The sequence below is a fragment of the Zeugodacus cucurbitae genome, chromosome 6, assembly GCF_028554725.1.
Source record: "Zeugodacus cucurbitae isolate PBARC_wt_2022May chromosome 6, idZeuCucr1.2, whole genome shotgun sequence".
Taxonomy (NCBI): Eukaryota; Metazoa; Arthropoda; class Insecta; order Diptera; family Tephritidae; genus Zeugodacus; species Zeugodacus cucurbitae.
Window position 1 is genome coordinate 36,597,950 of NC_071671.1, and position 105,071 is coordinate 36,703,020.

General features: G+C 35.6%; 5 protein-coding genes and 1 long non-coding RNA gene across 10 annotated transcripts; 1 reads left to right on the top strand and 5 right to left on the bottom strand.

The window, feature by feature from the left end:
- Positions 1-755: 755 nt before the first annotated feature.
- Positions 756-3,687, top strand: LOC128922466 (uncharacterized). Of its 5 annotated transcripts, none has more exons than XM_054232994.1 (2): positions 756-1,271; positions 1,814-3,687. In XM_054232994.1, the coding sequence occupies exon 2, from the start codon at positions 2,523-2,525 to the stop codon at positions 3,606-3,608; it is 1,086 nt and encodes a 361-aa protein (XP_054088969.1). In that variant the 5' UTR covers positions 756-1,271; positions 1,814-2,522; the 3' UTR covers positions 3,609-3,687. The 5 variants fall into 5 exon arrangements, with proteins under 5 accessions (XP_054088969.1, XP_054088970.1, XP_054088968.1 ...); XM_054232995.1 differs by having other exon boundaries at positions 756-1,165; XM_054232993.1 differs by having other exon boundaries at positions 756-1,087.
- A 315-nt stretch (positions 3,688-4,002) lies between these two features.
- On the bottom strand, positions 4,003-6,631 carry Ance_4 (angiotensin-converting enzyme). Its single transcript, XM_011196264.3, has 7 exons — positions 6,473-6,631; positions 5,807-6,374; positions 4,999-5,693; positions 4,728-4,945; positions 4,498-4,620; positions 4,252-4,430; positions 4,003-4,178 (listed from the first exon to the last, which is right to left on the bottom strand). Exons 1-7 carry the CDS (start codon positions 6,593-6,595, stop codon positions 4,168-4,170), a joined length of 1,917 nt encoding a protein of 638 aa, XP_011194566.1. The 5' UTR covers positions 6,596-6,631; the 3' UTR covers positions 4,003-4,167.
- Positions 6,632-13,729: 7,098 nt separating this feature from the next.
- LOC105219916 (phenoloxidase 2) lies at positions 13,730-16,216 on the bottom strand. The gene is made up of 4 exons (XM_011196266.3): positions 15,120-16,216; positions 14,435-15,056; positions 14,126-14,361; positions 13,730-14,063 (listed from the first exon to the last, which is right to left on the bottom strand). Exons 1-4 carry the CDS (start codon positions 16,098-16,100, stop codon positions 13,851-13,853), a joined length of 2,052 nt encoding a protein of 683 aa, XP_011194568.2. The 5' UTR covers positions 16,101-16,216; the 3' UTR covers positions 13,730-13,850.
- A 795-nt stretch (positions 16,217-17,011) lies between these two features.
- LOC105219948 (putative sodium-coupled neutral amino acid transporter 11) lies at positions 17,012-81,610 on the bottom strand. The gene is made up of 10 exons (XM_054232992.1): positions 79,651-81,610; positions 62,114-62,173; positions 60,529-60,777; positions 59,867-59,981; positions 57,799-58,051; positions 57,019-57,089; positions 56,673-56,834; positions 23,589-23,701; positions 23,322-23,513; positions 17,012-23,252 (listed from the first exon to the last, which is right to left on the bottom strand). Exons 1-10 carry the CDS (start codon positions 79,705-79,707, stop codon positions 22,995-22,997), a joined length of 1,530 nt encoding a protein of 509 aa, XP_054088967.1. The 5' UTR covers positions 79,708-81,610; the 3' UTR covers positions 17,012-22,994.
- A 149-nt stretch (positions 81,611-81,759) lies between these two features.
- Positions 81,760-83,176, bottom strand: LOC105219947 (protein NLRC3). Its single transcript, XM_011196307.3, has 2 exons — positions 82,663-83,176; positions 81,760-82,591 (listed from the first exon to the last, which is right to left on the bottom strand). The coding sequence occupies exons 1-2, from the start codon at positions 83,063-83,065 to the stop codon at positions 81,849-81,851; spliced, it is 1,146 nt and encodes a 381-aa protein (XP_011194609.1). The 5' UTR covers positions 83,066-83,176; the 3' UTR covers positions 81,760-81,848.
- Positions 83,177-92,546: 9,370 nt separating this feature from the next.
- On the bottom strand, positions 92,547-94,042 carry LOC128922467 (uncharacterized). Its single transcript, XR_008471671.1, has 3 exons — positions 92,987-94,042; positions 92,755-92,815; positions 92,547-92,687 (listed from the first exon to the last, which is right to left on the bottom strand). It is a non-coding gene; the product is annotated as an uncharacterized LOC128922467 (long non-coding RNA).
- Between the last annotated feature and the right edge of the window lie 11,029 nt (positions 94,043-105,071).

The following is a 105,071-nucleotide window of genomic DNA, read 5'->3' on the forward strand; positions in this document are numbered from 1 at the left end:
GCATATCCCATAATTTTCTTCCACCGTCGAATAAATTATTTGTAACAAGTACAGTATCACAAGCGGTAAAACTTAGTTCGTTCTTTTATTTATTCTATTCTATTATGCTTCATCGACCATTAGTTTTTTCGTTCGCACTAATACACGATTATTGAAATCATACATTTTTCTAAAGTTAAGTAAAGTGTTCATTAGACTAGAATTTATCTGCAATTGACTAAAAGACAAGAATTTATTCGAAATTGTCTCCAATGTCAGTGTTAAATATTTTGTCATGATCATTTGTCGACGTTTTCATATGTATGTACAATGTATGTGTAAAATTGTTGCCATTTTCAGAATGTGTCATTCAGTGGGACTTAAACGGCATACACTGCAAACATGTGTATATATGTATGTACATACGTAACCATTATTTGAATCACAATTTGAATCACAACATTTTTTTCTAATAAATATGCCTGTGTTACATGATTTATGCAATCCATAAGTGCAATATCATATTTTTTGTTTGCCTCCATAAGATATAGAGGGACTCTTTTAAAATTCTGCCTCGATAGTAAAATTTTAAATTTTGTATTATGCTCTGGTCGAAAAGTTCGATTTATGGATGAAATTTTGTATGAAATTTGAATTCTATTGCCAAATTAAGAGTTCGAGTTATAGAAGTTCGAGTTATGGAAGTTCCACTGTATATGTATGTATATGAATATGTGTACATTCCTCGGCGTTTTCAATATAAAAGCCAGAAGCTTAGAATTTCAATTAGTTTCAATTGACAATTCCTCAAGGCAATCACCAAAGCCCAGCTAACGAAAAATGCGAAATCTGTTGCGAATCGATCAAGTGTTACGACAGCGGTTAATTTTACTTTTGATTGTCATATGCGCCATTATAGACTGGCTGGTCCCGCTTCGGTCAGCTGAAGCAGTCGCCGTATCCGATTCGCATCTGGACTTGAAAGTGTTTTACTTTATTTATGGTCCAAAATATTATGATCCGCGCAGAGACTTTTCCAAATAGTAATTCAATTCGAGTGTTGTTTTCAGAAGTACTTATAAGTACTAATTTATAAGTGTAAACATAAGTATGACTCAATATATGAATATTATACTTTTACATGATATATGAATTAATGATGAAGATAAAATATGAAGATATCCATGTATGTGCATTCTTAGTTCAAATTATAGTTAGTGTTAATTAATCGACAAACAAAATGAAATGAAGTTGACAATCGATATACCGCATTTACAAATGTACATCGTAAGGTGAAAAAATGTGATGTACTTTTTTATCGCATGTCACATAATATATAGCATGCGAAAATTCACTTTCTATCCTATAAAAGTATTGTCACCGATTATGGACTATTGTGGGAAATTGTTTCAGTAATTTATAAAAAACTAATTGTCTCCAATATAACAAAAGTGTTTGGAGATCCGTATGTCAATTCATAGAAGCCTCCAGTGGCAGAAATTTCGGCTACTGCTATAAAGGAATGAATAACATATTGAGCTACTAGGTTTGTTTGCTATCTACCAGCAGAGGACGCTCTACATTAGCCGAAATGAAAACCGTTGGGTGCATATCTGTGTTAATTAGTGTATAGCACATTGTGGTCACTTCGAAAGCGAGCGAATGGTGAATTCCCTACTTCAACTCAACTGTCATTCGCATTCGGATTCGCGAGCTATGTAGTTTCTGTTTTAGTAGTGACTCATTAAATGCGACTTTTTAAACGATTGGATCTTAGCGAACGCTATGTAATATCTAAAATTTCATTTTTGTTTACTTTTTGTTTTATTTTTAGTTTACTACAAGTCTCTTTTAGCTGCGTTCATACTGATTCTGAAACACATTCCTAAATTATCTAATAAGGAGGTGTGAGAGTAAAAAGTAAAATGAAACAAACAATTTCTTCTCGGGTCGTGAAAGAGGATGCTTTAACTTTGAAAAATTGCGGTTATTCAAGAAAACATAACAAAGAACAGTCAAAACATTTCTATGTCCACATATTTAAATCGTAATCCTGAGAACTTGTCATCACAATGTCTAAAAGAGACCAGGATCTATCAATGCAAGACACTTTCAAATAAGCCAAAACTAGTTAAGCCATTTTTAACTTAGTTTGAAAATCGAAGAGATCATAGCCGAAACCGAAACCGAAGAAATCTCGTACAAAGATGAGCGCAGTGATAAGACTTCTGTGGTAAAAAATCAAATTAGAACAGGTGTCATGTCTACTTGCTATCAATATGCTGAAGAAAACCTGGTTGCAATAGATGATACCTTCACTCTTCGGTGACCTAGAGCGTCGACCTTGAAATATATTATAAAATCACAATAAAATTTATATTTTGTCCTACTCTAAAGATGACTGCTTTTGATTATTTTACGGCTTTTATAACGGGTGATTTTTTTGAGGTTAGGATTTTCATGTATTAGTATTTGACAGATCACGTGGGATTTCAGACATGGTGTCAAAGAGAAAGATGCTCAGTATGCTTTGACATTTCATCATGAATAGACTTACTAACGAGCAACGCTTGCAAATCATTGAATTTTATTACCAAAATCAGTGTTCGGTTCGAAATGTGTTTCGCGCTTTACGTCCGATTTATGGTCTACATAATCGACCAAGTGAGCAAACAATTAATGCGATTGTGACCAAGTTTCGCACTCAGTTTACTTTATTGGACATTAAACCAACCACACGAATGCGTACAGTGCGTACAGAAGAGAATATTGCGTCTGTTTCTGAGAGTGTGGCTGAAGACCGTGAAATGTCGATTCGTCGCCGTTCGCAGCAATTGGGTTTGTGTTATTCGACCACATGGAAGATTTTACGCAAAGATCTTGGTGTAAAACCGTATAAAATACAGCTCGTGCAAGAACTGAAGCCGAACGATCTGCCACAACGTCGAATTTTCAGTGAATGGGCCCTAGAAAAGTTGGCAGAAAATCCGCTTTTTTATCGACAAATTTTGTTCAGCGATGAGGCTCATTTCTGGTTGAATGGCTACGTAAATAAGCAAAATTGCCGCATTTGGGGTGAAGAGCAACCAGAAGCCGTTCAAGAACTGCCCATGCATCCCGAAAAATGCACTGTTTGGTGTGGTTTGTACGCTGGTGGAATCATTGGACCGTATTTTTTCAAAGATGCTGTTGGACGCAACGTTACGGTGAATGGCGATCGCTATCGTTCGATGCTAACAAACTTTTTGTTGCCAAAAATGGAAGAACTGAACTTGGTTGACATGTGGTTTCAACAAGATGGCGCTACATGCCACACAGCTCGCGATTCTATGGCCATTTTGAGGGAAAACTTCGGAGAACAATTCATCTCAAGAAATGGACCCGTAAGTTGGCCACCAAGATCATGCGATTTAACGCCTTTAGACTATTTTTTGTGGGGCTACGTCAAGTCTAAAGTCTACAGAAATAAGCCAGCAACTATTCCAGCTTTGGAAGACAACATTTCCGAAGAAATTCGGGCTATTCCGGCCGAAATGCTCGAAAAAGTTGCCCAAAATTGGACTTTCCGAATGGACCACCTAAGACGCAGCCGCGGTCAACATTTAAATGAAATTATCTTCAAAAAGTAAATGTCATGAACCAATCTAACGTTTCAAATAAAGATAATAAATTTTATGCGTTTTTTTTTTAAAAAAAGTTATCAAGCTCTTAAAAAATCACCCTTTACATGGTTTCAGGTGAAGTTCTCATTACAGGAAGAATTGTTTTGTGAATAAGCGGAATCGTTTAGTGTAATGTAGCTCGATACGGATAAGATAGGTATTTTAGGTATGGTAATGACGATATGTGGTCATATGATCTATAGTATAGGTTAATTAGAAGCCAAATGTAAATGCAATCAAATTCAATCATCAAGAAAACGGATACCACTACAATTCGTTAGTGACGTTGTCTTTTCAATCTTGATGTTGCTGCTTCTAAGAAAGATAAGAGATGGTAAAATATAGATTAAAATTAAAAATATTATTTTAAAATTGTTAGTTGAAACCCAGATCATTTATTTATTTACATAATATGCGCGGATTTACATATAAGACCGTGTATGTAGGTATATTGATATTAATAAAAGTTATTTATATTTAATAATGTTTACACTTATTGTAAACTTTGAACTTTTCGTTCTCCATCTTAAAGGATTTCTAAAATCAAAAATATAAAAAAAAATAAATAATAGGTTCCTATAAGTTATTTTGCAAGTAATCATTGTCTTACTCTTTTGACTCGAATTCCAGCCAATTTTGACTTTTGATTCGCGATTTTTCATCTTCAACCAATCTATCATAGGCGTATAATAATCAAGTAAAGCGTCTCCACTCAAACTTGAATTCGTGCCTAAAACTCTTGACAGAGTGTCGTGCCAAGGCTTTGAAGAACCCAGGGACATCATTGATCTATAAAACAAAAATTACACATTATAAAGATCTTAGTAAACAGAACATAAAACTGTGTTTGACTAACTTGACCGAATTGCCGATTTCCAGATTATCGTGGAAGTCACAGTTATGTAGATGACCCCGATGATGAGTTTTTTGACAAAACGAGCGATAAAACTGGTAGCCCAGAACTTCGGAAACGAACTTTCTATTGTATATAAAATTCAAATAAGGGTAAATATGTATATTTATAAGTGGGCACATGTAAAGCGCCATTTTGTATCTACAAAGTAAGTTATATTTTTCAATACGTACTTGGTCTGATGATTTTCTTCCATATCCAAATAAAAATTGTAGGGAAAATCTATAGCACTTTCCGGGCGGTCTGAGGGGGGTTCTACACCAGCATATTTTTCCATAAGTTCCCAGTAATGCTTGTTAATCCTTTCGATTTCCACTGTACCGTTTAGCAAGTCAGTCATGACTTTAGTGTGGACGAAGTACAATGGTATGTTGAGCATTGTATGAATACCCTAAACAAAAAATGAATTGTGAACGAATGCATTGACAACCGACTAATAGTTACCATTCTAAACAAACGGTTCATCAAAATTGAATCCGAAAATTGAAAATCCTTAGAAAGTCCTATGGCTTGTAAATGTTTTGGGGTCGATGCAGATAGAATTACAGCCTCTCCCACTGGATATTCCAAATCATAAGAATTGAAGAAGTATGATGGTAGATTGTGTTTTTCTTTGGCGTAATGTACCCGCCCAAGGTAACCGTGAGTCTGTAAAAACTTTCTGAATTCTACCTTCTTGCAATATTTCATGTACACATGTGGTGTAAGATCGAAAATATCAGCTCTACAATCGCCATTTTCAGCACTCTCGTCTTGCTCCTTCAACTGTTCCTCATAAAATTCCTTATCTAATTCATTGAACCCGAGCGATTTATAGAAATTTTCTGCTTCATTTATCATGTCCTTTGCCTCGAAATGCGCTACAAAGTTGTCATATGGAGGAAGGTTTCCCTTTGGAAAATATGGTTCGATGACACTATTGGCATGCCAAGCCTGTTCTCGCACTTGTTGAAACAAATGATCTGGAATGGGACCTCGAGGATTAACAACGCTCCCACCATACTTCGTATGCAGCTCCTTTCTAATGAATGCGTGTAGTTGTTTATAAGTTGGCTTAATGTCTTCCATCACACGTTCCATTTCTGCCAAAAATTCCTTATTGTTGTAGCAGCGAAACCAAAACTCAAGTACCGGTATGTCTACAAATATTATCCAAAATATATGTAGGTATTTTCAAATAATGTAGATGTATGTGTGTGTACTTCAAAAAAAAAAAAAACAAAGCCACTTGCAATGTTAAAGAACATATTACCTAGTATCTTCGCAGCCTTTTGGAAGGCTTCAATTATGGTGTAGAAATTAACTGAAGACCAAACCAAATTCTTTTCGCGCCAATTCTCCCAATAATATTTGAGTTCATCAGAATCATTGCTGCGTTGGAAAATTTTCTGTATATCAGGATAGTACGCTAGCGGGCTATCGTCTTGATCTGGCATATACGCGCCACCCAAATAAGGTTCGATGTCTTTATCGGTAGAAAGTTCTTTAAGAGCTGCGAAGTTTATCAGCACCGATGAAAAGTAATCTTCTCCCAAGACGAAAAGCTCGCCAACTCTTCGAAGATTCCGCAAAGCCGTTATCACCTGCACATCATGTACATTCTCCAAATCATAATCGCTGGCCTCTTCAGAAATTTTAACCAGCTCTGCGGCTATTCTTTTGACCGTAGTCAGTTTTGTAAAGATTGTATCAAAATCTTCATCATCTGTAGATGAGTATGTTTCCTCTGCAATTTGATTATAAAGCTTGTAATAGCGAGTGCTGGCATCGACAATGAATTTGCTTGCATCTGCTTGCTTAGTTGCTGCAGCATTGACAACCTACAAATCGAATATTATGTAAATACATACATAATTCTATTTTATTCGCATTCTTACTGTTAGTACGAGCTTAAATTACGAACGGCGCGTACACTTACATTGATCCAAGCGATAACCGAAAATAGCGCAATGCTAAATAAATGCCAACGCATTTTGGTGCCTTCAACTGTTAGAATCAGAAGAGTAATATCAATCACAGCGCTCGAAATCGTACTGAGCATTCACACTTCAACGCAATTCAATATATGTGACCTAATTGTAATTTCAATCAAAATAAGCTAAGCTTTATTGAAACCGTCCTTATCTATAATGATGATGACGCTTTTTTGTTATTATACAAATTCATTGAAATGTTTATGGACGTGCAGATCTGTTAAAAAGCTTCTTGCTGAAATCTTTAATGCTATCAACATAGTATACACGTATGTATGTATATTTGTATGTGAATCGCGAACTATCATAAAAGGTTAAAATGATAAGATTTGCTGTTATTAATATGTATATATGGTACGAGTATGAACTTTCCCACAGAGTATTGTGAGAAGCAGAATTGAACTGGGGTATTACGTTTAAACTCGGTGGAGGTGTTCCTTTTGGATCTAAGTAGCTTGAGATTGGAAATTGGTATTTTCGCATTTAGAGCGCACTGAGAATGTGATTTTATAAAAGTAAAAGTGAATGACGTAATCACAATTTATTTGCCAGAACCAGAAAATTTTATTAAAATTGTTATTATAATCAACTAATCTGCATGTAGCTAAATTCTACATCATATAGCTTTGTAGGCATTTGTTTACTCTATACGCTATATACTATATATATTTTTGTTTTTATTTTATTTTATTCAAGATGAATAAAAGCTTCCAAAGAAAAACACTTGTAGCATTTAAGCAAATTTTTTTTTTTTTTATTGAAGTATTTGTTATTTTTTTTTCTTACTTTCTATATTTGCTTTTGTCTAAGGAACTAATAGCACATTCAAAACTGAAAAGCAAATATTTACCGAGGGCTGTGGATTTTGATTTGATGCTCAAAGTATTTTTATATTTACTCACATTCATATACAGTCGGACCTCGATTATCCGTGATCCGGTTAACCGGTCACCCCGATTAACCGTGATGGCCAAAGATCAGTCTATTGTTTTTTGTTTGCAATGTTTTCAAATTATTTGCTTCGTTTATCCGTGATTACCTCTATGTGACCAAACATACTTTCTATGAGCGCCTAGAACGTACCTATGAGCGCTGCCCCCGCCACGATGTCAAAATCGTGCTTGGCGAATTCAACGCTAGGGTGGGTAAAGAAGGTATGTTTGGCACAACAGTCGGAAAATTCAGACTCCATGACGAAACATCGCCAAACGGCCTGAGGCTGATCGACTTCGCTGGGTACCGAAATATGGTGGAAAAAAAGAAAACCATATCGATTATGTTGTTGTAGACTGGTAATTTGGTAACCGATGTCCAGGGCATACTGGGATTATGGAGGGAACACTTCTCCAACCTGCAGAATGGCAGTGAAAATACGACACAAGGAGATGGTGAACCCGATTACACAATCGTTGACGATGGAACCGAGGTTCCATTACCCGACCAAGGAGAAATTCGAATAGCAATTACGCGCTTGAAGAATAACAAAGCGGCGGGGCCGATAGATTATCGGCCGAGCTATTCAAATACGACGACGAAGAACTGATAAGGTGCATGCAACAGCTTCTTTGCAGAATATGGTAGGAAGAAAGCATGCTTAACGATTGAAATCTCAGTGTGCTCTGCCACATCCATAAAAAGGGAGATCCCACAATCTGAGCCTCCAAATATCGCCAATTAGGCTCTCTCGAGCGTATTGTGTGAAAGACTAAAGCCCACCGTCAACAGACTGATTGGACCTTATCAGTGTGGCTTCAGACCTGGAAAATCCACAACTGGTCAGATATTCACCATGCGCCAAATCTTGGAGAAGACCCGTGAAAAGTGGATCGACACACACCACCTTTTTGTGGATTTTAAAGCTGCTTTAGACTGTACGAAAAGGAGCTGCTTTTATGCCGCGATGTCTGACTTTGGTATACCGGCAAAACTAATACGGCTGTGTAAGTTGACGTTGAGCAACACCAAAAGCTCCGTCATGATTGGGAAGGACCTCTCCGAGCCGTTCGATACCAAACGAGATTTCAGACAAGGTGACTCACTATCGTGCGACTTCTTTAACTTGATGTTGGAAAAAATAATACGAGCTGCAGAGCTAAATAGAGAAGGTACAATCTTCTACAAGAGTGTACAGCTCCTGGCGTACGCCGATGATATTGTTATCATCGGAAGCAACAACCGCGCCGTTTGTTCTGCTTTTTCCCGCATGGATAAGGAGGCGAAGCGAATGGGTTTGGAGGTGAATGAGGACAAGACGAAATATCTCCTGTTATCAATCAAACACTCGGCGCACTCGCGTCTTGGCTCCCACGTCACTGTTGACAGTCATAACTTCGAAGTCGTAGATAATTTCGTATATCTGGGAACCAGCATCAACAACACCAACAATTTTAGCCTACAGGAAGCAAACGCTCTCTCAAGTCTGCATACGTACATATATAAAAATGGGAGAGTAAATATATCAAGTAGAGAGCGCAAAACCACGAAAATTGTGTTAGTTGGATTGAAAAGCACCACATATGCAAACAAGCATCTACTGTCAATTTTTTGCCTCATGTTTTCAGTAGAAAATTTAATGTATACATACTTATTTAATTTAAAAATGTACATAAACTTCTTGAATTAATTTTGTTGAATGTAAATATGTATAAAGAACAATGTTCATTTGTTAAATAATAAAAATATTTAAAAAAACTCATAATCAAAATTGTTATTCGATTAACCGTGAAAATCGATTATCCGTAATGCTTCTGGTCCCGACCATGACAGATAGTCGAGGTCCGACTGTTCTACATTTAATTATTTAATGAACACATAATTCAAACATATTTTGTGTATAAAAAGTTGTCAATTTGATTATGTCCAACCAAAACTTAGTACATTAACTACCTAAGTTCGGGTGTAACTGAATATTTTATACTCCTTCAATTTATTTATGTAGTTTTATTATGAGAACACACAATTCGACCCGTATTTTGCGCACTATTATCCATATCCTTTAACATGCGGGAGCTTTATGTTCGATTGTTCGATATATGGAGCCTTGAAAGTTATACTCCAGTTTCGGCGATTTTTAGACGGGCGATGTCACACTAGAATTTCAGTATTTATGCAATGTTTTGTTCCGATATCTTTCTGGTGCTGAGTTTTTAGATTTTGTAAAGTGAGCGAATCAGATGTACTACTCTAAAATTGTGTTGTTACGAACCGAATTTTAAGATGAGGATTAGGCGGATACACCCCCGTTTCAAATTTTGTTTCATCTTTACTATGTAATTTAAGGTTTCTTGTGTTTTTCCTTACTGAATTAAAGCATTTTAGTAGTTGTCAACATTACTTACTTTTTTAGCTGTATTACTGGCTTAATTTTAGTTCTTTATAGGTGTTCGGTTATCGTCATTTTGTGAGTGTGGCAACAGTCCTATTTCGTCCATATGCAATACCAATCCTCTAATGGTTCCAAGCAATATGTGTACTATGTTTCATCAAGATATCTTAAATTTTACTCGAGTTATCGATAGCACGAACACACGAACAGACAGACATCCGGATTATAACCCTATATCGAAATTTTTAGTTAGATAGTCTTCTGTGGAGCTTGTTGTGAGAGTACAAGTATGTATGTATGTGATTGGCGTTGCAACCGTTTAGCCGGTTATAGCCGAATCGACGATAGTGCGCCACCTGTCTCTCTCCTTCGCAGTTCGGCGCCAGTTGGAGATCCCAAGTGTAACCAGGTCGCTCTCCACCTGGTCCCTCCAACGGAGTGGAGGCCTTCCCCTTCCTCGGCTTCCTCCGGCGGGTACTGCATCGAACACTTTCAGGGCTGGAGTGTTTTCGTCCATTCGGACAACATGACCTAGCCAGCGTAGCCGCTGTCTTTTTATTCGCTGAACTGTCAATGTCGTCGTATAACTCGTACAGCTCATCGTTCCATCGTCTGCGGTATTCGCCGTTGCCAATGTTCTGAGGACCATAAATCTTGCGCAAAATTTTCCTCTCGAAAACTCCTAGTGTCGTCTCATCTAATGTTGACATCGTCCAAGCTTCTGCACCGTAAAGCAGGACGGGAATGATAAGCGACTTGTAGAGCTTGATTTTGGTTCGTCGAGAGAGGACTTTACTGTTCAATTGCCTACTCAGTCCAAAGTAGCACCTGTTGGCAAGAGTTATTCTGCGCTGGATTTCGAGGCTGACATTGTTCGTGTTGTTGATGCTGGTTCCCAGGTATACGAAATTATCTACGACCTCGAAGTTATGACTGTCAACAGTGACGTGGGAGTCAAGACGCGAATGCGCCGACTGTTTGTTTGATGACAGGAGATATTTCGTCTTGTCCTCATTCACCTCCAGACCCATTCGCTTCGCCTCCTTATCCATGCGGGAAAAAGCAGAACAAACGGCGCGGTTGTTGCTTCCGATGATATCAATATCATCGGCGTACGCCAGGAGCTGTACACTCTTGTAGAAGATTGTACCTTCTCGGTTTAGCTCTGCAGCTCTTATAATTTTTTCCAGCATCAGGTTAAAGAAGTCGCACGATAGTGAGTCACCTTGTCTGAAACCTCGTTTGGTATCGAACGGCTCGGAGAGGTCCTTCCCAATCATGACGGAGCTTTTGGTGTTGCTCAACGTCAATTTACACAGCCGTATTAGTTTTGCGGGGATACCAAATTCAGACATCGCGGCGTAAAGGCAACTCCTTTTCGTGCTGTCGAAAGCAGCTTTAAAATCGACAAAAAGGTGGTGTGTGTCGATCCTCTTTTCTCGGGTCTTTTCCAAGATTTGGCGCATGGTGAATATCTGGTCAGTTGTCGATTTTCCAGGTCTAAAGCCACACTGATAAGGTCCAATCAGTTTGTTGACGGTGGGCTTTAGTCTTTCACACAATACGCTCGATAGAACCTTGTATGCGATATTTAGGAGGCTGATCCCACGGTAATTGGCGCAGATTGTGGGATCTCCCTTTTTATGGATTGGGCAGAGCACACTGAGATTCCAATCGTCAGGCATGCTTTCTTCCGACCATATTTTGCAAAGAAGCTGATGCATGCACCTTATCAGTTCTTCGCCGCCGTATTTAAATAGTTCTGCCGGTAATCTATCGGCCCCCGCTGCTTTGTTGTTCTTCAAGCGGGTAATTGCTATTCGAATTTCTTCATGGTCGGGTAATGGAACATCTGTTCCATCGTCATCGATTGGGGGATCGGGTTCGCCATCTCCTGGTGTTGTACTCTCACTGCCATTCAGCAGGTCGGAGAAGTGTTCCCTCCATAATCCCAGTATGCCCTGGACATCAGTTACCAGATTACCACCTTGGTCTCTACATGAGGATGCTCCGGTCTTGAAACCTTCGTTAAGTCGCTTCATTTTTTCATAAAATTTTCGAGCATTCCCTCTGTCTGCCAGCTTCTCAAGCACTTCGTACTCACGCATTTCGGCCTCTTTCTTTTTTTGTCTGCAAATGCGTCTCGCTTCCCTCTTCAGCTCTCGGTATCTATCCCATCCCGCACGTGTTGTGGTCGTTTGCAATGTTGCGAGGTAGGCAGTCTGTTTTCTCTCCGCTGCGAGACGGCACTCCTCATCGTACCAGCTTGTTTTTTGTCGTTTCCGAAAACCAATTGTTTCGGCTGCAGCGGTACGCAGTGAGTTTGAGATGCCGTTCCACAGTTCCCTTATACCGAGATGCTGATGAGTGCTCTCAGAGAGCAGGAGTGCAAGTCGAGTAGAGTATTTCGTGGCTGTCTGTTGCGATTGCAGCTTTTCGACGTCGAACCTTCCTTGTGCTTGTTGACGGGCATTCTTTGCTGCACAGAGGCGGGTGCGTATCTTCGCTGCGACCAGATAATGGTCCGAGTCTATATTTGGTCCTCGGAGCGTACGCACGTCTAAAACACAGGAGACATGTCTTCCGTCTATCACAACGTGATCGATTTGGTTCCGCGTGTTTCGATCAGGAGACAGCCAAGTAGCTTGATGTATTTTCTTATGCTGGAATCTGGTACTACAGACGACCATATTTCGGGCCCCAGCGAAGTCGATCAGCCTCAGGCTGTTTGGCGATGTTTCGTCATGGAGGCTGAATTTTCCGACTGTTGTGCCAAAGACACCTTCTTTACCCACCCTGGCGTTAAAATCACCAAGCACGACTTTTACATCGTGGCGGGGGTAGCGCTCATAGGTGCGTTCTAGGCGCTCATAGAAAGCATCTTTGGTCACATCGTCCTTCTCTTCCGTTGGGGCGTGGGCGCAAATCAGCGATATGTTGAAGAACCTCGCTTTGATGCGGATTGTGGCTAGACGTTCATCCACCGGGGTGAATGCCAGGACTCTGCGACGGAGTCTCTCTCCCACCACAAATCCAACACCAAATTTGCGCTCCTTTATATGGCCGCTGTAGTAGATGTCACAAGGACCCACCTTCTTCCGTCCTTGTCCCGTCCATCGCACTTCTTGGATGGCGGTGATGTCAGCCTTAAGTCGTATGAGGACATCAACCAGCTGGGCAGAGGCACCTTCCCTACAAGTAATATAACTTATTTTGTTTGTGCCATATAGTATAATAATATTCGGTTAGGTAAATATTAATATTCCAAAGTCACTTTTTGTTAATTTGTAGAATACACAACACCATTATATAAATTGTTGTATAGAAATTATTGTAAATTTTATTTTTTAATTGATTTTTTTTTTAACAAATTGTTTTCCATATCTTAATCAATCTGGCTCCTAACCTAGTCAGAGACATAGGAAAAATACCAATACATATTTTAAATAGAATTGACGTGATTATTGGGCGCCAAACTATTTGCCAAGTTGCAGAAACCGGAATATTTGTAATCAATTTCTTTCATACTCAGTTTTTTAGAATGTTGAATATGTGTACGTTAAATAACAAATTTAAAGTTATGTCGAGTTCGAATTCATAAACAAGTGGACTGATGCCTCAAAATAAACGAACAATTAAGCTCGAAAATTACGAGGATTATGAAGTAAATAAATTCTTAAACTCACTTCTTCTATTTTGCGATGCGATATTTTTGGGTTAACCTCCATAGACTTCAACAGTATCATGGTATAGGGGAAGTAGTGAAAGTCTCAATTTTCTTCACATCTTTCAGAATGATGAGATAATTCGTTTGTAACAAATAGTAAATATTTCCGACTTGGTTTGTATTATCTATAAATTTGGGAACATTTTATGATTTGTTTGCAAAACGACCATTTATTTAGTCTACAATTTGAGAAGTATTAATAATAAACCCTTGCGGAAGCAAGCATAAGTTTGTAAATTTCTCGTTATTCACAGTGGATTCTAGAGCTGAGTTAAGCGTTACGAAGTACAACGCGGTTATCGTGACGTACTACCACGTCAACGATACTCATGTTCGGAGTCAAGAAATTAACCAGACGGTCAGCACCAGCGCGAGAAAGGCGGTCAAATGGATATCCCATAGCTCGGCGATCCGGATAGAGACGATCGCGCACACCACAATAAGAGGCTGCGTCGCTGCATGACCCTACCAATTGTTGCTCGATCTAAAAATTGTGTTCGTTAGTAGCATCGTAAAAGCAGATTTTCTAATAATGAATTCTTTTACTCTATCTTGGTCATAGTTAGACACCATTACAAACAGCTCACAGGGAAGGCCTTCAGGCAAACCTTTCGGAATAAGCATGTGATTGGGCCATCCACAACCACAGAAGTTGTATTCTAGTTCTTCTGCACTACCAGCAGCCGGGCGATTTACTTCTAAATTGCGGAAGGTGCGCTCAAAGGGAATGGTGACGCTGGACTCAGTCGATCGGCGACGAATGGTGTTTTGACCAGGGTTTACTGTGGATTAACAAGAAGTTAGGTGTGTCATAAGTGACAATGTAACAGTACTTCTAAGCACTTCACAACTTACAGGATACAACGAATTTATCCAACTCTATCATGAGTAAACGTTGATCCTTGAATAGCATTCCCTGTCCACGCTCATCTGCTTTCGGTCCCAAGAAGATGCGAACAGTACCAAATCTCTGGGCACCACTATCGTTGTTAACGTTGATGGTGTAGGTGAATGGCGTATGTTGAAGGTGAGTGAAGCGAGCAAACACATTACCACGAGGCACAAAGTCCATTCCGCGTGACAAGTCAATGTCAGATTGTTGCCAAAATGTTTGCAGTACATTTGGTCGACCTCCTTCGGGACTTACTTGTACACCTGTAACCGAAACACCATCGTAGCCGAGTTCAGGTAAAGCGTATGGAGGAAGGCGGGTCTTGTGTTCTTGGAAAATATCGTCGATGTAAGCATGCCATCTGTAAAATACAGGATCGCGCATAGCAGTGGCAGAATCTCCCATTACGCCGAAAGATTCCAAATGGCGATGATCGGGATCGTGAGAATAGGAAATAAACACATGTCCCATATTATGAAAATCACCATATAAACTACGATTTGGTGATATAATAGATGACTCCATAATGTTTCCTAAAACATCAATTCCGCGCACTTCGTCTAGTGGGACGCGATTACCGCTTTCCTAGAATTGATAAAATTTAGATTTAGATTTGAGTGCAGCGGCTTACTCATAATATGTACTTACATCAGTGGCAAAACCTTGGGAAATAGCTTCAAATATACGATCCCTCCAGCGCTCCAAGTCACTTACATCTAAATTAATTTGATCCAACTCTCGATTTAGGTCTGCCAATCTTGTGTCTTCAAATCGTGGTGGCCAAGCTCGACTAGAAACTAAAGAGTCCATCTTTGGAAAATAACCCTCGGCGATTGGTTCACGCAAATTATTGAAACGTACTACCCGAGCGAGATTATTACTGAAACGCTCTAAATTGTAACGAGCCACTACTTGTTGATGCATGTAGTAGAAGAGCTCGCCGCGACGATCCTTGTTCACAATAGCACGATCGCCAGCTTCAAAAGGGTATACTAAATGCCAATGCCAATGATGGAGATTAATTCCAAGGTCTTCCCGGAAATACCATAGTCGATGTTCGGGCTCCAAATCAGAAGCGGTGTAATCCCGTGGAATGGTAATTGGCATACGTGATCCCTCAGGAACTACGGTGGCTTCTTCACGTACCTGCCGAAAAACTTGCGAGTCAACAAATTTATCGGGGAAATTTTGTGCAAAGGATGGCAAATCCAGTCCTTTGGTGTCCGGGCGATGTAATAGCGCCACAGACAGTGCATAATTGAATAAATACGGATTCACACGATCACGGGCATATACAGCTACACTTTGAAGATCATCAACAGAGCGCACTCCCATGAAAATGTCAATCAAACGACCAGCAATACGTCTATGAGCCGGAATGAAGAGAGAAAACTGTGCATCTCTTGGGAGCGACATTGGTAGACGAAGATCCGGTATGGAAATATCCCTAACTGGAATACGTTGCTCTGCCTTTTCACCAAAACGACTCTGCACCTCATTACCGATGGGACGATAACGATCCGTGAGGAACTTGTCGGGAACATCGAAAACGGCAGCCTTTCCCTTCTCCATAAAAATTGGCTCATTGGGACGATCGAAGAGCAATAAAAGATTATTTTTATCGGACATTATTAACGACGATTATAAAGTTCCTTCTACAAACAATAATAGGCACAAAGGCGAAGAGTTCTGAGTGTGCTAAATGTACACAACTGTAGTTCCAATGTGAAACTGATGGAAACAAAGTAGATATTGCCTTTTTATATAGTTCCACAAATCGTAAGGTGCAAGTTTGTTCGTTTAGAAGTTGTTATCTCGTCTTGGTGGTCACATTTTATTGTGGTTTCTAAAATGTATTTAGCATATATGAGTACTCGCAATAGAGTCTATATAGTGCATAATATGTGCGAATGTGGTTGAAAATGGGAAGAACTTATATTCCTCAGTACAATTCCCACGAAAAACGTGTGCTGTAATCGTTACCATAAAAACTTTACATTATATCATATTATCAGAAGAGTCAATATGTGGCATCACAGTAATTAATTGAAAGTGAAAGTCACTCAAAAAAAACCGTTTTCCAGCTGGATGATTTCAATAAATTTATTTTTCCACTAATATATTTTGACCTATATATACCAATAAATATGTAAATGTATATCTTTCAGATCTCTTTAAATATCAATTGATGTCTAAGCTACTTAGAACGTACACAAAAATTAAATATATACTTATACATTTGTATGTACATTTTCCCGTTTTCTTTATCTTTTGATTTGACCTGTGTGCAGTAAATAGTTTTGATTAATTTTTAAATTTTACCCTCTATTCTAGGGATTTTTTGTTCTACTCATGCAAGCAAGTATCAATCTCAATAATCAATTAGTACGTCAAGACAAAAAAGTAGTTTATGCTTTTTAGCATTTCCCTAAATATACACTAGATAATATGCTAACAAACTTTATGCTACTCGTAGTATGTTGGTATGTAAATATTTATGCAAAATAACAAAGTGTTCCCCGGTGTACATGGATAAAATCAATCGCTTTACAAAGCTTCATAGGTATCGCATATATTCGTATATTGCAAAAACTTAAAGTATACGCTACAATTTAAAGCTACCAAAATGTACTTCGATTGTGTTTTTTGTTTCATTAAATGCACTATAAAGTAGTATATCGGCCTCGTTTGAGCATAGGAGTTTGTATATAAAAGTTCTGATATGTATAGTTTAAGCTCTTTAGAACAGACAGCATTCGGAAAAACAGAACGGTGTTTTAACAAATTAGTATATTATTATATTTTTATATTAAATATTTATATATGTATGCAAGTCCACCTAAGCTTATACTTGAATGTTATCAAATGTACCTTGTATTAAGAAAACTAATATCAGAATTTCTTCGAAATTTTATATTTTTATGATTAAAAGATTGTTGATTACTTTTCAATAGTTTCCATGCCACAAAAACCACTAATTCCAAACTAGTTTCTATTCGAATTTGAATACGTACGGTCTTCAGTTAGCGAATTCTTGCTGCGAAGTCATCAAGCAATTTGTTTGCAATGACTAATTTCGTAATAACATCAACTAAAAAATCCTTTTGTTTTATAAATAAAAAATATTAATAATAGTTAATAGTTCTTAAATCATATTCAAATTTTTATTTATTAAGTTGCAGTCGATTACATTTCTGAGTTAGTCTTCGTATTTTTTCTTTGTAAATTTGATTCGTGATCGACATCTGAAAACATTCATGCCTCAACATTTAATATTGCGGTCTGATTGTGCTATGATTAGAACATTAAAATTGTTCATATAAATAATTTGACTTCTTACTGATTGTAAATGAGAAGAAAAGCTCAATTTCTCAATCTCAAAATTTTTGGACAGAGAAAAGTATAAACTGAAACTACTACAATTTGTATTTGAATCACTTATATATTCTTAGCAAGTTACATATGTATATAGTTTTCTTGAATGAAGGAAGCTACAACTCTTTGGCAATCGGAATGGCTGATTTAAGGATTTACCAAATCTCAGGATTTAAACTCTAAGCTCCGCAACAGAGCAGAGCTGAACGAAAATTGTTGTAAAATACCCCGAAACATAAGTGTTCTGTATTTCTAAAAGAAACTGCTTGATACTGAGTTCACATAGGTTGTCAACCTGTCATTAGATTTCTTCATTTTTAGGCAACCAATTGATATACAGTGGAACTTCTCTAACTCGAATCATCATAATCCACAAAAAAACTTCGAGTTAGAGAGACTTCCGAGTTACAGAAGGTAATTTGTATGAATTTTGACTTCTATTGCCAATTCAATAGTTCGAATTATGGAGAACTTCGAGTACGAGCAGTCTGAGTTATGGAAGTTCAACTGTATTATCAAACACTTGTGATTTGACTGCATCTCTTTTATCAGTGTGTATCTAATATGAGACTAGTATATTTCTGACGTAACGCTGACAAATGGCGTGACAGCCGGCTAACAAGCAGGATTTGTGGTTCATACTATGTACATATATGTAACTGTACTAAAGGTTTGACCGCAGTATTCTTGTGCTATACAAGCATACATAAATAAATATTGTGCTTACATATATATTTCACCTTAATATAGAAGTATATAAAATTTTTGTTTCTTTGAGGAAAGCAGATAGAATGCAACAATTTTAAAACACTGCATTTGCGAAGTAACAAGTCGTATATATGTATGCATATGTTTATAGACTGATAACAATTTTAATATTTTGTTTTATTTTGATTTGCTTTTAAATATTTTATCAAAAGAGTTACACTCCTTATATCTAGGAACTTTAACAATGCTCCATACAAACAAAATTTCCTCAGCTTGAAGTCATTAGTTATCTTGGCCTAGCATTTACATATGCCCTTACACATGTCTTCGAATATTGTGTTACATACATACTTATGTATGTATATATCTTATAAGTATTTATTAGGGTGGTCTCTCTTTCTTAAAACAGTAACCAGAAGTTGCATGTGTGTGTGTTAATATTTATAAATTTATTAATTTTTGGTTTTACAGTTTTACGCTTTTTACAGTTTTACATACTGATAATAATGTTGAATACTCAAAAATCTGATAAAATTATGCTTTTTAAAGCGTTCTTGCATTTCTGTTTATAACTACATACTTTTATACAGATATAGGTCCGAACTTATCAAAATGACTACTGAAAGTAACACAGTTGGTATTTGTTGGTATTGGTATTTTAGGAACTACTCCCACATGATTTAAGTCAAAAACAATATTATAATAGATTCTTCTATATCTGTACTATCTATTTACATTTTTATTGCCCATTTTAGTGCAATGAATGATAAAACTCTGACGAATTGCTTCTGCCTTGATATTGATCTGTGTAATAAATATGTGCATATACAGAAATATATAAGTATCATTTGAGCCGATATTTATCATAAGCCCACAAAGTTTAACTACGTTAAAAATAAGGGGTTTTAATTTCAGTGAATTATCTTGACAGCAAAACTGCCACTTTTATATTGCTCTTACCTTGGCACTCCATTAATCAATAATTTTTTCAAACTTGCTAAAGACTATATCATGCTTGCCTCCCAGATTATTTCAGATATATATTTAGCAGCAAAAAACAGAATTAAAAAATATTCAATTTTTTTTCTTGTGCTTAACTAAGAGAACTTTACTTCGTGGGTTTTTATGTGTACGAGAACTACATATATATGGACGTATGGAAGGATAGCTGAAATCAAGGAGAGTTTAGATTCTGTATTAATGGTGTCCTTTACGTTAAAACCTTTAAAGGAAAAACGTTAATTTTGAAAATCTTAATTTTGTAAATAGATCCTTATAAATAGATTCCAATCAGCAATATAGCAGCGTACAATTTAAAACAAACAAATTTTCGTATTCGACACTAGCCTCAGCAAAAGCCGAAAGCTGCCACCCTACACCATACCGTATGCATAACTGTATATTCGTAATAACAAATTTTAATATTCATATCAATAATATAAGTAATCTACAATGATGTAACAAGATTTCTTTTGAATTCGTATTCGTAAGTGCTATATGTGACTTCTTCAATGCATGCACTCGTATGTAAGTAAATGTATTTATGTATGTATATATCGTATATAATATCAAAACTAATGTTTATTTCTGGATAAAATAGTTACGTTTGCACTTCCTGTTTTCTTTTGAAATACTTGTAGCTTCAACAGGTATCTGGCAATATATGTATAAACTCTGTAGGTTTGTTTGTGTATCCAGTGTAAATAGTGAAAATAGGCCTTAACTGTTAAACTCTTATAAGCTATCAATACTTGATGCATCTCATTTCCTTTTTTTGAGAGTGTTAAAGTTTCACATTTGTAATGCTTTTGTTTGTTAATGTATGTATGTATGTACATATGTCTGTAAGAACTAGTGTCCGACCGATACTCAAGTTTTGGCCGAAGCCGATGCCGATTCTTTCATGAACAAATTTATTTAGTAAAGTAGTATAGTAACACAAAAAAAGCAAAAACAAAAAATGAAAGTGTTTATTAATCCAATTAATATTCAAAACTAAATAACTTATTTGTATAATAGATAGATAGAAAAAATAAGTTATTCGTCTTTTCTCAAAACAAGTTGCTACGTCAGCAAATAGCTTTTGTCCTTTAAGAATAGAAATAAATCTTTTTTGGGAGGTGTTGATTATGAAAATTTGTCTCAACAGAAACTTTTAAAAATAGACTCTCCCAATTTTTTGTCAATATGTCAATGAAATTATCTTCAAAATCTCAACAAGTTGTTGAACAAAACTGTGTATATAAGAAATAAATCGCATCATTCTAAATAAAGTAAAAATAAATTTAAAACAAAAACAAGTAAGGAAGGGCTAAGATCGGGTGTAACCGAACATTTTATATTCTCCCAATTTATTCATTTAACTTTATTTATATTATATAATACACAATTTGACCCACATATTCGTCATATATATATTGTATAAAGTCCATTGAAAGTTGGAAACCATAATATTAGGTTAGAAGCACCGAGGTCCTCGTGTCCGATATATGGGGCCTTAAAAACCTATGGTCCGATTTCGGCGTTTTTTAGAATGGGGCTGCCACACTATAAAAATAGTATTTGTGCAAAGTTCTCCACCTATATCTCCACTAGTACTTACTTTATATATTGTAAAGTAAACGATTCAGATCGTCTTCAAAGTTCTGGTATATAGGAAGTAGGCGTGGTTGTGAAGCGATTTGGCCTATTTTCACAACATATCATTGGGATGTAAGGAAACTATTACAAACCAAGTTTCATTGAAATCCTGAGATATGGTTTTTGACCTATAAGTGGGCAACGCCACGCCCATTTTCCATTTTGTAAAAAAATCTGAGTGCAGCTTCCATCTGCCGTTTCTTATGTGAAATTTAGTGTTTCTGACGTTTTTCGTTAGTGATTTAACCCACTTTTAGTAATTTTCAACCTAACCTTTGTATGGGAGGTAGGCGTGGTTATTATCCGATTTCTGTATTAAGAAGTGGCTAAAAAACATGATTGCAGAAAGTTTGGTTTATGTATGTAGCTCTATTAGTTTGCGAGATATGTACAAAAAACCTATTTGGGGGCGGGGCCACGCCCACCTCCCCAAAAAAATGACATCCAAATATGCCCCTTCAAAGTGCGATCCTTCATACCAAATTTTATTTCCATAGCTTTATTTCTGGCTTAGTTATGGCACTTTATGTGTTTTCGGTTTTCGCCATTTTGTGGGCGTGGCAGTGGTCCGATTTTGCTTATTTTCGAAAGCAACCTTCCTATGGTGCCAAGAAATAAGTGTGCCAAGTTTCATAAATATATCTTAATTTTTACTCAAGTTACAGATGGCACAGACGGACGGACGGACAGACAGACATTCGGATTTGAACTCCACTCTTCACCCTGATAACTTTGGTATATATAACCCTATATCTAACTCGTTTAGTTTTTGGTGTTACAAACAACAGTTATGTGAACAAAACTATAATACTCTCTAGCAACTTTGTTGCGAGAGTATAATAATAAAGTTCGTTATTCTAGACATAATATTAGCGTCGTGGGGAATGATTGGTTCAGGCAAATATGAATCAAACTGTGTTTTATAAGGTGAACAGAAGACTTTTAGATATTTTAGGCTTTTAAGAAATCAAGAAAGTAAAGGAAAAATTAATGTAAAGGCAATTCAAAAGAAATAAAAATAATCGGCCAAATATGGCCGGTGCCGAAGCCGATGTTGAATTATACAAAACTTAGACAGCTGACAAAAGATATAAAAAAATACAATTTTGTCCATGAAAATTAATTAAAAAAAAATTATACACAATATTTCTCAACCGATTAGAAGACATTTGGCGACTACAAGAATATTTGCAATAAAAACGTTTTTTTAAGGACTTTCCTTATACAATTTCTTATATTTAACTTAAGTATAAAACATTAAACAATAAATTAAGTAAATTGAATTCTTACAAAAATATTGATAGTTAAAATATGAGATCACAGATAATATATAAACTTCCATGCCTATAGACTAAATTATTATATTCCATAAAAATACTAACAATACGAAAATATACCGCAAAAATTATAAATCTGTAAACCACAACTTGACGCATTCTCAGTGGATATTTTTACAATTTTCACAATTGGCGACCTTACCAGATGTAAGCTAATCATTTTTACATTCTGTTGTGTATATATATAGTGTCTCGATCGGACCGTTGGACAAACTCTTTTAAGTTTGAATTCTTAAAATTAATATTTTCCCTAATAATTATTTTATGCAAGACAATTTCGCTAATATATTCGCGTTATTTTAGCGCGTGTGTGTATGCATTTCACTACACTTTTATCAACTGTAAACACATATTTAACAGGTGCATACGTCTGTTTTGATTGCAATTTTAAAACGATTCCTAACGAATATGTATGTTTTAACAAGTGGATCAATGGCAAATGCATATGGTCTAATTTACTATTTTATTTATGACCAATAGTAGCATTTGTTTTCTCATCCTCCGAAAATTCCTGCTTACAGTAATCCATGACAACATCAGCACGACAATCGCCCATAAGCCCTGGTAGGAGTACAGCCACTCCCATTATTGTTACAATGGTGCCGAAGACGACCAGTCCCAGTGCTGGTAATTTTTCGCGGCTGAAGAGAGAATGTGATTCCATTTGTATATAAGCTAAACCTGGTAGAATGTACGCCAAAGGAATCGCTGCCAAAAGTCCCTATAAAAGCAATGATAGAAGCATATCAAATAAATATTTAAATTTAACAATTTTCGCTACTATCATTACATTTAACTCCAACACCGATCCCAAACAATCAGTTAGTGGCGAAATGATGAAAGCGCTGAAGACTATAACTAAAGTTATGGTTTTCCCATATTCATCAATATCCGCACCCTTCTCGAGATTGGGATCTTTGTCTAATGTCAGCTCATTAATAGGTTCTTTCAATACAAAACGGTGCACAAAAGCGCGCACAATCTGAAGCATTAAAAAAAATTCGTGATTTAATTATTTTAGAGCTTTCAGATATGCTTTCAAACAATATCATCTAACCTCTCGCGAAACAAAACATTCTATTGGAAAAGTCAACAAAATGGAAATGGAGAAAAGCACACGTGAAAAGTTCATCAGATCATCATTCCAACAGTAATTCTCCAATAAATCGCCTAAAATGGTAAAGAGAAAAAAGAGAGACAAAGTTAAAAAGCATTAATAAGTACCCTTTACAGATTTTGCTATCATATTTGCGTACGAAAGGCGTCTTGACATTTAGTACTTCAAAGTTTTATTGAACTTTATATCTTATTCAATTTCGTTTTTATGTCGTCCACAGTTATTAACGCAGAAACACTTTGCTTCAGGGCAACATCAAAATATTTACTTAGGGTTGCAGAGTCCGTAGACAGTATATAGTAAATATGTATCTGGCAAGTATTTACTTACTGCAAGATATAATATTTATATTGCAGACATAGGCGAAGTAAAACTCCTCCCATCCACTTTTAAAATTACATTTGGGCAAATGGCTGAGCAAGGTCAGGCAAATGCAGTTCAAGTCCGTTATCCCAAATTTTGGACAAACTAAACGAACAAGAACAAGTAAGGAAAGGCTAAGTTCGAGTGCAACCGAACATTTTATACTCTCGCAATTTATTGAAGAAATTTTATTATAATAACATACAAATTTACCCATAAATCCCTGAGGTAATTCCTGAACCGATTTCATTCATTTTCACCAGCAAAGTAAACTATATCCAAGACTATACGCTCACTTAATTTTGCTAAGATATCTCACATATAAACAAATACATATATGCGGAATAAAGCCCACGGTATTTTTGAAAAACCTATAATTAGGTATATGGAGAGGTTATGACCCGATTTTAGTAATTTTTGGATCAGAGGCACACTATTAGAAGAAAACAATTTCCCCTGAATTACATTAAATTATCTGAGAGATTTACTCATATTTTCGGTTAAAATGTATCCTTTGGCGCTTAGTTCAACATGTTCGATATCTGGGGCCTTGAAAAATTATAGTCCGTTTTCGACAATTTTTTCACAAGTGAAGCCAGAGATGATATGCACTGTTTGCGTAAAGTTTTATTCCGCTATCTTCATTGGTTCCTTATGTTTTAATTATAAAGTGAAGGAGTAAGATGGAATTCAAAATTGAGTTACCGTGACCCTCGATCCTTGACTAGTTAGTTAATAGTTAATGTGCCAATGACATATTGGACACATTTGTCTATTACAATATATTGATTGTGGTATTAACTTGTACGCGGCACATAATTTCCTTCCATGAACTAATTTGTACCCTATAAATAATATTCCTTGTTGCCTCAGCCCCTACAAATTGGGAGTTGACACAACTAAAGTTTCCGCGTGTAAAATCAGTCTTAGACAACCACCTGGTCACAGGTAAATTAATTTATCTGGCGGCGCTGACCACCGGTGGTCCACAAATGTAAATTAATTTTAATTCAAAAACCATACTAGAAATTATCATCAAAATCGTCATCGAAATCATTTTGTGCACACGATGCATAGAAACATGTTAAAGATTATACGTTCACTTAGTATGCCTAAATCGAATTGAGGGCAATGGAAACATATAGTGTAAAATCAGTCTTAGACAACCACCTGGTCACAGGTAAATTAATTTATCTGGCGGCGCTGACCACCGGTGGTCCACAAATGTAAATTAATTTTAATTTAAAAACCATACTAGAAATTATCATCAAAATCGTCATCGAAATCATTTTGTGCACACGATGCATAGAAACATGTTAAAGATTATACGTTCACTTAGTATGCCTAAATCGAATTGAGGGCAATGGAAACATATAGTCCGATTTGGACAAATGTTATGTGAGCAATATTCTTTCACCGTATATTAGGTTTGGGTTAACGTAATTGTCCGATTTCGCTTACCTGCAATACCAACCCTCCCATAGTAGTAAGTTATCGCTTACTCCAACAGACGGACAGACAGATATCTACATTTCAACCCGTATCGTCGACCTGAGCAGTTTGATATACATATATCTCGATTAGTTTTAGGAGTTTCAAACAACCATTAGGTGAACAAAACTATTATACATCAAAGTACAACACTTTAACCTGATCCAGATTTGATCAAATTCCATGAATTAATTCCAATAAATAGATGAGGAGTACAAACTTTATTGAATTTACTAAATTGCTTAATATTCCTTTATTTTAATTATTTTCAGATGTATGAAATGTATTTACAGTACTTTTCGCTAAATTGCACATCAAAATTTGCACAAATTTTCGTTCAATTAACCGGGGAATCAATTAACTGATACTCGCTTAATTTAACAATTTCTTCAATTAAAAGAATCCCGTATAAATGAACAGTTTGTTCAATTACAGGAATCACTCTTATTTAGACCACCTGGTGAATTAAGGGATTAGGGATTCAAAACTTGAAATTGTTTTGTCTTATTAAATAGTACAATATTAAAATATTAACCAAAATTATGAAATAGATACAATTAAAATTTCAAGAGATATAAGGAAAATCCTACCATCAGACCATTTCAGTATGAATGTAAAACTTTAAACGGGTTTATCTTAAACTCAAATTTTGAAGTCAGTGGACATAATTTCTTGAAAATTTATGAAGCGATTCTGTTGCAAAATTCCCAAACATCTTTATTACAACTATTTTTTTGAATCAGTACATGGCGAAAATTTGACCACAAAAGTTAGTTTTTTTTATTCAAAATCTATCAAAAATTCAATTTTTAATACTTTCTTTTTGCCTTCGTTCATTACCAAGAAATATTTTTGGTTTGTTGATTTGGATGAGCCAATAATGATTTATGATGCCCACGGCAAGAACCTTTTTTTGGCCACTTTATGAAAGATGAGGTACCAACGGCTGAGCTTTCGGAATTTGAAAATATAAATTTCACAATATGTAACTTTAATATGCTGAAAATATTAGGATGTATATGCCTGTATAAATATACTCACGTTTTCAACCTCTGAAACTCACCTAACCCCTTAAAAGATAATGCATATGTATGTGCACTTAAAGTATTTCAAATATTTGAATATTTTTTATCCTTAAAGGTAAAAATGCAATAACTATATTATGTACTATGTAATCTATGTATCAATTAATGTACATACATATCTATACTAATATTATAAAGCTGAAGAGTTTGTTTGTTTGTTTGTTTGAACGCGCTAATCTCCGAAACTACTGGTTCGAATTGAATAATTCTTTTTGTGTTGGATAGTCCATTTATCGAGGAAGGCTATAGGCTATATAGCATCACGACCAATAGGAGCGAAGAAACAGTGGTAAATGTCTAAAAAACGGGATTTTGGCAACGATCTCAAAATGGCATTACGTTAGCTCTCGCATCTACTGGAATTGCTGCAACGCTACTTGAAGTTGGAAGAACGGCACATACGACACTGTAGCTTCAGTTAAACATGCAAATCTATGAAACATAAATGAGATGAGCGCAATTTTCTAGAAGCACTTGACAGAACAATGAAAGATCTGTGGAATAATAATCATCGCTTTGGTGGCGTAATGATACTGTTATTGACAAACACATTCTGTTATTTCGAAATCAACAGCGGCGGAGGAATTGAACGCATGTCTCAAGTCATCGTACTTGTGGCGGCACGCGAAAACCATATGATTGACCATGAATATGCGTGTGTTCCTGCAACAGGATAGCACCGCAGAAGATCTGCAAAGAACTGGGCAAATTCCGGTTAATACTTCTAATGGTTTGATATCAATCCGAACATTAGCCAAATTTATCGTAACTACGATTGGTTGAGTGCAAGCAGATTTTTAACTGTCAAAAATACCGATGTCGATAACTTAATCTATACGACTTAAAGTCAACTTCCGGGATATTTGTGTTCATACACATCGATCGATCATGTTGAAAATGAAGACGAAGCTGTGAATTAACCAATGAAATTTCTAACGGGCCAAAAAAAAGCGTTTTTGAAGATTTTTTTTTGAGAAAATTACTGAATATTTTTGAATAGTTTTATTATCATATTATTCATTGACATTTCAAATATGTTTTACAAACAATCAGTTTTACAAAATGTCGAAAATCAACGAAGTTGCAGCCACTTGAAGTAGGCACTCAACGGTGTCCCGGATATAAGATCGTAGAATCATCTGAAACACATGGGATAAAAAAAAATTAGTTCTTTAGAAGTATATCTCCAAGCCAACGGTGCCCTTTTAAAAGAAAATTTTTTTTTCATTTTTTCAACGGTCGGTGAAGGTAAAAAGTACGTTTTTAGCCCTAAAAATGCGCCATTTTGTGGCTGTAAAATCGAATAGAAACAAAAAATAAATAAAATGGGACCGTTGGCTGGGACTCAATTCTATGTTGCACAAGTGTGCAAAATTTCAATACGATCAGTGCATAACTTTTTGAGTTATCGTGGACACCGACTTCAGAAAAGGCGTTTCGAGAAAAACGCGTTCAAAGTTTTGGGATTCGTCAAATCTTTTCACATATTCGTGAGCACTTGGGCCGGTGGTGACTTCCATCTTTCTCCGAATGAGCTGAAATTTTGAGACAACATTCTTCAATAGTTGTACATTCGATTTAACAAATAAAAAAAATGATTTTTTAAAAAATTTTATCCCTAAACCCCCCCCCCCCCCTTAAGCTGCGTTATATTGAGAAAAAAAATTTAGAAAAATCGCAAATAAATGTTTTCCAACACTATTCAAATTCAACTTTGTTTTCAAAACAAATAATTTCACGCAGTTCAACGACTGCGGAGTCAGCTAGTGTATATATATTTGTTTTTTTTTTTTCAAATTTATTATTAAACAAGTAAGGAAAAAGTAAAGCATAAAGAGCTATAACTAAGCCATAAATAAAGTTATGAAAGTAAAATTTGGAACATAGGAACTCATTAGAGGGCACATTTGAATGTAATTTTTTTGTAAAAAAGTTTTTTGTATATATCTTGCAAACCAATAAAGCTATATAAACCAAACCTTCTGCAGTCGTTTCTTTTAGCCGTTTCCTTATACAGTCCAAAAATGAAAGAAATCGGATAATAACCACGCCCACCTCCCATACAAAGGTTACGTTGAAAATTACTAAAAGTGGGTTAACTCACTAAAAAACGTCAGAAACACTAAATTTTACAGAAGAAATGGAAGAAAGACGCTGCACTCAGATTTTTTACAAAATGAAAATGGGCGTGGCATCGCCCACTTATGGGTCAAAAACCACATCTCAGGAACTAATCGACAGATGTCAATGAAATTCGGTATATAATATATTCTTGACACCCTGATAACACGGATATAAAATAGACCAAATCGGTTCACAACCACGACTACTTTCCTTATAACTCAATTTTGAATTCCATGTTATTCCTTCACTTTATAATGTAAACATAAGGAATCAATGAAGATAACGGAATGAAACTTTACACAAATAGTGCATATCAACTCTGGCTTCACTTGTGAAAAAATTGTCGAAAACGGACTATAACTTTTCAAGGCCTCAGATATCGTACATGTTGAACTCTGCTCCTAAGGATAAATTTTAACCGAAAATATGGGTAAATCTCTCAGATAATTTAAAGTAATTAAGAGAAAATTGTTTTCTTCTAATAGTGTGTCCAAAAATTATTAAAATCGGGTCATAACATCTCCTAGATCCCATATAACGGGTGATTTTTTTGAGGTTAGGATTTTCATGCATTAGTATTTGACAGATCACGTGGGATTTCAGACATGGTGTCAAAGAGAAAGATGCTCAGTATGCTTTGACATTTCATCATGAATAGACTTACTAACGAGCAACGCTTGCAAATCATTGAATTTTATTACCAAAATCAGTGTTCGGTTCGAAATGTGAAATCCGCTTTTTTATCGACAAATTTTGTTCAGCGATGAGGCTCATTTCTGGTTGAATGGCTACGTAAATAAGCAAAATTGCCGCATTTGGGGTGAAGAGCAACCAGAAGCCGTTCAAGAACTGCCCATGCATCCCGAAAAATGCACTGTTTGGTGTGGTTTGTACGCTGGTGGAATCATTGGACCGTATTTTTTCAAAGATGCTGTTGGACGCAACGTTACGGTGAATGGCGATCGCTATCGTTCGATGCTAACAAACTTTTTGTTGCCAAAAATGGAAGAACTGAACTTGGTTGACATGTGGTTTCAACAAGATGGCGCTACATGCCACACAGCTCGCGATTCTATGGCCATTTTGAGGGAAAACTTCGGAGAACAATTCATCTCAAGAAATGGACCCGTAAGTTGGCCACCAAGATCATGCGATTTAACGCCTTTAGACTATTTTTTGTGGGGCTACGTCAAGTCTAAAGTCTACAGAAATAAGCCAGCAACTATTCCAGCTTTGGAAGACAACATTTCCGAAGAAATTCGGGCTATTCCGGCCGAAATGCTCGAAAAAGTTGCCCAAAATTGGACTTTCCGAATGGACCACCTAAGACGCAGCCGCGGTCAACATTTAAATGAAATTATCTTCAAAAAGTAAATGTCATGAACCAATCTAACGTTTCAAATAAAGAACCGATGAGATTTTGCAAATTTTATGCGTTTTTTTTTTTAAAAAGTTATCAAGCTCTTAAAAAATCACCCTTTACTTATTTATAGGTTTTTCAAAAATACGTGGGCTTTATTCCGCATATATGTATTGGTTATGAGATATCTTAGCAAAATTAAGTGATCATATAGTCTTGGATATATAGTAGCTTGCAGGTGAAAGTGAATGAAATCGGTTCAGGAATTACCTCAGCCCTCATATACTATATATGACGATTTCCGTTATTCTACTAAACTCTATGCCGAATTTATGGGTAAATTGTGTGTTAACTTAATAAAATTTCTTCAATAAATTGCGAGAGTACAAAATGTTCGGTTGCACCCGAACTTAGCCTTTCCTTACTTGTTTTAATTCTATTTTCTACAGACATATGTATTTATTTTGTACTTTATGATTCTTACTTAATTTGATGATTTTTGATAATTTTAAGGATTTTTGATGCTTTGCGAGGCTTTTCGAAGCTTTTTATTTCGGTTTTAATTTGCCGATTGTAAACAAAAAACAGCTGTTAATAGCATTCGCTTAGTTTTATTTATTTTTTGTGCGCCCATTTAGTAAAATTCGAACGACTTTCTAACACTGGAAATAAACAAACAACCACATAATCTGTAAAAAAGGGCCTAGGTTGGTCAAAGTGGGTGATTTTGTCATACTTAATTTTGTTGTTGTTTACTTAATCACATAACCACATAACCCGATAACCACCTTATCGTGAACAGCCTAATTGTAAAGTAAACGATTCAGATTGGCTTCAAAGTTCTGCTTATAGGAAGTAGGCGTGGTTGTGAACCGATTTGGCCTATTTTCACAACATATCATACCATTTTCAGGAAAATATTACAAACCGAATTTCATTGAAATTGGTCGAGTAGTTTTGGAGATATGGTTTTTGACCCATAGTGGGCGGAGCCATGCCACAAGTGATATCCCCACTGACTCAAGTTATGTAACAGTGACATTTGCGATGACACAGCACTGTTAGTAGCTGGCGAGTCAACCTCATTATCTACCCTTCGAGTGCAGAAAGCAGTTCTGCAATTACTGTATGGGCTACTAAGTGGCGCATTAAATTAAATGATTCCAAATCAATGCACATAGACTTTACTTAAAAAAAACAGCTAACCATCCTATTTATATAAATCTGTGGTCGGCAGTGCTTGACACAATTGTGCCGAACTTACATCAAGTACACTTACGCTCTATCTTTCAGTAGTTGTGGAACCTTCAACCTTTTGGATCATTGTCGTGTTGGAAGATAAATGATCCGCCAAGCCCCAATTTGGCCGCAGTTTCGTTTAAATTTGATTTTAAAATATTAAGATAATCATATTGGTTCATTGTATGCTCAATGAACATAAGATTGCCTACTCCAGGTGCTGCCATACACCCCCAAACCATGAGCGACCCACCACCATGTTTTACGGTTGCAGTCATATTCCGTGGATCAAGTTCAGTATTGACTTTTCTCTATACTTTTTCATGTCCATCTGATCCAAAAATATTATATTTACTTTTATCCGAGAAAATAACAGAGTTCCAGAAATGTTTGTCTTTGGTTTCGTGCTCTTTCACAAACTTCAATCTTCATATAACACTCGATGAATTGTTTGGGGATCGCAGGTTTTACCAGTCTCATTTTCAATTTAAATTCCCACTTTTGGTGCACTTTTCTTCGCGTTCGCCTGTATCTTCCGTGTGATAATACGCCGCTTCCTTTCATCAAATATTTTTGGCCGCCCTGATCGTTCTTTATTTTTTGTATTTTATTCTTCTTTATATTTTTCTATTACTTTTTGAACAGTAGAATTGCTTTTATTTATCGTTTTTCCAATTTGTGTCTGACTATTATTTTCTTTATATAGTTTTATTATAACATCTTTCAAATCTCGTGATAGTTCTTTTCCGCGAGGCGCCGTGGTAAAAATTTAAATGAAATTACGGATGAAATTTATTAAAACTTGAAAATTGTTATTTTGTAAACAAATTTATTGCTTTACAAGAGGATAAATACTGGGAGGCAGTTGAAAACATACTGAAATGGTAAATTGCATACTTATTTGTGACATAATTTTTGCTTTTTACTGAGAAAATCTAACGGTTCTTAATAACGGGATATGTGAATGGTATCGGATTGTTATATTTGTGAAGACGATATCATGAGTAATGTTTTTTTTAAATAGACAAAATAGTTTTTTTGTTATATTGTAAATAATTTGACTTTTTTACGTCTACACATAGTGCATACTTATTTTTGTGATGCACTGTATAATTAACAGATTAATGTGCCATAAATGTGCAAAAACAGCGTAATTGATACATAAAAAATCAGTGACTATAAAAAGATTTTAGTAAAAGACTATTAGCGAATGAAAAACCTAATGAATCCAGAAAAGTCTGTGATTAGCTAAAAAACTATGATTTTGAAGCCAAATCCAAAAAATACATACTTATATCAATAAATGACACACAAATTTGATGTGAATAGAAAAATGGATAGTGAACAGATTGAATAGCTTCAACTGATGATCAGTCGACAAGAAGCTATTATTGAGCAACAACAATTAAAACTCCAAGAGGTTGATAATACAATCAAAACTCAAGCACACCATATACAAAACCAAGGTCCTACAACAGCAGCAATGCAGGAGTTAGTACAACAACAACATTTATTAATAGAGACAAATTACAACAGTTCCGCCACTTGAAACAGTTGGAAGGAACAAGCCACCTAATGCAGTTTACATAGTCCGTGGAAAGAACATTAGGCTTGTGTTCTGATGATTCAGTTGTACAGGAGTTTGGACTACAAATAATAATCCAGGAAAAAATATGTGGTAATGCAGCTAAATGTCTCCGTGAAATAAGGGAAAATGCTACTTGGGAAGAAATAAAAAATAAATTGAAAGAACATCTTCAATTAAGGATATATCAAAGTGAGTAATTTACGAGAACTTTTAAGTATATTTATTACAACAAAATACGATATATTAGAACTACAATTTTTTGTCGTATAATTTTTTGATATATATGAACCGCATAATATAGAACGAGACTTAATTGACCTTCTCTTAAACAAAATACATTCATCAACTAGAGCTCTTATGACTGAAACGACTACACTTGACCAAATAAAAGAAAAATATACAAAATACAAGCTTTTAGATGGAAATAATACGATTGCTTTTGGCCACCGTAAGACCACAAGTAAACCTCAATACAATTCTAATAATAAGACACAAAATAACAATTACATGAACAATAATAACCAAATTAAACAGAAATAATTACAGATCGGATAATAATTATCACAAATTTTATGATAATAAGTCGAACAACACAAAACAGTATAATTCGCAAAAATCAACTCAATCAAAAATGTCCTATATAACTATTGACCTGACTGAACAAATGGAGATCCAAATATTGAAGATCAATATAAAAATGACGGAACAAATGAAAGTATAAATTATCACGAAGAGCCTCGGAATCAAGATTAATAATATAATTACATTAACCATAGACAACCGAAAAATTAGATGTCTTATAATAGGCCCGAATACTCAATTTAGTCTCAAACCCCCAATTTACTTTTCTACAATAAATGGAAGAGATAAAATTACACGTTTTCCGAAAGAGTTTCCATCATTTGGAACTATATCTTGGAAAGTGGTCAACTTGAAAAACAAAAATTACAACGCGATCATTGGCTGAAACATTTTGAAAGCCTTCAAAGCAACCATTAACAATGGTGACGACTATATAGAAATAGGCAAAAGAAATTTGTTTTTTGAAAAATACCCTTTTGATGTAAATATATGTCATTTGTCACATATGTATATGTAAATAGAACAGCTATTGAAAATTTATACTTCTCACATCTAAATAGTGAAGAAAGGGCAGCAATAAAAAAATTAATAACAAAATATGAATCATTATTCTAAAAAGGAGGTGATAATCTTACATTGCTCACAATGTTCAACACCAAATGGTTACAACAACAAACAATCCAATCTACTCAAAAATTTATAGATACCCCATAATTCATGAACAAGAAATATCACTTCAAATAAGAGACATGCTTGAGCAGGGAATAATTACAGAATCTTCGTCTCCCTATAATAGTCCTCTATGGATCGTACCCAAAAAATTCGACAATTCTTCCCAATAAAAATGGATAATTGTAATTGATTATTGAAAACTCAATGCAAATACTGTAAGTGATTCCTAACATTGATTCTATTCTTGATAAACTGGGAAGGGCACAATACTTAACTACAATAGATCTCGCTAAGGGTTTCCATGAAATTAAGGTCAAAACAGAAGATCGAAAGAAAACACCATTCAGTACCCCTCATGGTCATTTGGAATTTGTCAGTTTTGAAAGAACATATCAATAAACAAGTAAGGAAAGGCTAAGTTCGGGTGTAACCGAACATTTTATACTCTCGCAATTTATTTATTTAACTTTATTTATATTATATAATACATAATTTGACCCACATATTCGTCATATATATTGTATAAAGTCCATTGAAAGTTGGAAATAGGTTAGAAGCAGCGAGGTCCTCGTGTTCGATATATGGGGCCTTAGTGCTTACTTTATATATTGTAAAGTAAACGATTCAGATTGTCTTCAAAGTAAGGCATTTCGCGCAGAGCACTTATGCAAAGTGCCATAGGCATGCGCGATGTTCATTCGTTGCTGGTTCGACAACGACTTAAGTGCTGAACACATAGGCAACGAAAAGCGACGACCGACATCTGTCAAATGTTAAAATACAAGCGTTCTTATGGGCACAGTTTTTTAGACAACAGCAGGGCTTCGCGACAAAAGGGTTCAAGTCTCCGCTGTCGCCAAATTATAAATATTTCTAATTTTGCCAACGACAATGGCCGCTGTAGAGCTGCCACTAGTATGTGAGATGTAAAATTATTCAAAGTTCTAACAAGTATGACTTTATTTTGCCAGCTGTAGCGTAAAATAGCTTGGATATATCGTTTATAATAACAATCGATTATATAAAACAAATAAATCGACTTATTTTTACATTTTTTGCACAAATAATTTCACTTTAAACTAAATACATATGTAACACAAATTTGTATTAATATTTGTGTATTTTAATATTTGACAGATGTCGCTCTTCGCTTGTCGTCGTCTATGTGTTCAGCACTTGAAAGATTTTGGTACGGCTACAATGAAATTGCTGGCTTTAAAGCGACATTTGAAATCAGCCTACGTATTGTCGAATCTCAATTTCATGTAGAAATTTTTTGGGAAAGAGTAGGTTTCATAAATAACAGATTAGGACAAGCAGCTTTCGGAGACTTGTACAACTTTGTTTATAATGTATTTAGACTTCCGCACAGTTCAGCCGCTGCTGAGCAAAAATTAAGAAACCGGGTCACTCTCTTTTTGGTCGGCAAAAGATGTTTTAAAATATTTTATTTGAAGGGATTATACATACATATATGTATGTTGAGGTGCGTGAAAATGGGAAAATTTTAATTTTCTGTAGAGGAATGAAGCAATATTTTTATTGCATACTTGGTATTGGTCACTCTACTCGACTTGCACTCCTGCTCTCTGAGAGCACTCATCAGCATCTCGGTATAAGGGAACTGTGGAACGGCATCTCAAACTCACTGCGTACCGCTGCAGCCGAAACAATTGGTTTTCGGCAACGACAAAAAACAAGCTGGTACGATGAGGAGTGCCGTCTCGCAGCGGAGAGAAAACAGACTGCCTACCTCGCAACATTGCAAACGACCACAACACGTGCGGGATGGGATAGATACCGAGAGCTGAAGAGGGAAGCGAGACGCATTTGCAGACAAAAAAAGAAAGAGGCCGAAATGCGTGAGTACGAAGAGCTTGAGAAGCTGGCAGACAGAGGGAATGCTCGAAAATTTTATGAAAAAATGAAGCGACTTAACGAAGGTTTCAAGACCGGAGCATCCTCATGTAGAGACCAAGGTGGTAATCTGGTAACCGATGTCCAGGGCATACTGGGATTATGGAGGGAACACTTCTCCGACCTGCTGAATGGCAGTGAGAGTACAACACCAGGAGATGGCGAACCCGATCCCCCAATCGATGACGATGGAACAGATGTTCCATTACCCGACCATGAAGAAATTCGAATAGCAATTACCCGCTTGAAGAACAACAAAGCAGCGGGGGCCGATAGATTACCGGCAGAACTATTCAAATACGGCGGCGAAGAACTGATAAGGTGCATGCATCAGCTTCTTTGCAGAATATGGTCGGAAGAAAGCATGCCTGACGATTGGAATCTCAGTGTGCTCTGCCCAATCCATAAAAAGGGAGATCCCACAATCTGCGCCAATTACCGTGGGATCAGCCTCCTAAATATCGCATACAAGGTTCTATCGAGCGTATTGTGTGAAAGACTAAAGCCCATCGTCAACAAACTGATTGGACCTTATCAGTGTGGCTTTAGACCTGGAAAATCGACAACTGACCAGATATTCACCATGCGCCAAATCTTGGAAAAGACCCGAGAAAAGAGGATCGACACACACCACCTTTTTGTCGGTTTTAAAGCTGCTTTCGACAGCACGAAAAGGAGGTGCCTTTACGCCGCGATGTCTGAATTTGGTATCCCCGCAAAACTAATACGGCTGTGTAAATTGACGTTGAGCAACACCAAAAGCTCCGTCATGATTGGGAAGGACCTCTCCGAGCCGTTCGATACCAAACGAGGTTTCAGACAAGATGACTCACTATCGTGCGACTTCTTTAACCTGATGCTGGAAAAAATTATAAGAGCTGCAGAGCTAAACCGAGAAGGTACAATCTTCTACAAGAGTGTACAGCTCCTGGCGTACGCCGATGATATTGATATCATCGGAAGCAACAACCGCGCCGTTTGTTCTGCTTTTTCCCGCATGGATAAGGAGGCGAAGCGAATGGGTCTGGAGGTGAATGAGGACAAGACGAAATATCTCCTGTCATCAAACAAACAGTCGGCGCATTCGCGTCTTGGCTCCCACGTCACTGTTGACAGTCATAACTTCGAGGTCGTAGATAATTTCGTATACCTGGGAACCAGCATCAACAACACGAACAATGTCAGCCTCGAAATCCAGCGCAGAATAACTCTTGCCAACAGGTGCTACTTTGGACTGAGTAGGCAATTGAACAGTAAAGTCCTCTCTCGACGAACCAAAATCAAGCTCTACAAGTCGCTTATCATTCCCGTCCTGCTTTACGGTGCAGAAGCTTGGACGATGTCAACATCAGATGAGACGACACTAGGAGTTTTCGAGAGGAAAATTTTGCGCAAGATTTATGGTCCTCAGAACATTGGCAACGGCGAATACCGCAGACGATGGAACGATGAGCTGTACGAGTTATACGACGACATTGACATAGTTCAGCGAATAAAAAGACAGCGGCTACGCTGGCTAGGTCATGTTGTCCGAATGGACGAAAACACTCCAGCCCTGAAAGTGTTCGATGCAGTACCCGCCGGAGGAAGCCGAGGAAGGGGAAGGCCTCCACTCCGTTGGAGGGACCAGGTGGAGAGCGACCTGGTTACACTTGGGATCTCCAACTGGCGCCGAACTGCGAAGGAGAGAGACAGGTGGCGCACTATCGTCGATTCGGCTATAACCGGCTAAACGGTTGCAACGCCAATCACATACATACTTGGTATACGTCTTGCATAGTACAATGTCTAATCTGTAAAATCAGCTCAAGAACATAAAAAATACTAACAATTGTCAAAGTTGATATGACATTTTACGCAAAACGTGTTTTTTTCAAAAAGGTTTGGCGTGACTACGATTCCAGTCCATTAGCTCAATTGAAAGCATAAAATCAAACAAATTTCTTTAGTGTGGGGACTTGTTCAGTCATTGAAATGAGAAAAAAAAATTCTACAAACGGGGACGATTTTCTCAAGAAGGCTACTTTTTTATTTGATGAAATGTATTGAAAATTAAAATTTTTTATATAAAAATTTAAACGAAAAAATGTAATCGTTCAGGAGACATCAAATAAATTACGAAAAATTCGAAAAAAAGAAATATAAAATCGGTTGAAAACTCTTTCGGCAATACAAGTCACCGCAATGACTTTTTCGGGAAAACATGATTTCGAGATAAATGCGTTTAAAGTTTTAAGTACAGTTTTGTCTAGTATAGCGGAGCGAGATGAAAACGCTATAACTTCGCTCCTACTGCTTAAATCTCTATAAAAATTTTAGAAATTTTTTGACCGACTTCAACATATATGACCCCTTAAAACACTTCACATTATTATCCTATGTTTTGTTATTCAATTATACTTTTAATATGTTTAGTGTGTTATAAGCACGTAAACCTGAATAATATCCAATATTTGTTAAATGTATAAATTGATAATAAATTTAATGTCTAATATCTTAATATATGTGCCTATACTCGCCTACCTGAAAGAATGAAAAAACAAACAAAATTAAAATTCAATTAACAAAGTGAATGTATATATCATTTTTTGTGGAAAAATATATTTCTCTTTTGTTACTGACACACATCCCTGTCTCTTCGATTTCGAATTAGGTTTGGTCCAATCCATTTTAGCCTATTTGGTCCACTTTTTGGATGTAAGTTCAAATTTACCACTATAACATGAAAAGAAAACGCAACCAATTAAAGATGGATCGTTTTGTAAACGAAGGCTGTAAAAAACAAGTAAGGAAGGGCTAAGTTCGGGTGTAACCGAACATTTTATACTTTCGCAATTTATTTATTTAACTTTATTTATGTTATATAATACACAATTTGACCCACATATTCATCATATATATTGTATAAAGTCCATTGAAAGTTGGAAACCCTAATATTAGGTTAGAAGCACCGAGGTCCTCATGTTCGACACATGGGGCCTTGAAAACCTATGGTCCTATTTCGGCGATTTTTAGAATAGGGCTTCCACACTATAAAGGTAGTATTTGTGCAAAGTTCTGCACCTATATCTTAACTAGTGCTTCCTTTATATATTGTAAAGTAAACGATTCAGATTGTCTTCAAAGTTCTGGTATATAGGAAGTAGGTGTGGCTGTGAAGCGATTTGGCCTATTTTAACAACATATCATTGAGATGTAAGGAAACTATTACAAACCAAGTTTCATTGAAATCGGTCGAATAGTTCTTGAGATATGGTTTTTGACCCATAAGTGGGCGACGCCACGCCCTTTTTCCATTTTGTAAAAAAATCTCAGTGCAGCTTCCTTCTGCCATTTCTTATGTAAAATTTGGTGTTTCTGACGTTTTTCGTTAGTGAGTTAACCCACTTTTAGTAATTTTCAACCTAACCTTTGTATGGGAGGTGGGCGTGGTTATTATCCGATTTCTTTCATTTTTGGACTGTATAAGGAAATGGCTAAAAGAAACGACTGCAGAAAGTTTGGTTTATATAGCTTTATTGGCTTGCAAGACATATACAAAAAACATATTTGGGGGCGGGGTCACGCCAAAAAAATTACATCCAAATGTGCCCCTCCCTAATGGGATCCTATTTTCCAAATTTCATTTTCATAACTTTATTTATGGCTTAGTTATGACACTGTATAGATTTTCGGTTTCCACCATTTTGTGGGCGTGGCAGTGGACCGATTTTGCCCATTTTCGAAAGCAACCTCCTCAGGGTGCCAAGGAACATGTGTTCCAAGTTTCATTAAGATATCTTAATTTTTACTCAAGTTATCGCTTGCACGTACAGACGGACAGACGGACGGACAGACATCCGGATTTCAAATCCACTCGTCATCCTGATCATTTATGTATATATAACCCCATATCTAACTCTTATATTTCTTGGTGACACAAACAACCGTTATGTGAACAAAACTATGATACTCTGTGCAACAGGTTGCGAGAGTATAATTACAAAATCAAGTCCGCCATGATGAATTAATACTGGTCATGTTTATGCTTTTCCACAATCAGCCGTTTCGATTATTTGATTTTTTACCCGATTTACTAAGTGAGCGTTGCCCAGATAGCAATATAGCAAAACGTACAAAGTGCCGCAGAATTAAGTCAGGAGTATTGACGGAGGAACTAAGTAGAAAAGCTATTAAGGGCATTGTGAACGATTTAGGAACGATACAGTTTTCGTTGGGGGTGGATGAAACTACGGATCTAACATGCAAAAAAGCCTTGGTGCTGGTAGCACGTTACTTTGACGTCAAATCAAGATGTGTAAAATCTTTGTTCGACTTTGTTTATAACGTATTTCGTCTTCCGCACAATTAAGCCGCTGCCGAACGAAATTTTTTATAATATATTATTGGCCAAGGAACTCTGTTCTTCGAAAGGACATCCTCATTACATTTGGTCGGCAAAAGATTTTTTAAAAGCGATCTTATTTTGTTTTCTGTTTATACTCTTTTTTGTTATTCTATTATACTTTTAATTAGTTTAGTGTTACATAAGCGAATAAGTCTGAATAATATTCAGTATTGCTTTTTTTCATATACATACAAATGTATAAAATTGATACTAAATTTAATACGTGTAATAAGTTAATATATGTACTATATACTCATGTACCTGAAAGATAAACAAAAAATGAAAAAAAAAATAAATTTAATTAACAAAGTGAATGTATATTTTTTTTTGGAAAAATATAATATTTAAATTCTTTTGCTTGCATACTTCCTTGCCCTCTTGGGAGTCTCTATTTGGACCACTTTTTGTTCCATAAATGAAAAGTCAAACGGCATCCGTGGTGCCGACCACTAATCTAGGTCAGTGGTCAGGACGGGACCTAATATTTTATTTAGAATATTAAAGATACATATTGTGAACCAAAAATATTTCTTGTTAATGAACGAAGGAAAGAAGAAATCCGATTTCGGCGATTTTTAGAATGGGGCTGCCACACTATTAACATAGTATTTGTGCAAAGTTCTGCACCGATATCTTCACTAGTGCTTACTTTATATATTGTAAAGTAAACGATTCAGATTGTCTTCAAAGTTCTGGTATATAGGAAGTAGGCGTGGTTGTGAAGCGATTTGGCCTATTTTCACCACATATCATTGGGATGTAAGGAAACTGTTACAAACCAAGTTTCATTGATATCGGTCGAGTAGTTCTTGAGATATGATTTTTGACCCATAAGTGGGCGACGCCACGCCCATTTTCCATTATGTAAAAAAATCTGAGTGCAGCTTCCATCTGCCATTTCTTATGTGAAATTTAGTGTTTCTGACGTTTTTCGTTAATGAGTTAATCCACTTTTAGTAATTTTCAACCTAACTTTTGTATGGGTCATAATCCGATTTCTTTCATTTTTGGACTGTATTAGGAAGTGGCTAAAAAAACGACTGCAAAAAGTTTGGTTTATATAGCTCTATTGGTTTGCGAGATATGTACAAAAAACTTAGTGTGGCAGTGGTCCGATTTTGCTCATTTTCGAAAGCAACCTTCCTATGGTGCCAAGAAATAAGTGTGCCAAGTTTCATCAAGATATCTTAATTTTTACTCAAGTTACAGCTTGCACAGACGGACGGACGGACAGACAGACATTCGGATTTGAACTCCACTCTTCACCCTGATCACTTTGGTATATATAACCCTATATCTAACTCATTTAGTTTTGGGTGTTACAAACAACCGTTATGTGAACAAAACTATAATACTCTCTTAGCAACTTTTCTTGCGAGAGTATAAATATGTAATATGTATGTAATAATTATATTGGACAATAATATTTTAAGATTGCTTGAAGTTATAACAAGGTCAGGATCAATTTTCCATTTTTTTTTTCATTCATAATTACATTTTGCTTGAATTTATTTGGATCAGCTGATGAATGTAAACATAGTACAATATACTACATGTGTGTCACTATTCTAGAGCTTTTATTGTAGTACATATAATAGTATGGAAACCATATGTCTGTCTTAGGCATAAGCATCCACATCACCCACATACACATATATATTATCCATACACATACGTATCAAACATATCTACATTTATATTTACATAATTAAAATTACATATGTTATTGTAATATCTAACTACTTTAGTTTAATAAGAGAAATTAGAGTAAGAGAACAAGAGGATACATATGTAAAGAGAGTAATTAAGATTAAACTTTAAAAATAAGATAGCATAAGTGCAAATGAAATAAAGTAAAAAAATTGAGTTCTTATTCAGACACTAAAGAAAGCGTTTGGATTTAGTCGAAGAACATATGTAATTGGCGACGAGGATAAAAGAAATAATTTTGCAATTTTTAAGTTGATTTAAATAATTGCTATATTCTAAAAGTTTATTTTATAAAATTATTAAAACCAAAAATATTGAACATTGAGAAATTTGGAAATAATTTAATCTTTCCGGTTATTAAAGAATAAACAAAAATTGTGTAAAAGTTCGTTTCATAATAACGATTTAAAATAAAAACTAATATATTAAAAACTTTAAGGTTGTTTTAGTGGACGTATAAAGTAATGTTGAGTCAGCAAGAGTGACAACAAGAACACAGGATTTACATTAAGTATACATATATATAAGTATTTTTGAATTTGTATTATATTCATGATCATATATCCGTTTCCTTTGTACACACGTTAAATTCAATTAAATATTTCGCTATGGAAGCATAACAAATAAGTAGATTTAATCTAATTTTAACTTGTATTAAAAATATTGAATGTTTTGATGGTAATGATCATAATCAGTTACCAGATTATATAGATCAGGTTGAAAATATTCTTCCATCTTTTGAAGAATTTGATAATACCAATAATAATATAATACCAAGTTTTTAATATACTTTTTGGGTATATTAAAAACAAATGTGTTGGCAAAACTAGAGAAGCAATTCACAGGCACTCTAACGTAAATTCATGGCCTATTTTGAAAGAAATTTTAATAAAAAATTTTGGTGAAAAATATAGTAGTAATGACTTAATGGACGAATTAAAAACTTGCAGATTACACGGAACAATTGAAAATTATTATTTTTAAATAAATAAACTAGCAAATAGAATACATAATAGAAATTTAACTCACAGTGACAATACTTATACGACTGAAGAAGTAAACAGAATTTCACTTAAAACTTTCAGAGATTATCTTCCTGAACCAACACGTACTATGATATTCGCTAGAGACCCTAAAACATTAGAAGATGCATTTAAAATTATAATATGCTAAGCATCAAAATTACACTCAGTTTGGACCAGCAAAAAGAGACTATTTGAATACAAATGTTAGAACAAACTTTAGCAATAATTATAGTAACCAAATTAATTCCTTTCAAAGGAAATTAAATTTTAACAATAATAGTAATAAATCTAATCAACATTTTGAGACCCAACAAAATGTGCCATATCAAAACCAACATTATGTTAATGCAAATTATAATCAATATAATGATAACCTAGGCAGTTCAAATTTTACTGGTCAAACGAGGCGGACAAATTACTCACAAGCTACAAACAGAAATGACCCAAATTCGAATAATATTATTAACCCAAACGATTACCCTCCTCCCGCCCAACCGACGCGTGGGGCGCAGTCCGCATACGAGCGGAATTTGCCGAGTCTAGAAAGGCAAGAGATTTTTAAGCGTCCGGTTCTCAAACTGCTCAGCTACAGAAAGAAACATTTCAACAGCTGAGATTTAAAAATTTATAAAAACAAAAAGTTAAAAATTTCTGAATATTATTTATTAAGAGAAGACAAAATAGTTTTTTTGATGCTAAATATTGAGTCAGATGGATCAAATGTGCTGGAATGCGAATTAAAATCATGACATATTCGGCAGAATGGTTCATTTAACTCAAAATTTGTTCTAGAAGATTTTAGAAATAATGGTCTAAACTGCCTGGATGAACGCAATGGGACATTAAACTTAATATCAGACAAAAGGAATGAACTACAAACTAAACCATTCAGAAGTTTTACTAGAAAAATTATACCTAGCATTTCTCTGCGACTAGTGAGTGTGGGAAGATTTATAAGTTTTAAACGACTAGTATACGGGGGAAGATTCAATCTTGAATCCCAATGTAAGTGGCCTAAAGCAAAAAGTAAAAATTGTTTTTGAACGGACTCAAGCTTATCAGAATGGGATTGATAGCTAGGATTCCATACCACAGAACCATACTCCAATATAGGCCTTACCAATGTTGTAAAAAGAATTTTAGTAATATACGGATCACTAAATTCTTTAGACCAACGTTTAACAAAGCTAAGAGCACCTTTAGCTTTTAAGACAATTGAATTTACATGAGAATTAAAATTTAGTTTAGGGTCCATATTAACTCCTAAATCAACAAAGCTAAAAACTTGCTCTAAACTGAAGTTATTTATTACATAGGGGGAAAGATCAACAGTTCTACGGGAAAAGCACATCGTTTTACATTTTTTAAGATTCAGTGGCATATCATTTTTGTGACACCAAGTAACTAAATTATTTAAATCCGATTGCAACTCAGTCCTTTCGTTATGAGAAGTATATGATTTAAAAAGTTTTACATCATCCGCATATAATAAAATTTCTGAAAATTTAATTACTGAAGGTATATCATTGATGAACAACAAGAACAGAATCGGGCCGAGATGACTACCCTGTGGAACCCCTGAAGTGACACTAATTGAATCGGATAAAGTATTATTAAATAAAACTTGTTGTTTTCTGTTAGTAAGATATGAGGATACCCATTCAAGAAGTCTTGGTTGAAAACCAAGAAGATTCAGTTTTTGCAAAAGAATTGAGTGGTTTACTCTATCGAATGCTTTACTAAAGTCTGTATATATAACATCAGTATTCTTATTATCCCTAAAACCCATTGACACATGGTTTACAAATTCAAGCAAGTTAGTTACTGTAGATTTCCCTTTACAAAATCCATGCTGAGAGAATGAAATTAAAGGAGAGATTAAGAAAGTTATTTGGTCAGTGACAATAGCTTCAAAAAGTTTGGGTATAGCTGACATTTTAGCTATCCCCCTATAGTTCTCAACAGATGATCTAACTCCACTTTTATGCAAAGGTAATATAAAAGAGTTTTTCCACATTGACGGAAAAATACCTTGTTTAAGAGATAGGTTAAAAAGCTTAGTTAAGGGCAGATAGATATATTTTGCGCAATTTTTAAGAAAGCTTGAGGGAATCATATCAGGGCCATATTTAAACGAATCTTTTAACGTAACTAAATAATTTAAGACATCTGTTTCAGAAATAATTGGTGTATTAATTACAGTACTCGGACATAACACTTGATGATATGGCACATTCATAGGGTAGTTTGAACAATAATTGGATTTGAAGAATTCTGCAAACATATTAGAAATAATATAATTGTCACATGACATTGTTGATTTATATTTCATCGCGGACGGAAAATTTGAAATCCTGCGTTTGGAGTTAACGAAACCATAAAACAATTTCGGATTACGAATAATATTATTTTTTACTTTGATTATGTAGTTTTTATAACATTTTTTGTTAAGTTCCTCAAACTGACGACGCAATTTAGAATATTTTAAATAGTCAACAAGAGCTCCAGTTCTTTTATAAAGTTTAAAAGCACGAGCTTTTTTATTTTTTAATTTACATAGCTCATTCGAATACCACAAATTTGAACTTTTTCTTTTGATAATAAAACATTTCGGAACAAATCTTTCAAATATATTAAAAATTGTTTCATTAAAATGTGATACATTTAATTCAATATTACCACTATAATCAGGCCAAGTCAATTTAGAAAGTTCACAATTAATCTTTTTGAAGTTAGCTTTCGCAAAGTTGAACCGAGAACAAAGGTCCTGTTTGTTGCATACAAGTAATTCGTCTATGATTTCGATATTAATTTCCAAGGCAGGGTGATAAGAGTCCTCTGGCAAAACTAAAGGATCAGATCGGACCACAGAAACTGTTGAAGTATTATCAACATAGACCAAATCTAAGAATTTACCAAACTTGTTCGGTATTAAGTTAATTTGGTTAAGACCCATCCCAGACATTTCTTCCAAAAACTCATTAAAGCTTAAACGAGTGCAAAAAGGGGTAATGCAATCGTCAACAGATTTCCAAGATACACACGGTAAATTGAAATAATACAAATTTGTATCAATTTAGACAGCCTATTGTAAGACTTCAAAATAAACCTAATATGAGTAACATTAATCAACAAGATGAACCAATGGAAATTGGAAATTCGAACGAAAATTTTCTAATAGGAAGCGAGCAAAATTTCCATATCTAATAATTAATAATCCTATTAAAAAATTAAAATTTATAATCGATACTGGGGCTGAATTCAGTATAATTAACCCAGGTATTTGTCACCCGAATTTGAAGCAAAATGTTAACGTAGTTGCAAAAGCATTAGGTAGAAAGATAATAATAACGAAAGCTTGTAAATTTCCTATATTTCGTGAATTTAATATTAAAGATTATAATTGTGACTTTTTAGAATACGCGTTTAATGAAAACTTTGATGAACTTATAGATAATAATATTTTACAAAATTTAAACTGCATAATAGATTTACCTAATAGACAATTAATTACAAATAATTCTGTAATAACAATGTTTTTATCTAAAGAGGAAGAAGATTATAATGAATTAGCTTATAAAGATAACTATTTTTTTAATTGAGAAATTGACAAATCTCATATATTATCTCAAATTCGAACTGATCATCTTGAAACATACGAAAAAGAAAAATTAACCAATGTAATTAAAAGGTATAAACATGTTTTTTATGACAAAAATGATAATTTAACATTTACTAATGAAATAATGGATGGAGTCATATGTAGAAGTTCACGTAAGTGAGGAAAGTTTCTGCCTGTCATTCACTTGGGAGTGGCCAGGAACGATTCTTTTACATGTGGCTCAAGCAGCTCACGACTTCCGGTCTTAGACCAAGTATCCTCTGGGTAGCCAACAGACATCCGTTTGGAGGCGAGCTAAAGTGAGAAGGCGAAACCCGCTTATGCGGTTGTGCGTAGGGTTTGGGACCCACCACATAAAAACACCCCCGAAAGAAAAGGAATCAACAGTCTCGGATGAGAGAACCCAATTTTGATGACGACCACTGCAAACGTTTAAAGGACTAAGAATTAAGGGCATGCACCTGGAATGTCCGGACCCTTAATTGGGAAGGTGTAAGGTCCTCGTAAGAGTAAAGGCTGACATCACCGCAATCCAAGAAATGCGATGGACGGGATAAGGACGGAAGAAGGTGGGTCCTTGTGACATCTACTACAGCGGCCATATAAAGGAGCGCAAATTCGGTGTGGCATTCGTGGTGGGAGAGAGACTCCGTCGTCGAGTCCTGGCATTCACTCCGGTGGATGAACGTCTAGCCACAATCCGCATCAAAGCGGGGTTCTTCAACATATCGCTGATTTGCGCCCACACCCCGACGGAAGAGAAGGACGAAGTGATCAAAGATACCTTCTATGAGCGCCTAGAACGTACCTATGAGCGCTGCCCCCGCCACGATGTCAAAATCGTGCTTGGCGATTTCAACGCTAGGGTGGGTAAAGAAGGTGTCTTTGGCACAACAGTTGGAAAATTCAGCCTCCATTACGAAACATCGCCAAACGGTCTGAGGCTGATCGACTTCGCCGGGTCCCGAAATATGGACGTCTGTAGTACTAGATTACAGCATAAGAAAATCCATCAAGCTACTCGGCTGTCCCCGGATCGAATCACTCGCAACCAGATCAATCATGTTGTGATAGATGGACGACATGTCTCCAGTATTTTTGATGTGCGTACGCTTCGTGGTTCCAACATCGCCTCGGACCACTATCTTGTAGCAGCTAAAATACGCACTCGCCTCTGTGTAGAAAAACGCACACGTCAACAAACACAAGGAAGGTTCGACATCGAGAAGCTGCAATCACAACCGACAGCCGAACGATTTTCTACTCGACTTGCACTCCTGCTCTCTGAGAGCACTCATCAGCATCTCGGTATAAGGGAACTGTGGGATGGCATATCAAACTCCTAACGTACAGCTGCAACCGAAACCATTGGCTTTCGGAAAAGTCAAAAAAACAGCTGGTATGATGGAGATTGTCGTCTCGCAGTGGAGAGCAATGTTACGATCGACCGCAACACGAGCGGGATGGGAGAGATACCGAGAGCTTAAGAGGGAAGCGAGACGCATTTGCATACAAAAATAGAAAGAGCCCGAAATACGTGAGTATGAAGAGCTTGACAAGCTGGCCGACAGGGGTAATGCTCGAAAATTTTACGAAAAGATCCGGCGACTAACTGAAGGTTTCAAGACCGGAGCACACTCCTGTAGGACCCCCAGAGGTGATCTAGTTATTGATGACCACAGTATACTGAGTTTGTGGAGGGAACACTTCTCCAGCCTGCTGAATGGCAGTGGAAGTACAGCACCAGGAGATGGCGAACCCGATTCCCCAATCGACGACGATGGAGCAGATGTTCCATTGGCCGACCGTGAAGAAATTCGAATAGCAATTACCCGCTTGAAGAACCATAAGGCGGCGGGGGCCGATGGATTACCGGCAGAGCTATTCAAATACGGCGGCGAAGAGCTGATAAGGTGCATGCATAAGCTTCTTTGCAGAATATGGTCGGAAGAAAGCATGCCTGACGATTGGAATCTCAGTGTACTCTGCCCAATACACAAAAAGGGAGACCCCACAATTTGCGCCAATTACCGTGGGATAAGCCTCCTCAACATCGCGTATAAGGTTCTGTCGAGCGTACTGTGTGAAAGACTAAAGCCCACAAAGACTAAAGTCAACAACAGACCAGATATTCACCATGCGCCATGCGTTTGATCGCAGGAATGTACTAAGGCATTAGCCAATGGGTTTGGGTGATCACGGAGTTTAGATATATATTTCAATCTGCTGTCCTCTACTGCTTTCTTCACCATAGGGATACCAAGATCTTTATGGATATTTTCATTGCGAATGTACCATGGTGAGCACGTGATTGATCTAAGCATTTTCGATTGGAACCTTTGTATTATATCAATATTAGTTGCACAGGTCGTACCCCACAGTTGAATGCCATACATCCAAATCGGCTTTATGACCGCATTGTATAAAAGCACTTTGTTGTCTAGGCTAAGTTTAGAGTTTTTATTTAAAAGCCAATTTAAATTTGCAGCTCTTATCTTCATGCACGTTATTTTACTAGATATATGTTTTCTCCATGTAAGCCTTCTATCTAGGTAAATACCAAGATAGGTAACTTCATTCACTTGAGGCACTAAAATATTGTTCATTTTTACTGCCGGGCACATTTTTGGTCTTAGCGAAAATGTAACGTGCTTACACTTTTGTTCATTCACATTTATACGTCAGTTGGCTAGCCATTCTTCGACAGATCTTAAGTGCTCCGATAATATTCTTGATGCTATAATGTGGCATTTGTTACGGCTCACTAAAGCTGTGTCATCCGCGAAAGTTGATGTCAAAACATTATTAGCTGTTGGAAGATCAGCAGTATATATGATGTACAGAGTTGGTCCTAAAGCACTGCCTTGTGGTACACCAGCCCTTATTTGTCGTTCATCAGATATGAAGTCTCCCACTTTAACCGTAAATTGTCTATTTTTTAAATAAGACTCCAATATTTTATACAATTCTAAAGGTAGAATGTTTTTAATCTTATATAAAAGCCCTTCATGCCACACCTTATCAAATGCCTGAGCTACGTCTAGAAATATAGCTGAACAGTACTCTCTGTGCTCGAATGCTTTTCTTATTTCGTTAGTTATTCTATTTACTTGTTCTATTGTATTATGTTTTGCACGAAACCCGAATTGGTGCGTTGGTAGTACATTATTTTCGTGGAGGAAAGGAGACATCTTTGATAGCAGCACCTTTTCAAATATTTTCGAAAGGCAGGGTAGAAGACTGATTGGTCTGTATGAAGACGGCTGTGTCAAGTCTTTCCCAGGTTTATCTATCAGGATAATCTGCGACTTTTTCCACGAAATTGGATAGTATCCGAAACTTAGAATTGCATTGAAGAGCAAAGAGAGCACCTCTACAGCAATATTTGGTAACTCAATTAGCAATTTTGGGGTGATATTACCAATAATTTCAGAAGGTGAAGACTTAAAGGACTAGGGCGACTCATTTGCTGTGTTAGGTAAGATTGACAATTTAAAGTTATTCTTTGGGCAATTTGGTTGAAATACCTTTTCTAGGTGATTTGCAAAACAAGTAGCCTTTTCCTCGTCACTTCGAGCCCAATTTCCCCCCAAGTCTCGTATAGGCATGTTGGAGTCGACTGGTGGCTTCATGGACTTTTGGGCTTTCCAAAGTGAATTTTGCTTGCTTGAGTTTGGACACAGCTTCTCTATATATATTTCATTGTTGAGTTCTTCCTCGCGTTTAAGCGCTTTTTTTAATTTGCGTACATCAGATTTCAATTGAAGCTGAGTGGAAGGGGAGCGATTTATCTGCCATTCTCGTCTAGCACGCCTTTTTTTCATTTACAAGCTGTTCTATTTCTCTATTACTGATTTTTCTGAGACCAAGTGGCTTTTCTTTGGTGTTGCTAAGACCGCTGCGTTAATAATTATATCATTGAGTTCCCTTATAGTTTCGTCAATATCTCCTTCTTTATTTATTTTGTATTCAATATTAATGTGGCTACTCACGTATTTTTTGTATTTTAGCCAGTTCGTTTTGTGAGATGTTAGGCCCACTTTCTTTTCAATAAATATGGGTTGTTCACATAACTTTATTAGTATAGGAGAGTGATCAGAAGATAGGTCAGTACATGTATCTACTGTTATGTGCGATTTATCTATATTTTTGATTACTGCAAAATCAATTAAATCTGGTATTTTTTTTACGATCAGTAGGCCAATATGTCGGCTTATCCGGGGATATTATATCAAGGTTATTGCGCCTATTTATAATATTATGATACAGCTGTCGTCCTTTCGGATTAATAAGTCGCGAGCCCCAATACATATGTTTTGCATTGTAATCTTCACCTGCTAGAAATCTATGACCTAGCGTTTCAAAAAAGTCTTTAAATTCACTCTCTGTAATTTTAACCTGATGCTGGGGAAAATAATACGAGCTGCAGAGCTAAATAGAGAAGGTACAATCTTCTTTAAGAGTGTACAGCTACTGGCGTACGCCGATGACATCGATATCATTGGAAACAACACCCGCGCCGTTAGTTCTGCTTTTTCCAGACTGGATAAGGAAGCGAAGCGTATGGGTCTGGTGGTGAACGAGGACAAGACGAAATATCTCCTGTCGTCAAGCAAACAGTCAGCGCATACGCGTCTTGGCTCCCACGTCACTGGTGACAGTCATAACTTTGAAGTTGTAGATAATTTCGTCTACCTGGGAACCAGCATTAACAGCAATAACAATGTCAGCCTGGAAATCCAACGCAGAATCACTCTTGCCAACAGGTGCTACTATGGACTTAGTAGGCAATTGAACAGTAAAGTCCTCTCTCGACGAACCAAAATCAAACCCTACAAGTCTCTCATCATTCCCGTCCTAATTTACGGTGCAGAAGCGTGGACGATGTCAACATCCGGTGAGATGGCACTAGGTGTTTTCGAGAGAAAGGTTTTGTGGAAGATTTATGGTCCCTTAATCATTGGCAACGGCGAATACCGCAGACGATGGAACGATGAGCTGTATGTGTTATTCGACGACATAGACATAGTCCAGCGAATAAAAAGACAGCAGCTACGCTGGATAGGTCATGTTGTTCGAATGGATGAAAGTCAGCTCTGAAAGTATTCGATGCAGTACCCTCTGGTGGAAGACGAGGAAGAGGGAGACCTCCATTCCGATGGAAGGACCAGGTGGAGAGGGACCTGACTTCGCTTGGTATAACCAATTTGGCGCCAAACTGCCAGAAGGAGGGATACGTGGCGCGCTGTTGTGGACTCGGCTATAACCGCGTAAGCGTAGACACCAGTCAAGAAGAAGAAGAATGAAATAAAGCACTGAATTGCAACAAAGCATGATATGCCAGTATATCCAAAATTATATAGGTATTCTGAAGTACATAAAGCAGAAGTTAATAACCAGATTGAAATTATGTTAAAACAAGTAAGGAAGGGCTAAGTTCGGGTATAACCGAACCTTTTATACTCTCGCAATTTATTTATTTAACTTTATTTATATTATATAATACACAATTTGACCCACATATTCGTCATATATATTGTATAAAGTCCATTGAAAGTTGGAAACCCTAATATTAGGTTAGAAGCACTGAGGTCCTCATGTTCAATATATGGGGCCTTGAAAACATATGGTCCGATTTTGGCGATTTTTAGAATGGGGCTGCCATACTATAAACGTAGTATTTGTACAAAGTTCTGCACCGATATCTTCACTAGTGCTTACTTTATATATTGTAAAGTAAACAATTCAGATCGTCTTCAAAGTTCTGGTATATAGGAAGTAGCCGTGGCTGTGAAGCGATTTGGCCAATTATTGGGAGGTAAGGAAACTATTACAAACCAAGTTTCATTGAAATCGGTCGAGTAGTTCCTGAGATATGGTTTTTGACCCATAAGTGGGCGACGCCACGCCCATTTTCCATTTTGTAAAAAAGTCTGAGTGCAGCTTCCATCTGTCATTTCTTATGTGAAATTTAGTGTTTCTGACGTTTTTCGTTAGTGAGTTCACCCACTTTTAGTAATTTTCAACCTAACCTTTGTATGGGAGGTGGGCGTGGTTATTATCCGATTTCAACTATTTTCATGGAGTGTGGTGGGGTATGTAAGAGAATCGACTGCAGAAAGTTTGGTTTATATAGCTTCATTGGTTTGTGAGATATATACAAATAACCGATTTGGGGGCGGGGTCAGCCCACTTCCCCAAAAAAATTACATCCAAATACGCCCCTTCCTAGTGCGATCCTTTATTCCAAATTTTACTGTTATAACTTAATTTATGGCTTAGTTATGACACTTTATGTGTTTTTGGTTTTCGCCATTTTGTGGGCGTGGCAGTGGACCGATTTTGCTCATTTTCGAAAGCAACCCTCTCATGGTCCCAAGGAACATGTGTTCCAAGTTTCATTAAGATATCTCAATTTTTACTCAAGTTACAGCTTGCACGGACGGACGGACGGACAGACGGACAGACATCCGGATTTCAACTCCACTCGTCATCCTGATTATTTATATATATATAACCCCATATCTAACTCTTTTATTTCTTGGTGACACAAACAACCGTTATGTGAACAAAACTATAATACTCTGTGCAACAGGTTGCGAGAGTTTAACAAAACATAATTAGACATTCAACTAGTCCGTACAATAGCCCAATATGGATCGTTCCAAAAAAGTTAGATTCCACTAATGAACAAAAATGGCGCATAGTAATTGATTATCGAAAGTTAAATGATATAACTGTTGAAGATAGATTTCCTATGCCAAACATTGATGATATTTTCGACAAACTCGGTAAATGTTTATATTTCTCTACTCTGGATTTAGCCAAGGGATTTCACCAGATAGAAGTGCATCCTGATGACATTTCAAAAACAGCTTTTTCCAGTCTTTGTATATTAAATATTTTGTGAGAAACAAAAGCTTAAAAGTGTTAAAAACACATTCGTTGTTTGAAGATATTATTGACAGAGAAAAACTTTTACAATTAATAGAAAATACGCACATTAAAAATAACCATAGAGGTATTAACGAGGTTTATGAAGAATTGAGAAGAGTTTACTTTTACCCAAAAATTCAGAAAGAAATTCAAAAATTTATCAACATTTGCGAAATATGTAAGCTTGCGAAGTTTGATAGGTCCCCAATAAAGCATAGCTTAAACATTACAGCTACACCAGAAAAGCACAATGATATCGTTCATTTAGATATATGGTATCCACAACGAGGTAAGATGTATCTTACAAGTATAGATAAACTTACGAAATATGCTACTGCTTACAACTTGGAAGACAGGACCTGGGTATCGATACTGAAGGCACTTAAGCAAAGAATTCAATATTTAGGTAAACCAAACTAAGTAATTTTCGACAATGAGTTAGACACTGCTGTAGTTAGGGAATTTTTAAATGATCAAAAGATAAATTTCCACACAACAACAGCATATTTGAAAACAGGTAACGCTGACGTCGAAAGACTACATGGTACTCTGAACGAACACATTCGACTTTTTAATGCAGACCCAAATAATAAAGATGACATCATTGAAAATGTGTATAAATCAATATTAGCTTACAATAACACTATTCATAGTACGACCAAATATCGCCCAATAGATCTTTTAAATAATATGATTCCACAAGAAGAAATATTTAAACTTTCAAAAATGGTACATGAGAGAAAATCTAAGAGAATAAATGTGTTAAATCAAAAAACGAATAGAGTTGAAACGGACAGTTTTGCCAATAACATTGTTAATAATAATAGAGTTAGTAAATCAAAACCCAATTATAAAAAAATTTTAAATTATAAGCAGAATGGAAATCACCTAGTATCTACTGATAAAAAATTAAAAAAAATATATAAGTCACAAGTAAAACGAAATGCTGGAATTAATATATAAAAAAGCATTAAAATTATTTCAATATTGTATATTTTTGAATTCGCAGGGACTGCTTATTCTGGCGGCGGAGGAGTAATGTAAGCATCCACATCACCCACATACACATATATATTATCCATACACATACGTATCAAACATATCTACATTTATATTTACATAATTAAAATTACATATGTTATTGTAATAACTAACTACTTTAGTTTAATAAGAGAAATTAGAGTAAGAGAACAAGAGGATTCATATGTAAAGAGAGTAATTGAGATGAATCTTTAAAAATAAGATAGGATAAGTGCAAATGAAATAAAGTAAAAAAAATTGAGTTCTTATTCAGACACTAAAGAAAGCGTTTAGTTTTAATCGAAGAACATAATTATATATACATTCCGAAAGCTTAGCCGTTGGTATCTCATCTTCCATAAAGTGTTCAAAAACAGGTAAGTGGAAATCATAACTCATAATTGGTTCATCCAAATCAACAAACCAAAAATATTTGTTGTTAATGGACGAAGGAAAAAAGAAAAGATTAAAAATTGAATTTTTGATAGATTTTGAACAAAAAAACTAACATTTGTGGTCAAATATTCGCCATATACTCGAACTCAACTCGAAAAAATAGTTGTAATAAAGATGTGGGGAAATTTTTAAACAGAATCGCTTTATAACTTTTCAAGAAATCGTGTCCACTGACTTCAAAATTCTAGTTTTGAGATATGTTTTACGTTCTTGAAATTTTAATCATATCGATTTTATAATTTTGGATAATACTTTAATATTATACTATTTAATAAGACAATAAACTTTCAAATTTTGATTCCCACGTAATCGCTTAATTCACCAAATGGTCCAAATAAGCGTGATTCCTGTAATTGAACAAACTGATTATTTAAACGGGATTCTTTTAATTGAACAAATTGTTCAATTAAGCAAGTATCTGTTAATTGATTCGCCGGTTAATTGAACGAAATTTTTTTTGATGTGCAATTAAGCGAAAAGTACTGCATTACATTTAAGGTTTTAAGCAGTTTAAAGGCCGTGAAGTTAATAAAATGAATAAATGAGTACAAAAATTCATGTTTTGTGAAAATATTGAGAACATTCTCAAAATGGAAGGTTACAGTGTTCTCACTATTTTTTCTTTTTTCGTGCTCACCTACACAGTCATAATTCCTCTAGTTCCGACCACTGTTTTAAAGCCAATTTGGGTCTATGGAGCTCAACTTTGGAATTGCTCAAATCGAAGCTGCATTGCCTGCATTCACCGCTTCCAAGATGAAGTACTATGAATTATAGTTAATGGCAAGGATATGTTAGATCTGCTGACCTTCACCGTGATCTTGGTGTGAATTCAGTGGTAAATGATTTGTCAAAAATTGCAAAATCTCACGAAATAAGGCTAACGCCACAAAAAAAGTCCAATTACAACGCTATTATGCGTTGAATCTGGAGTCTACAATAAAATGATTACCCTATGTGAAATATGTCATTTTTTATGTAAACTAACGATAATGGCTTTTATTCCAAAAAATATTCCTGTTTTGAACTTTTTAAATTATAATTTCAAATTTCACTATGGAAATGTCATATTTTCTCGCACGAATGTAGATGTCCAATATAAGCACGATTTTGCGATAATGCGTTTCGACTTCGCCGCATCGCACTCAATGTTTAAAAATCAAACTCGTTTGATTTTGCCCGCAGTATCGTGCGAGAAAATATGACACTTCTGTAGTGAAAATTAAAATTACAAATTCGGAATTTCAAAAGAGAATTGTTTGGTGAAAAAAAGAAATTATTGAATTCTGCGAATGAAGACAATCAATATTTTTTAACTTATTAGAATTAAATACATAGTTTTTTAGTATTTAATCATTTTATACTACATATAATTGCAAAATAATTTTTACAGTCGTCCAATTTAGTGGTTTCGAACAAATAAAGAATACAATTATAATATAAATACCTTGCGATAGTGCACGGAATGTAGAGTATCCAGCAATGCCGAAGAGCGCTGCTACTGCTAAAGCGAATCCAATTGAAATGTGCGTGACTTTCTCCCATCGTTCAAGCGTGGCATTTCTCATGGACTGATAAACCAAAAATGTATTGTGGTGGCACATAAATGCTGAAATAACACCGCATAAATTAAAAAAAGTGGCAAACACACAAAATAGATAGTAATTGTGGTTAAACGATATGTTTTCACTAAATTATATAAATATTTATGTTGAATATGCTTGAGCTCAAAGAATAAAGGTTTCGTATAACGAGGCAGATTAAATGTTTGTTTAATTATTTTAGAAACTCACCAAAAACCATAATACCCGTAGCTGGAATCAAATCTATGTTGGCAAATCTCCAAGATTCGGGAGAATCGGCACTGAAATTGTAAAAAAATATTTCTGATGATCAAAAGCTTTAGCTTTAAAGCTTTGATAATAAAATATACAAAATTATTATTATTATAGCGCTAAAACATAAAAGTTTACTTTTGTATTTTACTTAAATTTCCAAGTTAATATTTAGTTTTGATTAATCAAATAGAAATTAGAAGAAAAATAATTAGTGTAAAAAATTAGAAATAAATGTGATGATGATAACGAGTCTTTGTTTCATACCGATCCATTACAACCATATATCTATATATACTATTAAACATATTTTACATGCATATATATGTTTATTTAAATGATATTTTTAAAGATTTTAAAATTTCTTAGAGTGCCAAGTAAACAATGGCAAACACTTACAATGGGACAAAAATTAAATCGGTCTCTAAAATCTCTAACAACACACAACAATCTAAGCAACACGATCACTAAATGCACACATCAAATTAATTAACAAATTGAACCAAATTTGTGGGAGGGAAAAGTGTAAAAAAATGTACAGTGCAGTGATGAAGGCGAAAAACTAAAATTCATTGGAGTTATTTGCTAGAAAAATTTTGTTGCCGTATATTTATAATCTAGGTTTGGAAATAATTCCAATAACATTACCCATTACAGGGTTTATCTAAACAAACTTAGTACTTAGTGTCGCTGCACCGTAACAATCGTTATACATATTAGGTTATAACTTATACTCACACAGTGTAATCACCAGACAGCAACTTTACAATTACGGCAAACAAAATGAACACCACACAGGCCAAGCTAATAAAACTAGCACGGGCTAATCGGGACACGTTTTTGTATAGACATAACGGTACAACAACACCAATTGTAACGAAGAATACAACTCCCAGCCGTACCGCACGCATTGACGTACCCCACGACGGAAAGAAACGTACTAACACTTTGGACAAAGTATCACCTACGACAACATTATAGGAAATCATAGCTGAAATTATAAATTTTATAAATTAGTAAAAACAAGTAAGGAAAGGCTAAGTTCGGGTGCAACCGAACATTTTATACTCTCGCAATTTCTGAAACGATTTCACTCTTTTTCACCACCAAAACACAATATATCGAAGACGTTACGCTCTCTTAATTTCTAAGACATATCGCATATTAACCGCTTTATTATATAAAGTCCACCGTATTTTTGAAAAACCTATGATTTGGTATATGGGATCTGGGGCAATTTATGATGCGATTTTAACAATTTCTGGTACATCATTAAAATATCTGGGAGATTTATATATATATTCGGTGAAAAATTAGCCTTGGGTACTGAGTTCTTCATGTTCGATATCCGGTGCATTGAAAAGTCATAGTCCGATTTTGACAATTTTCCACAAGTGATTTCACAGCTCAAATACAGTATTTGTGTAACGTTTTACTTCGATATCTTCATTGGTTTCTTATGTATATATTATAAAGAGAACGAATCAGATGGAAATCAAAATTGAGTTATATGGGTAGTAGGCGTGCTTGTGAATCGATTTCGCCCATTTTCATTTCATTCAGCCGTGTTATCAGTACGTAAAGAAAATATTATATACCGAATTTCATTGCAAGTAGTTTCCGAGGTATGGTTTTTACGCATAAGTGGGCGACGCTACACCCATTTTCCATTTTGAAAAAAAAAGGTTTCTGACGTTAAGGTTGTGGCTAAAAGAAACTACTGCAGAAAGTTTGGTTTATATAGCTTTATTGGTTTGCAAGATATATACAAACACTTATTTGGGGGTGGGGCCACGCCTACTTAAAAAAAAATACATCCAAATGTGCCCCTCCCTAATGCGGCCCTTTGTACCAAATTTTACTTTCATAACTTTATTTATGGCTTAGTTATGACACTTCATAGGTTTTCGGATTTCGCTATTTTGTGGGCGTGGCAATGGTCCGATTTCGCCCAATACTAATTTCCTCAGGGTGTCAAGGAATACGTGTTCCATGTTTCATTAAGATATCTCAATTTTTACGCAAGTTATCGCTTACACGGACAGACCTGATCATTTATATATACTATATATATAACCCCATGTCTAACTATTTTATTTCTATGAACAAAACAATAATACTCTGTGCAACATGTTGCGAGAGTATACAAATAATTAGCATTAAGTGTATGTACGTTAAAGTATTTATATATGTACATATCGCTCATTTAATTGAATAGTGTCACAACTCAAAAAAGTCGATTTTTCAGGAGAGCGATTTAAAGTTTTCAATTGTCTCTTATTTAGCAAATATAGAAAAATGCTATCAGTTTATTGACAACTCTAGTGGCCTGTAATATATTAGTTACAATGTTGAGCATAAATGGACCAAATAGAGTGTACTAATGCTTTTTCTTGTGCATAAATGTGATGCACTTTGAATTATGTCGTTATTTGTGAAAAATATAAATCAATTTCGCCGTCATAAGTCAAATGTGTCGTTCTTTCTGAAAAGAAAATTCAAATTCAATTTCACAAAATGTGTTGGAATACTAAATATGTCGTTATTTCGTAAAAAAAAAAATTATAACTAATTCTGGCACAACTGAGAAATGTCGTTTTTGTGATTAAAAAATAATGCAATATAACAAGTTTAAGAACGGCACATTCTTATATCACGGTTTATTTTCCTACGCATCGGAATGAAATTTTTATTCAATTCAAAAATCGTGTTTTTTGAGTTACGACACTATTCATTTAAATGAGCGATATATTAAGAAAAAACTTAGCTTTTGTTTATATGTACTTTGTTGACTTCCGAAACTTACCAAGAAATGGATACATGAATTGTAATATCGATAGAAGGTAGTATCCATATTTACCATATGCGGCTTCCATGATGCCTGGGTAACTGAATCTTCCGCATATGTGTCCGCATCTTACCTGAAATACAAAATCATCAGAGCAGACCAGTTTTATACTATGATACAAAAGAGGAAGGTCCCAAGCAATGGTTATTCTCATAATATGTGTGAAATATTTGGAGATATCTGTAAAATATGGAAATCAACAGATATCGCATATTGACAGTAAAATAGGATAAGTTGGCACATTTCATTGAGAAAGCAAGAGGTGAAAAATTCTCTAATTCGAATTTATTAGTGCTAGCAGGCCACATCCTGAGTTAAGGATGGGCTAACACTGGAAAAAGTTTACCGTTAAAATCAAATAACTTTAATTTGGTATAATTTAATTTTTTAATTTGTATTTTTGAGATTTTCAAAATACTGCTCTTGTCTATTTTATATTTTGATTGTTCCTCATTTTGGGAAAATCGGTAGAGATTAAGTCGATGCATTTATCGAAACTTGTAATTCGTAGAACGTGTTTTTAATACATATTTTTTTCGAAAAGTTTATCAAATTATAAAAATACATTTCATGTTAGTAATCGCTTTATTTTTTTAAAAATGTATATGAATTTAACTTGCCATTAAAATGAGTGAATAATCCGTGATGTAAGCAATCAATATAAGCAGCAGTAAACCCAGTACAAAACCAGCGCGATGCAGAGCATATGGAATGCCAATGACGCCGCTGCCAACAATGGAATTTATATAGTTGAATGACGCCTGAGGAAGTGAGGACAAAGCGTCTCCTCCTAATGTCGTCGACGTCTCATTTTGTTGTCCTTCTGCATCGGAATTCGGGCGCTGTTGGCGTGGCGTTGGGTGCTTTGCCTGTTGATGAGTAACCACATATGCATAATTAAGATACATATGTATATATGTGTATGTATGTCAGTATTTATATTATATATATTGAATGACGATATAAAACGCTCAAATACGATTGCGTATATACATATGTAAACATGATATGTACATAAAGAAACTGATTAAAATTACTTAGATATCTTTTCATCTAATTTTTATTGCATCCTCTTAAAGTACTTCCAAAGCGCTATAAAAACAAAATATTTCAACATTTTAGTTATATCTTTAACATACGGATGGTTGCTACTAATAATAAAAAAATTTTGAAAATTAATGAAAATCTATAAAATCCCTCTTATTTCATTAATAGTAATATTTGCATGTCTTTACCTAATCTATGAACATATGTATATATCACAAAATCTTACTTTTTAAATAATAAAATGCTTTAAAAACAAGGGTTATTCGACGGAAATTAATCATCATTCACTGGTGATAAATTACACATACGTAACTGAACCAGCTAGGAGAGACATTTTCTTTAGAACGTCGTATAAGTTAGTTCGACTAATTTACGAGGTACTATACCATAAGAAATACTTGTATTGTAATTACTTGTAAAATACTAAGTTCTAATCATCACTTCAATCAAATATATATACAGTTGAACTTCCTCAACTCGAATCACCATAATCCACGAAAAAACTTCGAGTTAGAGATACTTCGATTTATAAAAGATTTTATTAAAACACACAATTTTTCAAAAAGCTGTAAATATAGATTTATACACAGTTTTATTTATTTACTTCGCATAATGTTTTAAGTACATACGTTAAAAGATGTATTCTGTAATTTTGTTCGTTACAGTTTGCAATTGTTTGGCTCTTGACGGCTGTATCCCACGCCTTTGTTACATTATTAGTGCAATCCATAAGTTTAACATCATATTTTTTGTTCGCCTCCATACAATATAGAGGAACTCTTTTAAAATTTTGACTCAATAGTAAAATTTTAAATTTTGTATTATGCCCTGGTCGAAAAGTTCGATTTATGAATGGAAATTTGTATCAAATTTGACTTCAAGAGTGCGAGTTATGGAAGTTCAACTGTAATTTTTACTTTTCTTTATAATATATTATAATATATTATTATAATATTCTTTCAACGTAGTATTATATATTAGATTATAGACACAACAATTCTATAAATAAAGTGACATTTCTTCAATAACAATAATTCCAGCTTCGTGGAATATTTCAAAATTAAATTTCCATTGTCACTGTAATGTTTACGTCTTGAATAAAAACTCAGATATTTGAATTTGCCGAATATATAAGAAAAGAAAGGAAACTATATTTACCTCCATGAGATTATTGATATCATCAAATGCATGAGCTTCAATTTCCGAAACATCGCTTCCCTAAAAAACAACATTTTAAAATAATAGAAAAAAATTGTGATCATTTCGTAATTGCAGTTCACTGCATTAGGTATAAAATCATAGTATTTAAAAATAGCTATATATATTGTTGAGCTAATCAATTTGTCAAAACAACTTTAATATGGTTTAGGCGACTAGATTTTAAGGATTTTCTAAATTCTACCACAAAGAATATTTATATTAAAGGTTTTACGCGAATACGGATGAAATAATCCAAATAATTTATGATATCTATATATATATGATCTAATTTTGCCTTGGCTATGCATAATAAATTATTATTATAAATTATATTTTAGGAATAATTTTTCTTACTGTGATCACTTGTACGTAATTTATGAACTAGTTAAAAAATGTTGACCTGGCTATGTAACGGTTATTTTTAAAATTACTTAAAATGAGGATCTCCGTACTTCCGTTTGATTTTATATCAAATATATACATATTTAGCTACGTAAGATTCAGTGTAATTAAGTGTAATTTTTTCGCTAATCATAATGCAATTTTGTCAGCTAGTTAGCAACGCTACCTTTTGGTAGACACTTGTTTAGAATAGTAATATAATCCTTAAATTTGCCGTTATTTTTTCGCTTAAAATTTTGGTAGCAGGTTTATGCAATAGAAATACTGTTAATATTTTCCATAACAGTACAAGCGTTACTTAGTGCAAGGTTAATAAAGTGAGACAGCTAATTAGAAACGTTTGATCAAAGATGAAATATTCGACACATTTATTTACTGTTTAGAATGCCTTTCTTCAATATTTTTATTAGGGAAAATCACCAGCTGCAACTCTTGCCCTGTACCTGCCTATTTTTGACCTTCATTAAGCTACAAAGACGTACAGTTAAATTGCAAAGCATATTGAATATTTACAAAATAGTCTTTAATGTCTTAAGGAATATGTAAGATTCTAAATCACCACCATTGCTAATATTGAACGGAAAAAGGTCCCGAAAAGTTAGTAATAGACCTTAAAATAGTAATTCGCTTCCGAAAAGACCCAAAAATGAGTTCCACTGGCATTTGACGAAAAATTCAGGGCGAATTTAATGACTAGCTATTCTAGAGAACAATTGCCTGACGTTTGGTAGAATATTACTTGATTGACAGACAAACGCGCAGGTCGCCCCTTTTAACTATGATTCAACGAAAAAGACGTGCAGACTTTTCAGTGTCTCATTGATTTTGAACTGCAAATCAGTGGAAGCATGTCAATTGGTAGTGTGGGGTTTGTGCACTCCATAGAATTTATGGAATTTTAAATTAGGAAAATTTCGTCTGTATACTGAAGAATATTATTTTGGTGGGGGGCTAAGAAATTTTTTTTACTGTTATGTGGAAATACCGACCCAAAGCAATGCCAAAGTTACAGAAAATGTTTTTCAATGAAAATTTCATAAATTTTTATACATGGCCATCATTTTGTTCTGACTTCAAAACATTAGAACAACTCTAGGGTGACGTTAAAGAGCATCAAAAAATATATCAAATATTGAATTCTTTTTTGGCGCGTTGTCGGAATTTTATTATATTAAGACACAACTGATTAATGGGAATGTTGAAGAAAAAGTATTATACAAGCAAATACTAACTAAAAATAAATGTTAGTTGTCTCACTCTAATCGTGGTTTTCACGTGGTTTTGTATAAAAAAAATGAAAAATATTGAAACATGAAATTTTAATAATTTGTTTTCTATTTGTTTTTAAATTGTCCATGTGTTTAAATAAAATTAGCGCAAAAAGTATGAACAAAAGCGTTTTAGTGAAAAAGATTACAGCTGTACATATGTACATCGCCCTATAATTAAACAATTATAAGACTGGGGAAATACTTTCAACTTTGTCTCGCAACACGAATCTCACATATATTTTTTACTTTGATGGGTCACTGTTAGTGAATTTGTAAGTAAAGGCTAAGTTCCATACTCTCGAAATTTATTTATTTAATTTAATAAAAATACCGTACAATTTGACTCATATATTCGGCAAAAATTCCACTAGAGTAACGAAAATCATTATATACATATATGATAAATGAAGGATGAGGTTCCTCGACTGATTTCACTCATTTTCGCCATGGTACCATAGCTCATATATAATTCGATATGTATGATGTAAAGCTTATCGGAGGTTTTAATTCCAGTGTTAGGTCTGCAATATACCTTCGGTAGAATTCATATATTTGACAGATTTTTTAATGTAAATAATTGAGGTTCTCAGGTTCGATATCTGGCGCCTTGAGAAGCTATAGTCTAATGACCGATGGCACACCTCCAATTTTATTCAAATCAGATGGAATTCAACATTGTGTTATGTGCAGGCATGGCTGTGACTCGCTTTAACCAATTTTCAGGATCAAACATCAGAATATCAAAGAAATATCTTGTAAATTACATGGTTGGTATTTATAGAATAGTAGTGGCTCGGCCCATATTTTCCATTTTTTACATCAATATTGGTGCAGCATCATCATCCTTCTGGAACATATTTTTTCTTTAAATTTAGAGTTTTTGTCATTTTTATTTAATGAGTTAACGCGCTTTTAACAGTTTTCAACATAACATTGGGGATTTCACCCATTTTTGTCCCATATAATGAGATATAAAATTGAAATACAAGTCTGATTGATAAAGCCTTAGTATAGAATATTGGTCGGAACCACGACTACTTTTTCCAAAGTAATTTATTCATATATGCCCCTCCTTTTAATGAATCTCTGTACCGAAATTCCGTTCCATTTTGTCCATCCATTATTAACCATCTCGTTGCCAAGAGACATGTGTACCAAGTCGCATTAAGATATCTTACTGGTATTTCAAAATTAACAAGTAAGGAAGGGCTAAGTTCGGGTGTAACCGAACATTTTATACTCTCGCAATTTATTGATGTAATTTTATAAAGATAACACAATTCGACCCATATATTCGGTATAAAGTTCAATAGAATAACGAAAATCATCATAAATAGTGTATGGGGACTGAGGTAATTCCTAAACCGATTTCACTCGTTTTCACCATCAAGATATAATGTATCGAAGACTATACGCTCACTTAATTTAATATTAATTATAATTAGGTATATGAGAAACTGTTATAAGAAAAAAATTCAGAGGGAATGAATTACATTAAAATATCTGAGGGATTTACCTAAGTATATAGTATTACCCTTAGGCACTGAGTTCTTCATGTTCGATATCAGGGGCCTTGAAAAGTCATGGTTCGATTTTGACAATTTTTTCACAAGTGATGCAACATATCATATACAGTGTTTGTGTAAAGTTTTATTTCGCTATCTTCATTAGTTCCTAATGTATATATTATAAAATGAAGGAATAGGATGAAATTCAAAAATGAGTTATATGGGAAGTTGTCGTGGTTGTGAACCAATTTCGTCCATTTTTCACACGTGTCATCAGCGTGTGAAGAAAATATTATATACCGAATTTTATTGAAATCTGTATAGTAGTTCCTGAGATATGGTTTTTGACCCATAAGTGGGCGACGCCACGCCCATTTTCCATTTTGTAAAATCTCAGTGCAGCTTCCTTCTGCCATTTCTTATGTAAAATTTGGTGTTTCTGACGTTTTTCGCACTTTTTTTAATTTTCAACCTAACCTTTGTATGGGAGGTGGGCGTGGTTATTATCCGATTTCTTTCATTTTTGGACTGCATAAGGAAACGGCTAAAATAAACAACTGCGGAAAGTTTGGTTTATGTAGCTTTATTGGTTTGCGAGTTATATACAAAAAACCTATTTGGGGGTGGGGTCACGCCCACTTTTCCAAAAAAATTACATCCAAATGTGCCCCTCCCTAATGGGAACCTATGTTTCATTCTCATAACTTTATTTATGGCTTAGTTATGACACTGTATAGATTTTCGGTTTCCGCCATTTTGTGGGCGTGGCAGTGGACCGATTTTGCCCATTTTCGAAAGCAACCTCCTCAGGGTGCCAAGGAACATATGTTCCAAGTTTCATTAAGATATCTTAATTTTTACTCAAGTTATCGCTTGCACGGACAGACGGACAGACGGACGGACAGACATCCGGATTTGAAATCCACTCGTCATCCTGATCATTTATGTATATATAACTCCATATCTAAGTCTTATATTTCTTAGTGACACAAACAACCGTTAGGTGAATAAAACTATTATACTCTGTGCAACAGGTTGCGAGAGTATAAAAACGTTGAGGGAACCATTTTTTATCGATCAGCAAACGTAACGATTTTTCCGTTTTCCGTTTTCGCAGTCAACTTTACTTCTTAACGCGCTGTCAAATACGAATGTTTTAATCGCTCAGCGTTGGCGTCCCATTATTTCGTCGCTGCCGCTTTTAGTTAGGGAAGGTGCAAGGCAGTCCCAAATATTCTCGATTACGAAGAAGACAGTGCATCTAACGGATTTATGACCAACACTGTCTTACATATATGTATATTAGAGCTTTATGATAGCGATGCAATTGCTATTATGATTTATTTATCATTCTGATCTCTTAGATATATGTAGTGTCTCACAGCTACAGTCAGTCGCGCAAATTACGGTAATTGATTGTCTTACTTTTATAACTCACATTTTATTATTGTTTTATATCATTTTTAGTTTACTTTTGAGTTTTAAGTGATCGGCAGTAAAATTGGGGCCGACGAACGACAACTGAACAGGGATAATTGGTCTAAAACCATTACAAAACTGGAAAATCGCAGCGAAAAAATTGCTGTACTAGTAAATTTGAGTCACGCAACAGTGTAGTGTATAATTGTATTTTTTGTTGAAAATCGAATTTAAAATAAAGGACAAAGTGCACCAAACAAAAGGTTCAGTGTATACGTCAGAAGAATAACCCAAACATTCGGCCCCGAATTTAACACAGAGTTTCAGCAGGAATTAGACTTACGATTTTGAACAGAAACTATAAGGCGGATACTACTTGCAATGGCATTCAAAACAGCTAAACCGAGTTGGATCGCTGGAATATGGTAATTTATGTACGCGAGTCATAGTTTAACCCTTTTGTTTCTGATGATAATGTTTGGCGGACATGAAATTACAGTATTCCAAATTTTCATATACAGTGACGAGTAATTCTGTAAGGCTAAGGCCACGCAATTGGCGGCAAAGCGCTGAACGGCTTAACGGCGATTTTGATGAGTGTCATTTCTGAGCGGTTCATTGTTAAAGTGTTGTTGTCAAGGGCAGTCCGCTTAATATTTTTAGGTGAAATTCCCATTCATATTTGTAAAAAGTTGAATCTTTTAAGAAAAACATTTGATGTTTTCAAGGCAGATTTTGGCATTACTGTCGCATGTCTGTTAAAACCGTTGATATGTTGTTTTCTGCAGAGCAAAGGCTAGTTTCATTTGCTTTTCGTTCACATAATTTCAGTCACATAATTTCAAATACGTATACATATTATCATATGGGAGGCAATTGTTGAGGAATAGTTAAAGCGGTCGAATTTGCACGATTGAAATTAATAATTCTATATTTATTTGCCATTTTTATTGTTTGCCGCTCAGCCATTAACTAAAAATTAGAAATGGTTTTATTCCCGAGCAGCGCCGCTATACCACTCACAGGCCGCACATTGTGTGGCCACTTCAATAGTGTCACCGCTCAGCTGCTCGCCGCTTAGCCGATCATTGAGTGGCCGAGGCCTAACACGTTAAAGGCGCTTGTATTTTAACTAAGTATATTTCACGAGTTAAGAGTTAAAACTAATTGTTTTTAATGTTGTGTGTGGACATCGTAGAGCTACAGGTTCTGTAAAAGTTCCAATATCTCACAACAATAAACTACTGGTGACAGCAAAAATTAAAAATAACTAAAATGTTACAGTGAGCTATTTTTATACACTCGCAACAAAAGAGTATAATAAAGAGTATAATAGTTTTGTTCACATAACGTAAAACTAAACGGGTTAGATATAGGGTTATACATATATACCAAACTGATCAGGGCTACGAGTAGATTTCGGATGTCTGTCCGTCTGTGCAAGCTGTAACTTGAGTAAAAATTAAGATATCTTGATGAAACTTGGTACACGTGTTTCTTGGCCCCATAGGAAAGTCGACTTCGAAGATGGGCGAATCGGACCACTGCCACGCCCACAAAATGGCGAAAACCGAAAACACATAAAGTGCCATAACTAAGCCATAAATAAAGCTATGAAAGTAAAATTTGGTAAAAACGATCACACTATAAAGGGGCATATTTGGATGTATTTTTTGGGGAAGTGGACGTGGACCCTACCCCTACCAAGTTTTTTGTACTTATCTCCTAGAGCAATATCAAGGATCAATGTATTTTTTAGGCACTAACATATACAGTCCAAAAATGAAGGAAATCGGATTATAACCACTCCCACCTCCCATATTTATTGAGTGCAGCTCTTCTGTACCTTCTTTGTAATGAAATTTAAGACTTCTGGTGGTTTTCCTTACTGAATTAAAGCATTTTTAGTAGTTTTCAACGTAATCTTTGTATGGACGGTGGGCGTGGTTATAGTCCGATTTCCTCCATTTTTGGACTATATACGGAAATGTCTGACAAAAAAAAACGACTCCTGAAAGTTTCGTTGATAAAGCTTTAGTAGTTTACGAGATATATACAAAAAACTTAGTAGGCGGCGGGGCCACGCCCACATTCCCAAAAAAATAACATCCAAATATACCCCTTTCTTGAATAATCGTTTGTACCAAATTTTACTTTCATAGCTTAATTTATAGCTTAGTTATAGCCCTTTATGTGTTTTCGGTTATCGCCATTTCGTGGGCGTGGCAGTGGTCCGATTACCCCACACACTTCGTTGATGATGCTGACGTTGACGGGAGCTCGGATGGGAGGTTTTATCGCATCCACCATATAGCCCGGACATAGCGCGAAGTGATTACCACCTGTTCCTGTCCATGGCGAACGCCCTTGGTGGTGTAAAGTTGAACTCAAAAGAGGCTTGTGAAAAGCGGTTGTCCGAGTTCTTCGCAAATAAGGTGGGTGGCTTCTACGAGGGGGGTATTATGAAGTTGCCGTCTAGATGGAAACAGATTATTGAACGAAACTGCGCATATTTGAACTAAACTAACACTTTTTGTATTGAATAAAGAGCAAAAAAGCGGAAGGGAGATACCTACCAACCTAATATATAATGAATATGTAGGCCAAATTGCGAATTATAAGAATAAAATTAAATAAAAATTGCGAGAGTATAAAATGGTCGGTTACACCCGAACTTAGCCCTTCATTACTTGTTTGTAATTGTGATAAGCAGGCGGGAATTTTTAGTTGTTAAATAATATTTGAGTTGTCAGGTAACAAACGTGACCATACGGCTAAAAATTACCCAAAAAAAGTGAGTTGATGGCGCGTCGTTCTTTAAAAAAACTTGGTTCTAAATCATCGGAAAAGAAAATAAACAATGTTGATAAACAGACATGTGCGGCTCTGGCACGATTTTGTTGCAACACATGAGTATTGGACTGAAGAAGATTGGGATATGGGAGTTTAAAACAAACAAAAATTAAATATACAAATATTCACTTTATTTTTTATTTTAAAGGTAATATGGTCTGATGAGACGAACATAAATCGTTATCAGTCTGATTGATGTTCCGGGTACAATACAGGAGACCCAAACAGTAAATCATGGTGACGGGTGAATCATGGTTTGGAGCTGTATTACCAGAAACTGTGTACGCCGTCTGATACGCATTGCTGGAATTATATGTAAGGAGCAGTATTTGACTATTTTCTTGTTGCCGAAAAAGTTATATTTCAGCAAGACATTGGCCCGAAGCACATGGCTTGCCTTGTACAAGATTGAATAAAATATCAAAAATTTAGGCCCTTACATGGCCCGCAATCACCGGATATAAATCCAATCGAAAATTTGTGACGTCATGCCAAGACCCAGCTGTCTAAATAGCCTAATCCCCCTAAGGGGTAAATGAGTTGTGGCAGCGAACTCAAGAAAAAAAGCTAAGGGTCTTTGGAGCAAATATTAACTGTAAGATTTTATAGTTTATGATATAAAGAAGTAGAGAACAGCAGAAATAAATATTTATCCAAACTCCGAGATCGCCCAAACCCATTGGCTAATGCTTTATTACATTCTTGTAATCAATCACGTCTAAAAAGAAGAGATATGCCAGCACACTGAGGAGCAACGTTTCACCAAAACAACTCAATCAATTGGTTGAGCTTGTCTAGTTTTAATTAGAATTAAGATTTTATAACTTATTGTTAGGCTCCAAAGAGCAGATTCAATAAATAAAGAAATATATGAAAAAAAAAAATGATATTGAAACAGTGGCGTAGCTTGCATAGGTGACACCCGGGGCGGAGTTTGAAGGTGTCACCCCAAAACTCAACAAAACTTTTAAAATAAAAAAGTAATAATCATTTACATTTTATTAAAACACGAGTATTACAAATATTAGTATATTATGTGAAAAAATTTAAATTTCTTCCTTCTAGCTTTGACACTTACAAACTCCGAAATCACGTCTTCAAAATTTATATTTTGTGTTGCTTCATGTTCTATTGTTAAAATACCAAGATTGTTTAATCTGGTTTCAGTCATTGTAGACCGCAAGTAATTTTTAATTAATTTTAATTTGCTGAAACTTCTCTCACATGAAGCGACTGATGTACATATTGTCATAAATAACTTTAGTGCGACCGTTAGATTCGGAAGAGATGCTGTAAAATCCCATTCCACAATGAATTTCAAATAGTCCAGCGTCACCCAATTAGAGACAGTAATATTAGCCGCTTTTAAATGTCTTCTCAATCTTTGTATTTGTAAAAGTAGTTCTGTTTCTCATACTTCATCGTAAAGGTTAGTAAATTTTGATATAGCAAATTTTAACTGTTCAGTGTTTGCCAAAAGCAAGGTCTTTGACCGCACAACCTCAAACAATGAAGCTACGTCTTTAATGGACTTTACTCGTGTTTCGAGTTCAATATTGAATCTGTCAAGACATTCTAACATGCCCTTTTGAAGTTCCGCTCTAAGTGTAAGTCCAGTATCGGTGGCTAACTCCCCGGGCATGCGTTTCTTGCGACGAATTCGTCGTTCTATCGAAATGTTGTATTCTTCCGATTTTTGTACAGCAAAATCTATTGCCTCTCCTGCTAGATGCAACCAAAGTGTATTCAACAAAGTGAACTAAGTATATGACATTTCATTTTTTTTTACCCGAATTTGTCATGTTTGTTGCCATTGATTTAACCCTTACATTTATTCAAAAATTCAAATTTTGAAATTCAAAAGTAAACAAATTTCAAACCAAAAAAAAATATTTTTTAAATGAATAAAAGAAAATGCCGAATACTTTCTGCTTATGCAAAACAACTCATGGAAGCAATTTACTAATGTTATGTGCTCCAACTGGCAAATTGCAAACAATTCTATCAATATATATTATATTGTTCAAGATGAAAAAGATGGGTTAATGTAAACAAATACATGAATTGTTTACTATTTTATTGTCAAAAACGGGTATGTCAAATACTTAGTTCACTTTGTTGAATACACTTTGGATGCAACCTTTTCTCTCCAATGAATAGAAGAAGTGCTTCTAGTTTTATGATTATTTCATCAACACATAAACCTTTACTTTGCAATGCAATCACTTCCCTTAGCAAATCATTCCAAAAGAAAAGAAACAGTGAGAAATTGCACACAGCAGAGATAAGATTTTGTGCAGCACCTCTAGTTTCTAAATTTACGTCTTGGTCACATAGTTCATCAATTGCAGATATTATCCCATCAAAATTTTCAGCCAATACTTTTACTGCACCATAATGAGCACTCCAGCGCGTTATCGAAAGTCTTTTAACATATGCTTTGCAGTGATTGAGGAGCACTTCCCAGCGGCTTGTGGAAGTTGAAAAAAAGTTAAAAAAGTTGCTCCGAAAAATGTAACACAAGTCATATTTTGTGCAAACGAATGCTGGCCGCATAAATTAATTGAATGATCTATACAACCAATAAAAATTGTTTTATTGTTTTTTTCTTTTATAATATCTTGCATTCTCCCGTACACCACTCATAACTGCAGCATTATCATAGCCTTGAGAACGACACATCATAATATCTAAGCCATCGTTTTCAAGCTTCTTTAGTATTTCAGCGCTTAAATCAGCTTCGTTTTTTCCATGTAAGGGAAAAAATCCTAAGAATACTTCTTTGACTTCTACTTTTCTATTATTAATTTTTACATAACGAATTACTTCAGACATGTGAAACGTCAGCTGTGCTATCAAACATGATTCCGAAATATTTGACCGATTTAATTTCGTTGACAAGCTGACATTTTACATGATTAGCTAAAACATATATGAACTCATTTTGTATTTCTGACGATAAATGTCTTACTTTAGGTGATTTTTCCTGCTCCAAATATAATATATGTTCTTTGAGTACAGCATCATACTTTGATAGCAGTTTAACTGGTTCTAAGAAATTACCTTTATTGGAAAACCCTTGGGTTTCATCATGTCCATGTGGCGGTTATGCTCTCTGCCACAGATCTACGATTTTTTACAGGTAGAACTGATTGTCATAGTCGGGCTCTTACTACTCTAAACAATTAATTGAAAACAAAAATAGAATCATTAAAATTGGTGTTTATTTTTGTTTCTGTCGTCATTTTAGAATGGATCACTGTTTTGTTTTGCTCGTCACTGTACATACTATGTACATATTCTAACTCTGTTGCGAGAGGAAATACAGTAGGTAGAAAAAGAAAGTTATCAAAACAGAAAGCACTTTTTCAAATGATCTCAATTTTTTTTCCTTTATAGATTATCAATTTTTTGTATATGTTCGGAAAGTACCGTTATCAAAGTACGGCGGTTGATGATCGCGTGGTTGGTAATAAATTTGTGTGGCATTATATAATTATACTCAGTGCTAAAGCGTGGAAAAAGTAAATTATCAAGTGCCATAATCAATGTTTTTATACTCTCGCAACAAAAGTTGCTACGAGAGTATTATAGTTTTGTTCACATAACGGTTGTTTGTAATACCTAAAACTTAAAGAGTTAGATATGAAGTATATACCAAAGTGATCAGGGTGACTAGTAGATTTGAAATCCGGATGTCTGTCCGTCCGTCCGTCTGTCCGTCTGTGCAAGCTGTAACTTGAGTAAAAATTAAGATATCTTGACGAAACTTGGCACAAATATTCCTTGGCACCGTAAGAAGATCAAGTTCGAAAATGGGCGGAATCGGACCATTGCCACGCCCACAAAATGGCGAAAACCAAAAACACATAAAGGGTCATAACTAAGCCATAAATGAAGTTATAATAGTAAAATTTGGAATAAAGTATCGCCCTAGGATGGGGCATATTTGGATGTAATTTTTTTGGGGAAATGGGCGTGGCCCCACCCACAAATCGGTTATTTGTATTTAACTCGCAAACCAATAAAGCTATATAAACCAAACTTTCTGCAGTCGGTTCTCTTACGTACCCCACCACACGCCATGGAAATAGTTGAAATCGGATAATAACCACGCCCACCTCCCATACAAAGGTTCGGTTGAAAATTACTAAAAGTGGGTTAACTCACTAACGAAAAACGTCAGAAACACTAAATTTTGCATAAGAAATAGCAGAAGGGAGCTGTACTCAAATTTTTTTACAAAATGGAAAATGGGTGTGGCATCGCCCACTTATGGATCAAAAACCATATCTCAGGAACTACTCGACCGATTCGATATTTGAAATTCGGTATATAATATTTTCTTGACACCCTGATAACACGGACAAAAAATGGGCGAAATCGCTTCACAATCACTACTGCTTTCCTTATAACTCAATTTTGAAATCCATCTTATTCCTTCACTTTATAATGTAAACATAAGGAACCAATGAAGATAGCGGAATAAAATTTTACACAAATAGTGCATATCATCTCTGACTTCACTTGTGAAAAAATTGTCGAAAACGGACTATAACTTTTCAAGGCCCCAGATATCGAACATGTTGAACTCAGCGCCTAAAGGTAAATTTTAACCGAAAATTTGGGTAAATCTCTCAGATAATTTAGTGTAATTCATAGGAAATATAGTGTTCTGTTAAAAAAATATTAAAATGGCGTCATAACATCTCCATATACCTAATTATTGGTTTTTCAAAAATATGGTGGGCTTTATTCCGCATATATGTATTGGTTAATATTAGAATTACCTCAGCCCTCATATAGTATATATTACGATTTTCGTTATTCTATTAAACTTTATGCCGAATTAATGGGTTAATTTGTATGTTATCTTAATAAAATTTCTTCAATAAATTGCGAGAGTATAAAATGTTCGGTTCCACCCGAACTTAGCCTTTCCTTACTTGTTTCTTATTAAAACTTAAAAGTGAATTACAAAAATTCGTTAAACTTGCAAAAATTCTTTATTTTCTAAAATACTAACGATCAAAAATATAAATCAAAAAATAATTACTGAAAATGGTAAAGTTTAAGCAATTAACGAATTAGGAGCGTTCAGACATAATCACCTTGCATAAAAAAGTCACACGCAGCGATATATTCCCGAAAATTTTATTCAAAGCTAGATCGCAATATGGAAAGTTATGACTGGTTATAACAAAGTATATGGAGTAATCAGGAAGAAGAGAAAAAGGCGCACAAAAATTACAAAGGAGAGAGTTGGAAAAATAAGTTTGAATATTTTGTGCTCACCCAAAGATGACTGTCATGCAGGCGCACCCTACCCACCATTAAGTCGGTGGAAAAGGGCTTAATGGTTTGGAGATGCTTATCTGCGAATGGCTCAAGCAATATTGTGGAGCTGGGAGAAAAAAATAAACTGCTGAAGTTTATGTAAAAATTTTAAAGGAGCACGACATCCCTGGGTGTCAACGGTTAATTGGGTCGAAATTTCTTTTTCAGCAGACAACGCGTCCATTTTTATACTCTCGCAACAAAGTTGCTAGCAACAAAGTTGCTACGAGAGTATTATAGTTTTGTCCACATAACGGTTGGTTGTAAGTCCTAAAACTAAACGAGTTAGATATAGGGTTATATATATCAAAAGAATCAGGGTGACGAGTCAAGGGTGAAGTTCAAATCCGTATGTCTGTCTGTCCGTCCGTCCGTGCAAGCTGTAACTTGAGTAAAAATTGAGATATCTTAATGAAACTTGAAACACGTGTTTCTTGGCACCATAAGAAGGTTAAGTTCGAAAATGGGCGTAATCGGACCACTGCCACGCCCACAAAATGGCGAAAACCGAAAATACTTAAAGTGCCATAACTAAGCTATAAATAAAGCTATGGAAGTAAAATTTGGAATGAAGGATCGCACTAGGAAGGGGCATATTTGGATGTAATTTTTTTGGGGAAGTGGGCGTGACCCCTCCCCCTACTAAGTTTTTTGTACATATCTCCCAAACTACTAAAGGTATATAAACGAAACTTTCAGGAGTCGTTTTTCTCAGGTATTTCCTTATACAGTCCAAAAATGGAGGAAATCGGATTGTAACCACGCCCACCTCCCATACAAAGGTTAGGTTGAAAACTACTAAAAGTGGGTTAACTCAATAACGAAAAACGACAGAAACACTAAATCTCACATAAGAAATGGCAGATGGAAGCTGCACTCTGATATTTTTACAAAATGGAAAATGGGCGTGGCGTCGCCCACTTATGGGTCAAAAACCATATCTCAGGAACTACTCGACCGATTTCTATGAAACTTGGTTTGTAATAGTTTCTTTACATCCTAATGATATGTTGTGAAAATAGGCCAAAGCGCTTCACAATCACGCCTACTTCCTATATACCAGAATTTTAAGACGATCTGAATCGTTTACTTTACAATATATAAAGTAAGCACTAATGAAGATATCGGTGCAGAACTTTGCACAAATACTATGTTAATAGTGTGGCAGTCCCTTTCTAAAAATCGCCGAAATCGGACCACAAGTTTTCAAGGCCCCATATATCGAACATGAGGACCTCGGTGCTTCCAACCTAATATTAGGGTTTCCAACTTTCCATGGACTTTATACGATATATATGACGAATATGTGGGTCAAATTGTCTTTGATAAATTATTAAATAAATAAATTGCGAGAGTATAAAATGTTCGATAACAACTGAACTTGTTTATCTACTGTAAATATGGTGTTTGAACCGAACTTGTCTTAATAGATAAAATATGAACCGATTGTTGAAATTTTTACAGTAAGCAAATTTATGCGCTAGATCACATACTCCCTTGGTTTCATAATTTTATTTTGCTTAATATCAGAAATATGTATTTGACTAACCAGAATTGGAAAAAATCGAAGCTGCAACGTCTTCTTACGGTTTACAACTGTATTGTCGCAGTTGCAAGGGACTTCGGTCCCGCGATAAATCGCAAAAGATCTAATGTACTCTTCGCCTTCAGTAATTATCCCTTTTTTCTTAACCGATCATTGCCCAATTGCCATTCAACGCTATAAAGTTAAAAATCTTACCGGATGCCAGTTGAAATTTGCACCCCCTTTGCAAGATTAACAGTCCTATTTTGTATCTATAATAGCCTGAGTATAGTCGCTTATAGCCTACTTTAGGCCTAAAAAAACATTTAGACAGGGTAGCGGTGATTATGACAGGCTACAGATTGCCAGTCGCCTGTGTCCAGGTACACCGAATCGTTAATTTCGTTGGAAATGCTATGGATAAAAAGAAGGTTTGTTCGGCGGCCTTCTTAGACGTGTCTCAGGCTTTTGATAGAGTTTGGCAATAATGCGAAATAATTGCTTCCTACCTAAAAGATAGATAATTTCGCATAAAACAAGAGGATGTATACTCAAACTTGCAACCGATAGAAGCGGGTGTTCCCCAGGGAAGCGTATTGGGGCCAATGCTTTACTAGCTTTTTACAAGTGATATCCCCACTGACTCAAGTTATGTGACAGCGACATTTGCGGATGACACAGCCCTGTTAGCAGCAGGAGAGTCAACCTCAATATCTACCCTTCGAGTACAAACAGCAGTCAATGCAATTACTAAATGGGCTTCCAAGTGGCGCATTAAATTAAACGATTCCAAATCAATGCTCGTAGACTTTACTTAAAAAAAAACATCATAGCATCCATTTATATAAATGGTACTCCTATACCACATCACAATAATGCTAAATGCCTAGGAATTACCCTAGATGCTAAGCTTCGCTGGAAACAGCATGCCAAGAAAAAAAGATGTGAGCTTGATCTAAAATTTGCTAAGTTTTACCATCTAGTCAGTAGGAGATCCACGCTTTCAATCGAAAACAAGCTGTTTATATATGATCAAGTACTAAAGCAAATTTGGGCCTATGGAGCTCAACTATGGGGTTGCTCAAGTCAAAACTATATTGCCTGCATTCGCGCTTGCAAAATAAGGTACTAAGAAGTATAGTTAATGCTCCTTGGTATGTTAGGTCTGCTGACCTTCACCGTGATCTTGGTGTGAATTCAGTGTGTGTGATTGGCGTTGCAACCGTTTAGCCGGTTATAGACGAATCGACGATAGTGCGCCACTTCTCTCTCTCCTTCGCCAGTTGGAGATCCCAAGTGTAACCAGCTCGCTCTCCACCTGGTCGCTCCAACGGAGTGGAGACCTTCCCCTTCTTCGACTTCCTCCGGCGGGTACTGCATCGAACACTTTCAGGGCTGGAGTGTTTTCGTCCATTCGGACAACATGACCTAGCCAGCGTAGCCGCTGTCTTTTTATTCGCTGAACTATGTCAATGTCGTCGTATAACTCGTGCAGCTCATCGTTCCATCGTCTGCGGTACTCACCGTTGCCAATGTTCTGAGGACCATAAATCTTGCGCAAAATTTTCCTCTCGAAAATGATGTCGTCTCATCTGATGTTGACATCGTCCAAACTTCTGCACCATAAAGCAGACGGGAATGATAAGCGACTTGTAGAGTTTGATTTTGGTTCGTCGAGAGAGGACTTTACTGTTCAATTGCCTACTCAGTCCAAAGTAGCACCTGTTGGCAAGAGTGATTCTGCGTTGGATTTCGAGGCTGACATTGTTCGTGCTGTTGATGCTGGTTCCCAGATATACGAAACTATCTACTACTTCAAAGTTATGGCTGTCAACAGTGTCGTGGGAGCCAAGACGCGAGTGCGCTGACTGTTTGTTTGATGACAGGATATATTTCGTCTTGTCCTCGTTCAACTCCAGACCCATTCGCTTCGCTTCCTTATCCAGCCGGGAAAAAGCAGAACTAACGGCGCGGTTGTTGCTTCCGATGATATCAATATCATCGGCGTACGCCAGGAGCAGTACACTCTTATAGAAGATTGTACCTTCTCTATTTAGCTCTGCAGCTCTTATAATTTTTTCCAGCATCAAGTTAAAGAAGTCGCACGATAGTGACTCACCTTGTCTGAAACCTCGTTTGGTATCGAATGGTGTTGCTCAACGTCAACTTACACAACCGTATTAGTTTTGCGGGGATATCAAATTCAGACATCGCGGCTTAAAGGCAGCTCCTTTTCGTGCTGTCGAAAACAGCTTTAAAATCGACAAAAAGGTGGTGTGTGTCGATCCTCTTTTCACGAGTCTTCTCCAAGATTTGGCGCATGGTGAATATCTGGTCAGTTGTTGATTTTCCAGGTCTAAAGCCACACTGATAAAGTCCAATCAGTTTGTTGACGGTGAGCTTTAGTCTTTCACACAGTACGCTCAATAGAACCTTATATGCGATTTTTAGGAGGCTTATCCCACGGTAATTGGCGCAGATTGTGGGATCTCCCTTTTTATGGATTGGGCAGAGCACACTGAGATTCCAATCGTCAGGCGTGCTTTCTTCCGCCCATATTCTGCAAAGAAGCTGATGCATGCACCTTATCAGTTCTTCGCCGCCGTATTTGAATAGCTCTGCCAGTAATCTATCGGCCCCCGCTGCTTTGTTGTTCTTCAAGCGGGTAATTGCTATTCCGATTTCTTCATAGTCGGGTAATGGAACATCTGCTCCATCGTCATCGATTGGGGGATCGGGCTCGCCATCTCCTGGTGTTGTACTTTCACTGCCATTCAGCAGGTCGGAGAAATGTTCCCTCCATAATCCCAGTATGCCGTGGACATCGGTTACCAGATTACCACCTTGGTCTCTACATGAGGATGCTCCGGTCTTGAAACCTTCGTTAAGTCGCTTCATTTTTTTCATAAAATTTTCGAGCATTTTTCGTCGATTTTTCATTGGTACTTCATGCGGGCTTCGCCTTCTCACTTTAAACGTAAGAGGCCTTCAGACTTAGCAAGGCAACTGTAGCAGCAAATGAATTTCTCTAACATTTAGCTTTTAATTATTATGTTTAACTTATTAGAAATGAATTGTTGTTAGTATTTAATCATTGTATACTAGGTACAATTGTAATAAAAAAAATTGCTTCCTTGTATACATTGAAGGTTAATCCTATTGAAATATCGATTATCTTACCTGTCTTTGAAGGATGTAACTGAACTCGGTAGCAGTATTGCGGCGGCTGTCACTCATTCTGATTAGAAGATTACGATCCTTAGAGAGTAATTAACAGTGTTTATTTCGAATCTTTGAGGAAGTAAGGAATAAACAGCAAAATCCACAATTATATATACTCTATACATATATACATATGTTTTTATATATTTAAAGTAAGCACTTTCAGTTATTTTTACTCAATTTGGTATATATTTTTATCAGGGAAATATTCAAGGTTGCCTTGTTTTAGTAATACACCTTGAGTCTTTACAGTGGGAACGGTATACAATTTTGGGTGTTACTTTCTCTGTTATTGCGTTGAAGGTATAAATTATTTGTTTGTTTTAGATTGTTTTAGTGTTTCGCTTATCTGCCGACCTGCGACAACGAAACAGATGTGACAATCGGTCGGATTTGTGTATTGCTGTTTTTTAGAGTGGGTGTGTTGATGGTTTGACTTGAGGTGGCGAGGTAGATGGGCGAGAAGTGATTGTGTAAATGCGAATCACAAATTACGAATTTCAAGTGCCTGACTCCCACGAGTGCTCTGACTTAGAAGGGCGGCTGTACTTTGCGAGCTGTCGTTTTCGTATGTGCGGCTATATGTGTTGTGAATTTTACTGTCGGATTGTATGTTATTTGAAGGTCTCTTCCTTTTCTACATAATCATTGGCTTGTTAACATTAGTTAGGTGAAGTCTCGTGCCGCACTTCGTTCAATTGTATGTTGCTATCGTTTTGTCCACATGTAGAAATTGATTGATTTTTTGTTCCGCTTTTACCTTTTTCAGCACTCTATTATAATACAGTTGCTCGGGATGTTAGCACTTGTCTTTGCGTTTTACATAATACAATAAAAATACATAACTAATTTAATTGCGGTTACGTTCGTTATTGCAACGTTATTCACTGTCAAGTTCAAAAATGTTCAAGCAGTTGTTTTTGTTATATGACACAGTTGCGGCGGTGACAACAATTTGGCGTCTTACACGTTATACGGTCGAGTTGTAACTGCTTGCTTGCTACGCTATAATGGTAAACTTCATGCGAGAGGATAACACCATCGTCCTTCTCGCCGTTTGCAATAAATATTCTCAACTCTCTTCCCTAATAGCTGGCCAGCATGCATTTTATCGCTCTACTCTCGGCTCTAAGGAACAACACTCATATTTGTCTAGCGTTGCCAGATTAGTTCTAACAATTGCCATAATCAAATCAAAATCGCTGTCCTTAATATCAATTATCGCATTAAAAAAGATCTTTGTGAGGCCCTAGCAACAGAAGTTTGTCTTATTGCAGATTATTTTGTATTATTGTATATTTAGTTGTGTACGTCCTTGGTTAAATAAAGTACTTCAGAAACCAGCAAAACTTTATGGTTTTTTATTTAAAACCAGTACTATGAATATTATTTTCATATGTATATACATGCATATGTATGTATGTGAGTATATTTATTAGTAGTCGTAGGTTTGAATTCGAGCGGCGAGCTTTGCCTAAGCAGTGGAAAGCTTTCAAGCGGTTATGTATTCATCATGAAATCATTAGTAGCTTTGAAAAAGCAAAACCAAAGTTCCGGTGCATGACTTCGATGCGGGAACGTGTACGAGTAGAATGTGTGTGCAAGATAAAGAGAGACAAGATTACGACTAAATAACGTAAATACAAAAGCTTTATGATGTGAATTAGATGTTTGAGGCAATCACTTTTCATTAAAAATATTCTTATGATATGAACATCATAGCCCTTAGCTGAACAAAAAATCGCACGAGAAGAACCCCCTTCGTTAGTGTGACCGTAGACAAACGCGTTGAATTGGTAAGAAAATGCCATACTACTATCACATCATGTCGTAAGGTTTACCCTTAAGATTTATTTTCGGATAAGCCAATAACCTTCAATTCTACCTGTACAACAGCAGGGCTCAGTCATCGTTAATAATCAGACCTTAGACAAAGCGACAAACAGCGAAAAGGAAGAACGAATGACGCGCTGTTGTAAACTCGGCTATGACCGATAAAGAGCGCAGGTTGACTAACATCAAGCACACTTGCTTAAACATTAAATTTTCGGACGAAAACACAACTAATACACTCTTTTGCAGTATATTTTTACATCATTTTAATATACATACATTTGTATGGGTACAAATGTAAATTTATACAGTCTAACAAATGTTTAGTCGTATCGCGTGACTCGATAATCAAAGATACTTTCGTCGAAAACAGATACTATGTCGATCACCTCTTGAGTCAAAACTCCAGCATCGAGCAAGCGTCGCAAAATACTAGCGGACTTGCCATCAAATTGATTTCCATTAACTTCAAGCCTATGTAGTTTAAGAGGCTTTTTAATTGTTGTTAAAATTAAATTCATTGCATCGGGACAAATGTGATTCCAAGTAATATTAAGATAGACTAGAAAGTAACAAGAACTGAGATACTTGGCCACTGTTCGCCCGCCATGAGTTCCCAACTTATTACTACCAATATTTAAATGTGTTAAAGTGTTGCTGAGGACTATAGCACGGAAAAGGTACTCAGTGCCGTCACATCCAATGCAATTGTAGGCAAAGTTTAGTTTTCGAATTTTGCTCTGTGGCGTTTTCAAGTACTCGCTTATTATTTCCATATCACGAGATTGAAATTCACATTTTTGCATTTCGAGTTCTTCCAGCTTGTTCTGCCAAATAAGTGATGACACTGTATGTGCAATCTTAGTCGTGTCCAAAGTAATTCGTTTGCCCATTAGACGATTACAAACGAAACTTCGAATAGAATTGGACTTATAAATGGCATCGGCAAGTAATGGAAAATCATATTGAGTGATACTACAATTCGAAACGTTTAAATGCCGAAGAATTTTCGATTCGATAATGAACTCATGCAGAGCCTCGATATCTGGTGTCGTTACAATTGTTCCTGCATTGCAGATAAGTATATACATATGTAAGAAATCCCAAAAATACGACAAATACTCCGACTTCACTAACCTTCCAATATCAGATCTTTAACTTTCATCCGTGCACCTCTATTTTGCAGCAGCTCAAAAAATCTTGTTGGCAACTGCATTAGACGCAATTCAATGCGACTAACTGGTACAAGACTTTCGATAAAACTCAGAAGTACATCATGCTCATAAGGTAGCAAGTGAATGCCTGTCAGTCGCACTGTACAGAGGGTTCTTCTTTTTAAAAAGCTAACAACCACCAAAAAATCATAAACTGGATGAAATTTTCGACGCAAACGATTTTCAAATTCAAGAAGATTGAAACGGAAATTCCGATAAGGACGTCTGTCATATTCTCTTTGCCAGCAGTCCAGAAGCAAAAGTGTAAATGGTCTCCTCGATTTCTCCTCCAATGGCTGCGGACATATTTTGTAGTTTTCGCACATGACGCCGTGAAATTGTTGCTAGATAACTCATATATTTCAAAAATTTTATATATTTTAATAAAAAAATTGTTTTATGTCTTGAAATCTACTACTTTCTACAAATTCTTGGCTTGCTCAAATTATATAAAAATATTGCTACTTTATATATAAATTAAAGAGTATGTAGTACGTTGTTTTCGTACGCTTGATCTCCACGATAGAAAATTTTAAATAGAAAATAAATAAATGCTAGCCGACCATAACCATTATGAGCCTTAACTAATATGCCATAATGTCAAACCCGACAAAAACCTCAAGAAATAGAAGAGATACAAAGCCATAAGCTTAAGTTACATAGCTCGCGTATGCGATAAGCTTAAGTTAAATGCGCTTGACTGTGTATATGTCGAGAACCTCCATAAATGCACTTTTGAATGCGTTGACAGCTGTGATACAAAGTGATACTCACTTTTTATTTGCGAGTTTGAAAACGAACTAAATAATGTGGACGACGATTTTAAATTTATAGAGATTTTTATAAGCAGTGTACATGTATTCAACGCTAGGGTGGGTAAAGAAGGTGTCTTTGGCACAACAGTCGGAAAATTCAGCCTCCATGACGAAACATCGCCAAACGGTCTGAGGCTGATCGACTTCGCTGGGGCCCGAAATATGGTCGTATGTAGTACTAGATTCCAGCATAAGAAAATCCATCAAGCTACTTGGCTGTCGCCCGATCGAATCACTCGCAACCAGATCGATCATGTTGTGATAGATGGTCGACATGTCTCCAGTGTTTTTGATATACGCTTCGTGGTTCCAACATCGACTCGGACCATTATCTTGAAGTTTTCAAGACCGGAGAACACTCCTGTAGGACCCCCAGAGGTGACCTAGTTGTTGATGACCAGAGTATACTGTGTTTGTGGAGGGAACACTTCTCCAGCCTGCTGAATGGCAGTGAAAGTACAACACCAGGAGATGGCGAACCCGATTCCCGAATCGACGACGATGGAACAGATGTTCCGTTGCCCAACGTTGAAGAAATTAGAATAGCAATTACCCTCTTGAATAACAACAAGGCGGCGGGGGTCGATAGATTGCGGCCGAGCTTTTCAAATACGGCGGCGTAGAGCTGATAAGGTGCATGCATCAGCTTCTTTGTGGAATATGGTCGGAAGAAAGCATGAACGACGATTGGAATCTCAGTGTACTCTGCCCAATCCACAAAAAGGGAGACCCCACAATCTGCGCCAATTACCGTGGGATAAGCCTCCTCAACATCGCTTATAAGGTTCTATCGAGCGTACAGTGTGAAAGACTAAAGCCCACCATGGACAAACTGATTGGACTTTATCAGTGTGGCTTTAGACCTGGAAAATCAACAACTGACCAGATATTCACCATTCGCCAAATCTTGGAGAAGACCCGTGAAAAGAGGATCGACACACACCATCTCTTTGTCGATTTTAAAGCTGCTTTCGACAGCACGAAAAGGAGCTGCCTTTATGCCGCGATTTCTGAATTTGGTATCCCCGCAAAACTAATACGACTGTGAAGCTGTACCAAACGAGGTTTCAGACAAGGTGACTCGCTATGGTGTGACTTCTTTAACCTGATGTTGGAAAAAATAGAGCTAAACAGAGAAGGTACAATATTCTATAAGAGTGTACAGCTACTGGCGTACGCCGATGATATCGACATCATTGAAAACAACACGGCGCGTAAGTTCTGCTTTTATCCGCCTGGATAAGGAAGCGAATCGCATGGGTCTGGTGGTGAATGAGGACAAGACGAAATATTTCCTGTCATCAACCAAACAGCCAGCGCATTCGCGTCTTGGCTCCCACGTCACTGTTGTCATAACCAGGGATGGGCACCACCACAATCAAACGAGCATCACAAAATAAGATTGTGTTAGTGTGCTTACTGTGGTACCAAACGAATCAGCAATCAAAAATATTCAGTCTGCTTGCAGAGGTTGAGCGAGCAGGTCTATGCCGCACGGTTGTACAATGCGAATATACGCACGTGCTAATGAATGTAAAAATTAATAATAATTTATATTTAATATAAATTATAGTAAAATTGGATAATATAATAATTTAAAAAAGTAATTTAGTGCTATTTTATAATGCAAAGATTGTTTTTATTCCATACGTAAAATATACAACTTCGTCCGCAACGACCTGCACAGTCAACTGCTGATTGCAGACTGATTTTATCGTCGTTTATTTATCGTTTTGTCCCATCGTAGGTGCTCGTTTTACGCTCTTCGCTTGTGCGTGTTAGTGACAATCAGTGTGTGTACATATACGATCACTTACGCTCTTTTAGCACCTGCTAAGACTTTGCCCATGTCTGGTCATAACTTTGAAGTTGTAGATAATTTCGTATACCTAGAAAGAAATAGAAATACCTAGAAATAAGTAGAAAACTAAACTCTACAAGTCCCTCATCATTCCCGTCCTGCTGTATGGTGCAGAAGCGTTAATGATGTCAGCATCCGATGAGACGGCACTAGGAGTTTTTGAGAGAAAGGTTTTGCGGAAGATTTATGGTCCCTTAAACATTGGCAACGGCGAATACCGCAGAAGATGGAATGATGAGCTGTATGTGTTACTCCACGACATAGACATATTCCAGCGAATAAAAAGACAGCGACTACGCTGGCTAGGTCATGTTGTTCGAATGGACGAAAGTGCTCCTGTTCTGAAAGTGTTCGATGTAGTACCCGCTGGTGGAAGCCGAGGAAGAGGGAGGCCTCCACTCCCTTGGAAGTACCAGGGGGAAAAGGACCTGTTTTCACATGACAGATGAGTGGCACGCTGTTGTGGACTCGGCTATAACCGCGTAAGCGGTGTCAAGAGAAGAAGTACATGTATTCTATTTATTCTCGAATTAAGCAACAGAAGGAAAATTTAAACTGCCTATCTTGTTTATTAAAACTTCATCACCCCTTATCTTTAAATATTTGATAAACATCTTTTTAACAAATTAAGAAATATAATATTATATTTCACAAAATACTTATATATTGCGAAGAAATCAAAACACACAAGGGAGTAAGTAATGTAATGTTAGTTGCTATAAAGTCCTACGCAAATTTGTAAATGCCCCGTGGTATATACGTAATTCAGACCTGCACCGTGATCTTCATATAAAAATGGTCCGGGAAGTTATTCACGAGACGGCATTGAAACATTCAGCGAGGTTGCAAAATTACGTAAACGCAGAAGCCAGACGACTAGGAGAGATTAGAAATAGCAGGCGTCGACTAAAGCGAACAACATTCTACGAACTTATACGAAAATAAAAAGTATTATATGTAATATTTATTTTCTGAAAAAAAACGCTTATATTGTATTTATCTTTTAAAATTAGAAAAATATTGCTTGTTAGTACAATTTTGTTTTGTTTCACTAGTTGCAATCATATGAAATGTAAAACTACATCTAATTACGTTTCAATAAAAAAAAAAGTTGCTATTCTTAAGAATGTGAAGTAGGGATGCAGAAAAACATCGATGTTTGCTATACGATGCATCGAGGAAAACCGATGTTTTTGACCTTCCGATATACATCGTTATAATCGACTTGGGATTATAGTGTACTTGGATTATTTATAACGTTTTCTAAATAATGTTTGGAAGTATTGGCTTGTGGTAGAGACACAATTAATAAAGTTTTAAATAATATTTAGAGCAGCATATACTTGAAATTTATACTTGAACGTGGATACGTGGATAGCAACGTTTACAACATTATACATATTATATCTACAACTGCTTGCACAGTGACAGCAAGCGTCACTTAATATATCAATATATGGGATCGCCTATGGTCTACCTATCCTAGATACCATTTATAATTAGCGAAAAATCAACTGGAGGCTGTCTATCGAGGCTAAAAGGAATGTGTTTCGGGCATTCGTTCAACTTATGGTCAACATAATCTGCCTACTGAACGTACTATTCGCATCAACATCACCCATCTTGAGATCCAGCATTCATTATTGGATTAATATTCGACCGAATAGACAACGTCCAGAGCCCATTGAAGAAAATATAGCAACCGTATCTGAGAGTGTACACGAAGACCGTGGAGAGTCGATTCGGTGCCGTTCGCACCGAACTGAACTGATCCAAGAAGTTCCACCGTTTTCAGGCAAAATTCTATTGAATTTTTTGTGTTTTTTCTTTAAAAAAAATAGCGAACCTCGAAATGGATCACCCATTACCTAGTGTTTGATATTTGAGATATAAAATCAACCTAATAGTAAATATATAGAATTATAGCATTAGGACGTTTTATATGCTCCTATAAAACTATAACCAAAGTTAAACTAATTTTTCTTCACCTTATATAAAAGAAAATAATGTTTTATTAGTGGATCTTACCTTTTGAAATTGTAACAAAAGGTATTTTTGCACATCATAGCAATCCCCACATACAAAAACTGCAAATAACATAAAAACCCTCTTTAATATATGTACATAGAAATGCGAATATTTCGGTAAGAATATTAAATTTCACATTATATGCGTAAAATTCTGTCATGTACCTATCATCTGAACCTTGAAATTCTCTACATCACTGGGCGAAAAGTGCATCCATAAAAATTTAATAGTGGTTAGTGAAAAAAAGAATGCAAACATAATTTCGCGCCGTACCCAGACAGATATAATTACTCACTTGCCAATAGCTTGCTGTACGCTTTGACCTGTATGAAGCATGCATTCCAAATTGGACTCTAAACACCAAAGCGCAAATGGTGAAATGCACGCGTCGTCCTCTGCTCCCGCAATTTGACGATGCAATTTAAATAAAATTGGATGCCTTAACATCGTCTGCGTAGACTCGGCAACAGACGTCCGAACGGGCAGTAAATGGCTAAACAAGGGCTACCTAAATTTGTATGTCTGACTTAATGACCGACTATCTGAGCTCTGTTAACGAGTGCAGCCGAATGTCAGACAACAATAAACAATGTGTATAGGTTATCGAGCGCCACTGTGTTCAAGTTCATAAATACTCAAACGAAATCTTAATAAACATATATTTTCTTTATTATGACTTAAATTTCTAGTTAGCGAATCCAGCAATTGGATTTGAGTTATATGAACAATAATGATAATATAAAATGGAACATCCGTCGTCTACACTGGATCTGCAGCTATGGGTTATACTGAGAAGTCACAATGTTACAGTACGGTTAATATAAAATAGAATTTGGAATTTGGTACTATTAGTTCAGCCGAACATATAAGATTGCACACTGTGACGGAGTTTCGTGTGTGAAATTACGTATTTGATTTCCTCTACCTGTTTACCTGTCTGTCTGCCTTGGCCGCTCCATATACAGGCTAACACACACATACATACATACGTATACGTATGTATATATCAGCCAGCCAGCAAGCCATCCAGCCAATCGAAATCCATTATTTTTGGTGTTTTAATTGTTGTGTTGCTTTTTCACATCACTTTACCTAGCTGCAAAACCTCAGACAGTTGCAGACATGCACTTGTTTCCCAACCTCTGTCCTTAGTCTACTGTGCCTTCGTCTCAATCATCATGTCAGATTTGGCACGAGCTTGCCGATCGCTTCGAGCCATTACAGACAGACTGTCGCAGTTTAGGTCAGCAGTGCATGTGCACATGCACTTATTTTCAATTTTAAAAATCAACACACTTCTCGAACGCCTACTTAACATCATTGTGTAGTCGTTGTCATACAGATGTTTCAGATTTTGTATTCTTTAGCAACCTGCAGGAAAGCAAACTGCATCTACAGTAATGTTGCAAATATCATCATTGTGTAGTCGTTGTCATACAGATGTTTCAGATTTTGTATTCTTTAGCAACCTGCAGGAAAGCAAACTGCATCTACAGTAATGTTGCAAATATTACTCTTGACCGTAGAAAAAAGCTCAAATACATTTCTAAATTATTTTAATCTTATATTCTAATACTCCCAATAAGCCCAAAGATATGTTAAATTACATGGTTTGATTTTGATTCCAGTCATTTGAAAAGAAGCGATACAAATGAGACCATAAGAAATCTGCAACAGAGTTAAGGAATATAAATCAGGTTTTAGTGTTTACTTACAGTGGTAAAGTATATGATAGTTAAGCATTTTCGGCAGGGTGCTTTAGATAATGCTTGTGTATTTCGGATTGAAGGCAGAGACAGGCACGCGAAGTCTTCAAACATTTGAGAAGGCAATGCAAAGTGGAAAGAACAAAACAAATTAGCTCCTGGTTTTAACTAACCACACATCAGTTAGTACTCGCATGTGAGTCGGATATGTTGGGTTTGCTCAAGGCCTGACCTGCCATTTGCTTCATGCCTATTACGCATTCTCAAGACTCAGCATGACTTTACTATATACATGTATATATATTTAATACAATTTCCTTTCCTTTTTATACTCTCGGAACAAAGTTGCTTGCAATAAAGTTGCTACGAGAGTATAATAGTTTTGTTCACATAACGGTTGTTTGTAACACCCAAAACTAAAAGAGTTAGATATAGAGTTATATATACCAAAGTGATCAAGGTGACGGGTAGATTTGAAATCCGGATGTCTGTCCGCCCGTCCGTCTGTCCGTCTGTGCAAGCTGTAACTTGAGTAAAAATTGAGATATCTTGAAACTTGGTACGAGTGTTTCTTGGCACCCTGAGGTTGCTTTCGAAGATGGGTAAAATCGGACCACTGCCACACCCACAAATTGGCGAAAACCGAAAACACATAAAGTGTCATAACTAAGCCATAAATAAAGATATAAAAGTAAAATTTGGTACAAAGGATCGCACTATGAAGGGTCATATTTGGATGTAATTATTTTGGAGAAGTGGGCATGGTCCCGCCCCTACTAAGTTTTGTGTACATATCTCGTAAACTACTAAAGCTATATCAACCAAACTTTCTAGGGTCGTTTCTTTTATATACTACCTTATACAGTCCAAAAATGGAGGGAATCAGATTATAACCTACCTCCCATAGAAAGGTTATGTTGAAAACTAATAAAAATGCTTTAATTCTGTAAGGAAAAATACCAGAAACCTCATTCATTATAAAGATGGTACAGATGGGCTGCACTCAAATCGGTATATATTATAAAATTTTAAATGTATGTGGTTCCCCCCACTTATGGGTCAAAAACCATATCTCCGAAACTACTCGACCAATTTCAATGAACTTTGATTCGTAATATTTCCCTGTCATTCCAATGATATGGTGTAAACATAGGTCAAATCGGTTCACAACCACGCCTACTTGCCTTAACTTTGAAGTCAAACTGAATCGTTTACTTTGCAATCTATAAAGTAAACACTAGTGAAGATATCGGAACAAAACTTTGCAGAAATACTGCATTTATAGTGTGGCATTGCTCTTCTAAATATCACCGAAATCGAACCATAAGTCAACATGAGAACCTCAGTGCTTCAAATAAATTGTTTACCGAAAATATAGGTAAGTCTCTCAGATATTTTGAAGAAATTCAGAGGGAATATTTTTCTTCCAATAATATGTCTCCGTGCCAAAAATGTGTGAAATCGGATCATAACTTCCCCAAGCTCCCAGATACCTAATATTGGGGTTTTCAAACTTTCAATGGTCTTTATGCCATTGTACATACATATTCTCCATCAAGAATTATTCACTTTTGCATGCGCTCAAACCAATTTTCGAAGCACTTTTTTTGAGCGATTGTCAAATTGTGCGAACCTTTTTTACGGCCAGGTGTTCATGCAATATCGAATGTATACTGGTGGGAGAAATGCATAGGCATGCATCTATCTGAAGGTATGGTATATGACGGTCTTGCATTATCAGTTCACGTACGACATCGATGTTTTCTGGCACAATGGCTGTTTTTGGACGACCTTCACGGAATTCGTCTATGAGCGAGCGTCGGCCACGATGGAATTCGTTGTACCAGTTTTTCACATTGCTATAGGATGGTGCTTCATAGCCATACAAAGATTTTAGTTCATCGATGCACTTTGTCGCGATAATCCACGTCAAAAGTTGTGAAAAATGATCGCACGAAAATGTTCACGAGTTAATTTCATTTTTTGGCCGAGATGAATTTTTTAATTCCCTGTAAATAAAACAATTCACGATTAAATGACAAAACGTTCTGAGTGATGTTATGCTAAAAAATGTCAAACTTTCCAATGGAAATGTCAGATTGCACCTGGCAACACTTAGTGTTGCCTAGGCCAGAAATATATATAGCAGCCCTCGTATAATATTAGTATAGACAAAAAACGTTATATAGTTTTGAATATTAATTCTAAATTAATTAATAAACACCTTCATATTTACATATGAACTGATTCTTTACTTATTTTGTGATGTTATTTGTTTTTGTTTTGTTGTTGTTACTATACTAGTTAACTAAATAAATTTGTTCATGAAAGAATCGGCATCGGCATCGGCTTCGGCCAAAAATTGGGTATCGGTCGGACACTAGTTTGAATGTGTATTCATTGATTTTCGCACTTGTCTTACTTAGTTGTGCATATATACCAGAGAGCAGCTTCGGGTATGTTCGAGTGTGTTCAATCACACTAGCTTAAATTCGGTACGAGTGTGTCGTAACACTCTTCAAACACGTGTTCGATCGAGTTTAGAACCCGAAGCGAAAATAACGCAAACGAACAATCAAGACGGTCCTATCTTCGAGTGCAAGCAGCAAACTCGGATTTTATGTATATTATATTTTCGGGTGTGTCGTGCACGTGTTGATTGTGATCGACACACTCGAGTGGCACTCGAAGACCAAAAAATAATAGATAAACATACGTACACACATATGTATGTATGTTGGCGTCGGGATGACGCGTTCTGTCTTAGCTTTTTTGGTTGAATAATTTGAATATTAGACGTACATAGTACATATTATAAAAGAATAATTCAATTTAAGAATAGAATTCACTCAAAACTTATTTTATTTATTAATTCATAAATCATAAATAAAAAACATTTCATTGCACTTAAATATTTTAATTTTTTTTAAATCACAAATTTCAGGTGTAGACCAGATAAGGTGTTTGTGCCATTGGAAATGTTCTCACAACCCGAATTTTCTATCGTTGTCATTAAGAATTATAAAAAGTAAACAAAACAAACAAAACCAATAATCGTTGACAATCACTACGCAATAATAGCATGACTGATCGAAAATGATATATCCGTTGCAGCTCTCTGATATATACCCGCCAGTTCGGCTCACCAGTGAAACACTAGTGAGTTCACTACTTACCGGTAATCACCACTCGTTACCCCCCATAATACCGCAATGCAATTCACTCATGAATTTAACACGGCGATGTCATTGGCGGTAACCAGTTAACACTACTCACTAGTGATTTCATCACCTATACTTCACTAGCTACCTCGCTACATATATTCGGTTATAATTCACTACCTTTTTCATTACCTACCTCTATTTCAGTACCATAAATAAGTAAGAAACACAATATATTTAAATGGCAATAAATTTAAAATATTAATTTTTATTATAATATTTTCTTTACAATTTTTATTTACCATTTGTATTGTACTCTTGAAAAGCGTCGGCCAATGAGATTATTTACCCATTCTATTAGTTTGGAAAGGCTTTATCTGAAAAAGGAAGATTGTTATTAAAGATTTGTGTTTATTAAAAAATTAATAAAATTGCATAACTTACTCCACGCTGTTCTGCACTTCCTAATGAGAATTTCAATATGATTGCCATTTTTGACCTCTAACTATAAAGAAGTATATATATTTAAATCGTATTAATGAATTCACATATAATATAGAATGAATATATATTATATTCACTAAGTAGTAATCTTTTTTTGGCACATGCAAGCACTCTCAACTTAAACATGTAGGTGCATGCATTGAGTTCTGTGCCAGAATGATCTAATTCTTACCTCGCAGACTTATTTCCTTTCCTACTGCTGCCACGTTTCTTGTCATTTTCACTTTTTTGTTATCACTATAAATAATTTATACTTTTTTGTTTATTAATTATTTATTCACTTTTTTAATAATGAATATGTATATTAAAAAATCAAAACACACAACCGCGACGCGAAGTCAATTGAATAAACCACAAGACTGTTTGGTCGAAAAACTAAAGTTACAAATTACATAGAAACCGCCGGTTTCTTATTTTTTTAATACAGTGAAGTGCTGAACACAAAGACGACGACATGACACGACGTAGCGACGGCTAATCACAAATGTCGCTTTGAAGCCAGCGTCTTGTACATTTTGAAGACGGCAGCGACATATCAAACAGCAATTTCATTGTTGCCGTACTAACATCTTTCACTTCAATAAAATTTACATATTTAGTTTAAAGTGAAATTATTTACGCAAAAAATGGGTAATGCATAAATGGTCGATTTATTTATTTTAAATGATATATCAAAGCTATTTTAAGTTTCTGCTGGCAAAATAACGTCATACTTGTGAGAACTTTGAATAATTTTACATTTCACATGTTAGTGGCAGCTCTACAGCGGCCATTGTCGTCGGCAAAATTAGAAACATTTCTAATTTGGCGACAACGACAACTACAAGCCTGTTGTCGCGTAGTCGTGCTGTTGTCAAAAAATCTGTGCCCATAAGAACGCGTGTATTTTAATATTTGATAGATGTCGCTCGTCGCTTGTCGTCTTCTATGTGTTCAGCACATGAATCATGGTTTCAATGACCGAAATGTAGGCAAAAACAATAATGACCAATAATTATTCGCAACTTGTACATACTGTACAGCTCCAGTTACCGATGCTTGACTTGACTCAGCTTCGAAAAATTTGGCTTGGAAAACTTAGATGCAGTTATACTTCACACAACTTCAACTTCAGCTGTTATTATTATAGTTTCTGGGTAGAGTTGCCAGATGTTCAGATTTAGCTTTAAAACTAAGTTTTTTAAATTAAAATATCACCAAGATTGAAGATTTTAAAACTAGTATACAAAAAAACTTCACTGTTAGGAAATCTGTGAACACGTTAAGATTTTCTGTTTGAAAGAAAACTCTTTAATAAATACATATATGAATATAGCTCTGAGCAGAATAGCACAAAAGAAACGTGCACGCGTAGTTCAGTTTTTCGATATTTAGAATTGTTAGAGCCAAGCGTATAAATGATAGGTGAATAAATAATTTATTCAAATTGTATTTGAACATTTACAATCAATTTTTCATTACATAAATTCGCAAAATATTTTTTTTTGAACAGATCACCACAAATTCTTGGAGAGATTCGCAATAGTTATGTTTCTGTTGCAAAAATTATCCTCATATCGAACCTATTTGATTTGATTTGTTTATTGCACTTAAAGTTAAATAAGTATTTGCGTTATAAATAAAATAAAAGATTTTTTTATTAAACACATTAAAAAATAATTGTTGTGAAAAAGGTATTTTCCTCTGAATTATCTAATTTTTTCTTTATTTGAAGATTTATAAATATTAAAGATTAGAATTTTAACATATTTAATTTTAAACGAAAACATTCAGGCAACACTGGAATAGTGTCATAATGAGAATGAAAAGAGAAACAGTGAGAGAGGGAGAGCAGTACAAATGTCAACGTAACTTAGAGTTCTAAATTCAACAGACTTTCAAGTCAAGTCATGCGTTCGGTAATCAAATACATGCAAGGTCCATTAAACGGATCTTTTATGTGACAGTTCTCAAGTCTCTCTAGGTCAAGCCAAGCATCGGTAACTGGAGCTTACCAGTTGCTCTGCCGTTGTTATTCTGCGTTATTTTTGCTAAGATCTCTCAAATGTGCTTTACCACCCTTATTTGACGCTGATTTTTACTGAGAGTACTTATTGAGAACAACGTACTCTAGATCGCCCTTTCTTCTCTCTCAATCTCGCTCATGTACTATTGCTTCTCTGAATTACCTTGTTGTCGTGAATTCTCTAGTTACTTGTAATATAAGAATTCACTAGTGCAATTCACAAATTCATACCGGCTGTACTGCAGGGTATATACAATACAATATATATATAGAAATATGTATAAATTCAAGCTCAAGAATTATACTCCCACTACATCTACATGTAGTATGTACTGTCGAGCTCACACGCTTTGCAAAACATTTGAAATTCATTTAACCATAAGTGTCTAAATTACACTTTCAAATTCAATTCCTTCCCAGACGCGCCAATAATAAATTATTTTTCTTCAACTGTTATTGTTATTGCGTGTTTTATGTGTTGTATTTGTTACTATTATTTACTTGATTCACGTCCTTGATGTCTCGCCATCGGATTTCCGTATGCTAATTGAAGAGATATTCTAATCAGATTAGATAACATCAGAACTGAAGACTTGGATATGCATAAGTACCACAACATTGCATCACATATAGATTGTTGTACAATGAACAATTTTGCTCCGACGACACAATATAAATACCGAAAGATACAATTTAATTTAATTCTTTGTTTAAAATATCCTCTATTCCCCGAATTCACAAATAATAAAAACCGAAATTTGGCAGTAAGTCTGAATATATTGTTCGTTAGACATTATTAATACTAATAATTAAATCAGCGGATCACTTCATTAAAGTTTCAGGAATGAAAAGTGTGTGTTGTCAAAATGTTTCAAAAGTTGAGATTATGTATACAGAGCATGTTCGAAAACGTAAACTAATTAAAACCACGGCAGTACATCTTTGCCAAATATTCATGTATTCGAATACCCAAAAAGAATAAGTTAATTTATGTAAACAGTAATATATGTAAACACATTTAAATTTCACATTTTATTGTTGTTCCGTATACATATTAATTTTTTACTTAAGTGATTTAATAGCAAACGTAAGTAAGTAAATGTAAGAGGACTTTTTTGAACCATCTGTTTTGATCGACGTCTTCATTACTAGACATATTTCATTTGGCTCGGTTTTCTCTGGTGACCCTGAGACGGTTTTTTTTTTTTTGCATCCAGGACTAGCGTAAAAAGTAGTTTCGTTTTCCTTTAATTATTAATGCAGGTTTTTGGCTTTTTCTTTCAACAATAAAGAACTCTCTTGCCAGTTCTTATTTCACAAACGGATAAAGATATTTATCCATTTTTAGCAGCTCATATGTTCGTTTACGATTTTTAAAATCCCTTGTCTTTTCATTTTAATGACATAAGAACTAAGAACGTCAAACTGGATCCTTTTTGTAAATTAACGACATTTTCAGCAAAAACAAGTAAGGAAAGGCTAAGTTCGGGTACAACCGAACATTTTATACACGCAATTTATTGATGTAATTTTATAAAGATAACACAATTCGACCCAAATATTCGGCATAAAGTTCAATAGAATAACGAAAATCATCATACATAATATATGGGGACTGAGGTAATTCCTAAACCGATTTCACTCGTTTTCACCACCAAGATACAATATATCAAAGACTATACGGTCACTTAATTTTATATTACTTATAATTAGGTATATGGGATCTGGGGGATCCGATTTTAACCATTTTTGGTACAGAGACAAACTGTTATAAGAAAAAATTCAGAGGGAATGAATTAAATTAAAATATCTGAGAGATTTACCTATATTTTCGGTGATAAATTACCCTTAGGCACTGAGTTCTTCATGTTCTATATCAGGGGCCTTAAAAAGTCATGGTCCGATTTTGACAATTTTTCCACAACTGATGTCACAGCTCAAATACAGTATTTGTGCAAAGTTTTATTCCGCTATCTTCATTTGTTCCTAATGCATGTATTATAAAGAACAATTCAAAATTGAGTTATGTATATGGGAAGTAGGCGTAGTTGTGAACCGATTTCGCCCATTTTTTATCCGTGTTATCAGAGTGTCAAGAAAATATTATATACCGAATTTCATTGAAATCTGTCGAGTAGTTCCTGAGATATGGTTTTTGACCCATAAGTGAGCGATGCCACGCCCATTTTTCATTTTGTAAAAAAATTTCAGTACAGCTTCCTTCTGCCATTTCTTATGTAAAATTTGGTGTTTGTGACGTTTCTCGTTAGTGAGTTAACTCACTTTTAGTCATTTGCAACCTAACCTTTGTATGGGAGGTGGGCGTGGTTATTATACAATTTCTTTAATTTTTGGACTGTATAAGGAAAAGAAACGACTACAGAAAGTTTGATTTATACATCTTTTTTGATTTGCAAGATATATACAAAAAACTTAAAAAAAAAAAATACATCCAAATGTGCCCCTCCCTAATGCGATCCTATGTTCCAAATTTTATTTTCATAACTTTATTTATGGCTTAGTTATGACACTGTATAGGTTTTCGGTTTTCGCCATTTTGTGGGCGTGGCAGTGGACCATCTTCGAAAGCAACCTCCTCAGGGTGCCAAGGAATATGTGTTCCAAGTTTCATTAAGATATCTTAATTTTTACTCAAGTTATCGCTTGCACGGACAAACGGACGGACACACATCCGGATTTCAACTCCACTCTCCACCCTGATCACTTTGGTATATATAACCCCATATCTAACTCTTTTATTTCTTGGTGACACAAACAACCGTTATGTGAACAAAACTATAATACTCTGTGCAACATGTTGCGAGAGTATAAAAAAGAGACATTTACTATTAAGGGATTCCTCGATTTCAGAATTATTTAATATCTATACAAAATACATTCAATTATTGAAACTTTTATTGTTCACGTTTTAGAGCTTTCGTGTCTTGTTCACGTTTTAGAGGGTTAATGTTTTCGAGCGTTCGCTGTATATAAATATGTAGAGAGATTATTTTGAAAACTACTTAAACGTCATTAACTTTTAATCAATTTTAACCGAATATATACATATAATGCATAACCTTTTCTTATTTATCTATTGTACAGTTTTAAAATGTGAGTATATTAACTATAGTATAAGTAAATATCATACAAAAAGTATGGTTAAGGCTTAGTTGAATAACCAACCAGGAATTATCCCTGACCTATTATACTATTTGTGATGACTTTCATTTTTCTAGTCAATTCAGTACCAATTTGGTTCAAATTGGTTCTCATCGTAATCAAATTTAGCAATTTACCCCATATAGTGATTTAATCGTTCTACACCGTGATCTAGACCACATACAACTATTATAATAAAGTTCTACCAAAACGAGAGTGTACATATATGTTTCGCTTACTCCCTAACATAGCCCTTCCTTACTTATTATAATATGTGTATCTATATGTTCTCTCCAGTAATTGGATTTATCCAAAACATATCGCTTATTTACATGAATAGTGTATTAACTAAAAAAATACAACTTGTTAGTTGAGTATGTAGAAATGTGCGCAATTTCATCATGTACATTGTATAAAAATTCCATTCTGATGCGTAGAAAAATAAACCGTGAAATAAGAATGTGACGTTATTCAACTTGAAATGTTGCATTAATTTTTAACCACAACAACGACACATCTTAGTTGTGCCAAAATTAGTCATGTTTTTTTCAGAAATAACGACATATTTTGGTTACAACGGTATTTGTGAAAAGGTAATTAAATTCTACATATTGAATTTTTTAGGAATAACGACACATTTAACTTATGACATAGAAATTAATTTAAATTTTTCACAAATAACGACATAATTCGTTTCGAATATTGGCCAAAAGTGTCTTGGGCAGCAGGACAGCGGTGGAGAGGGTCGTCAGGAATATGAGGCTACACTTCTACTGGGTGCCAGGCCAAAAGGCAACGAAATCGTAAACGGGATTGCCAAGAGTGGTGTACAGCTGTCACACGGAAACATGATGAACATCGGTAAACCCATGCACATTCTGTACGACGACATAGACAAGCGCATGGCCAGAAAACTCAAATCTCGATAGAAGGATCTACCGGTGTGTAAAACTGCAAAGGTTATGTGCAAAGAGGTAGATCAAAAATATACAAGGTTCCTACAGGCGCTCGATAGAAAGGGCTGTAGTACCATGGTTGGCATTCTTACCGGTCACAGCCTAGTGACGGCACATGCCTATAAGATGGGGCTGACAGATCGGGAGGAATGCAGAAAGTGTCAAGTGGGGCACCAAGGAAACAGTGGAGCATCTCTTGTGCGTTTGTACTGCGTTAGCGAGTCAGCGTTTCAGGTACTTAGGGGCCCCACAATGCGATAAGTTAGAGAAGATATCGTTAGTGAAACCTCAGAAACTATTAAAATTCACTTCAGGCGCAGGCATCCTAAACGATGACTACTACTCAGGGAACATGTGAGGGCACTCCTTTCTGGTATCGCAAAGGACCATAACTGGTCAATGCGTGGCCTGCAGGCCTACCAGACCAACCTAACCTAACGACATAATTCAAAGCGGGTCACGTTTATGCCCAATAAATAGCTTTAGTACACTCTAGTTAGTCCACTTATGATCAGCATTTTGTTTAATATATTACATGTCACTAGTTTATTCAATTAATTTATGGCGTTTTGCTATATTTGCTAAATAAGAAATAACCGCTCTCTTGAAAATCGACTTTTTTGAATTCTGACACTATTAATGTAATTGAGAAATATAAACTTATATACACAAATAACAGTACATACATATATATATCTAAATAAACTCATATGGAGGTGTATAGAAGCAAATAGGAAACTACAAATATTTTAATGACACATTTCCTGTTTATGTGCCGCAATTGCCAAATAATATCTGATATGATCAAATTTTATTGTGGCACGCATGTCCGATTTATGAACGCACACTGCAAAAATCGCCAGTGTTCTGTGTGCTTTTAAAAAAAGTACCGCTTTACAAACTCAGATGACGGAGTAGCATAGAAACATATGTATGTTCCAATTCCGCATAACCTCAAAAAAAGAGTTTCTATGAAAACATACTTTCACAAATAAAAACATAATAGGTACAGGCCTGTTCTTTTTCGGACTATTCAATAAGGCATTTTCATTCTATTATATTCGAATTCTTGGAACATATTTATTTTCATAACTAGTAAGATATTGCATTGTGGTTATCTTTTCTTTTTCAAGTGTGCGTAATAATGCTAATAAATGCCTGGGAATCAACAGATACGCACTTCCCAAATATGGTAAACAACAAATTATTTAACGCTCTTGTTAAATAAGTATGCATTTATGTATTAGAATAAATATCAGTAAAATATGATTAGGTTGCGAAACGTTTATCTATGTATGTAGTTTTAACGCCGTCTTTCAATGTGTGGAGCTTTATCGCATCTTTTAAATAGTATTGAAGTACGCGTTTTACTATTTAATTTCATACTTCTATGTGTGGATTTCAATGTAGACACCGCAGTTAAGAAATGTTTTAAGAAGCAAATCTTAACAACTCCATGACCAAGGGGTATTTATGAGTCCGGAATTGTCGAAAATGAGTCATGGGTCCGTCCTTTAAGAGATGAATAGGTCAACCTTACTACAGGACTAATATGATGTACATATATAATTATTAGTTATGACGATAGTTGATATAAATAGCTCTGAAACTAAGTGAGTATATGGTATATGAACTATACAGTGGCAGACATTCGTTTAAACGCAGCCTTATTGCTTCATTCTCTCTCTTTTATCAATGACTTGCTTAAAACAAATTCTATGTTGTATTGCTTGCTAGGCTACCGGGAGTTTGTTTGTAATGCAAACACCTAGGTTCGTTGTTGTTATATTTAATGCAATTTTTTTAATAATATGATAAACGCATCAAGAAAATGCCTCATATTTTAATATTTATTAAGTTTGCCATAATTAATTGATGTTGCATTTTTATTAATAACTTCAAAAACACGATTTGGCATCGAGTTGTTTCAGTTTCGTATGATCAAAATATTCCCAAGTTACTTTAATGTCCAATTTGAGCTCTTATACAGTCCAATAAGGGTGTTCCTGGACTTTTTGCCCATAGATTTTGCGCGATATGTGTCTCCACTGAATTCAAATCAGGACTGCACCCTGGACACTTTATAAGTGTGATATTGCGCTCCTCAAACCATTTTAAAGACTCCTTAGAAACATGAATGGCTTCACTGCGGTTGGAGATTTATAAATCAGCTGTTTTTGACTCATATACGTAAGAGTGTTTCTGTACTGTTAGCTAGCAAAGTTTCTGCTGTGAAACTATGAAAACACAAATTATGAGTTTTTATAAAAAAGTATTAATTTTTTATTGTGGTCTGGACCATCTAAATTTAATATTTTTATGGGTTTCCGGGTGAAGTCTAAGTGCACTTGTTTGTAATGAGGCTTCAACCAAGGTTGCACACCCTTTTCTTCCATTCTAACTAATTTCTGTTATGTAAAATGTGGGGAATATGCCTGGGGTTCACTGGAAAACCCAAATTATCTTTTATTTTTGGTACAGTAAAAAATGGCGAATATTAAGTTTTACATTGCCCTTCGTTGAATTTTTCACGCCATAATTTTTAAATTTTTGTTAAAAAGACTCACGACTGCATCCGATCTTTCAATTTTGTGCCCGATCTCCAGATTTCAATAACCTTTCTTATGATAAATACTGATTTGAGATTTTTTGAGTCAAAGAGTTATTTTCCCTCAATAAAAAAAATGTTTTCGCCTTCTTTGCCAATGTGCGTTTAAACGAATGTCTACCTCTTTTTTATCATATTATTAAAAATAACAACAACGAACCTAGGTTTTTGTACTACAAACAAACTCCCGTTAGCCTAGCAAGCAAGTTCAACAAAACTGTTCCTCCGTCGTGGACGTGCAAAACGTTACATAGGCACGAGACATAGACCGATTGAATACGCACATTTCGAAATCGTGATTTCTAATAATCTTAATTTTTGTCAAGTCATCGCTGAATTTACTTAGCGACAATAACCATAGATTTGGCTAATAACTGAGTATTCCCAATTGGGATATGAAGATATATTTGTATATGTATATATGTATATAATTTTTACATACCCTGCAGAAAAATTAAATAGTTGTATACTATATTATAACCGTCAACAAACTGATTGGATTGGATTGGCTTTAGACCTGGAAAATCAACAACTGACCAGATATTCACCATGCGCCAAATCTTGGAGAAGACCCGTGAAAAGAGGATCGACACACACCATCTATTTGTCGACTTTAAAACTGCTTTCGACAGCACGAAAAGGAGCTGCCTTTATGCCGCGATGTCTGAATTTGGTATACCCGCAAAACTAATACGGCTGTGTAAGCTGACGTTGAGCAACACCAAAAGCTCCGTCAGGATCGGGAAGGACCTCTCCGAGCCGTTCGATAACAAACGAGGTTTCAGACAAGGTGACTCGCTATCGTGTGACTTCTTTAACCTGATGCTGGAAAAAATAGTTCGAGCCACAGAGAGAGGTACAATTTTTTATAAGAGTGTACGGCTACTGGCGTACGCCGATGATATCGATATCATTGGAAACAACACCCGCGCCGTTAGTTCTGTTTTTTTCCGCCTGGATAAGGAAGCGAAGCGAATGGGTCTTGTGGTGAACGAGGACAAGACGAAATATCTTCTGAACTCCTATCAAACAAACACGTCACTGTTGACAGTCATAACTTTGCAGTTGTGGATAATTTCGTATACTTGGGCACCAGCATCAACAACACGAACAATGTCAGCCTCGAAATCCAGCGGAGAATAACTCCTTCCAACAGGTGCTACTTTGGACTGAGTAGGCAATAGAACAGTAAAGTCCTCTCTCGACGAACCAAAATCAAGCTCTACAAGTCGCTTATCATTCCCGTCCTGCTCTACGGTGCAGAAGCTTGGACGATGTCAACATCAGATGAGACGACACTAGGAGATTTCGAGAGGAAAATTTTGCGTAAGATTTATGGTCCTCAGAACATTGGCAACGGCGAATACCGCAGACGATGGAACGATGAGCTGTACGAGTTATACGACGACATTGACATAGTTCAGCGAATAAAAAGACAGCGGCTACGCTGGCTTGGTCATGTTGTCCGAATGGACGAAAACACTCCAGCACTGAAAGTGTTCGATGCAGTACCCGCCGGGGGAAGCCGAGGAAGGGGAAGGCCTCCACTCCGTTGGAGGGACCAGGTGGAGAGCGACCTGGTTAAACTTGGGATCTCCAACTGGCGCCGAACTGCGAAGGAGAGAGATAAAAGATCCGTTTAATGGGCCTTGCATGTATTTGATTACCGAACGCATGACTTGACTAGAAAGTCTGTTGAATTTAGAACTCTAAGTTACGTTGACATTTGTACTGCTCTCCCTCTCTCACTGTTTCTCTTTTCATTCTCATTATGACACTATTCCAGTGTTGCCTGAATGTTTTCGTTTAAAATTAAATATGTTAAAATTCTAATCTTTAATATTTATAAATCTTCAAATAAAGAAAAAATTAGATAATTCAGAGGAAAATACCTTTTTCACAACAATTATTTTTTAATGTGTTTAATAAAAAAATCTTTTATTTTATTTATAACGCAAATACTTATTTAACTTTAAGTGCAATAAACAAATCAAATCAAATAGGTTCGATATGAGGATAATTTTTGCAACAGAAACATAACTATTGCGAATCTCTCCAAGAATTTGTGGTGATCTGCTCAGAAAAAAATATTTTGCGAATTTATGTAATGAAAAATTGATTGTAAATGTTCAAATACAATTTGAATAAATTATTTATTCACCTATCATTTATACGCTTGGCTCTAACAATTCTAAATATCGAGAAACTGAACTACGCGTGCACGTTTCTTTTGTGCTATTCTGCTCAAAGCTATATTCATATATGTATTTATTAAAGAGTTTTCTTTCAAACAGAAAATCTTAACGTGTTCACAGATTTCCTAATAGTGAAGTTTTTTTGTATACTAGTTTTAAAATCTTCAATCTTGGTGAATTCTCTCTTGCAGTTTTTGTCGTCTGCCAAACGCATGTGTTCGAGTATTGTTCAATTAAGAGTTTCCGTCAAAAATGTTTATCACTGATTAAACGGCTTTTAATCGACAACAAATATATGATTTTTAAGTCGAATTACTGCAACAACATATCTATGTATTTATTCATTTTTTGTTATTATATATTAATAGATTAACAGATAGTTATAGCTATTATATTTGATTGGCGATTTCTCTGAACCGCTTTCGTACCAAAGGTATCAAGGGTAATGTATTATTCTACAGATGAGTATAGTTGTCATATTTGCAGAATTTGTTGTTTTTTTTTCCAGATATGGATATTTTTGCAACGTGTTCAATTTTTGTTCTGCTTTGTCGACTTGCATAATTGTTGTTTCATTTCGATTTGGAATAGTTTGATTTTTAAAGCTCTTGAAGAATGTGGTGAGTCAACTCTTACAAAAAAATAGTTAAAAAATGTTCGAATGGTACTTATTAAGTGAAGACCAAATAGGTTTTTTTATGCTAAATTTTGAGTCAGACAAATCAAAAGTTCGGCGGTTCATTTAACTCAAAATTTGTTCTAGAAGATTTTAAAAGTAATGGTCTATACTGCCTAGATGAATGAAAAAGATCATTAAAGTTAATATCAGACAAAAGGAATGAACACTAACTGAACCATTCAGATGTTTTGATAGGAATATTATGCCTAGCATTTCGCTACGACTAGTGAGTGTAGGTAGATTTATAAGTTTTAAACGACCCAATGTAAATGACCTAAAGCGAAAATTAAAATTTGTTTTTGAACGGGCTCTAGCTTATCAGAATTAATTAATTAATTTCGAAAATAGAAGTAAAACTATTTTCTAAACATCTAAATAAGTAATTTTCCCTTTTTGATTAATTTAATAATTGTGTCAAGAATATCGAACATTCTTAAATTTGAAAATTAGTTTTTGTTTTCTCGTAATAATCGAAGATATCTTATTATGGATCCAAATTGTTGTCGCTGAAGCAATCGAAGACAGAGTCAATAGCATGTAACCTACCACAATATTATTTATACCTTCATAATAAACCGAAATACTCGTATTTAGTGCTATTATAACTCGCGCCAGGACAGTATACGAGTACTCTTTATTCACCCATAAACGA

Excerpts from the sequence above, each read along its gene's own strand:
- LOC128922466 (XM_054232994.1), top strand. The coding sequence starts at position 2,523 with ATGAATAGACTTACTAACGAGCAACGCTTGCAAATCATTGAATTTTAT.
- LOC105219947 (XM_011196307.3), bottom strand. The coding sequence starts at position 83,065 with ATGTGCGAAAACTACAAAATATGTCCGCAGCCATTGGAGGAGAAATCG. Across the intron at positions 82,592-82,662 it reads TAAAGATCTGATATTGGAAG|GAACAATTGTAACGACACCA; the intron begins GTTAGTGAAGTC and ends TCTGCAATGCAG.
- LOC105219948 (XM_054232992.1), bottom strand. The coding sequence starts at position 79,707 with ATGAGTGACAGCCGCCGCAATACTGCTACCGAGTTCAGTTACATCCTT. Across the intron at positions 62,174-79,650 it reads GTTACATCCTTCAAAGACAG|GGAAGCGATGTTTCGGAAAT; the intron begins GTAAGATAATCG and ends GTTGTTTTTTAG. Across the intron at positions 58,052-59,866 it reads ATTCATGTATCCATTTCTTG|CTATGATTTCCTATAATGTT; the intron begins GTAAGTTTCGGA and ends TTATAATTTCAG.
- Ance_4 (XM_011196264.3), bottom strand. The coding sequence starts at position 6,595 with ATGCTCAGTACGATTTCGAGCGCTGTGATTGATATTACTCTTCTGATT. Across the intron at positions 4,621-4,727 it reads GAAGAAAATCATCAGACCAA|AAAGTTCGTTTCCGAAGTTC; the intron begins GTACGTATTGAA and ends TATATACAATAG. Across the intron at positions 4,431-4,497 it reads GAAATCGGCAATTCGGTCAA|ATCAATGATGTCCCTGGGTT; the intron begins GTTAGTCAAACA and ends TTTGTTTTATAG.
- LOC105219916 (XM_011196266.3), bottom strand. The coding sequence starts at position 16,100 with ATGTCCGATAAAAATAATCTTTTATTGCTCTTCGATCGTCCCAATGAG. Across the intron at positions 15,057-15,119 it reads CCCAAGGTTTTGCCACTGAT|GAAAGCGGTAATCGCGTCCC; the intron begins GTAAGTACATAT and ends TATCAATTCTAG. Across the intron at positions 14,064-14,125 it reads CTAACTATGACCAAGATAGA|ATCGAGCAACAATTGGTAGG; the intron begins GTAAAAGAATTC and ends CACAATTTTTAG.